Source organism: Haliotis cracherodii, unplaced genomic scaffold, assembly GCF_022045235.1.
Source record: "Haliotis cracherodii isolate W230 unplaced genomic scaffold, xgHalCrac1.p SCAF_13, whole genome shotgun sequence".
NCBI classification, from domain to species: domain Eukaryota; kingdom Metazoa; phylum Mollusca; class Gastropoda; order Lepetellida; family Haliotidae; genus Haliotis; species Haliotis cracherodii.
The window spans coordinates 33,139,913-33,253,725 of record NW_027266268.1 but is presented as its reverse complement, the minus strand read 5'-3'; the positions used below and the strand labels follow the sequence as shown (position 1 = coordinate 33,253,725).

General features: G+C 41.1%; 3 protein-coding genes across 3 annotated transcripts; 1 reads left to right on the top strand and 2 right to left on the bottom strand.

The window, feature by feature from the left end:
- Positions 1–9,828: 9,828 nt before the first annotated feature.
- On the bottom strand, positions 9,829–48,639 carry LOC139459872 (serine/threonine-protein kinase TNNI3K-like). The gene is made up of 23 exons (XM_071241583.1): positions 48,529–48,639; positions 45,485–45,578; positions 43,471–43,579; positions 41,842–41,945; positions 40,667–40,764; positions 39,409–39,519; positions 38,803–38,901; positions 38,508–38,652; positions 38,066–38,204; positions 37,510–37,614; positions 36,985–37,079; positions 36,312–36,467; positions 35,783–35,926; positions 33,602–33,752; positions 31,295–31,421; positions 30,308–30,375; positions 29,140–29,297; positions 27,944–27,996; positions 27,340–27,472; positions 25,150–25,259; positions 23,872–24,098; positions 15,662–15,720; positions 9,829–14,613 (listed from the first exon to the last, which is right to left on the bottom strand). The coding sequence occupies exons 2-23, from the start codon at positions 45,522–45,524 to the stop codon at positions 14,501–14,503; spliced, it is 2,544 nt and encodes an 847-aa protein (XP_071097684.1). The 5' UTR covers positions 45,525–45,578; positions 48,529–48,639; the 3' UTR covers positions 9,829–14,500.
- Positions 48,640–48,815: 176 nt separating this feature from the next.
- LOC139458630 (uncharacterized) lies at positions 48,816–110,983 on the top strand. Its single transcript, XM_071240053.1, has 20 exons — positions 48,816–49,012; positions 57,916–58,102; positions 60,128–60,258; positions 64,563–64,663; positions 80,616–80,710; positions 82,760–82,956; positions 83,718–83,796; positions 84,544–84,649; positions 85,270–85,353; positions 85,692–85,841; positions 86,839–86,959; positions 87,416–87,491; positions 87,750–87,816; positions 90,960–91,156; positions 93,601–93,670; positions 97,499–97,638; positions 98,861–98,915; positions 99,435–99,514; positions 100,539–101,167; positions 110,743–110,983. The coding sequence occupies exons 1-20, from the start codon at positions 48,816–48,818 to the stop codon at positions 110,981–110,983; spliced, it is 3,003 nt and encodes a 1,000-aa protein (XP_071096154.1).
- On the bottom strand, positions 65,432–70,675 carry LOC139459871 (ankyrin repeat domain-containing protein 50-like). The gene is made up of 2 exons (XM_071241582.1): positions 70,587–70,675; positions 65,432–68,721 (listed from the first exon to the last, which is right to left on the bottom strand). The coding sequence occupies exon 2, from the start codon at positions 68,702–68,704 to the stop codon at positions 67,043–67,045; it is 1,662 nt and encodes a 553-aa protein (XP_071097683.1). The 5' UTR covers positions 68,705–68,721; positions 70,587–70,675; the 3' UTR covers positions 65,432–67,042.
- Positions 110,984–113,813: the final 2,830 nt, after the last annotated feature.

Below are 113,813 nucleotides of genomic sequence, written 5' to 3'. Positions count from 1 at the left end.
TACAGAAAAGGACTGACTAAGAAAGCCGTCATACCCAACAGATCCACCAAATTGACAACGATAAAGCGCATGCGATGCAGACAAACATTACGTTGAAAAGATTATTTGCATATTCTGTATGCAAGGGGTCAATGGATGGTCTCGGTAGGAGGTGACAACATGGAGTCGATGGCTTTGCTTTACACAGGTAGATATATATATATAAACAAATGAACAATCCATTGAAGGGTACAGACTTACTTAGCAATCATCTTTTCCAACAGTTTGAAAACTCAATCAGCCTTCTTCTCTCGTGTTTTCAGAGCTCCAGATAAGCTTTTGGTCTTGTGGGTATTTTACCCATGCATTTTAAAATCACTGGGTATCAGTAATTCTATCTGGGTATTCAAATTTCTGTTACCCACTAGTTTTTACACATGTTGGTATTTAAGTTAAATATTTAAAAACACTATTCATCTAGTCCCTGCAAACTGGTGTCGTGTGGGTTTGAGAACTTTATAGGACTCAAAAATACCACGATACTTCCACAAGAAAGTGTGATTGCAAAATTTTTAATGATCGTGATGTAACTATCATCGTGGAGTTTGGCAAGGTTGACAGAATGCCCGTTTATAATTTCAAAATAAGTTACTGATTTGCTAATCGAATACGCAGGGTTACTTCACAATATTTTGATGATACGCACAAGTTTTATTTTTGTAGCTTATCTGTAATGTTCGTTGCGTATTTGATACGCTTGGATTTTATTTTACTGCGTATTTCTGCATTTCTGATGCGTGTTTTACGCAGATACGCAGCTTATCTGGAGCTCTGTGTTTTATATCCTTCTGTATTTGACCATGCTCCAATTCTTGCAAGCTACAAAAAGAATATAGGCTATTTGTCAGTTGAACAAACATTTCCAATAAATTGATACAAATTTGATAACAAAATTCAAAAAGAAACAGCAGACAAAAGAACGCATACACACACATCGTCAAAAACAAACTTTTGTATGCATCTTTGAGGAAAGGACAGTTGACATAATAATCTCTATCATAGCAGATCTTAAACTAAATCATTAAAACACACTTCAGTTTGAATACTAATTTACAATTTCATGCCATGATCAATCTTTCCGGTTGTGATCCTCAATCTGATTAGTTCCAGAATGACCACTGTCCTATTGACCTTTTTCAAAAAGTAGATTAGCTAAAACTGTCAATAATCCAAGTTTCAGAATGGGGAAACTTCTTTACAATCATCATTTAGGATTTGCAATTACATTTAGCACATGTGTAGTTAGTAGTAGGACTCAACATATATGTATCCTTTTTTTTACGATATTGTAAATTTTGATCTTGATTTGACCTTTGAAGTTCAACAATACTTAAAAAGCTGAAACTGGCCATTACACAGACATTGTTTTTCAAAATGTAAGGAAATTTTGTTTAGAAAGTAGAGGGACATTTTTCGTAATATCAAAAATTTCAACCTTTTTTTCAAGGTTTGCACTTTGACCATGCTCCTAACTACTGCCAAAATGCACTTCCTGAGAAACCAACAGACCAGTGATCCTTCCAGTGATGACACTTCCAGAGGTTCTAATCTGATTTTCAATATGGCAGCCAAGGCAGCAACTTTTAAAAAGCTATTTATGGCCATTACTGAATGATTTCTGTTCAAAATGTAATATTTAGTATATCTGTCGTTAGTAGTGGGGTTTAAGATAAACTCCTGTTGTCATTGCTGATTTTCTCACACTGTTTTGCCTTTAACACCCAATAGAATCTGTTCCTGTAGACAATCAAGATCAATCCTTCTCTGGCGTTGACATTTGAATGTATGTTCCATTTTTTTTGTGATATATATTTTTACCTTTATTTGACCTCGGTCCTTATTTCTTTCAAAATGCATGTCCTCACACTGTACATTTTATTTCCACGGAAACCACTAACACAAAACTTCTTTTCTTTTTGTAATGTTTCCCCTTTTTTTTAAGTTCTTAAATTCTCTCAAAAAGCATATTTGCCACTGTACACTACATTAAATTTTAAGTTTAGTTTTCAAGCCTAAGTATTTATGCAGAAGACATCTGCACTTCAATGCAGACAGCAACTTTTGTTCAGTGTCAGTCTTTGTTTCTCAAAGGCTTGACTACATATCCAGGTGAGCTACAGTTCTGTAGCAGTGTTTAATTAAAATTATTGTTTGGTTTATCTGTTTTGATTTGCTGAGCGATGTCACGTAACAAACACACGCCGAGTATTTTGCAGACAGTGTGAGTGGCTACCCGAAGAGCAGGACAAGCCTTCCTTTTCATGAACACCTGGTGTCGTTGCTGATTTCAAGCGGTCCATTCAAAAAGTTTTCACCACTATTTAGCTTTTGATGCCCAATGGAATCTGTTTTGGCAGAAAATTGAGACTGGTTATTCTCTAGCATGGATGTTTTATATTTACAACAATCATAGGCACTACTATCATTTGTGGAATGAAGGCCCAGGATTGCTTTGTACATATAGTGAGTGAGTGAGTTGGGTTTAACGTTGCTTCATATATAACGGCATGTCAGCTTAATGCGGGAGGAAAGCCCCAAGGGACGTCTCAGACATTTACCACTTCAGTGAAATCCACGAGCATGAGTGTGGTGCTGACAAACCTAGAAACCGGGATTCAAACCCACAATAATAGGTTTCTGGCATGGCCAAGGGATGCAACTCTGCACAGTGATTTGCGGCGCCTTAGATGACTAGGCCACCCATGCCCCTTTGTACATATAGAATTAGATCAGAACATATTTAAGGAAGAACAGAATGTTCCACAAACTATTTCATGTCTGGACACCATTTGTTGTAAAGATCACACCTATTTCGTGCAACTACTTCCTGTTGTGCATCACATCAATATTGGGTAAAATAGATTATGTAAGTAGACTCATGCTGGAACTGTCTTCTTTATTCGAAAATGTTTAAGTTTATATTTGCTTTAGGGATTTTCTTGGTCAGTTTGACCACCTACATGGACTAGTGGATAGAGCATCTGCCTGGAATTTGCGTTCAAAGTTTATTACACTGCCTGGCACTCGGCATTAAGAGGATGAAACAAGGACTGGTCACCTTGGAGACAGAAAATATATATTATTAGACATATATTTGTCATTGTACAAACAGTAAAAACTATATATATTGTTAAGTCATTGACAATTTGTGTATAGAATGGCCGCAGACAAAAAAAAGGAAGTCATCATATCAAATTCTTGAAGAAACATGATGGCCCTGTAATTAAAATAATTATCACATCTTACAGTACTGTACACCTCATTTCATTAAATTTCCAAGACCCTCGTTATTCCTGTAGGAATCCTTGAAATTAATTATCAGGGGTTCCCTGGGTCCCCCAGATAAAACAAACCATGGTCCTTGTTGTATTGACTAGCTGCTGGCTGTACCTGGGATGTGTGCCTTTTACTATGTCTTTACGCGGATTCTTGTTATAAACGATCAGAACTTATTCTGTTTCTAGATGAAACTCACTTGGCATTTCTAGAAGAAATATACTTCCACAAGGCTTGTTTGAAATGCCATATGACAAGACTTTTAGCGCTACAACTATCGTAAGCCTATGTTAAAGAATGGGAGTTACGATCATCTTAGCGCTAAGATCGTTTTGTGCACGTGGGCCCTGGTAGCGGAGTGAGTGAATGAGTTGGATTCAGCAGTCTTTCAGTTTGATGAGGGAGGAAAACTCGAGGTGGATCCAAAGGGAGGTATGTGGTAGACAATCCCCCCACTCACTGAGAGAGGATTTTGATATTTTATCCATGCTATATCCATCCATTGAAGTGATCAAATTCTTATACATTTTCAAAGAACTAGAAGGACCATCATCACAATCAATTTATTAACTTTACTATACTTTTAAAAATGTGATCCAGTAACACACTCCTCGATATAATATTGTTTACTTTCAAGAGAACAAACTTACTCAATACCTTATCAGTTGGTTTTTTTACCATTCACCAAACAAAAGGCAATAGTGCATTTGTTTATGGTTGCTTTCGCTTAATAGAATCAGTTTGCCTATCTGTTGATACACATACTTGCCGACTTAGTTTTTTAAATATCACAGATTTTCGGCTTTCTTTGACATCCTAAACCACCGTCTGGCATTGTCGTCTGCTTACGTTCCTTCGGAGATTACTCGCTTCGAATGACATGAAACTGACACCGTTTGTAACACGATATCTGATTGGCTGAAGAGCCCCTGTTCGACACATGGTCAGCACGTGCAGGGCACCTTGTGCTAACGGCTGTGACGATAAGTTGAATCGACGCTTGATGGTAGACCATTGCTGAACAGTTGCTGAACATTGGTCTTTTTTCTTGTCGAGGGAGCATGTCTTTTTTAATAAAACGTAATGTAAGGAAATGTGAAGTGTACGACATTGTGAGGCTTTTATTATTACATCTACGGCACTAAGCGAAAGGTACAATGAGCGAAGCTGTGAAGTGGCTGGAATATTATTAGAAGCATCGTAAAACCATATTTAACAAAGCTACAAAATGTAAAAACTTTAATCATAACCTACTCTTCGCAGGCATAATTCTATACAAAATGTGAGCGAGTTTGGTTCGACGCCGCTTTGAATAGCATTCCAGTTGTTCACAGCGGGTTTTTGGGTGTTTGCATACTCCCCCAAGGAACTGAGAATGAAAATAGAGAGTTTGTTATTGTTTAACGCCGCACTCAGCAATGCTCCAGCTTTTTGACGGCAGTTTGTAAATAATCCAATAAACCAGACAATCCAGTGATTGATATCATGAGCATCGATCCACGCAATTGGGATACGATGACATGCATCAACCAAGTCAGCGAGCCTGACCACCCGATCCCGTTAGTGTCTTACGACAAGCATAGTCTCCAATTACGGCAAGCATGGGTGGCTGACGACAAATTCTAACCTGTACCTTCACGGGTAGAAAAAAACGAGTGCACACTAATACATTGACCGGGTTCAATAATGTTAGCGCTTTGAGCAAGCACTGAGTGTATGGAGGCTAACGCAGAGTAAGTACACACGTTATTTGTTGAAGCCCGAAGTGATGCAGGTCTCAGACGTTTACCACTTTGGTGAAACCCACGAGCACGGGTATGGTGCTGACAAACCTAGAATCATAATCGGGGCGAACCAGGATTCGAACCCAGGATCATAGGTTTCTGGATGCAAATATATGTAACATTACATAAAGGTTGCCTTACACCGATGGAAGGGCAGATACGTTATGTAACTGTACAAATTCCAAAGGGACAAAATATTGTCAGAAGCATGACGAAAACAGAATGACTAAAACACATCAAGGAGTCTCTATAAGGCTCCCGGGCGGTCGGGTAGCCTAGTGGTTAAAGCGTTCGCTCGTCACGCCAAAGACCCGGGTTCGATTCCCGACATGGGTACAATGTGTGAAGCCCATTTCTGGTGACCCCCGCCGTGATATTGCTGGAATATTGCTAAAAACGGCGTAAAATCATAATCACTCACTCACTATAAGGCTCCCCGAATATATAACGGTAAACTTTTTCGAGATTAACGTCTTTTTCGAGAAGTCGAGGCGGCAATGCTTGTCGTAAGAGGCGACTAACGGGATCGGGTGGTCAGGCTCGCTGACTTGGTTGATACATGTCATCGATCCCAACTGCGTGGATCGATGCTCATGATATTAATCACTGCATTGTCTGGTCCAGACTCGATTATTTACAGACCGCCGTCATATAGCTGGACTTTTGCTGAGTGCGGCGTTAAACAACAAACCAACCAACCGGATCGAGATGTCGGATCAGGTAAAAATGTCGCATCCTGGAAATGAGTACAGACATTCTTGAAGTATCCCTTCCAGGTGTGAACACGACCATGATCATGTTATTGTGTGAGTGTGAACGCGCATCTGTCAAGGTCATAGGAATTCTGCAAAGCCACCATTCATAATTGGCATAATTAAGTTGCAATTGCGAAGATTGATGCTCATAATGTCAGCTACTGGATTGTCTGGTTCAGAGACTAACGGGATCGGTTGGTCAGACTCGCTGACTTGGTTGATGCATGTCATCGTATCCCAATTGCTTGGATCGATGCTCTTGATATCAATCACCGGGTTGTCTTGTCCTGGAACGATTATTTACAGACCGCCGTCATGTGGATGGAATATTGCTGAGTGCGGCGTTAAACAGAAGACTAGCATAGTTATGTTTGGGGCAGATGCTTGGTAATGTCAATGAAATGTATTTTTAACTTTTGAACTGCCCCCTAACCTCGGCGACATATATAAACTGCAGTCACGATTCCCACTATAGATGTGAGAGGGTTCTATCATCTTTGAAGGTTTGGTCACGATTTCTTAAATTCTTTCAACAGGTGATGTACTCTCTACTCTCTGGGGCGGACAGTTCCGATAATTTACGATGCTTCTTACAGTCCCACTTAGTTGGTCTTGGTATTATAAACGTACGTATGTAGATGAAGTAATGATGTTAATAAGGAAATGTTATCGATAGATAATCGATCAGGCTGACTTCGATTATCCAGTGTATTATTGACCATTTTGTTATTTCTTCTGTGTAGTAAGTCTTGCATTTTGAATATAATCTGTAAATTTAATCAAACCTGTCAGGATAAAAAAAATGAGGCTATGGAATCGACATTAGAAAATAACAGACATTTTGAAAATGCCATTAGGCATTTCTTCATGTAAAATGAGGCATAATTTTATGAGACAAAGAGTATCTATATTTGGAGGTGAGGTGAAATTGGGTTTAACATCGTGTTGACCTGTATGTGTAAGAGTGAGTGAATATTATCCTACCCTATTTATTATCCCGGGGATGATCTCTTGGGTCAGGATGATTCTCCCTAGTGAATTTGAACCCATACCAGTGTGTTTAATACTATCCTATACTATACCCTAGAGTAAAACTCCCCCTACCACCACCCCGGGATTATATTTAGGTAGGATATAATCCTTGCTCACATAAGGGTCTGCTTGAAGTGGTCCGACTTATGCTGTTTTCATAGAGCTTGCCCACTTTGCGATCAAGATTATTGCACTTATATAGCCACGTGAATTCACGCGAATGTACGCGCGCGCGTGTGTCTGCCTGTACCAGTACGGACTGATGCCGATTTTATAGTGCTAGCCAACAGAGATACCATGCCGTAGTTTAGCTTGGATACCCCACACAGACACAGCATACTGACTCTGAGCCGACCAGTGCATGTTTCATCCCTTCAATGCCGAGCGTCAGGCAGGGTAACCAGAAATACCCTCTTTTAAAGTCTTTTGGTATGACGTAGAACCACCGACCTTCGACCCTGCGACCGGACACTCAATCCACAAGGCCACTGGGCGGTCGTAAATATTTGGAATACTAATTTTTTGGGTGAGTGAATGTCAACCTGTAAATAGTTAAATTAGGACAAGAAATCAGTGTTTGACAGACAGTATAATCCACGTTCAAGTTGTCACCTTGGAACCAATTATGACCTTCCAGAGGACACTGTCAGCTAGATCTAGCTCATGGATCACAATGGGAACAGTTTCGTAAAGGGGCCTTTACACAGGATGGCGACCTTTGTGCCTCCCGGGTGCGACCATGATATTTGCCAGGTCGTCGTCGGAGGCTCAACGTAGGCAGAATGGTTGCCTACACGGTACACGGGAGGTTCAGACATCGCGATGGACGCCATGGTCGCCGTAAATTTTTGAACATGTTCAAATCAGTCGCACAAAGGTCGCCGAGGAGGTTGGTTGCTCAAAGGTGGCTCAAAGGAGGCACAAGCAAGCCTTCTGCCTCTTTTCTGCCTATAAATGGAGGGCTTGTACCGGCAGTGCTTTATTGTGGTTGCAGACGCTGAAAAACTCGAGCAGTTACTGCTGAACAACTGCTGGAGCAGTTACACAGAAACATGATTTTCTGGGTTTAGGCGACTATTGAGCGTCCTGGTCAGTTTTTGATGGCTTAAAGGTGGCACCAAGGTCGCAGCCCTGTGTAAAGGGGGCTTAAGAGAGCAGTTAGGTTTAAAGTTGGTTTGAACAGTATCCCAGTTATATCAAGGGTGTCAGCTTGATTTGGGAGGAAAGCCGAAGTGATGCAGGTCTTAGATGTTTACCACTTTGGTAAAAACCCACAGCAGGGGTATGGTGCTGACAAGCCATAGGAACATACTCAGGGCGAAGAGGGATTCCAACCCACAATCATTGGTTTCTGGTGTGTCCAAGGGACGCAACTCTGCACAGCGAGTTGGGTCACCAGGTAACACCAAGCATTACACAACCATTCACAACCTAGACGCATCATCATGATGGGCTAAAGGATAGGGACAGTGAAGGTGATGGGTGAGTGAGTGAATGTCTGTTTGTTTCTTTGTTCTTTGTTGTCTAGCCCCACACTCAGCAATATTCCAGCTATATGACGGTGGTCTGTAAATAATCAAGTCTGGACAAGACAGTCCTGTGATTGACATCATGAGCATCTATCAATGTAATTGGAATACGATGAGATGCATCAACCAAGTCAGCAAGCCTGACCACCCAATGCCGTTAGTCACCTTTTATGGCAAGAATGGGTTGCTGAAGACCTATTCTACCCCAGATGAGCACATGTGATTCTATGCAGGGCAGTATTCTGAACACATCAGAGTGAATGGACATGGTTGACCATTGCTTCCAGCAGTATTCCAGTATTCCAGGTCTGTGAGCATCAAGCCTGATGTGATGCAGGTCCTAAATATTTACCATGGAGATTGTGATGACATTTGAACAAGCATAGGATACTTGCATAGCTAAGGGGCATAACTCTTCACAGAGAATTATGGCGCTTTGGATCCCTGGAGCACCATGACCTGGATAGGAATGTGCCAAACCAGTGTCTGACAGTTAGAACATGAAGACAGTCTAAAAGGGGGTCCTGATGGGGGGATCCCATAAGCAGTAAGCAGTAAAATTTAGGTACTTTTTCATTAAGCAGTAATTTTTCTTCTTTTTCAATAAAATTGCTGCGAAATTTCTTTAGGGTCGCATATTTGTTTCACAAAAATGCCAAATGAACTTTTCAACAAATATTATAATATTATCACAAGGTTATTATACCTTTAGCTTCATCCTGGCAATTCATATTTTTAATACTGGGTAAAATCTCAAATGGCTATACATTCTAGACTAGTCCCTTGCATCAGTTGCGCAGCCTGCTTTCTGTGGTGAAGCATTTGGGTCATGAAGACAGACTGTTTTTGACCATTTTAATCATTTTACGATAAGCAGTAAATTATTGATTTACGTTAAGCAGTTATTTTTTGGTATTTTCCATTAAGCATTTACGATAAAAAAAGATGAATTTTACGTTTACGATAGTGTTTGAAGGGTGTTTTACGTTAAGCATTAAAACCCATCAGGACCCTCCTAAAACCAATTGCAAATGTCTGGCCATGAGTGACACAAATCACACTTATGTTGTTAAAAATTACTCATGATTATGTCGATGGCTATTTCTTCCAGCTGATGAACTGAGTACAAATAACACACAAAAATATTGTTTCATATAATTTTAATAAAAAAGTTGTATTTATTAAAATACATTTTACACACAATGATTATTTGGCCAAAAAACATACATGTATTTGTTCCTTCAAGTTTTGGTTTGATTATTACTGTTTTGGAGGTCCAAATATCTCATACTCTCAGTATGAACTTTACAAGATATTAATGCTTTTGGACCTGCCAGACAATAGGCACTGAAGCTCACCTTCAATGTTGAGCACTACTGATTTGTTACATTCTGTATTGCATGTTAAGAATGGCGTCTTCTTCAAGTCTTCCTCTATGTAACCGGTGTCTTATTCAAACACATCAAGATTTCTTAATTACTACTTTGTTAACAGACATGTAAGCAACATTTTACCAATGGGGAGAAAAAACTTCAAATTTAAGAAAAAAAATTCCCTGCCAAGTCTGATAACTCACTTAGGTAATAACAAAGGTGCTTGTATTCCATGCAAAATCAGTAGCAGACCCATCCATACATTTTCCTGGATGCTTTAAAACTGTGACTCTCTCTACCTTAACAACACTTCCAGGTCAGTTACATTACTTCAAGTTTGGGAAGACATGTGCACAATACATTACATCTTTGAAACAGAAAGTCCTGTACTAATAGCTACCTTAAACCAAGTTATGAGCAAATCCATTTTAATGACAACACTTATGGTTGAGGAAAACAAGACCTATTTAAAACAGAATATCTAGCGACCTTACATACAGTAAATGCTTCTTAAATTATTGTCTACATGAACCTTTCTTCAGCATATGACCCTGGAAGGCTTTGACCCCTGACATGGAAGAGATATACACGTCCCTGGGACGTCCAAGCACAGCATTGTTTAAAAAAACTCAAAGAGCAACATCAGCATTCAAATTCTGAAACAAACTCAAAGCACGGGGCTGCTTAATATACACCTGCCAAAGTGTTGACTCATATTTTGTCTCTGAAATGAAAATTGCTCAAAATTTATTGACATAGTCTATTAATATTTCATGGAAATAAGGCCAGAGATTCTCTTCATTTTCAAAACTTACGTGTGAATTCAGCCAATTTGAACCAATGTTGAAACTGTAGAAATCTATTCATGAGTGAGTGAGTATGGTTGGCGGGGACACCAGAAATGGGCTTCACACATTGTACCCCTGTCAGGAATTGAACCCGGGTCTATGGCGTGACAAGCGAACACTTTAACCACTAGGCTACCCGACCGCCCAAATTTATTCATGCCAAAGTATCTTAGATTTGTCTTCATCATTTCTGTTCCAGTGTCTGTATGAGGGACGACCAAAATTGTGTGGATATGTAAAAATAGCTGACTGTAATTCATTGACTCGTTAACAGAAACACTCTGAGTGGTGTTTCACTTATGAGGGAGGATGTGTTAGGTTCAATTAAACATATTTGTGGTCACTCCAATATCAGGTTTGTAAATGAAACACTTCTTGCATATTATAAGCAGGGCATAAGCCATAGAAACCAAAAGCAAATTCGCTGTCGCGCCTATAACTTAGAATCAGCAAAGGTCATAACCAATAGACTATCATATACGCACATGATTATATTGTCAAAGTGAATGATGTCAAAGTAAGCTATCTAGCACTGCGGGAAATAGGAACTCAAGCATCACTAACAAACAAACAATAATGAACATTTACAAATGATAAGAATATTGCACAAAAAACATGCAGCAATAAATTACATCAGACATACACTGGTATGTTTCAGCAATTTTCCAGGCATACAACATCTGTGTTTACAATGTTGCCTTGAGTGTGGCGGGACAAGCCAAGCTTTACCCACTAGGCTACCTCCTTCTCATGAGTAAGTGAGTGAGTGAGTTGGGTTTAACGCCGCTTTTAACATTATTCCAGTTATATCATGGCGTGTCAGCTTAATGTGGGAGGAAAGCCCGAAGTGATGCAGGTCTCAGACGTTTACCTCTCCGGTGAAACCCACGAGCACGGGTATGGTGCTGACAAACCTAGAATCATAACCGGGGCAAACCGGGATTCAAATCCACAATCATAGGTTTCTGGAGTGCCCAAGGGACGCAACAGCGAGTCACAGCGCCTTAGAAGACTGGGCCACTCCCCTGCCCCCTCCTTGTCATGACATGAACAAACATAATATCAGGTACAAATGAAAAATTGATAGTGTCACATACAATGTAGAAATACATTTAGCATATCAATGTCATTATTCTCAGTAAACACTCAACAGAAATATGAGAATCATAAGAGATTGTTTAGCCCCACATCCATCAATACAAATTACTCCTTCTACAGTATTATTTGAAACACGGGCCATTCTTCCTCTGACAAACAGACCATACTACCAGTGTATTGCTACACTATCCTTATCCAGGCAATGCCCCCTTCTACCACGCAGTGCTCTTTCAACTAATCAGGTGCAGTTTTTCAAGGCAGAGCTCCCTTTCAACTGACAGGTAGCCCTTCTCCAGGCAGTGTCCTTTCAACTGACAGGTGCCCCTTCTCCATGCAGTGTCCTTTCAACAAAGCAGGTGCCCCTTCTCCAGGCAGTGTCCTTTCAACAAAGCAGGTGCCCCTTCTCCAGGCAGTGTCCTTTCAACAAAGCAGGTGCCCCTTCTCCAGGCAGTGTCCTTTCAACAAAGCAGGTGCCCCTTCTCCAGGCAGTGTCCTTTCAACAAAGCAGGTGCCCCTTCTCCAGGCAGTGTCCTTTCAACAAAGCAGGTGCTCCTTCTCCAGGCAGTGTCCTTTCAACAAAGCAGGTGCCCCATCTCCAGGCAGTGTCCTTTCAACAAAGCAGGTGCTCCTTCTCCAGGCAGTGTCCTTTTCAACAAAGCAGGTGCTCCTTCTCAAGGCAGTGTCCTTTCAACAAAGCAGGTGCCCCGTCTCCAGGCAGTGTCCTTTCAACAAAGCAGGTGCCCCGTCTCCAGGCAGTGTCCTTTCAATGAACAGGTGCCCCTTCTCCAGGCAGTGTCCTTTCAACAAAGCAGGTGCCCCATCTCCAGGCAGTGTCCTTTCAGCAAAGCAGGTGCTCCTTCTCCAGGCAGTGTCCTTTCAACAAAGCAGGTGCCCCTTCTCCAGGCAGTGTCCTTTCAACAAAGCAGGTGCCCCTTCTCCAGGCAGTGTCCTTTCAATGAACAGTTGCCTCTTCTCAAGGCAGTGTCTTTTCAATGAACAGGTGCCCCTTCTCTGGGTGGTGTCCTTTCAATGAACAGGTGCCCCTTCTCCAGGCAGTGTCCTTTCAATGAACAGGTGCCCCTTCTCCAGGCAGTGTCCTTTCAAGAACAGGTGCCCCTTATCTGGGCGGTGCCCTTTCAACAAAGCAGGTGCCCCTTCTCTGGGTGGTGCCCTTTCAATTTTCAGGTGCCCCTTCTCAAGAAAGTGCCCTTTCAACCAAGAAGTGCCACCTTCTATGCCGCAGTGCCCTTTCAATGAACAGGTATCTCTTCTGCAGGCAGTGCCCCCTTACCTATGCAGGTGCCTCCATCAGGAAGGTACTCACTCAGGCTTGTCAGCTGATTGTCACTGACACCACACATACAGGGCCATACAGGATATACCCTGACTACAAGTATCTTCAACACAGGACTAACTTACAGACAGTGAAAGTATTTTTTAACAGTAAATATTCCAAAGCTAAGCACCACAGTCAGCAGATAATCCAGGAATAATAAAGTATGGACCTAACAAACCAGTGATTGACGTCATGAGCAACAATCCATGCTGACAGGCATGATGAGACACAATATAACCAAGTCACCGACTGACCCACCTACTGAGTACGAAAACTGAAAACACCTTTCACATGAAACACATTCTAACTAATTTGGCAAGTTTGTATTGTTATCTTCAAGAGAGGTATTCGGTTTTATAGCTCTAGCCCACTGAGATACCATGCTGTGATTTAACATGCATATCCCACTTAGACACTCAGTCTCCCTGTTATTGCCAAGTGCCAGGCAGGGTAACAACGTCTTTTGGTATGACACCCTGGGGATCTAACCCCAGACCTTCCACTCTCCGGGCTGACACTCTATCCACTAGACCATGGAGGCAGTTCAGGAACGACAGAAACACTGTGCTAAGGTGGAGATAAGAAAGATGGATGATGTCAATGTTTCTTCGACATGATGCTGTGGCGAGATTAATTTACTTTTCTTATTGTTAGGTTCATCCTTAAATCACTGAAGTAAACTCAAAGTTCTGGGGCCCGTCAATATAACATTGAGATACCATATTCGACGTAATAAGCGCCCCGCTCTAATAAGCGCCCATGGCAATATTTGCTAATATATTGGCTAGTGAACAATCCCAATCAGCACCCCTTCCAATTGATCAATGTACACAAGACTTATATATATTCGTGTATAATATGCACTCGTGTGTTACATGCACCCTTAATTATGGGCAATTAAATTCTGGAAAATATATCTGTCATACATAAACATTTAAGGCTGTCAGCATAAACCACGAAATTTATCTTTCAACTCTGCTTTTTTCACCAAAATAATATTCTAATAAGAGACCCCTATTTCTAATTTTGAGAGTGCCCCAGGCGCTTATTACATCAAATACGGTATTGTATTTTGAGACAAAGTGGGATTTCAACCCATGGTCACAGGTTTCTGGTATGCCTAAGGGAGGCAACTCTGAACTCCAGACTGCGGCCCCTTAGACAACTGTGCCACCCGTGCCCCAGTGCATGCTGTAAATACGGACATAGTAAGTTCAGAAACATGATTTTAAGAAACATGGTCATATCACCTGAATAGGCTATTCTGTACAAGGATTTAAGTCTTTACTAAAATTAGATATTTAAAAATTACAACATATCTAAAAGATATTACTTATACATGTTTGTACTGCTAGAAAAATGATGTTATATGTGTGGCTAAGACAGTGGACAGTGTCAGCTGACTGTGATGTAACCATGGTAACACACTGTCATGAGTGATCTATGGGCGGGCTCTCGGACATGTTGCGTGTACAGATGGGCGGAGATTGTCGTGGTAAATTGATCGGTATTCGGAGTGTGCTCAGTGGGTCCGACACGTAACCTGAAAAGACAGGAAAACAGTTATCACATGATTATGGACTGTTCCGAGAATTATTCTACGTAATGGGTATAACATGGGGAATACAGACTTTCTGCATAGTGAGTGGGTGAGTGAGTGGGTTGGTGAGTGAGTGAGTGAGTGAGTGGGTTGGTGAGTGGGTGAGTGAGTGAGTGAGTGGGTTGGTGAGTGAGTGAGTGAGTGAGTGAGTGGGTGGGTGGGTGGGTGAGTGAGTGAGTGAGTGAGTGGGTTGGTGAGTGGGTTGGTGAGTGGGTGAGTGAGTGAGTGAGTGAGTGAGTGAGTGAGTGAGTGAGTGAGTGAGTGAGTGCCACTTGTAGCAATATTCCAGCAATATCACGGTGAGGGACACCAGAAATGGATCAAAGCTAGGTATGGGTCTGACAGGGAGAATACAGACTTTCTGCATAGTGAGTGGGTGAGTGATGCCAAAGTTTATATTGCAATTTCACGTTAAAACAAATTCAAGTGATTCTATGGCATCTGTCTGGCTAAATGGTTCTAGTTTACGTTTCTATAAATCTAAAACACTGGATTGTCTGTCTAGTGCAGACTCATATGACTGTCACCATGGAGCTTGAATACTGCTGAGTTGGGCTTTAAACAAACAATTAAACAAACAAACGCGATGCTGTGACATAACTGTGAAACAGTGAGTGAGTGAGTGAGTGAGTTGGGTTTAACGCCGCTTTTAACAGTATTCCAGTTATATCGCAGCGTGTCAGCTTAATGTGGGAGGAAAGCCCGAAGTGATGCAAGTCCCTGACGTTTACTACTTCGGTGAAACCCACGAGCACGGATATGGTGCTGACAAACCTAGAAACATAATCGGGGCGAACCGGGATTTAACTGTGAAACAACAACCATATAAATCTAAAGTGAATAATGTAGATTTTTCAGTATTATTTTTTAATCCTCTTGAAGACGTGCAATTGGTCCTGAGACCTCTGATTCCCGAACAAGGAGGTCAAGATTCACCAATAGCAGCTGTACTTATCATAAAGTGTTTGTAGAAAAATCGACCAGTTCTCACCATTTTTGTCAAGTTGTGGGAATGGAAGTCGTCTTCTTTGTTCTTCTCCTGGGGGAACACTAAAACATGGAACACGATTAAGAAACAAGTAGGAACCAACCCAGTCTCACACATCCACAACATCAGGAGGTCTCCTGGTCTGGATAAAGAAAATATAACTTTTTCTGACACATTTTTTCTCTAAAATAGAGATGTTAGTAAAATCTAAATATTTTTTACATTTGTATACTTATCCTGCATTACTCCTTAATGCATTCACTGCTTACTTACGACAACTAGAAGGACAGCCTGCGAAGGTCCTGGGTGAAGAAATAAAGTTGTTGTTCTCAAGTCCCAATCAGTGGCCTTCCGTCGCTGTCCTGTGACCTTGATGACACCTAAGGTCATCTTCACATCACTGCCTGTCGCCCAAGCTCTTAGAAAAACATACTTTTGAGGTTTCTGAAGCCAAAGTGGGGAGGCAAGTCTTACGACGGGTGGGCCTTAAGCGTAGTAATGCAGGATAAGTATACAAATGTAAAAAATATTTAGATTTTACTAAATTTTTTACTTATCCTGCATTACTCCTTAATGCATCTGTATCGGACGGTTTGGAGGTGGGTAAACCTTCAGAATACAGAAACCTCAATAATTCACACCCTACAATACGACACCAGTTGGTCGATAAACCGTGAAGCGGAAAAGTTCAGAAAGGAAACAAAACGCCATTACGGTAGGGTTGTTCAAAAATCAAAAAGATTGAACATAGGAATTAAAGAGAAATTCCCTATATATACACGCATAGTAATAAAGAAAATAATAGCTATTCAGCTAATTCTTTACTTACTACGTCATCGAGCCGTCGCTGACAAACAAGATTGTCTAATATTCTTCCACTGGCGGCGACTGAGTGACTGCACATGGAAGTTGACTGGCTCTGTATAGGGCGAGTTCATTACTTGCGTCAGGGGTTGGCAACCTACAGGATAACAACCAGAGGGCCAAACTTCAAACGTTTTCGACATCCCCGAGAGCCCCAACGCGAAGGTTATGACTAACGAAAATATGTGTCGAATCTCCAGAAATATCCTTCCGTGATTGTTCCAAAACCACAAGTGCCGTGTTGAGTCCTGGTAAGGCTGACACCTTGAGATCTTGAGGGTAATTCGCTCTCGGCGAGTTCCGTTTGGCGATCTCGTATGTCTGAAGGATTACTGCACGTAACCATAGAGATATGGTGTTTGCAATTATGCGACTAACTTCGGTCGTTGACAAAGTAAATACGGGTATCAATGACCGCTTCCTCGAACTCCTCGTCGAACTCCTAGTCTTGGAGCGTCGAATGAAAACTCGAACTGCTCGCACCGAGCCCAGGAGAACTTCACCATGTACGATTCCCACACTAGTCGATATCGGTGGGATGGTGAAGGAACGGTCGGGTTGGCCCGGTAGTAGATTTTAGCAATAAAATCCCAGCATAACCCTAGATGTCCCGTTCCGTGCGTCCCATGCTCAAAACGGATCCGGGTTGAGTCGATCACATGTAGTTCGCTCACCCGTACCGCCATTGCTAATGCCAAGAGAAACCATTGTTTCCTTGGTGATGTCCAAGCTCCTCACAGCGATAGCCCGTTCGCGGAGCTCTCTATACTATACCGAGAGTGTAACGAAGGTGTCACGCGATGGGAAGGAGCTTGAAAATGAGGATGAAATGAGGATGCAATGAGGGGCTCGAAGGGGGCCCTCGCAAACCTCGAAGTACCACGTTCAAGTCCCAATCAGGTGGCTGGAACTTGGCCTTCTGATCCTCAAGCCTGAATGAGCATAATATGGCCTGTAGTTCCGTGACCTTAATCACATTGTGATTTTCCGGAAACGGCCAACACTAAGATAATTGCAGCCAATTACGTAGTAATGGTGCTACCTTCCGAGTGTTTTTGGGTACGCAATGTAGGAGGTATTCCTCTAGGAATTGTGACGCAATCGTAGGGTCTTGATTCTTTTCTTCCCTGTAAAAAGTCTCAAGTGATCCCCACTTGTCATCGTCGTCTCTGGGAGAGTAACGATGAATTAAAGCTATAGCTTTCCTGCCCGTGTCGAAATAACCCTTCGCACTTAAACGCCTTTTAAAGACGAACCATGCGTGCAGACGTTGGGTGAGGCAATTTTCTGTTGAGGGTGGATGAGTAGGTTGGACCACTGTGAGAGGGGTAGTGAATCGTTTTAGATTTTTTCGAGCTTGACGAACTACCCTCTCGCCGGTTACCAGGGTGCGACCAAAGGAGAGATCGAGATACCTTGTCTCCTTGATCCCCTGTATCACCTTGGGAAGTAAAAGTGGTGGCAGAAAAGTGTTAGTTTTTTTGCCCTTCCCAAGTGATACTGAACTCGTCCACCGCCCAAGTCTGCGGATCCGGCAACGGGGAGATATACGTCATGAGTTGGTGGCCTAGGCAAGTAATAAACAAGTCAATGTTTGGTTGCCTGAATTCCTGAAGCAGTAACTGGAATGCTTCTGTGAGAAATTTCCACTCGGTGGGAGCCACCCTGTCTGGACGTGATAAAGTATCGGCCAGTCTGTTTCTACATCCTGGGATGTGCTGAACTATGAACTTTAGTCACAGCCGATCCACTAGATGGAACAAATCTGAATGTCCTTAGAAGTAAAGAGTGGGAGTGTGTTGTTCCCCGATTGCACAGGCACCACACCACAGTGCTGTTGTCTGTGGATATTGCGAGTCGGGCTAACTGTAGTTGATTCTGCCAATGTGATATAGCCAGAATTAAAGCTTCCAACTCCAAGTTGTTTGTGTGCCACTTCCATTGAGCGCCGGGCCATAGCCCTGAGTTTATCTGGTCTTGTAAGTGAAGACCCCACCCCTGAAAGGGGCCGTCCACAAACAGGTGTGTATTCGGGGGAAAACCCGAATAAGGAGACTCCGCAGACATTCAACGCCACAAATTGAGGCAAGGCTCTAGCTTAGTCGGTAGAGTGATGGCCTTGAGTGGATCCTGACTCCTGATGTAAGGGTTCAGGAAAAAATTGAATTGGTCGCAGTTGTAAGCGGCCCATGCTAGTTAACTCCTGTGCCGAGGTGATTAACCCTAGCAACACTTGCCACTGGCGAAGTGTGTGTGGTTGGTGTAGAGTAGATGACAAAAGAAGTAGAAACTTGTGCCATCTGTCCCTCGGTACAGATAGGATATCCTGGTCTGTCTTGAACAGGTCTCCTATGAACTGAAGTCAATAGGAAGGAGAATACTCCCGACTTCGTCTCGTTGATTGTCTATCCCAGTTATTGACATGTGTTGATGATACAGTAGATCGCCCTCCATCTACGACTCGAACCAAGTGTTCGTCACGTGTAGATAGTTATTGGCTTCATTACTCCTGTAAATAGCCATAAGTGTCACTGACATGTCAAATGGGAAATACTACCATTGGTAGTGAACCTCAATGAACTAGACCTGAAAAGTCTACGGTTGGGATGGATAGTCGAGACTGATCAAGAGTCAAACGTTCGTTGAACACAGAGATTGTGGATCATTCTCATCTTGTCTGGGTCCTTCATGAGTACCAGGTAGGTGTGAGGATAAAACCCCGGTGTAAAAACTGGGTTGTGAACCCACTCTACAGCTCTTCTTACCAACAGTATATCAATGTTGGATTTTCCCAATCAAACTGTGGTCAACGGTGGGGTTATCTCTACCCGTATACGGACACCATGATATAGTGCGATAAGTACGAAATCGTCCTTGAGACTTGTCTCTGCCACTCCCTTCTCAGTAAGGGAATGCTGGTCTTCCCTGAGAAACGCGCGTCAAGGCTTATAATTCCCTGACTTGCCAGCCCGCTTGGACTTTCCAAGCTTTTTGGGAACTTGACTTGCGTGTCTGCGATCTGTTCGTTGAACAGGGGAGTAGATGACCAAGGTTGACGTAATAGACTGCCCTTGAAACCAGCATCTCAGTTGGAAACGCTATAAAGTCTTGGGTGTAACGGTAATCTCCGTCAGAACGGTCTCAAGATGAATTTTCCTGGGGTCAAACTGACGCTGTAGGAAAAACACGATAGTTTGAAAGTGATCTATTCAGATAGGGTTATCCTCTAATAGATTCTGATCCACTGCAAACATTGACGATATTGGTCGCTTAAATGACGGAGCAAAAGTGAGTTTTGGAGAAGTCTTCCTCCAATGACCTCGTGGTGTCCCTCTTATTTACCCTGTTATCAGGGGAGGGCGTTACTGACACGAGATGGTTTGCTTCCCAATCGGGTACATGTGCTAAGCTGATCATGTGCCGGTTACGTAACCGAGTACACTGTAAGCCTTGGGCTAACGTCATTGTAGAGACCTTGATTGGTACGCAGACGCTGCGCTCAGCGCAGGTCTGGAATGTTGGAACAGCGCTAAGCTGATCGTGCGACGTTTGCGTAATAGGAGCGCATTGGGTAGCAGTCAGACGCTGCGCTCGGCGCAGGTCTATGCTGGATATGTTGGAACAGTGCTAAGCTGATCATGTGTCGCTTGCGTGATAGGAGCGCTTGGGTAGCAGTCAGACGCTGCGCTCGGCGCATGTCTATGCTGGATATGTTGGAACAGCGCTAAGCTGATCGTGCGTCGCTTGCGTAATAGAAGTGCTTGGGTTGTAGTCAAGTGCTGCGCTCGGCGCAGATAAATCAGACACAAAGCTCAAAAGTATTGAATGGATCAAGGCTTGCGTCTAATCTACCCCCATCATAGCATCTTGATACGCTGGTGCTGTCGCCGACCTCACAGATTAACATACATGTATCTGGAAGTGTCCGGCGGCTGAAAAAATAAGAGCAGTTACGATACTCACAAAATCCTCCGGTATTGTTGATTTCGGTGGATGGTGTACTTCTGCAGTCACAGGCGTCATAATACCTGCTGATAATAACGGTTGGGTGGTAATGACCGAACCATGTCATTCGCTATTCTGCGATAGTGACATTCCTCTCGTCTCACGACGGAATAACTGCAAAATATGATTGTGAGTAATCTGCTTTTATATAGTAAACTCGTTGGATTAGAGATTTACACAAAAATTACATCTTGAATTTGGGCGAGCACATCTACATGCATGCCTAGGACCGTGGATAAAGAGCTTTGGGCGAATATTCCACGACAATATGTACACCACGCAAACATAAGTTACGCAATTAAACCATTGAAGAAATGGTACTGGAAGAATGCCGTAGAATTGAACAGTAATCTATCGGCAAAAATACGAATTCCAAGGGTATACAATATTTTTATATACGCAATTCATTGTAAACCAAGGCTATTTACATTTAGAGATTGGAGAGCACATCTGCTCGCAAACCAACCAACGTGGATGATAATCTTTGTAAGGTTTTTTCCACGACAATTAGTACAATGCTCAAAGGTATGTTACACAATTAAACCCTTGTTGATGAGACAATACTGGAAGAGTGCCGAAGAATTTGAACTCTAATCTATCGGCAAAATTATGAGTTGCAAAGGTATACAATCTTTTTGTATGCGCAACTAAATGTAAACCAAGGGTATTTATATTTTCATTTAGGGTTTGGAGAGCACATCTGCGTACAGACCAAACAACGTGGATGATAATCTTGTAAGATTTTTCCCACGACAATTAGTACCACGCTCAATCATAAGTTACACAATTACGCCATTGTTGATGAAGCGGTACTGGAATAATGCCATAGAATTGAACAATAATCTATCGGCAAAACTACAAGTTGCAAGAGTATACAATAGTTCATATACGCAACTCAGTGTAAACCAAAAAGACCAACAAAAACCTATTTAATTGCATAAACATAGGTACGCAATAAAAGAATTGTTGATAAAGCGGGACTGGAAGAATGCCGTAGATTCGGCAACCATATTTTTAACGAGTTGAAAAAGTATACAATAATTTGAGTATACGCAACTCACTGTTACGCCAAAGCTAGTAGTATTTAAGAACATAAGAATATGTTATACATACGTAGCTAAGAATTGTAAACAATATGACTACCTTGGCAGGCAAACGATTGTAACACAATTCAAAATGGCGGCGAACAACAATATTTTGGCGGGAAAAAAGACAAGAGTCTTTACACGCCTAATTAATTCACATAAAACTACACAACATGGTGAAAGTAATATGAAAAGAATACATCACCCATCGCAGATCAATTTTTAAGATTGTAGACAAACTGAAGGTATAAAATTAATCCAAAAGGAGAGCTCCGCTTGGACACGTCCTAGCTGTGCTGCGACAAGCAGTGATGTGAAGATGACCTTAGGTGTCATCAAGGTCACAGGACAGCGACGGAAGGCCACTGATTGGGACTTGAGAACAACAACTTTATTTCTTCACCCAGGACCTTCGCAGGCTGTCCTTCTAGTTGTCGTAAGTAAGCAGTGAATGCATTAAGGAGTAATGCAGGATAAGTAAAAAATATACCATTTACTATATGATTGAAAAGAAGGGTATCAGTATTATTCTGTTGTTCTGGGTACACTTAATTACCACATAACTTCAACTTTACTTTGTATACTCCCAGCCATCGCCCCGAGGCAAGGGAGTTAACTGACTATAAAAGTCCAGTTTCCAACCTTGACGAACCAGGCAGGTATTATGGAGTTACATTTTGGCTGGACTAACGAGTCTATGCATAGTCCAATCAAAATTGCGAACCGAAATCGAAATCCGGTTCATAAACTGTCATGCAGATTTCGGTCGATTGCAGGATTTGCAAAGCATGTGCACCGCCAACTCGTTGTCAACAGATATTTTCCTAATCTTTTCAAGTTTTTAATCAAGGTGCTCACATGATTTGATGCACTTCGCGATGAAAGACCCATTTTATCACAATATAGATCTTGATTGTCGATCAGATCGCCTTGTCTTGGCGCCGCCATTTTGTTTGAAACAAATGCAAGTGACACGAGAGGTGGAATCCAATTGGTCCATAGGCGAGGCATAGAAGGGACATGACTCAATCGAGCCCAGGAATTCCAGCCTAGTTCGGCAAGGGTGGAAACTGGACTTTTAAAGTCAGTTAACTCTCTTGGGAAGATGACTCCCAGCTGAGAGCTGAGAATGAAATCTGAGAGCACACTGATCCATTGATAATGAGGGCCACTGCATTCAACCAAGTCAGCGAGCCTGACCACTTGATCTATTTGGTCGTCTCTTACGACAAGCATGGGCTTCTGGGGACCAATTCTAACTGGGGAGCTAGTCTAAACCTATACCCGTGAAGGTCAAGGTTAGAATTGGTCTTCAGCAACCCATCCATGCTTGTTGTAAAAAACAACTCTGCTTGTCATAAGAGGCAACTATGCTTGTTGTAAGAGGCGACTAACAGGGTCAGGTGGTCAAGTTTGCTGACTTGGTTGATGCATCTAATCATACCCTAATTGCGTAGATCGATGATCATGATGTTAATAACTGGATTGTCTGGTCTAGATTTGATTATTTACCGACGCTGCCAAACAGTTGGAATATTGTTGAGTGCGACTCACCACAGGAGCTTGCACAGATACAGAGATACATTGTTTTGTTTGTTTGTTTGTTTGTTTGAATGTTGTTTAATGCCACACTGAGCTATATTACAGCTACATGATAGTGGTCTGTAAATAATCAAGTCTAGACCAGACAATCCAGATTTACATCATGAATATCGATCCACGCAACTGGGATAGGATGACATACATCAACCAAGTCAGCGAGTCTGACCACCCAACCTGTGTGTCACCTCTTACGACAAGCATAGTCGCCTTTTACAGCACGGGTCAAGACACACTGTGCCTGGTACTGACGGAACACTGACCTACCCCACATCTAATACAGAAAGACTACTAGGATCATAAAACCTGAACCGAAATATTGGAAATATCAAACAGAAAAACAGAAACGTTCACCACACTAATCCTAGATTATTTTCACAAAAACAAATAATATATATTAAGTGTGATGAATTTTGATACTCTTAATAACAAGATTCAAGGCTTTTCAAGGAATTTTGGTGATAAGTTTTAGGCCTACAATTTTAATGTCAACCTTGAAAAGCCTTGATTTTTAATGTCAACCTTGAAAAGCCTTGATTTTTAATGTCAACCTTTAAAAGCCTTGATTTTTAATGTCAACCTTGAAAAGCCTTGATCTTTAATGTCAACCTTGAAAAGTCTTGATTTTTAACATGGACATTGTGATCTGTCTGGCACTACCTGTTGCGTGATGCCTCCTGCTCCCAGTGGCTCCTCATGGCCGACACGTGTCCCGTGAGTGGAGGGGTCGAACGACCTTCCTGGTCGGAGTCTGTGTCTGTTACCATTGGCAACGAAGTGGGAAAGGATACTGTGGCCCCGGAATCTGCATTGCTAAGCATGGCAACTGCCTGCGACTGTTTACACTCCTCCATGACGGGCAGGAATTCACGGAACTCGGGTCTCTCCTGTGACAGAACATACATCCTGAATAGACGTTGGCTTACCTGAGTAGACGTTGGGCTACCTGAGTAAACATTGGCTTACCTAAGTAGACGTTGGGTTCATGAGTAAAAGTTTGGGAACCTGAATAAACATTGGGTTACCTGAGTAAACGTTGGCTTACCTGAGTAAATGTTGGGTTAACCAAAATAAATAAGTATTTGCCTATGAGAAGTACTAACCTTGAATAAATGCATAGTCATACATTAGATACAGTGACTTTTAACAGTATTCCAGTTATACCACAGCATGTCATCTCAATGTGGGAGGAAAGCCTGAAGTGATGCAGGTCTTATACATTTACCAGTTTGGTGAAGCACATGAGCCAAGTATGGTGCTGACAAACCTAGAAACATAATCGGGGCAAATCAGGATCTGAAACGCTTCTGGCATGATCAAGGGATGCAACTCTGCAAAGCAAATTGGGGCACCCTATACAACTAGGTCACCTGTGACCCCCATTAGATGGGAAGCAAATGATAATACTACTGTTGTATGTTGTTTAATGCTGCTGTCAGCAATATTCCAGAAGGTAATGGATGCCTGTAAATAATCTGGACCAGACAAACCAGTGATTAATATAAGTAGCCATCCACGCCATCGGGGAATAATGGCACACTATCAACCCAGTCACCCAACCACGGTTTGAAATAAAAAAAAATATTGCCAGACTGCCATCAGGACCCACACACTGACCTAACTCTTCAGGCCCTCATTTAAAAAAACCCAGCTTTTTGTGATACACATAAATTTACTTCAGGACAAAAGGACAAATTTGAAACTACGGGCCCAATACAAGATCTCCTTGCCATGGGTCTGTGGGCAGGCGCTTACTGCCAACACTACACCAAACCTGACCAACCATGACAAGCATGATTGCTGGACCTATTAGAACCCAGAATCAAGACTTGCTTATTTACAGATCGCTCACATATTGCTGCAATTTTGCTGAGTGCTGTGTTAAACAAGAACAAACAAAGAATAAAAACAAGTGAACTGTCTCCCACCAATACCTACATCAGCATTAGCATGCCAGCCCCGCTGCAGGATGGCCACGATGGGCTTCGGGAAGGTGATGGCAATCGGAGGACGGGTGTTGTGGTACGCCATCTCTGCCGCTGCAGCCGCTGGAACAAGTGGACGTGACAGACGCAATGACAATCAGGAAACAAACGATTGAACATGTCCAGGGGTTTGTTCCACCATGCAATCGTAGCAAAGTCAACATAGACATACGACTATCGTAGCGTTAAAATCACTGTTTGGAACGGGTCCCAGGACCCCATATTGAGATGTAGTGATGGCTGTGGGAGCTAACAGATATATCACCTCTTCTGCTTTATATGTACCACATATCTTAACATTGTTGCACTGTGAAAACATCAAGCCTCTGTACAAGCACATTAAAAAGTGACAATGAATCTCAGTTCTCAGACTGACCATTACTAACTTCTTGTCACTCATTAACTTCGTTCTCAGACTGACCGTTACTAACTTCTTGTCACTGGCTTCAGGGGGGCAGGGGTAGAGTGTACCTGGCTTCAGGGGGGCAGGGGCGGAGTGTACCTGGCTTCAGGGGGGCAGGGGCGGAGTGTACCTGGCTTCAGGTGGATGATGGGCAGGGGTAGAGTGTACCTGGCTTCAGGGGGGCAGGGGTAGAGTGTACCTGGCTTGAGGTGGGCAGGGGTAGAGTGTACCTGGCTTGAGGTGGGCAGGGGCAGAGTGTACCTGGCTTCAGGGGGGCAGGGGCGGAGTGTACCTGGCTTGAGGTGGATGAAGGGCAGGGGTAGGGTGTACCTGGCTTCAGGGGGGCAGGGGCGGAGTGTACCTGGCTTCAGGGGGGCAGGGGCGGAGTGTACCTGGCTTCAGGTGGATGATGGTCAGGGGTAGAGTGTACCTGGCTTGAGGTGGGCAGGGGTAGAGTGTACCTGGCTTCAGGGGGGCAGGGGTAGAGTGTACCTGGCTTGAGGGGGGCAGGGGTAGAGTGTACCTGGCTTCAGGTGGATGAAGGGCAGGGGTAGAGTGTACCTGGCTTGAGGTGGGCAGGGGAAGAGTGTACCTGGCTTCAGGGTGTCAGGGGTAGAGTGTACCTGGCTTCAGGTGGGCAGGGGTAGAGTGTACCTGGCTTCAGGTGGGCAGGGGTAGAGTGTACCTGGCTCCAGGTAGGCAGGGGTAGAGTGTACCTGGCTTCAGGTGGGCAGGGGTAGAGTGTACCTGGCTTCAGGTGGGTGAAGGGCAGGGGTAGAGTGTACCTGGCTTCAGGTGGGCAGGGGAAGAGTGTACCTGGCTTGAGGTGGGCAGGGGTAGAGCGTACCTGGCTTCAGGTGGGCAGGGGTAGAGTGTACCTGGCTTCAGGTAGGCAGGGGTAGAGTGTACCTGGCTTCAAGTAGGCAGGGGTAGAGTGTACCTGGCTTCAGGTAGGCAGGGGTAGAGTGTACCTGGCTTCAGGTGGGTGAAGGGCAGGGGTAGAGTGTACCTGGCTTCAGGTGGGCAGGGGTAGAGTGTACCTGGCTCCAGGTAGGCAGGGGTAGAGTGTACCTGGCTTCAGGTGGGCAGGGGTAGAGTGTACCTGGCTTCAGGTGGGTGAAGGGCAGGGGTAGAGTGTACCTGGCTTCAGGTGGGCAGGGGAAGAGTGTACCTGGCTTGAGGTGGGCAGGGGTAGAGCGTACCTGGCTTCAGGTGGGCAGGGGTAGAGTGTACCTGGCTTCAGGTAGGCAGGGGTAGAGTGTACCTGGCTTCAAGTAGGCAGGGGTAGAGTGTACCTGGCTTCAGGTAGGCAGGGGTAGAGTGTACCTGGCTTCAGGTGGGTGAAGGGCAGGGGTAGAGTGTACCTGGCTTCAGGTGGGTGAAGTGCAGGGGTAGAGTGTACCTGGCTCCAGGTAGGCAGGGGTAGAGTGTACCTGGCTTCAGGTGGGCAGGGGTAGAGTGTACCTGGCTTCAGGTAGGCAGGGGTAGAGTGTACCTGGCTTCAGGTAGGCAGGGGTAGAGTGTACCTGGCTTCAGGTAGGCAGGGGTAGAGTGTACCTGGCTTCAGGTGGGTGAAGGGCAGGGGTAGAGTGTACCTGGCTTCAGGTGGGTGAAGTGCAGGGGTAGAGTGTACCTGGCTTCAGGGGGACAGGAGTAGAGTGTACCTGGTTTGAGGTGGGCTAAGGGCAGGGGTAGAGTGTACCTGGCTTCAGGTGGGCGAAGGGCAGGGGTAGAGTGTACCTGGCTTCAGGTGGGCGAAGGGCAGTTCCCCGGCCAGCAGCTCCCAGAGACACAGGGAGAAACTGAAGACATCTGCCTTGATGCTGTACTTGGTGCACTGAGTGAAGATCTCCGGCGCCATCCAACGCAGATTCTGACATGAAGTAATTTAGTATCAATCGCGTTTCGAGTACTGAGTAATCTTGAACCTTTACCTGAGTAACTCGTAAGGTTGGTAGGATTAACTTTTTAATATTTTCTAAAAGTCAGTTTGGGATTGGCTTTGTTGTATCATAATAGAAATATATAAAACTTTTAACGATTTGATGGAAACATTCACACACTCATAGAGAGTGTGTGAATGTTTATTTCATACTATCAAAACCTTTAGTAATGTCTTTTGTTCTTCATTCAAAGTTTTCACAAGTTCAAAGTAGGTCAGACAACCCCTTTACTTTATTTCTTTTCCTTTTAATTTCCTCCTGATTCACAACTTTCTGTATTATATATTTATTTTGACCTCTGGCCCAACAGGAGTAAAACAAATGATCTGTAAACCAAACGATTAAAACCCCAAGGCTTGACCAAAGCTCCCTGAGTACAGGTGTATGAAGACTGTTCCTACCCCTGGCTGTTTCGTCATGTTGTCCTCTTCTGTCGATCTCAGGAATCTGGACTCTGGGAACAAAGTGAGCACAACTTATGTCCAGTAAAACTGGGCGGTTGGGTAGCCTAGTGGTTAAAGCGTTCGCTCGTCACACAGAAGACCCGGGTTCGATTCCCAACATGGTGCAATTTGTGAAGCCCATTTCTGGTGTCCCCCGCCGTGATATTGCTGGAATATTGCTAAAAGCAGCGTAAAACCATACTCACTCACTCCAGTAAAACAAGAGTTATCGATTAATTTGGTTGCCAATTCATACAATAGTTATATTTTGTTAGAAAAATCCTTCAAATTTAACAGCTATGGTTGCAATCTCAATTTGCAATACTTTACTAATTTTGATAACACTGCAGTTAAATATTGCCCAGGTCAACAGAAATCCAGTTTGGTAGTTTAACACAAAGTAAATAGTCAGTCAGGCCTGGTACTACTTTTCATCAACCCAGCTATCTTTTTGTCTATCCGCCTTCCTGTAAAAGCCAGACCGCCTCCATGGTCTAGTGGTAAAGCGTCCGCCCGGAGAGCGGAAGGTCCGAGGTTCGATCCCCAAACGCGTCATACCAATAGACGTTAAAAGATGGTACTTGTTGTTACCCTGTCTGGCGTTCGGCATTAAGGGGCTAAAACAAGGACTGGTCGGCTCTACTGTGTCTGAGTGGGGTATTGATGTTAAACTGTGGCATGGTATTTCAGTGAGCTAGCACTATAAATCGGCATCAGTCCAAACCAGTACAAGCAGCCACACAAACACTAACACGTACATGCACGTCGCTATATAAGTGCAATAATCTTGGACGCGGCGTTAAACCCCGTTTCACCTCCCCTCCTGTAAAAACCCATATAAGCTGCACAGCATAGTGTTTGTAATGATGTCATTGCCTGACCCTGTTCACAATTTGGGATTTTTAGTTACTCAACCGAACAAACTGGCGGCCATATGGCAGATATTATCACACACATATTTAACTGAAAATAAGTCTGTACTTGTGAACATGCAATCACAAACTCATTACATGTGTCACAAGTAGGGTGTATGGGACTTTATGAACTGAACATTCAGTCACATGTGGTGTACTGGCCCATTCAGCTAGAAAATCCCATACACCCCACTAGACTAAACACGATAAAATCATTGTCTGCCATTTTCTGACACCAACCTCCAAAGTCGGCGACCAAGGCATGTCCGTTCTCGTCCAACAGGATGTTGTGGCTGTTGAGGTCCCGATGGATGATTGGCTGAGGGAGATTGTGGAGGTACTCCATGCCTTTCGCTACGTCGATAACTATCGTCAGTTTGGATTGGATGTCTATCAACCTGAAATTAAACCTCCTCTAATTATTGTTTGCTTTTTAGCGAATGAATTGTTTGAAACGCATTACTTAGAAGTTGACGAATGACAAAGTACTGTAAAGGCGACGTTTTGGTACAGATCCTTATACCCTTGATTCAGCCTTGCTTGACACTGGAAAAAGGATATATGCCGAAACGTCGCCTTTACAGTAAATAAAGAAGTTGTTATCCATAAATTGTGTCTTCTTTGCTGTTTATTATTGTACACAGCAATATTCAAACAATATGATGGCATCCTTGACCAGACAAACCAATGACATGAATTACCTGGTCCACGGTTCATACGAAACTAGAGCCACTATATCTGAGGCACTTTTTGAGCTCTCTTCAAGGCAATGATTACATTTTCAAACTAATAGTAAGACCCATGTGCGCTTTCAAACTGGTTTCTGAGGACATCTAACATTATATTGTCATTGTCAGAATGGGTCTATTTGTACATCCAAATTCACACTACCGTATTTGACGTAACAAGCGCCCAGGGTGCTCTCAAAATTAGAAATAGGGGGCTCTTATTAGAATATTATTTTGGTGGAAAAAAAACAGAATTGAAAGATAAATTTCGTGGTTTATGCTGACAGCCTGAAATGTTTATATACAACAGATATATTTTTCCAGAATTTAATTGCCCATAATTAAGGGTGCATATAGCCATGATAGCACACGAGTGCGTATTATAATACGCGAATAGATAAGTCTTGTGTACATTGATCAATCGGAAGGGGTGCTATTTGGAATTGTTCACTGGCCAATATATTAGCAAATATCGCCGTGGGCGCTTATTAGAGCGGGGTGCTTATTACGTCGAATGCGGTACATCAATCCACACACCAGTGTTTCAGTAATTCCATGAATCACGTTATGGACTAACCTGTTGTCACATGATGTCATCAACATTAATGCCTACTGTGCACACTGACAAGATGAAAGTTCAGATAATTCACACGTAAGTTTGTGTTTTGTACGGGACTCACCTCTTTTGTTCATGAAGCAGGCTAAAGAGGGAGCCACCAGACACGTACTGAGTCACGATGGCAAATTGCTGGAAATCAAACATTTAAAATATGAATCAAGACCAATTCAACTTCTAGAACATAGGGTATATGTACTACATATTTTCTTAACCACTGCACTAACTTGGATGAGTTTAATAAGAAAAGTCAAAGCAAACAAAAAAAACATTTCAATTTTTTTTTTGTTCATGGAAGTAAAAACATAAAACGTTTGTAAATGTGCATTGAAGAGTTAACTCGTAAAGATCCGGTTTAGAATAGGTCTTCAGCAACACATGCTTGCCGTAAAAGGCGACTATGCTTGTTGTAAGAAGCGACTAAAGGGATCGAGTGGTCAGACTTGCTGACCTGGTTGATGCATCCTATCCAAATTGTGTGGATCAAAGCTCATGATATCAATCACTGGATTGTCTGGTCCAGACTGCTTTTTACATCAATTACTTCATAAATGCAAAAACATATTGAAGTGAATTCTCATAAATTAAATATATTTTCAAACTGATTATGTTGCTTTGTCAGCCAATCAAATGCAAGAAAAAGAATCAGAATCACTTGCAATTTATTTATTCTATTTAATCACATCCCCACCAATGAACATATTCTAAAGGAAAATATTTTTTTTCAACAGCCTATAAATTTTCTTATCAATTCAAATTAAATTGTAAGACAAACACAACATTTTAATGGCCAGACAAAAATATATTCTATCACCAAAGGAAAACAATGACACTTTCAGAAATAACAGAATGTGTTACTGAGATCATTCTGATTGGATTGTTTTAAACCCTCCCTTCCTTTGTGTGAACAATAAATATTTTTATTTTTATTTAATTTAAGAAAGAGCGAGTGTCTTACTATTTCCTTGAAGACATGTGACAGACCTGGGGATTCATAACATATCAGACGCCTAAAAGACAGTATGGTATCAATGTCACTGAATCTACTTACACTAGGGTCATCCAAACAAGCTCCGACGAAGTTGATGACATAAGAGCTCTTCAACTTGGCTAAGATGGCAACCTCTCGACAAAACATGTCCACGTCGGACTTGGCACCGAAGGAATTCGCCCTGTATCTGGAACCAAAGACCATCATGAGCGACACAAGGATATATGCGGTTCACTGTCTCATACAGGGATGCCTTTCACTTATAAACCTCTGACGTGTTTGTGTAACCCTGTGAGTTGTTTTTTACATGGTTGAATTCCCAGTTTAAATGTAATCCCTTGCAGTTTGGTTTATAATGATTGTAAAACCTCACATGAGAGCTCACAATTGATTGTAAACCCTCCTATAAGGGTAAAATCATTGTGAACACTCCTATGAGGAGCTACTAACACTTTTATAACAAATGTTATATTTGGGATAACACTTTCTTTGTAAAGTACAGATTGTCGGACTTTCATTTTTTAAGGGAAGCCTCGGTGGCTCAGTGGGTTAGATCGCTGACTTTGTGTGCTGGCGATTAGGTGTCTTACTCTGGCAGAGTGGGTTCGAATCCCGGATGGGACGAGATGAACGAGAATCTGTACTTTACAAAGCAAGTGTTATAACATTTGTTACATTTGACCACTTTCTAAATGGCATTGTGTGTTCAACACTTTTATACTTAAAATATTGTAACTGGTGTTTCAAACGTCCAATGTTCTAAAATCGAAACAAGAAATGAAAGTTTTCATTTTGGATGACAGGAATCGAACCTGGAACCTCACATATCGTGTTTACTTCTGTAACCCACTGTCTTCCTACTGGGGAGGTGATGAGAAGTTGTTCAATTTTACATGTCATGAATCCAGTTGGTCCAAGCTGTACATGTTTTTTCTCTCGCATGCTTGGATCAAATTACTTTTATAACGCGACACACACTACTGTTTCACATAAGGTACCTCAATGTTTTCTTATTATCTGAGTCACTTTATAAGTTGGACAAACCACTTTTCCTAGTGATTACTTGTAAACCCTGACAGGGAAGAACATATTGAGTTGGTTGGTTGTTTAACGCCGCACTCAACAATATTCCAGCTATATGACGGCGGTCTGTAAATAATCGAGTCCGGACCAGACAATCCAGTGATTGATATCATGAGCATCGATCCACGCAATTGGGATCGATGCCATGCATCAACCAAGTCAGCGAGCCTGACCACCCGATCCCGTTAGTCGCCTTTTACGACAAGTATAGTCTCCTAACATACTGAGAGGGCTGTAAGTTTCTCCTTTACCATCTGAACAACCTTGACCTTCTTCCTTACACTGTCAAGGTCACTTGCAGTGCATGCTACCTTCGCCAGATGTTAGTATCAGTACAGATATCACTGTGAGGAGCCATCAAGGGGAACTAACAATCCCATAATGGTGACTGGAACAAGCATGATTTCTAAATTGAATCGGGGGCACGGGTGGCCCAGTCGTCTAAGGCACTGCGATTCGCTGTGCAGCGTTGCGTCCCTTGGACACGCCAGAAACCTATGATTGTGGGTTCGAATCCCAATTGTTTCTAGGTTTGTCAGCACCATACCCGTGCTCGTGGGTTTCACTGAAGTGGTAAACGTCTGAGACCTGCATCACTTGGGGCTTTCCTCCCACATTAAGCTGACACGGCGTGATATAACTGGAATACTGTTAAAAGCGGCTTTAAACCAAACTCACTCACTCACTCACTCTAAATTGAATTGAATTCCAGTGGATATTATCACAGTTATTTAACAAGTGAAAATATGTGCAATATACTGTAACATTGGCGAGGCTTGAGTCCGGATTGATGAAGTAAGTTGAAGGTTGGCCGGGAATTTTCAATTTATTTGTAAACACAGTAAACCTACGTCTTCAATTATCAGTAGAGTTATTTTAGTCATTTGTACAAGTGCTTATTATAGTGAGTGAGTATGGTTTTACGCTGCTTTTAGCAATATTCCAGCAATATCACGGCAGAGGACACCAGAAATGGACTTCACACATTGTACCCATGTGGGAATCACACCCGGGTCTTCTGTGTGATGAGCGAACGCTTTAACCACGAGGCTACCCCACTGCCCCTGCTAATTATAACATCAAAGGTGCAAGTATTTGGAAATTTAGATTAACATGCAAGTCTGTGATAAAGGCAAACCAAATCAGAGACAAACGAAAATGGCAGTCAGTAATTTATACAGTTAGTGTGTTCAGCACGAAAAATAAAAATGCCACATGAAATCTTCCATTTATAAAAAAATTACCATTTCCTCTTGAACAAATTGGGGTTAGCATTGACTGTACCTTTTAATGGCGACTGTCTTTCCCTTGCACTTTCCCTTGTAGACCTTCCCGAAGGAGCCACTGCCGATGGTTTCCTGGAACTCGATGTCTGTGATCTGCAGATGGAACCGGGAGGGAAGGGTGGCTCGCAGCTGCAGCACATCAATCTTCTCTGTCACACACAGCAGGGGAAACAGTCATTAGGAGGGACATTCAGCCTTGAACACTTCTTACTTACATGGGGCGGTTTACCCTACTCACTCACTCACTCTTACTTACTTACCTCCCCATTCTATGATGATAAAGGCACTGAACACATTCACCTCCCATAGCTTTCCTTGCAGCCCGATTCAAATAGCAGTGCAATGAATAAATGTCCAATGAAATGTCACAGCACTATGAGTAGCCATACAATCAAATGTCACATGTCATTGTATGGCTACTCATAATGTTGTGTCTTTTGATTGTATGGCTACTCATATGAGTAGCCATACAATCAAATGACACAACACTAAGAGTAGCCATACAATCAAATGACACAACACTATGAGTAGCTATACAATCAAAAGACACAACACTATGAATAGCCATCCAATCAAATGTCACTGCACTTTGAGTAGCCATACAAACAAATGACACAACACTATGAGTAGCCATACAATCAAATGCCACAACACAATGAGTAGCCATACTATCAAATGACACAGCACTATGAGTAGCCATACAATCAAATGTCAAAGCACTATGAGAAGCCATCCAATCAAATGTCACAGCACTATGAGAAGCCATACAATCAAATGACACAACACTATGAATAGCCATCCAATCAAATGTCACAGCACTTTGAATAGCCCTCCAATCAAATGACACAACAGTATGAGTAGCCATCCAATCAAATGACACAACACTATGACCAGCCATCCAATCAAATGACACAACACTATGACCAGCCATCTAATCAAATGACACAACAATATGAGTAGCCATCCAATCAAATGACACAACACTATGACCAGCCATCCAATCAAATGACACAACACTATGACCAGCCATCCAATCAAATGACACAACACTATGAGTAGCCATACAATCAAATGACACAACACTATGAGTAGCCATACAATCAAATGTCACAACACTATGAGAAGCCATACAATCAAATGACACAACACTATGAGCAGCCATCCAATCAAATGACACAACACTATGAGCAGCCATACAATCAAATGCCACAACACTATGAGCAGCCATCCAATCAAATGACACAACACTATGAGCAGCCATACAATCAAATGACACAACACTATGAGCAGCCATACAATCAAATGTCACAGCACTATGAGTAGCCATACAATCAAATGTCACAATACTATGAATAGCCATCCAATCAAATGACACAACACTATGAATAGCCATACAATCAAATGACACAACACTATGAGCAGCCATCCAATCAAATAACAACACTATGAGCAGCCATACAATCAAATGACAAAACACTATGAGTAGCCATACAATCAAATGACTCAACACTATGAGCAGCCATACAATCAAATGACAAAACACTATGAGTAGCCATACAATCAAATGACACAACACTATGAGTAGCCATCCAATCAAATGACACAGCACTATGAGTAGCCATACAATCAAATGACACAACACTATGAGTAGCCATACAATCAAATGACACAACACTATGAGCAGCCATACAATCACATGACACAACACTATGAGCACCCATCCAATCAAATGACACAACACTATGAGCAGCCATCCAATCAAATGACACAACACTATGACCAGCCATCCAATCAAATGACACAACACTATGAGCAGCCATCCAATCAAATGACATAACACTATGAGCAGCCATCCAATCAAATGACACAACACTATGAGCAGCCATCCAATCAAATGACACAACACTATGAGCAGCCATACAATCAAATGACACAACACTATGACCAGCCATCCAATCAAATGACACAACACTATGACCAGCCATCCAATCAAATGCCACAACACTATGAGCAGCCATCCAATCAAATGACACAACACTATGAGCAGCCATCCAATCAAATGACACAACACTATGAGCAGCCATACAATCAAATGACACAATACTATAATGGAGACACACAAAGACCTGTCTACACTGTGTGGTACAGCATCTGTCCCAATGTGTAGTGTGGCACCTACCTCTGGTCATGCTTCGGAGTTTCCCCAGGGGGGAGGGGACGGACACATAGGACCCGTCCCCCCCAGGCTGTGAGTAGTCACCACAGGCCGATTCATCCTGGGGTCGTTTGTGATGTTTGATGAGCGTCACAATCTGGTCATGACCTGCAGATCAGGAAAATATACAGCTCATTAATCAAAGTTATCTCCCTGTGGACAGCCACAGTGCCTTCAGAATCCCTCCGAAGAGTTAATTGTAGGACGGCACACATAGATTTAGTGGTGTGTTGCCAGAAATGTCGTGGTGTTATTGAGTATTGAATGACTGGAAATTTTATGTGGAATGAACATCTCTTAGGAGTGAGAAAAAATAAAACATTCATATTCAGAAAATGTCTAAAACATTTCTGGGATCCAATCCCATTTAAAATTTCAATCAGTTTGCAGTGACAACTTATATTATTTTTACAATAATTCTATAAAAGGAGTATAAATTCATAGTTCAACAATATTGTTCAAGCTCGTGTGACCTTGAGGCCATCCAATTCACCTTTCTCATAGGCCCACATCAGAGCCGTCTGCTCCTCTTTCTTCTCACTGCCGCCATTTTGGTCACTGACGGCTGCAACAAGGTTCATGTCTGCCCCACTCTCCAACAGGAACTGAACAAGCCGGATGTGGCCGTGGTAGGAAGCACTGTGCAGTGCTGTAACCATGGTAACATGCACATAATTACTTGCACAAATACAGGCAACAAAATTACAAGAAGTACAGTAAAAGTACAGTGAAAGCTCGTTAGTCCAGATCCTGTTTATTCAGAAACTCTGTCTTACATTTGGGAAAATGTTCATCGTGAAAGAGGAGTTGTCACATTTCAATTTTTCTTTAATCTTGAAATTTGTCCAAAAATGCTCAGTGAAAAGATTGTCCAAAATTTTGATGATATTTGATTACTGGTCTGCAGCAAAGGTATGATGACATCCTTTAAAGTTATCTCCCTTTGCTATTTAGTAAATCATGAAACACAGGCATGTGTGCACCCCCATGTTTGCTGACACCTTATGTTTCAACCTATAATGTGTTTATCTTCACTTATTGACTGGGTATAACATGTATAGCGTGCATCTACTTTGCAAAAAACTTTAGATTCGCCCCGCCCAGTGAAATGTTCACTCTGTCCCATGAGCCATGTTACCATGGCACCACCATGTTGCCCTGGTTACCTGTGTGTCCGTCGTTGCCCTGGTAGTTGATGTTGACAACTGGCTGCTCCAGCAGGAACTTGACCAGCTCCAGGTTCCGACCATTTGTACAGGCACTGGGGTCAGAGAGGAATGCATATAGAAATATAAGTGTGGATATGACACATACTTCTGCTCTTATTTCTCAGGGGGCATGGGTGGGCAGTCGTCTAAGGTGCTGCAATTCGCTGTGCAGAGTTGCATCCCTTGAAACCTATGATTGTGGGTTTGAATCCCGGTTCACCCCAGTTATGTTTCTAGGTTTGTCAGCACCATACCCGTGCTCATGGGTTTCACTGAAGTGGTAAACGTCTGAGACCTGCATCACTTCAGGATTTCCTCCCATATTTAACTGACACGCCGCGGTATAACTGGAATACTGTTAAAAGCGGCATTAATCCCAACTCACTCACTCTTATTTCTCATTATATAATTGTTATTCACATAACATTCACGATGCATTACTTTTGATTTCTGGGTCTGTTGACCAACGCGGCGCTCACTCACCTGTGCAATGGCGTCTCACTGAAGATGTTCTCTGTCAGCAGACTCTCAGACTCTGTCAGGTTGATCAGTTGCTTAGCAACCTCTACCTTGGCATTGTAACATGCTCTGAAATAAACAATCACTTGCATCTTAGACAAGTATATAATACACTTGGTCCTCAGGCCATGATTATTGTAAGAAAGTGCCACAGCCCCTGTAGCTCACCTGCTATTTCATCTTATTCTCCTCTGTACCCAAAGTATAGAAGTTCCAAGGACATACACACATGTATTTCATGGCAATTTCAATGTATTTGGAACCATTGCAACAAGAAAGAAAAAATATCTCAGATTTAAACAATGATTATAGTACATTTTTTAAACAAAAGCTTCTATTATGTAACTCACATCCATGCTTACGTAGATTAGGAAGCTATATTTGCAACAATCCTTCTCTTATTGAACAAATCTATGAACTGTAAAGTCAAACTGTTATATAGTAGGCCATGCATGGAGTTATCTCCCTTTGGACACATCATGCCCTCAGAAACCATGCTGAATCGTAGGACTCCACTTACAAATGCAGTGGAGTGTCGCCGTAGATGTTGGTGGCGTGGGGATCAGCCTTGTGGTCCAGGAGGTAGTGCAGAATAACAAGATGGCCGCTCTTGCAGCAGAAGTGAACCGGGCGATGTTCTTCATCATCCTTCACATTCACTGAGAAGAGAACAATCACCATGACAACTTCCATCCAAGATGTTCATATTAGTGATGTTATGAAATAGATTGTTCAAGAGTGACATAGTCAGGAAAGTTATAATGTCAATAAATGGCATCACAACCCCTAGATGACTTCAATCTTCTAGATGATGTGTTAATCAACTAACTGTCACATCTTACCCTCTGCCTCTGTGACATCACACAGCTTACTGTCTGCCTCAGTGATATCACACAGCTTACAGTCTGCCTTTGTGACATCACACAGCTTACCGTCTGCCTCTGTGACATCACAAAGCTTACCGTCTGCCTTCTGCTGAGATGTCCCTTCCACCAGAAGCTGAGTGATTTTCAGGTAACCTTTAGCACAGGCCAGGTGTAGAGGTCGATCACCCACACCCCCACTCACGTTGATGTCCGCGCCCTGTGATATCAACAGTTCAACCATCTGGAAGAACAAACATTTAAATGCATTAAGAAATAATCAAAACCAAAAACAATTGATAAAGTGACAAAAAACACAAAGAAATGGCTATTCAAAAGGGAGATAACTCAAGGTTACCATGGCAATGGAATCATAATTTGTTCGTCATGTTACCTTTTCATGACCGAAATAGGATGCTACATGGAGAGGGGAGAATCGGACAGCATCTTCTACATCGACTGTGGCACCATGTTCAAACAACACTCTTGCTATCTGCAAATCAGAGACAAACACGTCAAAAACAAAACAATTTATTACAAAAAATATGATGACAAAAGCTGTTTTAATACCTTAAGTCGAGGAGTGGGGGTCAACAGGTCAAAAATTTCTATCCAACATAATTAATTTTTCAGAGGACTTACAGTCAACAATATCAGCTCTTCAATCTCATGCTATACTACTAAAAAAAGTTAAGGATCACCCAATCATTAAATATTATTACGATTAATCTGTCAAGCAGATACATTAACTATAGCAATAAGAAAGTATTGGGTGGTTCTAAACAATATTTGAGTAGTATATGTTTCGATAAAGTTAATATATGTATATAATGGTTCTGTATATGAATTATGTTTTGTTTTCTTAAAATATCTTTGGGATGTCAACATTTTCACAGTAAAGTATTCATGTGTGCAGGGGTATGTCTCAAAACTTAATGGACTAATTATTTTATCAAACTTCCAAGTTTGGATCTGCTCCCTCACCCCACTGGAGCCTCACCTCATGATGCCCGCACATGGCTGCGATGTGGAGCGCCGTGACGTCACTGTTGCCGAACTGATTCACGTCTGTCCCTGCTTCCGCCAGACACTCCACCAAGTCCACATCTCCCTGTCAACACATCCATGCAAGTTTAGAGGTGAAGTGAAATTGGGTTTAACATCGCGTCCAAGATCATTGCGCTTATATAGCGACGTGCATGCACGTGTGTGTGTGGCTGCTTGTACTAGTCCGGACTGATGCCGATTTATAGAGCTAACACACTGAGATATCATGCCGCAGTTTAACATGGATACCCCACTCAGACACAGTCCTTGTTTTAGCCCTTAAATGCTGAGCGGCAGACAGGGTAACAACAAGCACCATCTTTTAACGTCTTTTGGTATGACGCGGTTCGAACCCTGGACCTTCCGCTCTCCGGGCAGACGCTCTACCACTTGACCACGGAGGCGGTCTGCAAGTTTAGAAGGCTTGTGACTGAATGTAGAATGTCTTACCAACATGCGTCTGTACAGATATAGTTAATCAACACGATAACCGAGTTGCTGTCATGGAATGAGATATCGACATGCAACACAGTAGCTAGCAAATAGCTCTCAGGTCCCCTTGGAGTTTAAAGGTTTCGTTTGTAAATGAAGCTAAGCTTATACACCCACACTCACTCACTCACTCTCTTACTCTTACTCTCTGCTACACACTCACACTCAAATTCTCACTCTCCCCCCAGACACACACACACCTAACTCACACACTCTCACTCACTCATCCACACACACACAAATATCTCACTCCAACACTGTCACTCACACTCACACACACACACACTCACACACACACACACACACACACACACACACACACACACACACACACACACACACACACACACACACACACACACACACACAATATCTCACTCCAACACTCTCACACACACACACACACACACACACACACGCACACACAAATATCTCACTCCAACACTCACACACACACACACACACACACACACACACACACACACACACACACACACACACACACACACACACACACACACACACACACACACACACACACACACACACACACAAATCTCACTCCAACACACTCACTCATCCACCCAACTCACTCACTCACACACCCACGGAACTCACACTCACTCACACACATCCAAGTCACTCACTCACCTGCTCACTCAGTCTCTCATCTACCCACAATCACTCATCTGCTGACTCACTCACTCACTCACTATTACCTTGTAACTGGCAAGATGCAAGGGAGAGAACTGGTTTTTTGACAGCTTGTCAATATCACTTCCTCGATCCAGCAGCAGTCTTATCAGATCTCGGCCAGCTGCAAGAAGCCAGGAGGAAGGAGAGACGTGAATAATGCTGATGGATTACACATATAAGACAACATTGATAACATCACCATGCCCAAAGACCATATCACTCATCATAGCTGGGGGACAAACATTGGGCACTGGGCACTTATTCTACGCCTGAATTGCCACAGTCAGACAAACATTGGGCACTGGGCACTTATTCTACGCTTGAATTGCCACAGTCAAACATGGGGAACTTTGGACCTATTCTACGATTGATTTGCCACAGTCAGGCAAACATTGGGCACTTTGGACCTATTCTACGCTTGAATTCCCACAGTCAGACAAACATGGCATACTGGGGACTTATTCTACACTTGAATTCCCACAGTCAGACAAACATGGGATACTGGGGACCTATTCTACACTTGAATTCCCACAGTCAGACAAACATGGGATACTGGGGACCTATTCTACGCTTGAATTCCCACAGTCAGACAAATATTGGGAACTGGGTACTTATTCTACGCCTGAATTGCCACAGTCAGACAAATATTGGGCACTGGGTAATTATTCTACGCCTGAATTGCCACAGTCAGACAAATATTGGGATACTGGGGACCTATTCTACGCTTGAATTGCCACAGTTCGACAAAATTGGGAACTGGGTACTTATTCTACACCTGAATTGCCACAGTCAGACAAATATTGGGCACTGGGGACCTATTCTACACTTGAATTCCCACAGTCAGACAAACATGGGATACTGGGGACCTATTCTATGCTTGAATTCCCACACTAAGACAAACATGGGATACTGGGGACCTATTCTATGCTTGAATTCCCACAGTCAGACAAACATGGGACACTGGGGACCTATTCTACGCTGGAATTCCCACAGTCAGACAAACATGGGACACTGGGGACCTATTCTACGCTGGAATTGCCACAGTCAGACAAACATTGGGCCCTGGGGACCTATTCTACGATTGAATTCCCACAGTCAGACAAACATTGGGCCCTGGGGACCTATTCTACCCTCGAGTTCCCACAGTCAGACTAACATGGGTAAGTGGAGACATCAGTCATCTCTAATCTCAACTCACCTCCGGAGAGACAACAGATGTGGAGGAGAGTGAGGCCAGAGTCCGTCTTGTCGTGCACAGCATCATCCGTGAACAGCTCCTGGACCCGCTGGGTGTCACAGTGGCTGCACACAAGACTCGGAGTCAGTGAAGGCAGTCATGTTTTTGTCACTAGCATCATAGGCAAGAGGGGGCACGGGTGGCCCAGTCGTCTAAGGCGCCGCGATTGGCTGTGCAGAGTTGCGTCCCTTGGGCACATCAGAAACCTATGATTGTGGGTTCGAATCCTGGTTCACCCCAATTATATTTCTAGGTTTGTCAGCACCACACCCGTGCTCGTGGGTTTCACTGAAGTGGTAAACGTCTAAGACCTGCATCACTTCGGGCGTTCCTCCCACATTAAGCTGACACGCCGTGATATAACTGGAATACTGTTAAAAGCAGCGTTAAACCCAACTCACTCACTCATCAAAGGCAAGTAGTATCATGCCTTGTACGACACCAAGGAGTGGCTTCAATAAGTGTACCAACATTGGAAATCAACGATAGTTTTTGTGTGAAGAGCAACTTTACTGAACAAAACAAGGATGGATCATGAATATTTTGGGAGATATTTTTTGTAGGGAAGACTGAGCACACAATTTAATAAAAAAATCCTCAAAACTTTTGAAGATCCCTTTTAGTTCAGCATAGTTTTGCACCTACCATTTTTACTCAATTAAATATTTCAGGGATTTAAAGAGTTTTTACCCCTGTTGCACTGGATAAATTCTACATGAACAATCGGAATCATTCCAGCCACCCAGGTTACTGGGTCATAGACACGAGTAAGTTATCAAGTTGGTGCTGCCATTCCTCATGTTCACTGAACTTCAAAAAAGACTCATGAGTGAGTGAGTGAGTGAGTGAGTGAGTGAGTGAGTGAGTGAGTGAGTGAGTGAGTGAGTGAGTGAGTGAGTGAGTGAGTGAGTGAGTGAGTGAGTGAGTGAGTGAGTGCGTGCGTGCGTGCGTGAGTGAGTGAGTGAGTGAGTGAGTGAGTGAGTATGGTTTTACACCGCTTTTAGCAATAGTCCAGCAATATCACGGCGGGGGACACCAGAAATGGGCTTCACACTTTGTACCCATTTCGGGAATCAAACCCTGGTCGTTGGCGTGACGAGCGAACGCTTTAACCACTAGACTACCCAACCGCCCCAAAAGACTCATGAAAGAAACTGACATCAAATTTTGAGTTTTAAGGATGTTAAATAAAGTGCATGTAAATTCAGTTTTGCTGCTATTTTTAAGCATTAGGAACAAGAAAAATAACTGTTACCAAGGTGACCAGTAGTCATATTATTGCATGTTTATTGTCACAGGAACCAAAGAATTTACAGACATTTTATTTAAAACTTGCAGAATGTGGATCCATGATCCAAGTAATTGTGAGCGTAGGAGGAAAGCCCAAAGTGATGCAAGTCGTAGATGTTTACAACATTGGTACATTGCTGACAGACCTACAACCATAATCAGGCAAACCGGGATCTTTTCTGGCTTAACCAAGGGAAGCAACTCTGCACAATTGCAGCACCTAAGAGACTGGGCCACCTGTATCCCTTGATCCAAATAATGTGTTAAGATTGTCCAATAAATAAAACTGTTACATCTAACCTGCACGCGACCTGAATCTCTGACCACTCTGTCTCCTTAGGGCGCAGGTCCTCGATGGCCTTGGACCTGAACAGGGCATAGCTCTCACTGATCTTCTTCTTCAGCTCATCTGAAACAAACTCACATATAACAAGGTGTTCGAGATTATTGCACTTATATCATTGTATATAGCAACATGCATGCATGTGTGTGTGTGGCAGCTTGTACTAGTCTGGACTAGTGTCGATTTTATAGTGTAAGCCTACAGAGATACCATGCTGCAGTTTAACATGATAACCCCACTCTATATACTGTATACTGACTCCAAGAAGATGAGTCCTTGTTTTAAGCCCTTTGTGCCGATGCCAGGCAGGGTAAACTGCGCCAACGCAGGTTTGCTTGGCATGTATTAATGTAAGCAGAGTTAGCTCCCCTTGGTAGCTACAGTTCCTCCTAACCTAACTGGCGCTGGACCTTCCACTCTCCGAACGGATGCTCTACCACTAGACCACTAGATGAGTCTTTGTTTTAGGCCCTTTGTGCCGATGCCAGGCAGGGTAAACTGCGCCAACGCAGGTTTGCTTGGCATGTATTAATGTAAGCAGAGTTAGCTCCCCTTGGTAGCTACAGTTCCTCCTAACCTAACTGGCGCTGGACCTTCCACTCTCCGAACGGATGCTCTACCACTAGACCACTAGATGAGTCTTTGTTTTAGGCCCTTTGTGCCGATGCCAGGCAGGGTAAACTGCGCCAACGCAGGTTTGCTTGGCATGTATTAATGTAAGCAGAGTTAGCTCCCCTTGGTAGCTACAGTTCCTCCTAACCTAACTGGCGCTGGACCTTCCACTCTCCGAACGGATGCTCTACCACTAGACCACTAGACGAGTCTTTGTTTTAGGCCCTTTGTGCCGATGCCAGGCAGGGTAAACTGCGCCAACGCAGGTTTGCTTGGCATGTATTAATGTAAGCAGAGTTAGCTCCCCTTGGTAGCTCGCCTGTCTTGGGAGGCTCACTTGGGTTTCGCGGTTCGTTTCGAGTGTTGCCAATAAATATCATCAAGTGTTTACCTGTGTCCTGTCGATGTGTGACAAGTGTACAGTTCCTCCTAACCTAACTGGCGCTGGACCTTCCACTCTCCGAACGGATGCTCTACCACTAGACCACAGAGGCGATCACATGTAAGATGGAGACAGGAAGTGATTTTCCTGCCCGAATTTGTCTATTCGCCTCATTTTCAGCAGAGTTTAATGTTAATATTTGGACAGTTATGAGCTGAACTTACCTGACAGAAAGGAGATTTACTAGACACTGGCTTAGGGCCAGGAGCCAAAGTCACAAATAAATTTCAGAACATTATTACTTTCTTCATGCGGAGTATGTGAGTGAGTGAGTGAGTCCCACATTGTAACCAAGCGGGGAATCAAACATGATCTTCAGTGTGACAAGCAAACGCTTTATCCACTCGTCTACCCACACTCCTCCTTCTATGAGTAGTGAGTGAATGAGTATGGTTTTACGCTGCTTTCAGCAATATTGCCGCAATATCACAGCAGGAGAAACTGAAAATGAGCTTCACGCATTGTAACCATGTGAGGAATCGAACCTGTGTCTTTGGTGTGATAAGCAAACACTTTAACCACAAAGTGAGGTGAAATTGGGTTAAACGTCGAGTCCAAGATTATTGCACTTATATAGTGACGTGCATGAACGTGTGTGTGTGTGGCTGCTTGTACTAGTCCGGACTGATGCCGATTTATAGTGCTAGCTCACTGAGATACCATGCCGCAGTTTAACATGATTAGCCCACTCAGACACAGTATACTGACTCTGAGCTGACCAGTCCTTGTTTTAGACCCTTAATGCCGAGAGCCAGACAGGGTAACAACAAGTACCATCTTTTAACGTCTTTTGGTACGATGCGGTCGGGGATCGAACGCGGACCTTCCACTCCCCGGTTGGACGCTCTACCACTAGACCACGGAGGCTGTCTTAACCACTAGGCTACCCGACTGCCCCCCACTTCCAATGAACACACCTGAACATGATATGGTTGGCCTTGACTTGTAGTTGCCCATAGTCCAGTCACTGCTGCATCAGGGGAGGCATCCGCATCTTCATTAGCCGTGTACCTGACAAGGGAAATGACATGATGAGTGAGTGAGGCGAGGGGAATAGGGTTAAACTTCGCATTCAAGATTATTTCACTAACATAGTGATGTGTATGCACGTCTGTGTGTGGCTGCTTGTACGAGTTGAGACCTGGGAACACAGATATGGTGTGGACAAAATCAGGGGTAACCAGGATTTGAACCCACAATCATAGGTTTCTGGCATGCTCAAGGGAGGCAACTCTGCACAGCAAATTGATGACTGGGCCACCCCTGCCCCCTTGGTAACATTGAGTACATTTACCTGCTGATAAAGTACTGTCAAGTAGGACTGGGATGGGTAACTCGGGTACCCGGGTCGGGTGGGTACTGAGTAGGACCCGGGTACCCACAGGGCTACCCGGACCCGTGGCTAGTCACGTGATGTATTGTTTAATGACAAAAGTTATCTAGAACTCTATGGTTACACTACAAGTCACTAATGGTTGCATTTCTTTCTGACTACGCACCCATTCCTTCTGACTTTTCATATGGTTGAATAAAGATATAACATAAGTCAACTCCGGTGTATGAATGACCAGATTGTTTGATACATGTATCTTAATAAGTTTTGCAAGTGCTGTGGTAAAAAAAATACCCCAATCGGACATTTTGTATCTCTTGAGACCTACAGTGGGTACCCGGAGAGGGTCGGGTAATAGGGGAGTGGGTACCCGGGTAGTAAATTTGGACTTGTCCCAGCCCTACTGTCAAGTACACAGTTCATAGAGGTGTGGAGCTCTCGTGCCTTTTGAAACTTGTACATTTCATCAGTACAGGCCACAACAAACACTTGACTGAACGAACCATACAGTTTATATGAAATAGTACGATCTGCTCCAAACTCATGGCTGAGTGAACTCAACTGTCTCTTTCCAACAGATGATAATGAGAAAATCCAACAAAGATAGAGTTGAAGATTAAACTTATTTATTTTGATGTTATAGACATGAAAGACTCTATACATAAATTGTACAGGAATCACAAGTCTATGATGGTCTTACAAAATTTGAACAACTTTTGCAATGTTTCTGGTCGCTGATTTTTGAAAAGTAAGTTCATTTTATACATATAGGGTCTAATGTAGTAAAATCTATGTAAAAATTGTTTTCTTTCATTTTCAAAAGATTGACAAATAAACAAATAGTGGAATTCATCACATGTGTAAGATAGTTTACAAAGTGGACATTTTCTTTTCATCAAAATCTACTTTTTCCATTTTCCAGTTTCTATAGGTAACGTTTGGTTACAAGTTCTAAACTTAAGTAGGTATTCCCAAATGTTTTCCGTCAGTACATTCAAGTAATATTCAACACTTAGACAATCATGTTTTTTATACGACACACTGTGCCTTTTGAAGACTTATCTTTTACACTTTCCAAAACCATAGGTTAATGGCATTTAATTTTTCAGGGACTAAATGTTTTAGATAATTAGGATTGTTGAAATTTTGTGATAACCAGATGTAACTAAGTCCAAATTCATCAAAAGTGTTTTGATGTATGTCATCCATTTATGGTAACACTTTTTGAACTTATATACAAGGAAAGATAATTTTGATGTCCCGAAAAGTAACTTTGCCCCCAAACATATAATACTCTGTGGATGTGTCAAGCCTTAGTAAGTGTTTATACATGCTGTTTGGGCCTCAAGTGCTTATGCATGTTGAAAAAACAGTGTTGAAGAGAACAGCTGACAATATTTTGATTGATAGATCATTAATGTGAAGTTTAACTCAATGGATTTGTTGAACACGCATGGACATACTGCAAATAGCAAATTGTCACATTCCAATCAGACTAAACACCTGTCTGAAACACCTCACACGATCAGTTGAGAAACGAACACTGGTTATTATATCAAGCCTTTCAGCTTTTTTATTATATTTACACAAGGTGGTTTTGAGTGCTTTGAAACAAACTTGCAAACAAAGTTATCATCAGACTAAGTTTGATTAAAATGCGCATTTGTGAAAAAGTAAGTTTTGTGGTATTTTTTCATTATTTATTGAATATCTTACCATGTGTAGCAAAATTTGCAACATAACTTCAGTGGCAAGTGGCCAACAGTTTCATGTCTTCAGTCGGCTTTGAAGCGTCTAGATTGATTACGCCATTAAGCGTGTGGTCACATATTGTTAAGGGGGAGCAGATATAGAATATGTTCGCCACTATTGTTATTCAGTGATGCAAGGGTAGTCTGTTATACAGACCCTGAAACAAATATATCCATTACAGCCCATGCAAGTCTATTATGTTTGGCAAGTCTAGATTACTGCAGTATCTGAAAATGAAGAAAGTCTCTGGGCTCCTTTTTATTATATTTTATAACTATAATTTCACAACTGTTTTTTTTCAGTCTAATCCAAAGGCTAAGGATAGAGTTGTGGTAACCTCCCCCAAAGGATTGAAAAGGCACGCATTATAAGTATTTTGCGATTCTTGATATTTATTCTTTAGATGTATCAAGTTTTTATTAAACTATTGGGTGGCGAACAGATTCTATAATCGCACCGTTCAGGGTCTCGAAAAGAGGTGAGGCTCAAAAACATGCCAGTATCACCACCCCCAAAACAATATATTACTAAAAGTATTGATCAGCAATGCATACATATCTAACGTCTGGAGTGGGGGATAAGGGCGTAAGTCTTTTCCTCTCTCTCTATGTGTGTGTGTGTGAAAATAATTAACAATGCCTATCATCTTAGAGCTTGGTTAATAATGTTTTTGTTATCTAAGGTTAGTAGTCAGAATCATGTGATTTAAATTGATATTAAAGAGCGTGCACTATATCTGCTCTAGGTTATGGGTGTGTCAACATTGGCACGAGAAATGATTTTGACATTGTAACGTAAGAAAAGTTGTAAAATTACAAACTGAAGGACAATATTTATGTTTATATTTCATTTCTATATGGCGTCATCGAACTGTACCTTGCATTCTCTGTGGACATCAGAATGAAACAGCAAACTTTTACAGTAATGACACATCGAGTATTTTTGACGGGAAAGTCATCCGAAAGTTTTACACCATGGGCGCAGACATCTTGAATCTCACGGATCGGCGCGCACCTGCGAGACCAAACGAGACTTCACGGCATACATTGGATACGATGACAACATGACCCTAAGGCGATACGTGTGGATGTTGTGCTCGAAAATAATTTCTTAATTGACTGATAACATGGATGTACCCTGATAGAATAAATCAAATGACGAAAATGTCGTGCAACTGGCTGACAGAGGAATATTTTTCGCATTTGATCGGGGGTGATAAGAAATCACACTCGGCACTGGAAATGCTGGTGGATGATCTGCACACTTCAAAAGAAAGTACAATAGGTCGTTTCCTCTGTCACTCTGGATCGGAAGACTTCCTGTGGGGTTTGGTCAGACTCTTAGGAAGTGACATTCCCAGGTGAGGTTTCATGACAATCTGACAATAGTGACAGAAATATGTTTTCTCATGGTGGTATGCAAATGTATTGACAAAATCTGTGTAAACATATAAATCTTAAATTAGATCTATATGTAAAAATCTGGTAGATCTAATAAAATTTACCCTTTGTTAAAATGATATGCCATGGAAAATATAACTAAATAATTAACACAAGGTAACCATTGCTTTAAAGTACTTAGTGATATTCTTTAATTATTTCAATAGTGTACAATAGATAAAATGTTGATTGTATGAAACTATTGCTTGAAAAATATAGATCTAGTTTGTCATGAATATACAATTTAAAATTTCATGTTACACTGTAACAAAAACGTGTTGTACTTGCAACATTTTTCATGATTATTAAAATTTCTGCCATTGCAGTGATAAACTTATAGCGGTGATAAACTTATCAGCATGGTATATATAATATGATACCTGTTATTGCAAAAGAATTGTTACTGCAAAAAATACAACATTTGTAATGCTCACTTAGTTTTGCAAACATGGCAAATGTCAGATAACATTATAAAAAATATTAACATGGTCAGGTATTTTTTTTTTATATCGCTGCCGCATCAGATCAGGGTCTCTTGTCCATCACTTTCTCAATCATGTCCTTCACTGTTAATGAAAGGAAAACAAATACTGTATACGACGTAATAAGTGCCCCCCTCTAATAAGCCCCCATGGCGATATTTTATTTCTAATTTTGAGAGCGCCCTGTGCGCTTATTACGTCAAATACGGTAAGTCTTTACTTGGCAGGAGTGTGTTAGTGTGACAAGCGCTGGTTTCAGTTGATCCTTTATCTTTAATCAATAGGCCCACCATTACTTCTGTGGCATCCCATGGCAAGATGGCCAGAATGTGACCACATCTATTCATATTTGCTATTTGCAAAGATTATTGGAATTGTGAACATAAATAACACTGAAACATTTTTGTACATTCCGTATTCGACGTAATAAGCGCTCCGCTCTAATAAGCGCCCATGGCGAGATTTGCTAATATATTGGCTAGTGAACAATCCCAATTAGTACCCCTTCCGACCCCTTTTCGCATATAATTTGCACTCGTGTGTTATATGCACCCTTTATTATTGGCAATTAAATTCTGGAAAAATATATCTGTCGAATATAAACATTACAGGCTGTCAGCATAAACCATGAAATTTATCTTTCAACTTTGTTTTTTTCACCAAAATAATATTCTAATAAGAGCCCCCTATTTCTAGTTTTGAGAGCGTCCTGGGCGCTTATTACATCAAATACGGTATTGTTCTTGTGAAAACATGGGGTTTTATCATGGTCAGGCATTGTCTGCTGTTCTCCTTTAGGCCACACACTTTTTATGTTTTGTTTCACAGCCCCATCTTAAAATTAGCTGGTCCAAGAAATATATCAAACATACTCAGAGCTCCAGATAACCTGCGTATCTGCTAAAATATGCACCCGAAATGCCGAAATACGCTGTAAAATATAATCCAAGCATATCAAATACGCGACAAACATTACAGATACGCTACAAATAAAAAACTTGTGCCTATCATCAAAATATTGTGAAATAACCCTGTGTATACGATTAGCAAATCAGCAACTTATTTTGAAATTATAAACGGCATTCCATCAACCTTGCCAAACTCCACGATGACAGTTACATCATGATCATTTGCCATCACACTTTCTTGTGGAAGTATCATGGTATTTTTGAGTCCTATAAAGCTCTCGAACCTACACGACACCAGTTTGCAAGGACTAGATGAATAGTGTTTTTAAATATTTAACTTAAAATACCCAAATGTGTTAAAACTAGTGGGTAACAGAAATTTGAATACCCAGATAGAATTACCAATACCCAATGATTTTAAAATGCATGGGTAAAATACCCACAGCACCAAAAGCTTATCTGGAGCTCTGCATACTAATACCTAGTAATCATGGTAATATAGACACTCTTAAACAATAAATAATTTTATTTCATAAATAAACCCGTGTAACAGGAAATTAAAAAGGTGTGGCCTTAAGGCTATATCCTGTGTATAACATAATGTTACATTGTTTGAGGCATCAACACTGAATGTGATGAATGTTTTTGTTCTTCAGAGTTTGTCTAGAGTTTGCTGTCAAGAAAACTTTGCAGCTATCACACAAATGCCTACAGCTATATAAAACAAGTTGATCTTAATATGCTTAAGTGCATATGACATGTCATGTTTGTTGGAGTAAAATATTTTGTTTTTAATTCTATTAGAGGGGAGATAAGTCTTGTATCTGTTCAACCCAAATTAACTTTTGTGATGATGTATACCGTTCACATGTGACTGTCTGCAATATTGATAATTGGGCATGTATATAAGGTATTGGGACTGTTTTGTCATGTTAGTCAACAACAACAATGTTGTCTATTTGAAGAATAAACATAAACAACTTGTATCATGAAGATCACTCTTTTTTTTATTTCATATTTGAGATTTATTACAGCTCATCGGCAGAAGTTCGGATTAAATAAAAATGAATAGCTATGTCAATCATTGATTTATTTATTTATATGAAAGTCATTATGCTGTGGAGTTAAAACTGCCGCTGGCTTCTTGAATCACTGATAGTCATGTAGAGATGGAATTCATTTATAGAGGGTCTGTATTACTAGAGGGCGACATAATAAATATAGATATTTTTATGTTTAATTTAGTTTTTGGATTGGCTGCTTTTCAGTAGGAGTGGCGGGCCTGTGAAACAAAAATAAAAACTGTGTGGCCTAAGTCATGTATATTACGGGTGCACAGTAAAACTGTTTACTGGTAAATCACTTTTCTTTTTACAAAAATATGGACACAATATTATTTTTTATATATTCTGTATATCAGATGATTTCAAATATAAATTTTGGATAATGTGTTTTGTTATAAACTTGCCAAATACCTTTATAAGGTACCTGTAATTCCAAAATGCAAAGTATTTTTTTCTTGTGAAGATCGTGGTTAGCTGGTTAGTTCATAGTTATGTCCCTTAAAACAACAAATAAAACTTTCAACATGTTCAGTGCATTGTGTTAAAAGGTATGTGATATCACACAGCACCTGGTGTAATCAATGCTCATGGACAATGATGGACTAACGTTCACTGTCTGTGATCACGATAATGAACATTTTTTCTTTTCTTGTCTGAAATAGGAACGGAGACCGGGGTATATCTTGATTTCAGAGATCCTTAATCTGTAGCAATGAAGCCAAAGAATTGTAGATTACAGACATTTTTGTTCAGGGCTTGTATGAGCTTGATGAGTGAAGGGATTCACAGCCAAGGTGTATTTTTTGTCTGATTTGCATTCCTTGTAGTTTGAACCACATCATCGCTCATTCAGTACTAACATACTAATATTGTTATCATGCTTGTAGTATGACACTGCCCTGGGGATGCCGGGTTAGAATAAGTCCCCAGCAACCTATACTGGTTGTAGGAGATGACCTGATCATGTTAATGGATTGTCAGCATGGTCAGACTCATGATTGCGTATCATTGTACCCAGTTACATGGATCATTGTACCCAGTTACATGGATCATTGTACCCAGTCACATGGATCATTTTACCCAGTTACATGGATCATTGTACCCAGATACATGGATCATTGTACCCGGTGACATGGATTATTGTACCCAGTGACATGGATCATTGTACCCAGTTACATGGATCATTGTACATGGTTACATGGATCATTGTACCCGGTTACATGACATCATTGTACCCGGTTACATGGATCATTGTACCCAGTTACATGACATCATTGTACCCGGTTACATGGATCATTGTACCCAGTTACATAGATCATTGTACCCAGTTACATGACATCATTGTACCCAGTTACATGGATCATTGTACCCAGTTACATGACATCATTGTACCCGGTTACATGGATCATTGTACCCGGTTACATAGATCATTGTACCCAGTTACATGACATCATTGTACCCAGTTACATGGATCATTGTACACGGTTACATGGATCATTGTACCCGGTTACATGGATCATTGTACCCGGTTACATAGATCATTGTACCCAGTTACATGACATCATTGTACCCGGTTACATGGATCATTATACCCAGTTACATGGATCATTGTACCCAGTTACATGACATCATTGTACCCAGTTACATGACATCATTGTACCCAGTTACATGGCATCATTTTACCCAGTTACATGGATCATTGTACCCAGTTACATGACATCATTGTACCCGGTTACATGGATCATTGTACCCAGTTACATAGATCATTGTACCCAGTTACATGACATCATTGTACCCAGTTACATGGATCATTGTACACGGTTACATGGATCATTGTACCCGGTTACATGGATCATTGTACCCGGTTACATGGATCATTGTACCCAGTTACATGACATCATTGTACCCAGTTACATGGATCATTATACCCAGTTACATGGATCATTGTACCCAGTTACATGACATCATTGTACCCAGTTACATGACATCATTGTACCCAGTTACATGACATCATTTTACCCAGTTACATGGATCATTGTACCCAGTTACATAGATCATTGTACCCAGTTACATGACATCATTGTACCCAGTTACATGGCATCATTTTACCCAGTTACATGGATCATTGTACCCAGTTACATAGATCATTGTACCCAGTTACATGACATCATTGTACCAAGTTACATGGATCATTGTACCCGGTTACATGGATCATTGTACCCGGTTACATGGATCATTGTACCCAGTTACATGGATCATTGTACCCGGTTACATGGATCATTGTACCCAGTTACATGGATCATTGTACCCGGTTACATGGATCATTGTACCCAGTTACATGGATCATTGTACCCGGTTACATGGATCATTGTACCCGGTTACATGGATCATTGTACCCGATTACGTGGATCATTGTACCCGGTTACATGGATCATTGTACCCAGTTACATGGATCATTGTACCCGATTACATGGATCATTGTACCCAGTTACATAGATCATTGTACCCAGTTACATGGATCATTGTACCCAGTTACATGGAGCATTGCTCATAATATAGATCACTGGATTGTCAGGTCCAGAGTCGATTATTTACAGGCAACAGTAATCATGGTAATACAGCTGAAATTTTTATAACAAATGTATATTTGAGATAACACTTATCTTATTTAAGTACAGATTCTAGTACTTTTTGGTGGTTAGGTCCCATCTGGGACTCGAACCCACACTGGCAGAGTGAGGCACCTAATCGCCAGCACATACAGTCTTCGATCTTACCACCCAGCCATCGAGGCTTCCACAAGCTCACGAACATTTACAACGTGCCAGCATTTTGTTAGCCATTGAATGGAGGCATTCTTGATGGCATGCTCGGTGACACTTCAGTCCTCGCAATAGCCTGAGGTGTGAAAAGGTTGGCCATATTTATTGAGATCCCTGGTTGACTATGACAGGGGAAGGCTTCACATAAGTACACCTTTTCAAGCCAGGTTAATCCATACTGCAGCTCTCTGTCAGCTGTCAACTCAGTGTCAGGAAGGTTGGGGTGGGGGTTGAGAGATTGATCTTAGGACTGTATCATATTTGGCTGAACCCCTACCCCCCCCCCCCCCCCCCACCCCACCCCCCCACCCCTCATTTTATGCTCCATTAACATTTTTTCATAGCCACCACCCCAAATATATGAAACAGTTTTTTTCATGACACCCAGCCTCCTCATAATAATAAATGACCAGTTCCTAATGTTCAAATTTATAACCCCACCCCCTTCTTTTGCTGTGTCATTTTCTAATACCCCCTTTATTCTCAACAAACCCACCCCTTCCCCTCCATCCAACACCATGACCATTCACCCCTACCCCGACCCATCCAACACCACCACTGCATATCTCGCCCCCACCTACCCTGCCCCACCATAATAAATTACCAGTCCCTTAATACTTCCTTCAGTGTATTGGATATGGCATGTTCCACGACTTCTGGCTCTACAGTGATTAAGCTTATAAGCGTATATCTTGTCAAGGTCTGTGGGTGTTCCTGAAAATATTGACATTTAATTATGTCCACAGCTTTTCATATTCACTCCAGATCAATTTATCATTTTCATTCTCTTCTAAATTTTGCAAAAATACAATCATGACAATATTAATTGAAATTATGCTTCTCCTTAACATGCTTTTGTTTGTATCATGTGTTTTCTTGTTGAATCTTTATATTTCAAGACATTTTCTTTAGGGAAATTGAGGCCAGATAACCCCATAAAAATCCGGTTCTGAAGCCTGCCTGTTGGCACGTTTGACATATGGTATTGTTTCATACCTGCGACCCGAGATCCAGCTGTTAATTGTGTTAAGGAGAAATATTTGAAAAATGTTTAAAATGTCAAGCAGGTTGGAATTTATTGGGGGGACGTGGGGTAGCCTAGTGGTTAAAGCATTCGCTCATCATGCTGAAGGCCTGGGATCGATTCCCCAGATGGGTACAATGTGTGAAGCCCATTTCTGATGTCACCTCCCCTGGAATATTGTTGGAATATTGCTAAAAGCGCTGTAAAATTAACTCACTCACTGGAATTGATTGGTATGGCACAATATTGTTGAGTGAGTGAGTCTGATGTTTTTAATGCCAGTCTCTGCTCAGTTGTTGAGGTTAGCCCACAGGTCAAAAGAGTATAAATGTTGGATTTGAACCAATGATCAGCATGTCCTGGCATGATAAGGGGACACAACTCTACACTGGGAATTGTGGTGACTGAGACCATCGGGCCACCGTAACCTATTATGTTTTGTACTAATTACACAACATGGTAGAGACATGGCAGGCAGCCATCAATCTACGCTGGTCATAAGAGTCTGGTAACTGGATCGAGTTGGGATGGTTCTGTAAGCAATGTGACAATCCTTTGACCTTGCTCTAAATTCTGATATACTGTCTCCTCCTTAACCGTGTTAACCATGCTCGTGTTTTTTTTTAAAAATGGTAAATTTTTTATGATTTTCCAGCTAAACATGCTAAAGCCAGCTGTTTTATCATTGTTTTATTGGTCAGGAGAAATCTATAAACCATTCAAATAATTATTTGAGACAGGGTTGGAACATAACATAAGTCTGCTAGTCTGACATAAAATCCAGGAAGAACAGTTCTTTGAAGACTACCACTTTTACCATACCGGGTGGTCAGACTCAGTGACTTGGTAGATGCATGTCACTGTATCCCAATTGTGAACATCTATGCTCATGATGTCAATCACTGGATTGTCTGGTCCAGACACAATTATTTACCGACTGACGTTATCCAGCTGGATTATTGCCAAATGCAGCGTTAAACAACAAACAAATAACAAACAAACAATGAGTTACTAAACTCAATTTAATCATGCTTATCCTGCCCTCATTAACCCTACTAAATATTTGAATGCTCACACTGCTACAATGCCAGGTAATTTAGAAATCTGATATTTAAAATGCAAAGCTTACAGTAATATTGACATACTTGCACTGCCATAGAGCCATGGCCCTACACAAACAATGCCTTCACCATGGCAGGAATGCAATAAAATGTAATAAGCTAGACAACCAGTTTGATCTTTGTTTACATGTGTTTTTCTCCTAGCTTGCCCTCAGCCTTGCAGTTATTGTATAGGGAATAATTCCTGTATATCACCCATTGAGTTATTGTGTCCCAGGTCCATGGCGTATATCATATATATCAGTGTGGGTTATTGCGGGATATACCCTGCCGGCATATATATCAATGTCATATTCCTTGTTCACACTTTGTAGGGGACTTTTGCTTTTGTTGTTGGGTCTAGAAATATACATGTGTCTCAAAATACCCCTTTGTGTTGCTTATTGAATTGCCAGGAATGGAACTTGGCACAATATGGAAATAATGGAATAGGTTAGTGGCCTGTTGACCTGTGGTAATTTGTCAAGGGAGATATTGCTTTATTATATTGGTTCCATACAGCAATAGAAATCTCATATGATTTCCAAGGTTGTGGGCTATCATAGTTACCATCTGGTCACAGTGCCACTTGAAGAGCTAGGTTAACTTGTGTACTTGGTGAAAACTGTCATGTCAATAAACACAAGAAATAATTGTAGTCTGTAATTTGTAATGAGTTCACTCAGGAATAGTCTATGTGCAAGAATTTATTTTTGATAGGCATTACTTAGAAGTTAACAGATGACAAAGTAGAGACAATTTATGGATAACAACTTCTTTATTTACTGTAAAGGTGAGGTTTTGGTACAGATCCTTATACCGTTGATTCAGTCTTGCTTGACAACAGTGTAAGGATCTATACCAAAACATCTTCTTTACAGTAAATAAAGAAGTTGTTATCCATAAATTGTGTCTACTTTGCTGGAATACAGGAAATTGTAAATCAGGGAAATGCAATTTCTGCAAATATTCTGCAACATTGTGAAATAAAATATAAAGATAATCATTTGTTTATAAGTTTGAACTAGCAGAGTGCATTTGGTTTACCATGTTTACAAGTTTACATATTTCAGCTATAGATCGGTGAACATAATAACTATTTTTTTCACACTTGTAAATGACTTGAATGGGGTCAGAATTTCTAAAACACATGTCTTGTAGATGTAGGAAAGAGTAACGGTGCTTTTACCACTTTTTGTCATGTTTATCATGCTTTTACCATTGTTTATCATGTTTACAAGTATACAAGCAGTCAACACCACAAAACGGAAGTCTTGCTAAAACAAGAGTAGGATGATATGAAGTGTAACTTTTAAAACACAAGATCTTTTGATTATTTTCAATATGGATCATATGGATGTACAAAGGATATGATTACTTAATTTGTATTTAACATGTTTAATAATACATTTTTCTTTTGCCAGAGTTGCAGGGAATTCGGCCTACATTATTGGCACCTTGGCAGAGTCTGACATAGGATGTTACCGAGTCCTGGCCCTGGCCAAGGGCCGTAACTCTAACAGTGGCCGAATACTGAAGGACCTGACACGCATGTTGACCTTTGAAGACCCGGAGAGTGTGATGAATGCTGCAGGAACTATGGGGACCCTGGTAAGGACTGAGAGAACTGTACTCCCTAAATACAATAATGTGTCAGTAACTGTAACCCTAAACACAATAATGTCTCCGGAACTGTACTCCCTAAACACAATAATGTGTCTGGAACTGTACTCCCTAAATACAATATTGTGTCCGGAACTGTACTCCCTAAACACAATAATGTGTCTGGAACTGTGGTCCCTAAACACAATAATGTGTCAGTAACTGTCCTCCCTAAACACAATAATGTGTTCGGAACTGTACTCCCTAAACACAATAATGTGTCCGGAACTGTACTCCCTAAACACAATAATGTGTCAGTAACTGTCCTCCCTAAACACAATAATGTGTCCGGAACTGTCCTCCCTAAACACAATAATGTGTCAGTAACTGTCCTCCCTAAACACAATAATGTGTCAGTAACTGTCCTCCCTAAACACAATAATGTGTCCGGAACTGTCCTCCCTAAACACAATAATGTGTCCGGAACTGTACTCCCTAAACACAATAATGTTTCAGTAACTGTACTCCCTAAACACAATAATGTGTCCGGAACTGTCCTCCCTAAACACAATAATGTGTCAGTAACTGTCCTCCCTAAACACAATAATGTGTCCGGAACAGTACTCCCTAAAGACAATAATGTGTCCGGAACTGTACTCCCTAAACACAATAATGTGTCAGTAACTGTCCTCCCTAAACACAATAATGTGTCCGGAACTGTCCTCCCTAAACACAATAATGTGTCCGGAACTGTCCTCCCTAAACACAATAATGTGTCCGGAACTGTCCTCCCTAAACACAATAATGTGTCCGGAACTGTCCTCCCTAAACACAATAATGTGTTCGGAACTGTCCTCCCTAAACACAATAATGTGTTCGGAACTGTCCTCCCTAAACACAATAATGTGTTCGGAACTGTCCTCCCTAAACACAATAATGTGTCTGTAAGGAATTGAAAAGAAAGTGGATGACATGGGATTCAAAAGAGCTGTATGAGGATAAAAATGTCATATCTGTTTAGGCCTTCTATACAATTAGTTCAAATAACTGAAATAAGTTGCAAAATACAATTCCTCAAATTCTATTTAAAAGATTTTGTTAAAATATGTTTATTACAGAGAAATTTATGTAAAATAAAGGACAACCCATGATGCTAAACATATATTTCTTTGGATGAAATTAAGAGCTACTTCATTTCCCATATTATTCTGTCTTGGAGTTTAATTTCTTATTGAATTTAGTTTGCAGGCTTGATCATGTTGTTTTTTACAATATTATTTGTTACAGTTTTAATTTAATCCACAATTGTGGGTGAGGGAACTTATAATCCATGGAATAAATGAAATTCTTGATGTTTTGATCCACTAAACCACCATCTTGGAGTGTCTACTAGTCTATCAGTGTTCATCTTCCCAAGGCAAGAGAGTTAACTGACAATAAAAGTCCAGTTTCCACCCTTGCCGAACTAGGCTGATATTATAGAGTTAGATTTTGGCTGGACTAACAAGTCTATGCATAGTCCAATCAAAATCGCGCACCGAAATCGAAATCTGGTTCGTAAACTGTCATGCAGATTTCGGTCGACTGCAGGATTTGCACAGCATGTGCACTGGTCAACAGATATTTTCCAAATCTTGTCAAGCTTTTAATCACTTGATTTGATGCACTTCGCGATGTAAGACCCGTTTTCTTACAATATAGGTGTTGATTATCGATCAGATCGTCTTGACTGGGCGCCGCAATTTTGTTTGAAGCAAATGCAAGTGATACGAGAGGTGGAATCTGATTGGTCCATAGGGGAGGCATAGAAGGGACTAAACAGCCACTGGTGGCGCTACGATTGAGCCCAGAAATTCCAGCCTAGTTCAGCAAGGGTGGAAACTGGACTTTTAAAGTCAGTTAACTCCCTTGCCTCAGGAAGATGATTAGTGTTGTTCCTGGAAGATTTCTGAAAATGTATGTGTTTTGAGCAAGCAATGTATGTACACATTATTAGTACACATTATTGTGATTTTGTATTCTTGTTATTTTCAGGCTGAAAGTAACGAAGGTCGTAACTGGATTCTGAGTGCTGATTGTGTGGACGCCATGTTGGACAATGTGACAGCATTGCTCCACACCGACAACTTGTGGACAGCCAGCAACGCTGCTCTAGTTATTGCTAGGTACAGACAAATGACAAATTAAAGATTAATAATAATAATAATATGTGCATTTATAATGTGCCAAATTCCATTCACCAAGTGGATGCTCATAGCGCTACACTACTATTACCCCGGTCAGTGGATCATTGTGCACTCAGTTTTCATTCTCATCGCCCTGTGAGGGGCTAGAGGTGAGGTGAGGTGAAATGGGGTTTAACGTGGCGTCCAAGATTATTGCACTTATATAGCGACGTGCATGTATGTGTGTGTGTTTGTGTGGCTGCTTGTACTAGTCCGGACTGATGCCGATTTATAGTGCTAGCCCACTGAGATACCATGCCGCAGTCTAACATGAATACCCCACTCAGACACAGTATACTGACTCCGAGCCAACCAGTCCTTGTTTTAGCCCCTTAATGCCGAGCGCCAGACAGGGTAACAACAAGTACCATCTTTTAACGTCTTTTGGTATGACGCGGTCGGGGATCGAACCCCGGACCTTCCGCTCTCCGGGCGGACGCTCTACCACTAGACCACGGCGGCGGTTGTGAGGGGCTATAAGGTTAACAGTCACATTACCATCACATCCTACCAGGTACCCATTCACTGCTGGGTGAACAGAGGCACATTTCGAATGTCCCGACGTTGTCATTAGTGGTTGATCCAGTGGAGTGAGATGAATAGTGTCGGCTCATTTTATTTCTGCTAGTAAACCAAACTCACTCACTCACTCACTCATTGATCGACTGAAAACATGACACGTGACCACAACACTGCATACCAGCTCAGTGTTGTCATGGTGATGGTAGAATGTAGTATTGATGATGTGTTGTTGAAATACGGATGAAACTATCGGTATCCCTCAACTTCATTGTCTTATGGGTTCGAATCCCGGTTCCCCCGATTATGTTTCAAGGTTTGTCAGCACCATACCTGTGCTCGTGGGTTTCGGCGAAGTGGTAAACGTCTGAGACCTGCATCTCTTCGGGCTTTCCTCCCACATTAAGCTGACACGCTGTGATATAACTGTAATAGTGGCGTTAAACACAACTCACTCACTCACTCATTGTCTGAAATGGGTTTTTAATGCAGCTCTATACAGCATTCCATTTATAGCATGGCACTGCGTGATGCATGTCTCTGACATCCACGGGTATGGTGCTGACCAACCTGGAACCAGTGTTAGATCATTGAATGTGATAACTCGCTGGGAGCCGCCGTCTTGAATGGAGTTTTGCTCTCGCTCTCGCAAGATCTCATTATATTTATGAACTAACTTTCAACATTTAACACATAGTCAGGGCAAACCGAGATTCGAACCCATGGTTATAGGTCTTTGGTGTGCCCAAGGGATGCAACTCTGCACATCAAATTGCATGGGTTTGGTGCTGACAGACCTCGAAACATAATCGTGGTGAACAAGATTCGAACCCACAATCATAGGTTTCTGGCATGCTCAAGGAATGCAACACTGCAGTGAATTGGGATGCCTTAGACGACTGGGCCACCCGTCCCCCTAATCCATAAGATATAAACAAGGGCCTGATTGAGGAAAGCTAATGTCGTACAATTGAATTGGTTATGAGCAAGATGGCTGACACTATACATCATTTTACAAAACTTCCCTTGGACCTTCCATGATTTTATGGGCCTTTCCAACTATGTTAAATTATCAGTCCGTCAATCCTGTTAATAAAACAAAGATATGTCTCATTCTTGAACAAACAACAAAATTCATGGTCATTGAAAAACATAATATATTGACCTGCAGCAAATAACATGAATAAGGCTTAGTGATACAATGATTATCATAATTGATAAAAATCCTTTTCAGAAAGACATTTCATCCTGTGATTAGAATTAAACCTATAATAGAATCTGTCTAAATGGCAGATAAAGCAAAGATTATCCTAGTCTGATTAATAACCGCTACCGCTAAACAACAACATGAGGACATCCCATAATCCCATTACTGGCTATGTCAGAACAACATTTTGCAAATTTTAACTGACCAATGAAATGACTAACACGAACTGGACATGACTGAGCTTTCTAAAGCATAACCACACTAGTTTTTAACTGGCAACTTCCATTTCAGACTACGATTTAAGTACTTGATTCAAAATTTGAAAACTGAATGAAAGAAAATTCTGGACTGTCTCTTAGATGGCAACAATTGTATGGCAGTACTTTTCACAGGCTGTGGAAAGTTTCTTCAGATTTAAATGTTTATCAAACTGAAGCGAAATATAGACAATGATTTTGACAGAATCAGTCGTTAGCAATACCCCATATTAACTTTTTCGCGGATCTGTAATTAGAAAACACATTCACTGTCACTTTCCCAATCTGGTAATCAACGCTCTGATTGGTCAGATGAAAGATCGTTCTGACGTGACCCGTAATGGTATGTCTTCAGATCTTTGTTTAGTGGTAGCGAAAACTAACATCTGATTTTAACGAGATTGACATTTTTCCATTATTTCACAAGTCGTGACTGAGCATGTGGATGTGTTCGGGGTTTATCTGGACCTGCTAAGAGTATGTTCTTTGGACCCAAATCTGCAGCAAATGTCAGTAACAATTCCCAAATTGGAAGAAAATATATCCACATTCATATTAATGCAGTTGTACTAAATCTGGAAAGTTTTGTGTCATGAAATTATTGCAAGTGGCTAATAAAAAGCCTTACCTGCCTTTGGAAAGTTTTGTGACACACTTTTGATGAGATTACCAAAGATCAATAATAGATTTTATATGGCGTTGTGGTGAAATGGTAACTCTGGTGATGGTGATTTGGAGATTTTACGTGCGCTTTCCGACATTATGCATATTTCGCACAGGGGCTCATCAGGCCATTTAGTGTGTTCTGCCAAAAATGGAAGAAGGGGTTTGTCCAGAAAAAGAAGCAGCTCGGAGGAATGTTAGGGTTGCATCTATAGAGTTTGAAGAAGTTGGAATTTTGCCGGAGGTGGGGTGATGAACTCTGCTTACTTATTTACTTACTTTGGAGATTTAACGTGCGCTTTCCGACTGATGCGTATTTCGCACGCGGACTCTGTGTTAGTCATTGGTTTATGTACTATAAACAACGCATGAATTGTTGTAGTTGACAGGGAGGTTGGAGTAGCATGTTTATCTAACAGTATAGACTGGCTGGCGTATGTCTGGATTACTCAGTGTTATGTTAGCAACTTAACGAGATGTGGCAGGTTCATGGACTTTCCTGATTTGACTTTTGATACTGAGTGACAATGGGTAATTAAAGAACTATGATGTGAGGGATTATATAATTAATCATGCAACTGACTGGTTGGCAATGTGTGGAAGTTGTTTAGCCTTGCTTGACAATGGTATAAGGATCTATACCTAAAACGTTGTTATACATAAATTGTCTCTACAATAACCTCCGTCAACTTCTAAGTAATGCCTATCAAACAATTTAATGTGTGGAAGTGAATAAACAAATATGCCTCCTTACGTCTATGTGTGTTGTTGGGCTGCAAAAACAACTCTATCATGAAACTATTGCGTGTGTGTGGCACTGTCCTACTCTCAAAACTTTCCAGATTTACAGTATTGTGTTTAAGAGGTGACTTGTATTTCACTGTTGACAGGAGGGGGCCTTAATGTTATTGTACAGGAATGATTTGCTTGCAGTATTAAAATACTTGGGAATTCAAGTAAAAATAACTTGAAAATAGTCCCAATTTTGAACAAATCAATGTTAATTCAAGAAATACATTTTATTTGTTAATAATTCAAAGAATACTACCTCTATTACATTAGAAGTACTCCCTCCCACCTCCTCAATAATCTTTCTCTATTTGATTGATGTTTGGTAAGAAGTGAGTCCCCCCCCCCTTCACGCACAAGAGCGCTATGGGCTGATTGAGTGCTATTGTAGGAACAACTGATTGTTGTATAATTTACAGTGAAGAGGACTTCTGTTGAAATTCTGAAATTTTAGTTTAGTGTGATTGCAGGCAAAATACAGGAATTTGGCAATGATGTAATAGAGGTAGTATTCTTTGATTTATTAACAATGATAACTATTGCTTGAATTTCCTAATATGCCTGCCAATTTGGAATCCTAGATAAAATCCCTGGTGTTTCCTTATAGACTGTTGTTGTGTCTCCTAGACTTACACTTAGTCTATGAAAACATTTCTTGAAAATAATTATATTCTTTCCTTTTTTTAAAAAAAACCTTCCTCTTCTGATGTTTTCATGTATCAAGGAAACTGGACTTGGTTTGATCTAGACTTGCCTAGGCTTTTAGTTAAAATATTTTATGAAATGGATTGTGTTGTGTCTCCCCACAGATTGTGCATAGCTGAAGATGGCTGCAGTAAAATACTCAACAACCCCAGCTCCCAACACATCCTGTCCAAGCTGGTTGTGTCGCTTGGAGTTGATGAAGCAGGTGAGTGCATTATATTTGGTTTGGGATTTGTGTTAATCAAGTGAATTGAGATCTATTTCAGTCACCAAGGCCGTACAGTCAAGTCTCGTTTATCAGACACTCGTTAATCCGACAATCGGCTTTATCCGACACAAATGATGGGAACCGATTAAATCAGTGCTGTTTAGACCCGTTAATCCGACAGTCTAGCACTCCGACTCCGACACACCTAAATTGCAATGATTTGCTGAAATCACTCATTAATCAGTCTCGTTAATCCGACACGGTGATTAGCGTACTCCATGGTCATCTGCCCGCGAGTACACAGCCCCGTGTTTTGATGCGAGACCAGTCGGCGAGTAGCTGCATATTTAAACGGCTGCAGAGATAAACTTTGTGTTTTGTGTTAAACTTTAGAGGTTGCATGATTAGAAAACATATTCCGCGAACAATGTAACACAACAATATGAATATTTCCTTTTTCCTTTTTTTATTACAACATGTTTCAATCGTTATCTATCGTGTAGTTGTCCAATTTTCGATCATGAACGTTGATAATACCTAATTTTGTTTATCCGACATACTCGTTAATCTGACATAATCATATGCAACCAACAGTGTCGGATTAACGGGACTTGACTGTAGTTAACTTTTTTTTGACAGGGGGGCAAATATTTGTACAAGTATCACTTGTCCCCAACTTGATTCAAATAAAACTGCTTTCCCTAACCAATCCAGGGGGGGCAACTGCCGTCCCTGCCCCCCTGGCTGGCTACGGCACTGGTCACAGAGTCAAGCCCTTCACCAATTTCTGGGGTCTGACTACAAATGATCTGTGCACATCCAAGTTGTTTTTGTCTTCCTGCAAATATCGGATGTTTGCTTTTGATTTTAGCTTGAACATGAATATTTTTCAAATGTCATGTAAATTATACTTGCTGTCTACCTAGTCAAGCCAAGCTATTTATTCTAAAAGATATGTAAAATGCCCACAGAATATTTATGAATACGCTCAGGTTATGTGAGTAATGCTCAGTAAAAAAGGTTTGAATGTGTGCCGAATAACCTGAATAATTACAGATGCAGGTCATCTAACTAATGCTGGATGGGTTATATCTGATTTGTATTGCTTGATAGGAGAAAAAATTAAATTAAGCGTCACATCGATCCATCTTGTTTCTTGTCGACTGCGGTAATGCTTGTATTTGTGGTCATCTTTACCGCCAGTGATTGTTGGATGTAACCATGGTAACAGTGGGACGGTCTGCAGCAACTTTAAATTTAATCCTCAAATGATTGAGTTGTGTCTGTTAATTGAACGAATTGATATTGGGTAAGAAACTGATCTTATAATGTTCTTTTGGAATTCGCTATTTTTGGAATTCCCTGTATGTTCAGAGACAATGTTCAATAAGTAGTCAAGAGTAACCTCCCTTGTTGAGGGGTAAACTATTATAAGGATGACTAGATATACTATATGTAAGCACTTTACAAAGTTGCAACAAAACAGTCTAATATGAGCATAAATATATCTAAACATATATTCTACAACAAAACAGAATGTCTTGTTTCATGAGTATTTGGATGATATACTGCACCAATGCACGATCCAACGAGATCATCCCACGTCTTCCATAGAAAGCCAGGTTTCTGCATGGAACCTTTGACGACAAGAACATTTTGTAGCGTAATTTCCATTGCTACTTTTGTTTCCAGAGTTCTGAAGAATGTGTTGATTACCAAATAGTTTCTTTGTTGATTTTGTTCTGAATTATGCTCTTTTTGAAGGCTATATTATCAAAGTGCGTTTCATCAACGGTGGTTTTCAAGAACGAGTGAGTGAGTTGTGGTTGAACACTTTAAACAGTGTATCAGTTTGTTTTGGGAGAAAAGCCCGAAGTGATGCAGTTCAAGAACATTTATCACATGACAGATATGGAGGGGATCATTACTTGCATGTAATGTTGTATGCAAGATGGTGCTGTCCATTGTACTCAGCGAAGCTCTTGATGCTAATAAATTCAATCAGCATCAGATCTATTCACCTCCAAATATAGTGACTGTGCGATACAAAATCCTCCTCTCCTATAGCTGAGCAGGGGTCTTATCTGAACTGTCGAATCCCCGCTCAGCATTTCTGCTACCCTGAAACAGACGGGTCTGGTGATAGACCAGTTATCAGGTAAATTTAGGTCTTGAACCCATGGAAAGTGAATCCTGGCAAGTGAATCCTAGCAACTAAGGGAAGCAACTCTGCACAGCAAGGTGCGGCATCTTAAAGTTAGACCACTGCTTCACATGAGAGACAAACTGACTTCAGTCAGATGGGCCTGAGTCTTCTCAACTTCTTGTATCAGCCAGCATTTTCAACTGGACTTTAACCATGGCTCTATTCATTGATCACAAGTCTATTGTGACCCCTTCGTCGATGAGCAGCTGAACAACATCCGTCTGCCCCTCCCGTGCAGCTGCAGTAACAGCGCTGTCGTCAAGACCTTTATACTCCAAGTCAAACACCTTCATGGACAACAATTGCTGTACGATGGTTACATTCCCTCCCATACAGGCCAGAATGAGGCAATTGCTGCCTCTCTCGTCCAGGAGGGTCATGTCTGCCCCAGACTCCACCAGCACCTCAAACACGTCTGGATGACCCTCGTTGATGGCTGCCATGACAGGAGTCCAGCCGTAGATTCCTCTGCGGTTGATGTTGTACATGGTCATGGACAACAGATGCCTCACCATCACCGCTTGACCGTAGATACACGCCAGCATCAGGCAGTCATTACCGTCCTTGTCCACGAGAGAGGCATCGGCTCCAGATGATACTAGGACATCAAAGACTTCAATATGGCCACATTTGGCTGCAATCATTACAGCTGTCCATCCGTTCTCTTCCCGATCATTCAGACTGATCTTGTTCATTGAGATCAGTTTTCTTACAATATTGGCATGTCCAGTATCGGAGGCTATCATCAGACTGTTGTAAAGTTGGTCGTTACGACTGCTAACATCCCCTTTTTCAGACACCAAAATGTCAAACACTTCTTTGTGACCTTTAGTGATTGCTATATGTAAAGGAGATAATCCATGTTCCTGTTGCCGGTTTACATCAAACAGTTTCAGTGATAATAAATATTTGACAATTTTCGAATTGCCACCGCTGGCTCCCCAGAATAAGAAATCATTCCCAAATTCATTTTGTAGTTTTAGATCTGCTCCAGCAGCTAACAGAAGATCAAAAGATTCTTTGTTGCCAAGCAACGCTGCCATCATGGCAGGAGTCATCCTCTTTTCTCCGGCTTTGTTTATCTCAAACTTCCCCATCCCCAGAACCCTTTTCAACATTGACGCATCTCCAGAAAATACTGCCATCATGAGGCAGCCATTGTTGTTCGCATCCACGAGTGATACATCTGCTCCCTTGGTAACCAACAAGTCGAACACATTCTTCTTTGCTGCAAAGGTAGCCATCATTACTGGCGTCTGCCCAACTTGACCCCGTTTATTAATGTCAATTTTTTTCTGGAGTGAATTTTCAACTATTTTTGCACTCCCACTTTGGGCTGCCAGATGTAGACACATGTTGCCGTTGCTGTCACAGAGCAAAACGTCAGCTCCTGCAGAAACCAAATCATCATAAATCTCAAAGTCACCAACTCTGGCCGCCTCCATCACTGCAGTTCTGTTTTCAGAACCTCTGCTGTTAACCTTCACCTTATCTTGTTTCAGCAAGTTTTGAACTATGGATCTGTTTTTACCTTCAGCAGCCAAAATTAAACAAGAATCACCCTCATCATCAACCAAGGTTAAATCTGCGCCTGCTGTCACCAACAGCTCAAATGTCGTCTGCTTGCCTCGAACAGCTGCCTCCATCACAGCTGTTCTTCCTTTGAGCACACGTCTATCAATGTTACATTTCTTCTTTGAGAGACAGTCTTGCACCCTGGGTGTGTCTCCTGCTGCTGCGGCCCAGAACAGAAGGTTCTTGTCGTCATCCTCTAGCGTCATGTTGGACATATCCAGTCTCTGACTGTCCTGTTGGACTGAGCGGGTAGCCATTGTTAATGTTGTATCTTCTGAAGAGAGAAAGGTAATTTACTTTAAGGGTTTTCGTCAAGTGATAGGGGATAGCAAAGAATAAGCTGTTTGGGGTAGGACTGTAAATAGAATGGACAGGTATTTGGGAAAGAAAATGTACAACTTTATGGATAACAACTTCTGGTTTAGTGCGTATAGCGCTGTTTCGATGTAGATTCAGGCTAAAGACAATAAACCAAAGGTCAATTAACATGATAAAGTTCAACATTTTTCTTACTTATTTGCCAATGCCAATCAAACAGGTATTTTGGGAGGTCAAATTTACAACATTGGTGGGGTTATCATGAAAACAATCTCCATTGAGTCCTGCTATTTTGAACCCTTCGGCATGGGTAGGATAATTTGATAAGCAGCTGAGACGACACCCAAAGAATGGCATTTGGGGACAGGATAATCATTCAGTTCAGCCAAGGGTAGATGTTTACGCCATTCATTCACTTAGGGATCGTCACTGAGACATTCTCGGGGGAAGGGGGCAACAGAAACTTTGTTGACAGAATATTTCTTCAGTCCTTGCTTAAAAACAAAATAATTTTTGGGGAAAGGAGACAAACAATTTGGGGGGACCCACAGCACATTATTTTTAGGACATCCAGAATCTTCACGTTATTTTTGTGTCTACGGGAACTGATTATTTTTAATCCGAGGCCCAGCACCTCAGAAAATCAAATGATCAGCTCCTTAGGACGGACTATCAGACATTCATCCTGTCTACTCTACATTTTACTTATTGTCATTTTCAGAACAAAATGAAGAAAAACATATACATATAACATGATACCGGTAATGAAACAGAAACTTCACTGTTGAGAGCCTATTTATGATGTCTCAAACAATGGATGACATCATATCCTATTGTTGTCAGCAATGAAGCAGTGTGACATCATATATCTTCAACTGACCAATCAGCTAAACTGCATGTGCAAATATCAAAAACATCAATAACACATGTGTAATATAACACTATAATGCACTGTGGATAAGTTAGCACTCTGGGACACACTGGCGAGGGTGTCCACTAATCTATACACAGCTGAACAATTTGAACCCCATTTTTGATCATGGAGTACCAGGGATAATTCTGTCAAACAAAATCCTACAATACGATTCAGTGTTGACAAATAAAACATGTAATTCATTTCCTGCTCAGCAACTTGATTTTTTAAAATGTCATCGTACCCCATCTGGGTTGTCTGGTCCAGACTCAATTATTTACAGACAGCCATCATGTAGCTGTAATATTGCTGAGTACTGCGTTAAACGACAAAGAAACAAACAAATGCTATCCTAAAATCTTACCTTTTTCAGTTTTCGTGAAATTTGACGTTTTGGTTGACCACAGGATTGTGTATTCATATTGTAATCATGAAAGATGTCTTTCATTGTGTTATAAATATGCAATGACCAAAGTAGTTTTTAAAATATTATAATGATGCTTTATCTTTGTTTCTGATATGATAAAAATTAAGAAAAAATATCCATCTACATTCATGAAACATGTTATTTTACACAGCCAATTTTCAACATATTTTAACCAATTCATCAAAAATGATTCCCAAACCAACACAATGAAAACATGCTTCCATTTTGAATTAAATATTCACAAGGTCAAGGATAATAAATACAAATTCTAACACTGTGAAAAAAACAGCCAGAGGGTATAAGCCAATGTGTGGTGACACAACAATATTTGCTTGGACCTAAAACCTTCAAGTGTACCCTTGAACGCTCAGTGACTTGCCCCTGGACACTGCTGCGAGAGCCATGACCCATGAAGCGCGTTGACATTGTCTGCTCCCTACAAAAGCTACAGTGCAACGTCTTCAAGTGATAACACACCTACCTGAGTGGAATAACGATGTATGCTGGACCACTGTTACATCCTTGCCTTCTCTAAACACCCAGGTTATAATAAGCCTGTATACAATGGGAATAGCAGCATGCAGGGAGCATGCTATATGACTGTACAGATTATCGATTCAATGGAGATTGCAACAACAGTGATAAGGGGTTGTGTCAAAAGTATTTAGGACAATATTCAGGAAATCTTGTCAAGATAAGGATAAGGTTTTAAACATAACAACATTTTGATGAAGTGAATAAGGATTTACTGAAAGACATGTATGTACACATGTAAGTGTTAATGGGTGATTTGATAGCCTTGTTAAAGAGTTCCACTTCCCTCATGAGCATAATGTATGAAGCCTGTTTGGCCGGACTGTTTTATCTTAACAGATTTTTTTAAAATTGGTCAGTAGGTTGATAAATAGATAAATAAAATGCATTGTGCAGTATTTGTTTAATCATCTTAAAGATTGCTTTGGATAGGTAGGTAATAAAAAGACAATATTGCCTGGTTTGGGTTCTTATAAATATTACGAATCTAAAATCTGACTTGTAATGATGATTTATCTCTGAAAAATATATCTTCTAGTGGTAAGCAATCTTTACCGTCAGGGAGATAAAACCAGAATAATTCTGATTATTGTCTTTTTGAATTTTTGTTTTGGAGATTGTCGGATTCATAAACCCAGCAAAGAAGGTAATGTCTTCTTGGTCTCTGTCACGTGGCTGGAATATTGCTAAACACCATGTTTAGCCCAACTCACTCAATCATGATTTAAGCAATTTGCAAACTTAAGCCACTAGTCTAAAGCCTGAGTCTAGTATGATCTCTACCGGTGAAGAAAGCTCATTTTAAAACCCATATATTAACACTAAAGTCTAATGGTGGCAAGTGACAAGGTTGGAGTACTGGTAGACTTGAAGGTGTTTGGCACAGACTGTTTGACATGTTTGAGTGTTTGATATCAAGAATCACGAATTTTATTGTACATACGCACTTGGGGGTTGGTACAAAATAGAAGTGATGGGAAAATGGCAAATATAAATGCATAAAAAAATGATAAAAATGAAATACACGCGACAAAACAAAACCTATTCCATACACCCTACTTTACAGATTTTAGAGGCATTTGCAATGTACATCACGTACATCAGAGTATTTTTTTCCAAGATAATCACTGACAATCTGACTGTAATTGTTACATGTAAATAACTGAAACAGAATTATTCTATTTTGGCTGCTACTTCAGTCACGGTTGCCTAATTTCTAGTCTCTGAAATGAACATATCGTGCAGAAAAATAAAGAGTGTTAAATTATTATTTTTTTAAATTAATAAAAAGGAGCCCAGAGACTCTCTTCATTCCTAAAACTGCAGAAATCTAGACTTGCCAAACATTACAGACTTGCATGGGCTGTATTTGATATATTTGTATCAGGGTCTGTAAGACAGACTACAGTCTCAGCTGAAACATGTGGAAAACAGTTCTGGCAGCAAAACTCGAACATTCTTTAAGAGGGGTCATAATATGATTTAAGATGTTGGTTTTGTCAAACTGACCTGGGTCACCTATTTGTAGCAATGCCATCGGGTTGCTCCTGATGTCTGCATACAGTTGACCAGAGCAGGAAGTGTTCCTTATCTTCCACGGAATTGCAGTCACATTGTGGACAGAGCCTAGTTTCCACTGGAGGATTGGAGTGTCTCCCCTCTCGATTGCGTCATTGCACCATATAAACCCAAACCAAGTCTACACAGGTAGACTTGCACAAGTCTCTAAGGCAATCATTATTATTTTAAATCATAATTTCTAGATTATGTAAGTAATAAGAACAGGTAAGACACTAGCATCCTTCACGAGGCTGTACTGTCCACATGTATAGACTTGCTTATTAGGAGGATAGAGTTATATCATCCATGGACTTTTCTTTCAGTACAGCCTTGGAGCAAGGCTACTGCACAGTCTGCCATGTGGCTTATTTTATGTGTATAGTCTGGAGAAGCACAAGGAATGTGTGTCTCTGCGATTATCTCCACATCAACCAGTCGGTCTGTGCTGCACTGTTTGTCATTTTGTCAAACAGAAATGAAAATTTACATGATCTTATTTCATTTGACAGCTGAACAACTCCTCTTGACAAACATTCAGTCCAACTAAAGAAACAAACTAACCTGTGTTCAAAACATTGAAATGTGCATGCTTTTTGTCTATTTTGCACACTGGAATATCGACTGGCAGAAATATGAGAAGCTTATTCAGAAAATGACCAGCTGTATTGCATATCATCATTTTCTGAATACATTGTTTTTATGTGCAAATCTACTCATATTTCTGCTTGTTGATATTTTAGTGTACATACCAAAATAAAACATTATAAAACTTTAATTTTAAAGAAACCAATCTCATTAAAATCGGATAAGTTTTCGCTACCGCTAAGCAAAGATCCGAGGACATCCCATCACGGGTCATGTCAGAACGACCTTTAGCAAACTTTGACCGACCAATGAAATGACTTACAAGAAAACATTAGCAAATCAGAACCCCAAGATAAGGGATTATTCTGGAAGTTCTGTTCAATTGTCATTTGGCTCATTATGATAAAGGGGGCACGGGTGGCCCAGTCGTCTAAGGCGCCGCGATTCGATATGCAGAGTTGTGTCCCTTGGGCAGGCCAGAAACCTATGATTGTGGGTTCAAATCCTGGTTTGCTACGATTATGTTTCTAGGTCAGCACCATACCCGTGCTCATGGGTTTCACCGAAGTGGTAAACGTCTGAGACCTACATCACTTCGGGCTTTCCTCCCACATTAAGCTGACACACCGTGATATGACTGGAATACTGTTAAAAGCGGCGTTAAACCCAACTCACTCACTCGCTCATTATTATAAAGAACTACTGGTCCCACCAGCCATGTATGGGTGATTCATGTTAAATCCAGTTATTAAAAATATTAACATTTCTCATGAGATGAATAACATGGTCTTTGCCAAGAATATTTCAATTTCTTTTTTGGTGAATTTGAACCTTTGAGATGGCCCCCTGTAATGCGAGCCACACGGAGTCATGTCTGAAGATTAACTATCAGGGCTGTGAAGGTGATTGTCGGGCTATAACAGACATAGCCAGTCTGGGCCGTACTGTCCTCAATTAGTTGTACTGTGATGTCATAGTGCATCACAGTCACACAGACTCAGCTGGACTCCGATGCAGTCTGTGTTTAAAACTGATGCCTCCTTGTGTGTGAAGCAATGCATCTCAAATGTTTTTTTGAAGTTGTACAGCTTATATAAATAGTAACTAAGAACATATTTATTCTTAACTTGTTTTGAATATTTATGAAACGTTATGATATTCATTACTTTCTTGCCAAAAAAAGTTTATCTTCCAAAATAAAGCTGTTAACGGTTGGTGCCTGACCATCATATAGAGTCCATCATGGCAGTTTACAGAGACGTTGCCTTGACACCATTTTCGACATTACACTGTATTACGATATTTTGAACCAAATTTTTCCCAACACAATATAAAATATGTTACCATGGTTACAGAGTGAATAAAATATAGAAAATATTGCCTGTTATCTAGATGTTGACTTTACTACATTGTCACATGTACAACCAATTAATAATAAAATAATAAAAAATAATAAAAATAATTTGTATTAGTTTGTGTTGTGAAAGTTTATACATTTTGAGGAGTTTGGGTAGTAGTGAAACTCGGTACAATTTATTGCAAAAGCTGATATTTTCATCAAACCCATACAGTCTGACATGCAAATAATAATTTGTTTGAAAATTGCTGATTTACCGTATTCGACGTAATAAGCGCCTATGGCGATATTTGCTAATATATTGGCTAGTGAACAATCCCAATTAGCACCCCTTCCGATTGATCAATGTACACAAGACATATTTATTCTTGTATAATACGTATGTTAGATGCACCCTTTAATTATGGGCAATTAAATTCTGGAAAAATATATCTGTCGTATATAACATTTCAGGCTTTCTGCATAAACCACGAAATGTAAGACCTTTCAACTCTGTTGTTTTACACCAAAATAATAATCTAATAAGAGCCCCCTATTTCTAATTTTGAGAACACCCTGGGCGCTTATTATGTCGAATACGGTAACATGTTTTAGATGCCAAGTTCTGGTCCCCTACATATTCCTCATTGCCTCAGTTCGATGATGGCATCTCCTGTCTTTGTAACACAAGCCATGTGAGCCAGTATAAATGGGAAAGATGTTTGTTTGTTTGTAAACGATCAAGTCTGGACCAGACAATCCAGTGATTGACATCATGAGCATCGATCCACGCAATTGGGCTCGATGACATGCATCAACCAAGTCAGCGAACCTGACCATCCGATCCCGTTAGTCACCTCTTACGACAAGCATAGTCGCCTTTTATGGCAAACATGGGTTGCTGAAGACCTATTCTAGCCTGCATCTTCACGGGTCCAGTATAAATGGGAAAGATGTTTGTTTGTTGTTGAATGCTGCAGTCAGCTCATAAAGGTATTTTTAAAAAATTAAATATGTAAATTAGTTCCCAACTTTTAGCTATGAAATTTGAGGTGGAAATAATTGTTGGCGTATTTAATGTGGCATGGGAGTGTTTTTGACATGCATTATGCTAATTAGGTGCATATAACTTGCAAAACAATTTGCATTTTGTAGCTATATTATGTTTTGTGAAAAGCAGTCACCAAAGGATATACAATGTACTTTGATTTCAGAAAAAAAATTGTGAACATGTTTACATCATTTGGGATGTGATTGTTTACACATTGCCATGCTAGATGAAATATTGCTCATGTTATATATTGAGTTGATATACTGAAATATTGTTCATACATTGCATATTGAGGTGATATATTGAAATATTGCTCACATACTACATATTGAACTGCCATTACTGAAATATTGCTCAAAACCCATCCTTGATTATCTCGTGTTTCATATATTACGTCTATAATAACATGTATCCTTGGCCCATCTGTTGTAATAGCTTGGTATTCAGTCTGGTTCATATGACATGACTCTAGTAACAACCATCCAGTACAAATTGGATTGGGAAGAGAATTAGGGCCTTTTTCAGCCCACTGGCAATGTCAAATTGTAAACATTTGGAATTTAAAAAAAAATGTTTTGACCATTATCAGACATGTTTATATAGTTGACAAGCCTTGTTCTTTCTAACACTTGAAAAGATATTTTTAACATGTGGCATCTTTAAGTACATAAGAATGGCTGAAAAAAATGAAAAGGTCTGATATTTCCATCTCCAAGAGGGGCGGTCGGGTGGCCTAGTGGTTAAAGCGTTCGCTCGTCATTCCGAAGACCCGGTTCGATTCCCGACATGGGTACAATGTGTGAAGCCCATTTCTTGTGTCTCCCTCTGTGATATTGCGGGAATATTGCTAAAAGCGGCGTAAAACCATACTCACTTACTCCATCTCCAAGATATACTGGTGATTGAGAAAGCTCAAAGATGCTTTAAGCCCAACTTATCTTATGGACTTATTGCTAGGAAATATGTTTTCGTTTCATTTTGATACCAAATTCCTAGACTATCTTTAAATTCTTTATTTTACATCCGCTGTCCTTAGAAGTGACACTGTGTTGTGTTTGTTGTACTTGTATATGTTGTGTAGCAGAAGGACAGAACTGGGCCCTGGTAGACAATGTCTTGTTTACATGCCCGGTTGAGCACATGCTCAGATCACGTGAGTTGAGTGCTTCGTTTGATAGAGCCAGTTTATTAGCTGAATAGAATTTGATGTGAATATATTGTGTTATATCTGTGAGTTGTTTTATACAGTCCGTGGTTTCTTTGTTTTAACTGTCATGTGACGGCAGTTGTCATTGTATATGACTTTGTGTCATTGTGTCATGTGACGGCAGTTGTCATTGTGTCTGATGACAGTTGCCATCATGTCAATTGATGGCAGTTGTCATTGTGTTTGTGATGACAGTTGTCCTTGTGTCATGTGACGGCAGTTGTCATTGTGTCTGATGACAGTTGTCATTGTGTCTGATGACATTTGTCTTTGTGTCATGTGACGGCAGTTGTCATTGTGTCTGATGACAGTTGTCATTGTGTCATGTGATGGCAGTTGTCATTGTGTCATGTGACGGCAGTTGTCATTGTGTCTGATGACAGTTGTCTTTGTGTCATGTGATGGCAGTTGTAATTGTGTCGGATGACAGTTGTCATTGTGTCTGATGACAGTTGTCATTGTGTCTGATGACAGTTGTCTTTGTGTCATGTGATGACAGTTGTCTTTTAGTCATTGTGTCATGTGACGGCAGTTGTCATTGTGTCTGATGACAGTTGTCATTGTGTCATGTGACGGCAGTTATCATTGTGTCTGATGACAGTTGTCATTGTGTCTGATGACAGTTGTCTTTGTGTCATGTGATGGCAGTTGCCATCGTGTGATGAGACGGCAGTTGTGTCTGTGATTGTCTGTGTCTGTCATTGTGTCTGTGATGACATTTGTATTTTAGTCATTGTGTCATGTGACAACAGTTGCCATCGTGTGATGAGACGGCAGTTGTCATTGTGTCTGATGACAATTGTCATTGTGTCATGTCATTGTGTCATGTGATGGCAGTTGTCATTGTGTCTGATGACAGTTGTCTTTGTGTCATGTGACGGCAGTTGTCATTGTGTCATGTGATGGCAGTTTTCACCATGTCCTGTGACGGCAGTTGTCATCATGTCATGTGACGGCAGTTGTCATCGTGTCTGTGATGAGTTGTCTTTATGTCATATGACGGCAGTTGTCATCATGTCCTGTGACGGCAGTTGTCATCGTGTCATATGACGGCAGTTGTCATCGTGTCATGTGACGTCAGTTGTCATCATGTCCAGTGACGGCAGTTGTCATCATGTCATATGACGGCAGTTGTCATCATGTCATGTGACGGCAGTTGTCATCGTGTCTGTGATGAGTTGTCTTTATGTCATATGACGGCAGTTGTCATCATGTCATGTGACGGCAGTTGTCATTGTGTCTGTGATGAGTTGTCTTTATGTCATATGACGGCAGTTGTCATCATGTCATGTGACGGCAGTTGTCATTGTGTCATGTGACGGCAGTTGTCATCGTGTCATGTGACGGCAGTTCTCATCGAGTCATGTGACGCCAGTTGTCATTGTGTCATGTGACGGCATCTTTTGAAACCACTGACTGTTGTAGTTTGCTAAAGATGTTGCAGTATTCATATACTCAAATTCAGTATTTTTTAAGCCTGTAACCATAGTAATGATACTCTTTGTTGAGGTATAATACAAATCTCAATTGTAACAATACATGATATGATATTTAAAACTTGACACATAGAAAATCTGAGCTGTCATCAAATGGAATGACTGGAGACCCGGCCAAAACATGTTGCGTCAAATACGCAACAACCAATAATGGCACGAGAAATCTGGTATGGATTATTATTTACCATTCTCTTTATTTGCCATAGAAGATGCCCAATTTGTATATACATGAATCTGCTTTATCAATACCATATTTCCTCAATTAGATGCTAGAATTTGAGATTCAGTAGGGTAGTGAGTTGCCACTGTGCCAGCATTAATAGTAGCCTCAACCTCACATAGACAGCTTCTAATAGAGGAAATACGGTATGTGATGTAACAATACAATACATGCACGTGTATTTGTGTGGTGGCGTGTTTTGTGATGCTGATATACAATGTTACAGATGTAGCTTGGTTTGATGTCCATGTATCTCTACTATGGAACAGTGCAAGTATCTCTACTATGGGACAGTCCTTGTATCTCTACTTTGGGACAGTCCAAGTATATCTACTATTGGACGGTCCAAGTATCTCTACTGTGGGACAGTCCATGTTTTTCTACTATGGGATAGTCCAAGTATCTCTACTAAGGAACAGTCAAAGTATCTCTACTATAGGACAATCCAAGTATCTCTACTATGGGACAGTCCAAGTATCTCTACTATGGGACGATCCATGTATCTCTACTATGGGGCAGTCCTTGTATCTCTACTATGGGACAGTCCATGTATCTCTACTATGGGACAGTCCAAGTATCTCTACTATGGGACAGTCCTTGTATCTCTACTACCGGACAATCCATGTATCTCTACTATGGGACAGTCCAAGTATCTCTACTATGGGACAGTCCTTGTATCTCTACTAACGGACAATCCATGTATCTCTACTATGGGACAGTCCAAGTATCTCTACTATGGGACAGTCCTTGTATCTCTACTATGGGACAATCCATGTATCTCTACTATAGGACAGTCCTTGTATCTCTACTATGGGACAGTCCAAGTATATCTACTATTGGACGGTCCAAGTATCTCTACTATGGGACAGTCCATGTTTTTCTACTATGGGATAGTCCAAGTATCTCTACTATGGGACAGTCCATGTTTTTCTACTATGGGAAAGTCCCAAGTATCTCTACTAAGGAACAGTCCATGTATCTCTACTATTGGACAGTCAAAGTATCTCTACTATAGGACAATCCAAGTATCTCTACTATGGGACAGTCCAAGTATCTCTACTATGGGACAGTCCATGTATCTCTACTATGGGGCAGTCCTTGTATCTCTACTATGGGACAGTCCATGTATCTCTACTATTGGACAGTCCATGTATCTCTACTACGGGACAGTCCAAGTATCTCTACTATGGGACAATCCAAGTATCTCTACTATGGGACAGTCCAAGTATCTCTACTATGGGACAGTCCATGTTTTTCTACTATGGGACAGTCCAAGTATCTCTACTATGTGATAGTCCATGTATCTCTATTATTGGACAGTCCATGTATCTCTACTATGGGACAGTCCAAGTATCTCTACTATGTGATAGTCCATGTATCTCTATTATTGGACAGTCCATGTATCTCTACTATGGGACAGTCCAAGTATCTCTACTATGGGACAGTCCATCTATCTCTACTATGGGACAGTCCATGTTTTTCTACTATGGGATAGTCCAATTATCTCTACTATGGGATAGTCAAAGTATCTCTACTATGGGACAGTCCAAGTATCTCTACTATGGGACAGTCCAAGTATCTCTACTATGGGACGATCCATGTATCTCTACTATGGAACAGTCCAAGTATCTCTACTATGGGACAGTCCAAGTATCTCTACTATGGGACAGTCCAAGTATCTCTACTATGGGACAGTCCAAGTATCTCTACTATGGAACAGTCCAAGTATCTCTACTATGGGACAATCAAAGTATCTCTACTATGGGATAGTCCAAGTATCTCTACTATGTGACAGTCCAAGTATTTCTACTATGGGACAGTCCATGTATCTCTACTATGGGACAGTCCAAGTATCTCTACTATGGGATAGTCCAAGTATCTCTACTATGGGACAGTCCAAGTATCTCTACTGTGTAAAATTCCCATATCAGCGATACAAGTGAAACTGGTGTCATAACCATGTTGTCCCACTGAATACGAAGTTAGGAAAATATGGTAAACTACGTTTATAACGAACACGCTTATAACGAACTGAACAATATAACGAACATATTTTTTAGTCCTGGACATTTCTTAGACATCTTAGTTTTCAAGCATGTACCTTCAAAGTCTATGCCCTAGTTTGATTTGAGTAGAGAGCCAGGGACAATATACAATTGTAGACTGCATAGGCGGTTTTTATCTGTTATGGTCCTGAAAAGAGCAATATCAACCTCACGCCAATGCAGCAGGGTCGATATTGATTGGGGGGTGGGGGTCCATAAAAACAGGTATAGACCTCATATATAGTCTTTAATTTAAAGAGAAAATGTTTAAACAAATGGAGACATCTGATTGGCTTAGGTTTGGGGAATACCACTTCTGGGTAATTCCCATTCTATAGTTATTTGACAGAAATGCATATTGACTCCAATTCAGGTCTGACCCAACCTCTGAGGTGGTCCGGTCAGACTGTTGAAGACTATTGGAAAATGTGTAAGTTTTATGATCAAACACCACAAATGTATGTGTATATTGTCAGGGCGGGGAATGAATGCAGCGTTCGCCATTGGTCGGCTGTGTGACATGGATGTCGGGAGGAAACGACTGCTCTCATTACACGAGTCAGAGAGAATGGTAAGAACTGCTCTTGTTATTTGAGAAATTAAAAACATTTACTTAACCTTTAGCCTGCTGAATTGTTTTCACACTTCTTACCCCTGCCTGCTGGATTAATTTTAGCGTAAGGTGCAGTAAAGAGGGTGGGTGATTTCAAACAGTCAGTGCCTCATTAAACAAGGGAAATTTGAACCAATATTTTGCACATTAATACCTGATAGAAAATTACGCATTTCTTAACTCGCATCGTCTTTTTTTTTAGGTAAATAAACAACTGAAAGTTTTTTTATTTTGCAAACTGAGCATTTATGCACACCAAACGTAATTCAGATGACATGTAAAACCTACTTGGAAAATAGTTAGTGCGAGTTTTATTTTGGGGTGTCGTTATGAGTTCGACAGTAGCTACACGGCTAGTGACACACCCTGTCAAATGGGTTCGACAGGGGAGGAGTCCACTAATGCCTACAGTGACAAATGCCTACAGTCTAAAACAAACATTTATATGCTTCAGTGGTTTTACATGTGATACCCTGCTACCTCTCTGCAGAGTTGAACTGGCCCATGTTAGTGTACTATTGCCTACAGTGACAAATGACAAACACTAGCAAATGATATTTAGTGTTTTTTCTTTATTCATACATTTCTTCTGATATTTCATACATCATACATCATCCATAGTTTCATTTATCATATTTCATGTACATTATGATTCAAACATCACATTCACACTCCCATTTTATCACACATCTTACATTATCCATATATACCTTTCATTCAGTTTCATTTATCACATGTCATGTACATTATATACATATCAGACTAACATTCATCATATATCATCTCATACATCATCCATATGTATCATTCAGTTTCATTTATCACGTCATGTACGTTATATACATATCAGACTAACATTCATCATATATCATCTCATACATCATCCATATGTATCATTCAGTTTCATTTATCACATGTCATGTACGTTATATACATATCAGACTAACATTCATCATATATCATCTCATACATCATCCATATGTATCATTCAGTTTCATTTATCACATGTCATGTACATTATATACATATCAGACCTACATTCATCATATATCATCTCATACATCCTCCATATGTATCATTCATGTTCATTTATCATATTTCATGTGTCACAGAGTTGCACAAAGTAGTTGCTTTGTTAGCCTAGTTTTACAACACATCCAGCTGCATCAAGCTGAATCACTTTGATGAAGGCAACAATGTTCGGATGGGCTCTCTGGACAACCTTGTTAAGATGACAATGCCACCCTTCTAGATGATTGTTGGTTCTGGGGCCAATGTTGTCGTGATGATTCCACAATCCCTACCAAAACTGAGCATGGTTATCAATCCAGGTGTTGGTCATGTAGTCAAGGAACTGTACTGCTTGTGGGATCTCTGGAGCACTGTCCAAATTTCCTTCTCAAAGTTTATCATCAATTACTTTAAAACATTATTCTTCTACTCTCATTTTACAGAAAATCCATATTTCCTGCTCCGGTTATCAAAGTACAATACCATCTAAGAAAATAAATTAATACAAAGGTCAAATATTTTCACAATCCCAGTAACATTTCTAAGGCATTAATTAGTCTGTGTTTACAGTGTAGGCATTAGTGAACACTAAGTAGAGTAGACCAATTGAGTGTAGGGGTGCGTGAAACAGTGTGTACTCTAAAACAACAGTTTGTAGGCATTTGTCACTGTAAGCATTAGTAGACCTAACATAACATAGACCAGTAGCATTGAGAGCATTATGTAAGTTTGTTTCTATGTTTGATGATTCTCAAATTAGTAGCATGATCAACAAACATTTTTGTTTTTTGTTAAATATGTTTTCAAAATATACATGATGAAAGAATAATAACAGTATCTAATATTAAACTTTTCAGTGAATTAACAGTTCAAGTCAATAAATTGCAGCTCAACACATATTATTTTTATGGTCTCACAACTTAACAATTAAGTTTGTATCCTGCACTAAGTTTTGGGACTCCTTCAGCAAAGTTTGGATGTACATCATGATTTCAGATCTCATCCCTAGCGAAGATGTTGAGCTGCGAGGACACGGGAGCCAGTAAAAATGCATGTTTCGCCTTGAGTTGTCTGGCAACCAACTCGGAGGGTCACTCCCGTCTCCTGAACAACGCGTATGTGGATGAGGTGTTGCGGACGTTGTCGGAGCTGCTGAGTGCCGAGGACAGCGAGACGGGCTGGTTCGCTGCAATGTAGGTAGAGGGAGGTTAGCGGGGGGGTCACACTGGATGTTATTTTGAAATTATCAATAGACCAAAATGTTAGAACGGGCATTCTGAATGACAGTTACGGTCTGTATGAATGGGCATTCTGAATGACAGTTACGGTCTGTACGACAGATCCCCGAAAGCTAGACATCGTCTATCTCTCACTTCAATGGCATAAACATTTAAACGGGGGTGATTTTCCATAACCTGTGAAAAATACTGCCAAACAATCTCGACCATATATTAGACTTTCCAGAATTTGCATTTCTTTCCTTTATAATTTTGAATCAAGAATATTTTTCAAAGCAATGTCTTTTCAGTGGTTCAAGTTTGCTAAAGGTCATGTCCCCATGCATGTCCTTATACGTTTTTGTCATGGACTTTCCTGAAAAGCCACAATGCAAAAGCACTTTATATTATATTACAATATTCTGTCCATTTTTTTTAAGTTCCTCCCCCAATATGTGTATTATTTTTTATGACCTTCCCCAAGAGACTTGCCAGATATTTTGAGACCCTCCCCTGAGTCCCCCTTACCCACCACCCCTAAAATAAATGACCAGTCCCTTCAAGCTGTAAAAATATTGAATTGCTTATGTTAAAGTTGAAAGTGTTGTTCCTGAATTTATTTTCGGATGAATAAATTTATTAAAGAAGTGCTCTGAAAACAGGTATTTCTCTTTGAAAAATGCTTGAATTTTGTCCTCAAGCATCTGTATGAACCATGTCATGTGTCATGTTTCCAGGACTCTAAGAACCCTAGCCAGTCAACCCAAAGGGTGCTTAAAACTACGAGAAAACCACACAGTTCACTTGGCACTGAAGGTAAGATCTACCACCGAGTATCTCTGCATATCTGTGCTAATCTCTCTGATTGACAAGCCAGTTCCCTTTCACACAGTACCGTTTTACGAACTGAAATATACCAAGGTGGATGTAATGATGCTGCTCCTGGCAGTTACTCGGCAGTGCGGTCAGAGCATTTGCACCAAGTAGACTCTCTTGTTATGCTGACTTTCAGGAACAAGAGTCTGCTACATGTGTATCACTATAGCTAGAATATTGGTGAGTGCTGCATAAAACAACACTCACTCACTGCCTCACATCACTATAGTTCACTCACTCACTCACTCACTCACTCACTCACTCACTCACTCACTCACTCACTCACTCTCCAGACTCGATTATTTACAGACCGCCGTCATATAGCTGGAATATTCCGCTGATTGTGGCGTTAAACAACAAACCAATCAACCAACCAACCAACCAACCAACCACCCACCCACCCACTCACTCACTCACTCACTCACTCACTCACTCACTCACTCACTCACTCACTCACTCTGTAAATGTAACTGGGCACTTGTGGTCCAGGACCCTGTTCCCTTAAGTGATCGTAGCTCAGTTTCATAAGCCGTAAGTATGGGAGTTACGATCATCTCAGCGCTACGATAGCTTTGTGGAATGGGGCCCAGACTCTCATTCATTCGCACCTGTTTGATGATTGAGTGAGTGAGTTGTGTTTTATGCACCTCCCCTCCTGTGGCGTAACCATGGTAACTTGTGTTGCAGGCAATGGAGGTGAGAAGTGACATGAATTCTGACCTGAAAGAGGAGGTCATCATCACACTAGAGATCCTGAAACGTCTGGAGAAGCCTGCACCACCCCACGTGGAAGGTAGGCCTGGGTTACAAGTCCCCCAGGCCCCCAGTTACAAGTTCCCCAAACCCCCGGTTACAGGTCCCCCAGACACCCCCAAACCCAGACCCAAGTCTCCCAGACTCCCAGACTCCCAACTAACTTTCTGTTGTTTTATTTGAAGAAACACATTCTAATCCTTGTCTCAAATTCATATAGTGACTTGTTTATCCATATTGAAGCTATTGTTTATCCGTAGGGAAGCTATTGTTTATCCGTAGGGAAGCTATTGTTTATCTGTAGGGAAGCTATTGTTTATCTGTAGGGAAGCTATTGATTATCAATATTGAAGCTATTGTTTATCCATAGTGAAGCTATTGTTTATCCACAGTGAAGCTATTGGTTATCTGTAGGGAAGCTATTGTTTATCCATACTGAAGCTATTGTTTATCTGTAGGGAAGCTATTGTTTATCCATAGGGAAGCTATTGTTTATCCGTAGGGAAGCTATTGTTTATCTGTAGGGAAGCTATTGTTTATCCGTACAATTTTGCCAATTAAGGGTAAATTTGTCCTTTGTATAAGGAAATAAATTGCCTGGTGTAATCTTCAGGATACTTTGAAGTCGTGTGTGTGTCAACTTACAACATTGTTTTACAGTTACTGGGCCCTACTCAGTACTGGCCCGCTGGGACAAGATCACCACTAAGAGCGGCTTTGATGTCCGCTACCAGCTGTTTGAAGGTGAGTGCAGAGTGTTGGACTAAAACAACTTGGATGACAATAGGTGAACAATGTCAAGGTGAAGTTATGGGTGACCCAGTTGTCTATGGAGCTGCAATTTAACATGCAGAGTTGTGTCCCTTGGGTGTGCCAGGATCCTATGTGTAACGTTCTGATCCAGGACAAAGACATCTCATAACTGATCACTCTTTACATCAGAGTAGACTTACAAACAGGCGCTCTCAGAATGACACAAGATTGTGTGGTGCAGGCTGAATTAATTAGAGGCCATTGTCATAATAATTCTGAGTGTAGAACAATAAGACAACCAAGACATACAATGTTGTGTTTGATCCCAGGTGTGCGTTGTGTGTACAACGGGCGTGAGTGCAGCTATGAGGTGGACGACCTGGCTCCGTACACCCAGTACAGTCTGCGACTGCGAGCCTACACCGAGGGGGATGAGAGCCAGCACAGCGACACTGTGCAGGTCACGACGGAGGAGGCAGGTGAGTTGTCTCCCTTTGAATAGCAAAGGATGCAAACAATCTTTATTAATTTTCACATTGCATGTGTTAAAGTATTGAGTGACGGGTGCTGTCGGTAGAGCAGGACATGCTCACCATTTTTGCGAAACATCTGGTGTCATCACTGATTTTTAGTGATCCATTCATTTAAGTTTTACACTGTATTACCTTTTATGCCCAAAAGAATCTGTTTCAATCAAGACTGTTGTTCTCTGGTGTTGACGTTTTATTATTATTGTGGAACATTATGGCCCTATGAGGTCCTAAGTGCCTCATGGTTGCCATAAGAGCTGACTGGGGGCACAGGTGTCCCAGTCGTCTAAGGTGCCACGATTCTCTGTGCAGAGTTGCATCCCTTGGGCACGCCAGAAATCTATGATTGTGGGTTTGAATCCCTATCCCGATTATGTTTCTATGTTTGTCAGCACCATACCCGTGCTTGTGGGTTTCACCGGAGTGGTAAACGTCTGAGACCTGCATCACTTCGGGCTTTCCTCCCACATTAAGCTGACATACTGCGATATAACTGTAATACTGTTAAAAGCGGCGTTAAACCCAACTCACTCACTCACTCACTCACTCACTCACTCACTCAGATAGGAGCCGACTAAAATGGGTATCAGGTGGTCAGGGTCTGTGACTTTGGAAGGTCATTGCCTTCAGTCACTGGTTTGCCTGGTCCAGACTTGACTATTTAGAGACCGTCAGCAAGTTTGTCAGTACCCTACCCGTGCTCATGGTTTTCACTAAAGTTCTAAACATCTAAGACCTGCATTACTGAATCTTTCCTTTTACATGGAGCTGACACGCTGTTATATAACTGGAATACTGTCGAAAACAGCTTTAAACAAGCTCACTATCTTTAGATATTTGGGAAGGTTCGTATTATATTGTCTTGTAATATTTGTATAATGTTTGTGAAGAGGCACATATTTCTCATTTGCCACACATTAATTTTCTCGTGTGCTGGGGTTTGTAGAGCCTTCTGCCCCGGTCGACCTGAAGATCCTGGGGTCCACCATCACGCAGCTGAAGGTTGGCTGGGATCCCCCGGAGCACCCTAACGGGGTCCTAAAGGGTTACTATGTATTTTATGGTGAGTCAGTGTATAAACCTGAATAACAAGTTGGATGAGATATAAGAGTCTGTTCCGTGTTTTCAAGCCCCCTCTAACCCCTCCCCCATTCAGTGCTACATGAAACGATTACTTTCAGCTTTCAGAGGAATGATATGATATCAAACTAATTTATACTAAGAAAACGTTTTGCAAACATTTTTTATCTTAAAAGTAGGTTGTCAGCCAGCTTCAATTTTCAAAATCCATACAGTAAACCATGTTTACAACGAACACCCTCATAACAAACTGATGGATATAACAAACTGTTTTGGGATCCCTCCATTTGCTGCATATGTTTTTATATTGAACTAGGGTTATAACGAATTATAATTACTGGTTTCTTTGTTTATCATAACCGTAGTTTACTGTATATGTTTTGTTCAGGGTGGTACAGGAAAAAATGAACACCCAGGGCCCAAATGTGTTTGTTTGCAGGTAGAAATGTAGTGGAGCACACAGCAGACGTCTCCATCATCCTGACAAGCCTCACAGCCAACACCGCCTATGAAGTCCAGGTGAGACCCAAACAGATCAACTTGAAAAAGTCTGGCTGACCTGTTTCGATTGTATATTTCGTTTAATGTCACATCTCTTCAGATTGTATGATTGTATAATGTCTCATTTCTTCAGATTGTATGATTGTATAATGTCTCACTTCAGGTTTGTGCAGCGACTTGTAAAGGCAAAGGTGAAAGGTCATCAGTTATCAGATTGTATGATTGTATAATGTCTCATTTCTTCAGATTGTATGATTGTATAATGTCTCACTTCAGGTTTGTGCAGCGACTTGTAAAGGCAAAGGTGAAAGGTCATCAGTTATCGGAACCACGGCAGAACTAGGTAATACAAGCACTGCTGACAGTAAAATTTGATGAGCTAGGTAATACAAGCACTGGTAACAATCAATATTCCATTAGCTAGGTAATACAAGCACTACAGACAATCAATATTCCATGAGCCGGGTAATACAAGCACTACAGACAATCAATATTCCATGAGCTAGGTAATACAAGCACTACAGACAATCAATATTCCATGAGCCGGGTAATACAAGCACTACAGACAATCAATATTCCATGAGCTAGGTAATACAAGCACTACAGACAATCAATATTCTATGAGCTAGGTAATACAAGCACTACAGGCAATCAATATTCCATGAGCTAGGTAATACAAGCACTACAGACAATCAATATTCCAAGAGCCGGGTAATACAAGCACTACAGACAATCAATATTCCATGAGCCGGGTAATACAAGCACTACAGGCAATAAATATTCCATGAGCCGGGTAATACAAGCACTGGTAACAATCAATATTCCATGAGCTAGGTAATACAAGCACTACAGACAATCAATATTCCATGAGCCGGGTAATACAAGCACTACAGACAATCAATATTCCATGAGCTTGGTAATACAAGCACTACAGACAATCAATATTCCATGAGCTAGGTAATACAAGCACTACAGACAATCAATATTCCATGAGCCGGGTAATACAAGCACTACAGACAATCAATATTCCATGAGCTAGGTAATACAAGCACTACAGACAATCAATATTCCATGAGCCGGGTAATACAAGCACTACAGACAATCAATATTCTATGAGCTAGGTAATACAAGCACTACAGACAATCAATATTCCATGAGCTAGGTAATACAAGCACTACAGACAATCAATATTCCATGAGCAGGGTAATACAAGCACTACAGGCAATCAATATTCTATGAGCTTGGTAATACAAGCACTGGTAACAATCAATATTCCATGAGCAGGGTAATACAAGCACTACAGACAATCAATATTCTATGAGCTAGGTAATACAAGCACTACAGACAATCAATATTCTATGAGCTTGGTAATACAAGCACTACAGGCAATCAATATTCCAAGAGCCGGGTAATACAAGCACTACAGACAATCAATATTCCATGAGCCGGGTAATACAAGCACTACAGGCAATAAATATTCCATGAGCCGGGTAATACAAGCACTGGTAACAATCAATATTCCATGAGCTAGGTAATACAAGCACTACAGACAATCAATATTCCATGAGCAGGGTAATACAAGCACTACAGGCAATCAATATTCTATGAGCTTGGTAATACAAGCACTGGTAACAATCAATATTCCATGAGCCGGGTAATACAAGCACTACAGACAATCAATATTCCATGAGCTAGGTAATACAAGCACTACAGACAATCAATATTCTATGAGCTAGGTAATACAAGCACTACAGGCAATCAATATTCCATGAGCTAGGTAATACAAGCACTACAGACAATCAATATTCCAAGAGCCGGGTAATACAAGCACTACAGACAATCAATATTCCATGAGCCGGGTAATACAAGCACTACAGGCAATAAATATTCCATGAGCCGGGTAATACAAGCACTGGTAACAATCAATATTCCATGAGCTAGGTAATACAAGCACTACAGACAATCAATATTCCATGAGCCGGGTAATACAAGCACTACAGACAATCAATATTCCATGAGCTTGGTAATACAAGCACTACAGACAATCAATATTCCATGAGCTAGGTAATACAAGCACTACAGACAATCAATATTCCATGAGCCGGGTAATACAAGCACTACAGACAATCAATATTCCATGAGCTAGGTAATACAAGCACTACAGACAATCAATATTCCATGAGCCGGGTAATACAAGCACTACAGACAATCAATATTCTATGAGCTAGGTAATACAAGCACTACAGACAATCAATATTCCATGAGCTAGGTAATACAAGCACTACAGACAATCAATATTCCATGAGCAGGGTAATACAAGCACTACAGGCAATCAATATTCTATGAGCTTGGTAATACAAGCACTGGTAACAATCAATATTCCATGAGCAGGGTAATACAAGCACTACAGACAATCAATATTCTATGAGCTAGGTAATACAAGCACTACAGACAATCAATATTCTATGAGCTTGGTAATACAAGCACTACAGGCAATCAATATTCCAAGAGCCGGGTAATACAAGCACTACAGACAATCAATATTCCATGAGCCGGGTAATACAAGCACTACAGGCAATAAATATTCCATGAGCCGGGTAATACAAGCACTGGTAACAATCAATATTCCATGAGCTAGGTAATACAAGCACTACAGACAATCAATATTCCATGAGCCGGGTAATACAAGCACTACAGACAATCAATATTCCATGAGCCGGGTAATACTTGGCATATGTATTGCTCATCAGCTTAACTGGTGCCTTTTGCTATATTGAAATTTTTCTAATATATTTTTTTTAATGCTTCCATGGAAACAATTTCAACTTAGTCTCAAACAAGGGGAGGGTTCAGTTCTGAATCATATCTTGAAAACCACCCAGCACACATCAATGAAACTTGGGATATGCATTGCTCATCAGCGTCAATGATGCCTTTTGCTTTTTTGAAATTGTTCTAATTTTTATTTTCCTATGTTTCCAAAGAAACAATTTTGACTTGTCTCAAGCCAGGGTAGGGTTTGTTTCCGTGCCATGACTAGAAAACCATTCAACATATTACAATGAAACTTGGGATATGCATTGTCCATCAGCTTCAATGGTGCCTTTTGCCATTTAGAATCATGATCTTCTAGTGCTGGCACCTATAGATGTGTTTCAGTTGCGGAAGTCCATATTTACTTTTAACTAACAGCCTCTGAGCATGCAGTATCCTTCATTTACTCTATTCAATTTTTGACACGTCTCCAGAACCTCAATTTTGTAGGTTGGGACCCCCATTTGTTGACAATCACAATGTGTTATCTCGACCCCCAAAATGAATAACCTTGGTAGTAGATCCCTGACTCAATGTTCATACACCATATGCTATTCTGTTCTTTTCACATGGGTATGAATTCCATTTCTGGTGTCCCCTGCCATGATTTTGCTGGACTATTGCTTAATGTGGTGTAAATCCACACTCACTCACTCATTCTGTTTTATCCAGGAGCCCACGCACCGTCCCGGCCTCAAGTCCATGTGTTGGGTCGTAATGAGGTCAACTTGACCTGGGGTCCACCGGAGGTACCACTTGGCAGGATAACTCGCTACGACGTCATCATGAATGGCAAGACAGTGTACTCCGGAACTGATCTCTGCTACAACGCCCGCAGGCTGACACCTGATACAGAGTACACATTTGTGGTATGTATCGTATGTGTTACGTATTGTATGTGGTATGTATCGTATGTGTTACGTATTGTATAAGTTACGTATTGTATGTGTTACATATTGTATGTGTTACGTATTGTATGTGTTACGTATTGTATGTGGTATGTATCGTATGTGTTACGTATTGTATGTGGTATGTATCGTATGTGTTACGTATTGTATGTGGTATGTATCGTATGTGTTACGTATTGTATGTGGTATGTATCGTATGTGTTACGTATTGTATGTGGTATGTATCGTATGTGTTACGTATTGTATAAGTTACGTATTGTATGTGTTACGTATTGTATGTGTTACGTATTGTATGTGTCACGTATTGTATGTGGTATGTATCGTATGTGCTATGTATGGTATGTGTTACATATTGTATGTGATACATATAGTATGTTATGTATAGTATGTGTAACGTATTGTATGTGTCATGTATTGTATGTGTGCGATGGTATGTGTTACATATAGTATGTTATGTAGTGTATGTGTTACCTGTTGTATGTGTTACGTAGTGTATGTGTTACCTGTTGTATGTGTTATGTAGTGTATGTGTTACCTGTTGTATGTGTTATGTAGTGTATGTGTTACCTGTTGTATGTGTTATGTAGTGTATGTGTTACCTGTTGTATGTGTTACGTAGTGTATGTGTTACCTGTTGTATGTGTTATGTAGTGTATGTGTTACCTGTTGTATGTGTTATGTAGTGTATGTGTTACCTGTTGTATGTGTTACGTAGTGTATATGTTACGTGTTGTATGTGTTATGTATTGTATGTGTTATGTATTGTATGTGTTACATATAGTATGTTATGTAGTGTATGTGTTACCTGTTGTATGTGTTACGTAGTGTATGTGTTACGTGTTGTATGTGTTATGTAGTGTATGTGTAACATATTGTATGTGTTATGTATTGTATGTGTTACATATTGTATGTGTTACGTATTGTGTGGATTACGTATTGTATGTGTTACGTATTGTATGTGTTACGTATTGTATGTGTTACATATTGTATGTGTTTTGTATTGTATGTGTTACATATTGTAAGTGTTATATCATGTCCATCACACTTCAACATACACTTCAATTTTATCCCACATCTGACACATGATGCCTGTCATGCCTCTAACCTCTAACATTTCAACACTTCAACTTGTGCCCAAACCAATTGTCTTTATAGACAGTAATATATGTGTAAACTTTAGGCTTATGACTCATCATAAGGTTCACGGCTCAACGTTGACTTACAGCTACCATAAATGACACATTTCAGCTACTGCTGATGAAAATGTCACATCTTTATGACTTTATGATTGTTACAACTATCCACCTCAACAATGAGTTAAAATGATGAATCTTTAACCAGTTTTACAAAGGCCCGTTGTGTTGATTAATTTTGAACTTTACTGTGTTGAATATGTGTTGAAGACAGGACCCATGTCTGTCCATGTAACAATGACGACTGTATGTTGTAGACAGGACCCATGTCTGTCCATGTAACAATGACGACTGTATGTTGTAGACAGGACTCATGTCTGTCCATGTAACAATGACAACTGTATGTTGTAGACAGGACCCATGTCTGTCCATGTAACAATGACTACTGTTTGTTGTAGACAGGACCCATGTCTGTCCATGTAACAATGACGACTGTATGTTGTAGACAGGACTCATGTCTCTAACAATGAAGACTGTATGTTGTAGACAGGACTCATGTCTGTCCATGTAACCATGACAACTGTATGTTGTAGACAGGACCATGTCTGTCCATATAACAATGACGACTGTATGTTGTAGACAGGACTCATGTCTGTAACAATGACGACTGTATGTTGTAGACAGGACCATGTCTGTCCATGTAACCATGACAACTGTATGTTGTAGACAGGACCATGTCTGTCCATGTAACAATGACGACTGTATGTTGTAGACAGGACTCATGTCTGTAACAATGACGACTGTATGTTGTAGACAGGACCCGTGTCTGTCCATGTAACAATGACGACTGTATGTTGTAGACAGGACCCGTGTCTGTCCATGTAACCATGACAACTGTATGTTGTAGACAGGACCATGTCTGTCCATGTAACCATGACAACTGTATGTTGTAGACAGGACCATGTCTGTCCATGTAACCATGACAACTGTATGTTGTAGACAGGACCATGTCTGTCCATGTAACAATGACGACTGTATGTTGTAGACAGGACTCATGTCTGTAACAATGACGACTGTATGTTGTAGACAGGACCCGTGTCTGTCCATGTAACAATGACGACTGTATGTTGTAGACAGGACCCGTGTCTGTCCATGTAACCATGACAACTGTATGTTGTAGACAGGACAATGTCTGTCCATGTAACCATGACAACTGTATGTTGTAGACAGGACCATGTCTGTCCATGTAACCATGACAACTGTATGTTGTAGGTTGTGGCACTTACAAATGAAGGGAAGTTTGAGAGTAAAGCCACAAAGAAAAGAACATCCAAGGATGAATGTAAGTATTGGTGTAGTTACTTCACCCCTGGCCAGAGGGTAGCCAGGACCCATACTCGCAACTAGGCCTGGGACGAGTCCAAATTTACTACCCGGGTACCCACCCCCTATTACCCGACCCTACCCGGGTACCCATCCCCTATTACCTGACCCTACCCGGGTACCCATCCCCTATTACCTGACCCTACCCAGGTACCCATCCCCTATTACCTGACCCTACCCGGGTACCCACCCCCTATTACCTGACCCTACCCGGGTACCCATCCCCCTATTACCCGACACTACCCGGGTACCCATCCCCTATTACCTGACCCTACCCGGGTACCCATCCCCCTATTACCCGACACTACCCGGGTACCCATCCCCCTATTACCCAACCCTACCCGGGTACCCACCCCCTATTACCTGACCCTACCCGGGTACCCATCCCCTATTACCCGACCCTACCCGGGTACCCACCCCCTATTACCTGACCCTACCCGGGTACCCATCCCCCTATTACCCGACACTACCCGGGTACCCATCCCCTATTACCTGACCCTACCCAGGTACCCACCCCCTATTACCCGACCCTACCCGGGTACCCATCCCCTATTACCTGACCCTACCCGGGTACCCATCCCCCTGTTACCTGACCCTACCCGGGTACCCATCCCCCTATTACCTGACCCTACCCAGGTACCCACCCCCTATTACCCGACCCTACCCGGGTACCCATCCCCTATTACCTGACCCTACCCGGGTACCCATCCCCCTGTTACCTGACCCTACCCGGGTACCCATCCCCCTGTTACCCGACCCTACCCAGGTACCCACCCCCTATTACCCGACCCTACCCGGGTACCCATCCCCCTATTACCCGACCCTACCCGGGTACCCATCCCCCTATTACCTGACCCTACCCAGGTACCCACCCCCTATTACCTGACCCTACCCGGGTACCCACCCCCTATTACCCCACACTACCCGGGTACCCATCCCCCTATTACCCCACACTATCCGGGTACCCACCCCCTATTACCCGACCCTACCCGGGTACCCACCCCCTATTACCCGACCCTACCCGGGTACCCATCCCCCTATTACCTGACCCTACCCAGGTACCCACCCCCTATTACCTGACCCTACCCGGGTACCCACCCCCTATTACCCGACCCTACCTGGGTACCCATCCCCCTATTACCCCACACTATCCGGGTACCCACCCCCTATTACCCGACCCTACCCGGGTACCCACCCCCTATTACCCGACCCTACCCGGGTACCCATCCCCCTGTTACCCGACCCTACCCAGGTACCCATCCCCTATTACCCGACCCTACCCGGGTACCCACTGTAGGTCTCAGATGTCTCAAAATGTCCGATTGGGAACATTTTTAGTATAGCTCTGGCCAAACATATTTAGATACGTGTTTTTAACAATCTGGTCATTCATACACTGAAGTTATATCTTTATTCAACCATATGACAAATCTGAAGGAATGGGTGCATAGTCAGAAAGAAATAAGTAACTTGTAGTGTAACCATAGAGTTCTAGATAATTTTTGTCATTAAACAATATATCATGTGACTAACCACGGGTCCGGGTAGTCCTGTGGGTACCCGGGTCCTACTCAGTACCCACCCAACCTGGGTACCCGAGTTACCCGTCCCAGCCCTACTCCAAACACAACTTTATTCACCCATGTAGCCATTTCTTTAGCCTGTATACTTTCCAGAGATATCAATGTTGACAATGCAGTCTTGTTAGTGGAAGCTGGATAACTAGGGAATGGAGACTTTTGATATCAAATATATCAACACCAATCGATAAAAGTTTTAAAAAGTTTGAAACTTTATCAATGAGTGTTGATATATTTGATAGAAGACATGAGGGTGAGATTCTATTTATCAGCAAAATTATTATGCCAACCTTTTTTTCCATTTCCATTTATTTGATGTGTAAAAAGTACAGCTAACCAGTTCAGTGGCAGAGACAATAGTGATGTCATTTGATTGTGACGTTGTGTGGTATCACAATGGTCTACAAAGCATTGTGATGCAATTTCATTGTTGCAGTATCTCCTGCAATCTTGTGGAGATAACAAGGGAGACCAGATAACCCTCCTTATAAGCTCACCTGGCTGAAAGTCAAGTTATCTCATGTCATGGACTGTTTGTCCAGTGTCCAGCGTCAGTCATGCATCGTCTGTAATACGTCATGCATCATAATCGTCATTTCAGATTCAACAAGACCATTTTAGCTGAAACTTTTCATACTAAAAATGACACCCCAATTCGTTCAAGAATTGAATCTGATTTTCAATAAGGCCACGATGGCAACTATAGTGAACAACTTATTCATGGCCTATACACGCTGAATGTCTTACAAATATAAATACAGTAAGCTATGGTTATGATGAACGCCATTATAATGAACCGACGGATTTAATGAACTTATGTTTGGGGACCGGCCATTTGCTGTAGTTCTGTTGTACATACCGTATTCACCGTAATAAGCGCCCTGCTCTAATAAGCGCCCAAGGCAATATTTGCTAATATATTGGCAAGTGAACAATCCCAATTAGCACTCCTTCCGATTGATCAATGTACACAAGACTTATTTATCTGTGTATAATACGCACTCGTGTGTTATATGCACCCTTAATTATGGGCAATAAAATTCTGGAAAAATATATCTGTCGTATAAAAACAGTTCTGGCCATCAGCATAAACCACGGAATGTATCTTTCAACTCTGTTTTTTTCCACCATGATATTATTTCAATAAGAGCCCCCTATTTCTAATTTTGAGAGCGCCCCCGGTGCTTATTACGTCGAATATGGTATGCTTTTACAAACTACGGTTATAACGAACAAATATTAGTGGTGCCTTTGAGTTTGTTATAACAAGGGTGGTAACTCTTGATGTGTTCACGTCATCTGCTAGCTGCCAAGATATCTGTGAAACAGTTCGCTGGCCATACCAATGAAGACATTATAGATAGACGGGCAAAAATTATACTGGTAGATAAAATTGTTGTCAACAGTCCCCTGGGATATATGGTGTGATGTAGCCTACACTACACCATATCCTATTGTAATACAAGGGCAATAACTCTGGATGTGTTTATGTCGTCTGCTAGCTGTCAAGATGTCCATGAAATTGTTCGCAAGCCATACTTCTGAAAACATTTTTGTTAAAAATTATGCCGGTAAGATATATTTGTAGTGTAAGGGTGCCTTTGGGGATATGGTGCGTGAGCCTTCGGCATGGGGTACATCACACCATATACCAAGTGACATTGTAATACCTCTATTAAGAATCTTGCAGTGCAATGGTTAATCCATATGACGTGACGAAACAATACATTTCAATGTAAACCAAAATCATGTGACTGACACTGACCTTGAATATTGACTCGTCACATGATCAGTAGTGACCTGTCACGTGATGAATATCAACTCGTCTGCAAGAAAACAAGATGGCGTCTGGGACACTAACATTTCACAGTTCACAGCTAAGTTACTGTAATGAAACAGAGGACGGTTTAAAGGCTTCAAATACTTTAAGGTTAATTTCAGTATAACAAAACGAATGATTACTCTTGATAAGGTCAATATGCAAAAACAAGGACCCTCGGACCCAACTCCTTGGCAGTCTGACCTCCTTCGGGTCCTTATTTTTGCGTATTGACCACATCAAGAGTAATCATTCGTTTTGTTATACTGATTATTTGTAATTATTTGTATATTGTGTCCTGCTTTTGCATCAACCCATGTCAAACTGAAAATGTCACATTGTGGAGTGTTCATTTCTCGATGCTTCACAAACTTTGCCTAATTTCCAGACGATACAAATCGACCTCCGTTATATCAGCCACCAAAACGAGAATCTGTTACCGAGGAGACGATGCCCAAAGTGGTATCGCTGCAGAAGAAGAGGAAGTCGCTGACGGAGGGGAAGTTGACGCGAGTGCCGAGTGCCAAGGTAGGAGACACATGCAACCTGGTGTCAAGGGTCAAACTCTTCATGCCGTGGGTTTTTTATCAGTTGTACAAAATTAGAAAAAGTCTTAGGTCCTCTTGTGTTTCCATTAACCATAAAAAAAATTCTGACTGGAATGGGAACATGTTCCAGTTTTAAGGTTTCATGTTCTTTTATGACATGGATTTTTGCAGTAAAGACAAGATATTTTATTGTTGACAACTTCTTTATTCTATTATATCCACACTCTTGCTTGGCAATGGTATAAGGATCTATTCCGAAACATCACATCACTATAGTGAGTGAATATGGTTTTATGCCCCTTTTAGCAATATTCCAGCAATATCATGGCGAGGGACACCAGAAATGGGCTTCAGACATTGCACCCATGACAAGCGAACGCTTTAACCACAAGGCTACCTGACCACCCCCACATGTTTATAGAATAAAGAAGTTGTCATCCATTAAATATCTTGTCTTTGCTGTTAATTAATAACTTTAAAAAATGCAACTCAAACAGTTCATGGATTTTTTATTAGTGAGAGAAAATTACTGAAGGAATTCCCTCTGAGGCATTATTGCCTCCCCCTTTAACCAGAAACGTCTTAGCAGGAGATTATCTGTTGCATTTAGTCATTTGTAGGAAAACAGACGTATGACCTCTGTGTCTAGGCTAAATTACGTCTCACTCCTTCGAGTGATGACACCTCTGGGAATGTTTTTAGGTGATTTTTATCATTTCTTGGTTTTAGGTGAAACATATCTGCTGCCTTTTTGACCATGTAGCTACCATGTTTCCATGTCTATTTGTCCACAACTGTATGGTCTAAGTAAATATGTGTGTGATCCAAGTAATCACTGGAGGAAGACCGAGGTTGAGCTAACCAGTGAGTGAGTGAGTGAGTTAGTGGGTGAGTGAGTGAGTGAGCGAGTGAGTGAGTATGGTTTTACGCTGCTTTTAACAATATTCCAGCAATATCACGGCGGGGGACACCAGAAATGGGCTTCACACATTGTACCCATGTCGGGAATCGAACCCGGGTCTTCGGCGTGACAAGCGAAAGCTTTAACTACTAGGCTACCCGACCGCCCCTCATTGAGTAGAAGTGGCCGTGTGCATGGGCCTGCTAATGTTTTTCATGAAACAATGTCAGAGTTGTTTTGTTTTTAGGTTAAAAAAGACTTTATATGTATTCTTCCAAGGATGAGGATCTGTTTATTGCAGAATCGGTCAAAGACCCCAACCAACACAGAGAATATTCCTCCAAGACCAAGTTCAGGTCTGTAGACTTACTGATACTTCATATTGACTAAATAAGTTTCCTTTGACACCGCTTTAAAACAGTGATGCAAGTTTAAGACATTTACCACTTTGGTGAAACCCACCAGCATGGATATGGTGCTGACAAACCTGGAAATGTAATCCAGGATTCGAACCCATGATCATAGGTTTCTGGCACAACTAAGGGAAGCAACTCTACACAGCATATTGTGGAGTCTCCTGTGTCCAAGTTCAATGAATTCTGTGTTCATGAATCCCCTGTGTTAGAAGTGGTCTAATGGGACCGGGTGGTCAGGCTTGCTGACTTGGTTGATGCATGTCATTGTATCCCAATCGCAAAGGTCAATGCTTAAGATGTCACTCTATTGTCTGGTACAGACTTGATTATTTACAGATTTTGGTGACCCGTGAAGATCTGGGTAGATCTGGGGTTGATGCATGTTGGGGATTATGCTCATGATGCCCGACACAAGTACACGAGTGTGTTCTCTAATCTGCCCATGCTGTTGTGTTTCAGCAGGCAGCATGTCCCCACGTCATGGCAGCCAGGTGTTGTCCGACTCGTCCAGCCAGACAGAAGACTCACCGATCACAACTGTAAGTGACTCTCTGACTTGATTTGCTTTGATAGTGTCTAATTTGTGGATGTTACAAGTTGATGTTATAGGGTTTGGAAGCCTGATTGTATTCTCTGTGTATATCTGCTTTCAACAAAAGCTACCAGTATCTGCACAAGATTGTTGGTAATTGTGTTCAGAATTGACTTCATTATTCTTTGCATTTATGGAGGTGTAATAAAGATAAAAGAAACGATGTACGAATGTGTAAATCCATGAACAGTAGACTTCGGTTACAACGAACTCAAAGGGACCACTAATTTTAGTTTGTTATAGCTGTAGTTCATTAATAGTATATATACAGCAAATGGCCATGACCACAAAACAGTTCGTTATATCGGTCAGTTTGTTTTATTAAAGCAGACCCGTGAAGATCCGGGGTAGAATACGTCTTTAGCAACCCTTGCTTGCCGTAAAAGGTGACTATGCTTGTCACAACAGGCGGCTAACAGGATCAGGTGGTCAGACTCGCTGACTTGGTTGATGCATGTCATCGTATCCCAATTGCCTTGATCGATGCTCATGATGTACATCACTGGATTGTCTGGTCCAGTCTTGATTATTAACTGACCGCCAGCATATAGCTTGAATATTGCTGAATGCGGCGTTAAACAAAAAACACACAAAACTTGTGAATTAGAACCTTGGGGATTCCGGGTTGCAGTATACTTATGATTGTTGTAAGAGGCGACTAAGGGTATCTGGTGCTCGCTGACTTGGTTTATTGCATGCGGATATCAATCACTGGCTTGTCTGGTCTAGTCTTGATTATTTAAAGACCACATTCACCGGGATCGGGTGGTCAGAGTTGATGACTTGACTTGGTTGATTCACGTCATTGTATCCCAATTGCATAGATCGATGCTCATGATGTCAATCACTGGATTGTCTGGTCTAGACTTGATAATTTACATGCCGCTGTCATATAGCTGGAACATTGCAGAGTGTGGCGTCAAACAACAAACAAACAGCCTAAACGACTATAACACACGTATTCCTTTCAGAAACCAGCACCAGTGCCTAAAACTGTTCCGACTGAGCCTAGGAAGGAGCCAAGACCATTGTCGCTGAAGAAAGACAGGACTTCCAGAATCTCATCAACATCCTCCTCCGCTGCGAGGGAGTCCTCTCATCGAGCAATCAAAGTTGAAAAATCACCAACAGTGCCAAAAACAATGTTCCCTGTGGCGATAAGTTATGTTTCCATTCACGGAGGGGATGACTTCGATATGACCTTCGACCCAAATAGGTCACCTGAGTTTTATATTAAGAAACGTGGTGGTCCAATGGAAAGTTCTGGGTTGAAATTGGAACGATCTCGAACTTCGTACATTGGACCTAAACACCCAAGTAAACATAAAGGATTATTAACTGACCTTGACCTCTCTGAAGAGCCCCTGGATGTTACAAATAGTGGTTCAAAAACTTTGGCTGTTGACCGCGGAGGAAAATCGTCACTGCCGAAACCTTCTGTGCCAAGTCAGCAGTATTTGGATGGTGGGAGGTCAGTCACATTCTGTGCGGAGAATAATCGAGGGTCAAGGTCAATGCAAAGTCCACGTGGAGGTCATGAGGTATCACGGGAAGTGATAGATATGGACCAGTTGGATCAGGAAGTTCAGAAAGGGAAGAGGTAGGCTGTTCAAGTTCTGTCTTGATTTGTGTGAATACTTTCTGGTATTGACTTTTTGAGGGTCCCAGAACTGCATGTTGTGTTTTTATATCACCATGGTTACAGATGCATGTTGTTTTGTGGTGTGTTGAGACCACTATTCACCTGTTTCCTCACCCTATATTTAGCATGGATACCCACGCTTCTATCTATCTATTTAAAAAGATATCCTAAAGTTTAGATTTCAAGCTTTTCGCAACCAATGAGGCTATGATAGTTTAATTTGGACGCATACATTTCTTACACCTCCCAGTGTCTGTCGTGTTCCGGGTCAGAACAGGCTGCTAGTTCCCAATGCTTGTCATAAAAGTCGACTGTAAAGATGATTGGATGGTCACAATGGTGATTCGGGCGGTTGGGTAGCCTTGTGGTTAAAGCGTTTGCTACTCATGCTGTAGACCCGGCTTCGAATCCTGGCATGGGTTCAAAGTGTGAAGCCCATGTCTGGTGTCCCCCGCCGTGATATTGCTGGAATATTGCTAAAAGTGGCTTTAAACCATACTCACACACTCACATGTTTATTGTGTGGCACCATGTCCTAACTGCATGTTGTTCTCACTATCAACCACTGGTTTGAAGACTTGACTACGTGCACGCTGTTAGCTGAAATATTGCTGTGTTAAACAACATGCACTCTTTAACAAACATTTTTAGCCCTTGTATCTGTGTGCTTAGATATGTTTAAAATTAATTACAGAAAACAAATAATAAATTTGTTGTGGCCTAATACATGTGTATCATGTGACTGGTCCCAATGTGTGTTATGAGTGATGAATACTCTCTGCACCCAGTTAAAATGCATGTTTTCAAGGCTATGTGGACACAATGTCGCCATGAGAAGTGAAAACTGGTTTATGTGTATTTGTGCTGATACTCTAGGGGGAGCTATTCACTGTCCAAATACCCTGTGCTGTAAGTACGTAGTTCAGGACGGCAGTTGCTGTATCTTGTAGCGTTGTGTCCAGCTGTGACATCGTAGCTATGTACTGCTCCGCTGTTACTGTCGGGTTTGTACTGGTTGTTGATACATAGCTACGACTCTTCCTATAGTTACGCGTGAGTCTGATGGTGTTTTACACCGGCCTTCACAAGATCAGTCAGAGTGCACATCAAAGAATATCATGAAAATCTTCCGTAACCATGATACAGAAAACCACATTTATAACAAACTCAAGGGGACCACTAATTTACGTTTATTATAACCGTAAATCGTTAAAGGTGAGGTTTGGTATGACGCGGCCGGGCATCGAACACCGGACCTTCCGCTCTCCGGGCGGACGCTCTACCACAAGACCATGGAGGTGGTCCTAGTTCGTTAAAAGCATATTTACAGCATATATACACCAAATGCAAAGGACCAAAAATCAGTTTGTTATATCCATCAGTTCGTTATAAACGTAGTGTACTGTAATCCTTTAGCTTGACCTGCACAAAATGATTTAAAATTCATCTTGTTAAAAGTTACTAACCAGAAAATTTTATTTCAAATTTTCTCATTGTCGCTTAATTTTAAACATAGTAACATTGACTGATTGCATTTTCAATTAAAATGACACCATATGTCCAGACAATAACTTTTTTGATATAAGGCTGTGTTCATTACATTTATCTTAAGTCAATGTCAACATACAAGACACGACACTGTTTCGATAAGGGGAGCTGGAATTTTTAGTGATTACAGAGACCCATGACGGTTGCGTACACGTTTTCCAGTCGTACACCGCTGTAGCAGGATACATGGAAATATATTAATTCAAGTATTTTACATGTCAGGTAAGATAGTCCTTCACGTTCACTCTGACATAGCTTGCATTGCATTGGCTGGTGCAAAACAGAATCGGACTCTATAAGCAATCTCATTAAAATCACCTCTTTCACTCCGATACAATACCTCTGCATGAAGACCTGGGCCCCGTTCCTCAAAGCGATCTTAGTGCTAAGATGATCGTAAGCCTATGTTAAAGTATGGGACTTATGATCACCTTAGCGCTAAGATGATCGTAAGCCTATGTTAAAGTATGGGACTTATGACCACCTTAGCGCTAAGATCGCTTTGAGGAACGGGGCCCTGAGGACTTTTCCAGAATTGGCCACCTCATCGTCGCATGAATTTTCTAATTAGCCAATCAGTGTCAAGGCTTCTAAATTCTCAATGCAAGGAGCAAAACATCCATACAAGCATGTCTGATTTCTATTGCTCCAAAACAAATATGATCGCATTGTTTTGTTGTGGATGTTTAGTGAATCTTCTTGTTTGCCATGGCATCTACACTCTTTAGGGTGTATTGTTGAGGAAATATTTGTTCTATGTAGGTTATGGCGTGTAAAGGTCTAATGCCTGAATGAAAGTGGTTACGAAATGAAGCAAAATGGTTTTAGAAAGCTGACAGCTGATTGGCTCAGGAACCAACGCATCCTTCATTTTGCTATGAAGTATCATCAGATCTCGACCAGGGACGTATGGCATCGGAGTGAAGATCTGATTTCAGTGACATTAACTCTATTTGAGGAGTACTGTGGAGTCGTAGCTACATGTCGGCGACCAGTAGATGTCCGCTAGTAAAAGTGGACAGTGCATAGCTGAAACAACAGTTATATCTTTAGCCCATCTTTCATCCCAAGATGAAGAGTGATTACATCCGTAGCTGATAATCCATAGAAACATCTGTTACATGGTCCATAATAACAGATAGATTTCTTACATGTAGTGCTTTTTTCTCAATCTTGACACCTAAGTTAAATCAACAAAATATTTGCGCTTTTTTAAATCATGCTTGTAGTGAATCTTTGGGATGTAACAATCCCCTGAACGATCCATCGTAATCCATTGTGATCCATCGTAATCCATTGTGATCCATTGTGATCCATTGTGATCTATTGTGATTACTGTTCTTCATTGTCAGTCCGCTGGGGTCATGGCCTATAACATCTTCCCAAGGCAAGAGAGTTAACTGACTATAAAAGTCCAGTTTCCACCCTTGCCGAACCAGGCTGGTATTATGGAGTTACATTTTGGCTGGACTAACAAGTCTATGCATAGTCCAATCAAAATCGCGCAACGACAATGAAATCCGGTTAGTAAACTATTGTGCAGATTTTGGTTGATTGCATGATTTGAAAAGCATGTGCACCACCAACTCGTTGTCAACAGATATTTTCCAAGTCTTTTCATGTTTTTTATCAAGGTGCTCACGTGATTTGATGCACTTCGCGATGTAAGACCTCTTTTATCATAATACAGATCTTGATTATCGATTAGATTGTCTTGACTGGGCGCCGCCATTTTGTTTGAAACAAATGTAAGTGAAACGAGAGGTGGAATCTGATTGGTCCATAGGAGAGGCTAGGAAGGGCTTAGAACTCTTAATACCCACTGGTGGCGCTACGATTGAGCCCAGGAATTCTAGCCTTTTAAAGTCAGTTAACGCCCTTGCCTCGGGAAGATGGGCCTATAAATGTGGTAGGGGCTATGAAGTAAAAGATTAAAAGGAAAAATGAGAATAGAACTTATCCATTTCATATTCGCTTTGTGAAGATCCAGGGTAGAATAGGTCTTAAGCAACCCATGCTTGCCGTAAGAGGTGACTATGCTTGTCGTAAGAGGCGACTAACGGGATTGGGTGGTGAAGCTCGCTGACTTGGTTGAAGCATGTCATCGATCCCAATTGCGTGGATCTAAGCACATGACATCAATCACCGGATTGTCTGGTCCAGACTTGATTATTTACAGACCGCTGCCATATAGGTGAAATATTGCTGAGTGCTGCATTAAACAACAAACAAACAAACAAACAAACATTTGGTATTTGAACTCCTACAGAAGCAGCTAGACCCCTGTGTGAACCCTGGTTCAGAATACTGGGGTAGGTCCCCATCCTGCCAGGATGATTGCTTGTCAACGTACCCCGGTGGTGTTGATCGTTGTTCATGCTTTCAATCACTGGATTGCATTTTCCACCTCGATTATTTACAGGCCTCTGTGATATATACTGAGCAAAAAACATCAGGCATCATGAAATATTTGGGGAATATATTTTTGTAGTGAGGACTGAGCACACAATTTCATAAAAATCCCCCCAAATAATCATGATCCCTAACTATTTGGTTCAGTATTGTTATAATATTGCTGACTGTGGCAAAAACAACAAATACCTAGACAGAAAAGATACCTAGTTTTCAGCAGAAGACCTTACTTCAACATGATATTCATTCACCATTTTGAAGATTCTTCTTTATGACTTGGGGGGGTCGGGTAGCCTAGTGGTTAAAGCATTCACTCATTGTGCTGAAGACCAGAGTTCGATTCCCGACATGGGTACAATGTGTAAAGCCCATTTCTGGTGTCCCCCGCCGTGATATGGTTGGAATATTGCCAAAAGCGGCGTAAAACCATACTCACTCACTCACTTTATGACTTTGTCTTCAAGTAGTGTATGTTAGCTTCTCACCTAACAGTACTCCTTTTGAGAATGTATATATCGAATCCCGGTTCAGTGTGATTATGTTTCTAGGCTTGTCAGCACCATACCCTTTCTCATGGCTTTTACCCACATGGTAAACATCTAACACCTGCATCACTTCAGGATTTCTTCCAAAATGAAGCTGACATGCCCTGATTATAACTGGAAAACTGTTCACAGCGGCCTTAAACCCAACTCTCTCACTCATCTTCTAAAATTGCTTGTACATGAAAATAAATACTCTCAAGATTGTAATGATTGTTCATAATCACATGTGCAGTATAATGTATTCAGCTCCGTAAAATACAAAATTAAGTTCGGTATTTCATTAACTAGAACATGTCATGTTAGAAATAACAATATTTAACTGATATATTTATATTCAGTTTCATTGAAAAAATAAATTCTGTAATTCATAAACCTGTAGATATCAACAAATTCAATTGATGATATGATGTTTCTGCCCATCACTATCGCACATGACCTTGACATTGCAGACCAGCAAGCCACCACTCTGCGTCTAGTAGCGCAGGGTCGGTGCTGCCCCCTAGTGGCTATACAGTCGCACCATACTTTATAGAATCACACCACGAGTTTTTACAGAGGACTAACACGTTTGTTAGCTGTCACAGGTAACCATGGAAATGACCTATAGGCCTAGACACACGCTGTACGCACTAGATGCTTATTATATGCATATATAATTATTGTAGTCATATATATCGCCTACTAACTCACTAACTGATTAATAACCTTTTTAATTTGTTGTTGGGGTAACATCTTTTACAAGATGACTCTGTTTTTGAAGGATCTTTATTCCTACTGACCCTCTTGTCTGTCAAACTATGCGCTGTCTTTGACTATAATGATAAGCTATTTTCTCTAAAAGTGTTGGTCAGTCAGTACAAAAAAGTGCTATCTCCCTTAAACTGGTAATCGGGCAGTACAATGATGTTCTATTTTCCCTAAGACTGGTGATTAGTCAGTACAATGATTTGCTATTTCCCTAAAACTGGTGATCAGTCATTACAATGATCCCCTTTTTTCCGTAAACTGGTGATCAGTCAGTACAATGATCCCCTTTTTTCCGTAAACTGGTGATCAGTCAGTACAATGATACACTATTTCCCTCAAACTGGTGATCAGTCAGTACAATGTTATGCTATGTCCCTAATACTGGTGATCAGTCAGTACAATGATCCCCTTTTTTCCGTAAACTGGTGATCAGTCAGTACAATGATCCCCTTTTTTCCGTAAACTGGTGATCAGTCAGTACAATGATCCCCTTTTTTCCGTAAACTGGTGATCAGTCAGTACAATGATCCCCTTTTTTCCGTAAACTGGTGATCAGTCAGTACAATGATACACTATTTCCCTCAAACTGGTGATCAGTCAGTACAATGTTATGCTATTTCCCTAAAACTGGTGATCAGTCAGTACAATGATCCCCTTTTTTCCGTAAACTGGTGATCAGTCAGTACAATGATCCCCTTTTTTCCGTAAACTGGTGATCAGTCAGTACAATGATCCCCTTTTTTCCGTAAACTGGTGATCAGTCAGTACAATGATCCCCTTTTTTCCGTAAACTGGTGATCAGTCAGTACAATGATACACTATTTCCCTCAAACTGGTGATCAGTCAGTACAATGTTATGCTATTTCCCTAAAACTGGTGATCAGTCAGTAAAATGATCCCCTTTTTTCCGTAAACTGGTGATCAGTCAGTACAATGATCCCCTTTTTTCCGTAAACTGGTGATCAGTCAGTACAATGATACACTATTTCCCTCAAACTGGTGATCAGTCAGTACAATGATATGCTATTTCCCATAAACTGGTGTTAAGTCAGTATAGTGATACACTATTTCCCTCAAACTGGTGATCAGTCAGTACAATGATATGCTATTTCCCATAAACTGGTGTTAAGTCAGTACAGTGATACACTATTTCCCTCAAACTGGTGATCAGTCAGTACAATGATATGCTATTTCCCATAAACTGGTGTTAAGTCAGTACAGTGATACACTATTTCCCTCAAACTGGTGATCAGTCAGTACGACGATCACCTATTTGCCGTAAACTGGTGATCAGTCAGTACAATGATATGCTATTTCCCATAAACTGGTATTAAGTCAGTACAGTGATATGCTATTTCCCTTAAACTGGTGATCAGTCAGTACAATGATATGCTATTTCCCATAAACTGGTGTTAAGTCAGTACAGTGATACACTATTTCCCTCAAACTGGTGATCAGTCAGTACAATGATCCCCTATTTGCCGTAAACTGGTGATCAGTCAGTACAATGATATGCTATTTCCCATAAACTGGTATTAAGTCAGTACAGTGATATGCTATTTCCCTAAAACTGGTGATCAGTCAGTACAATGATATGCTATTTCCCATAAACTGGTGTTAAGTCAGTACAGTGATATGCTATTTCCCTAAAACTGGTGATCAGTCAGTACAATGATATGCTATTTCCCATAAACTGGTATTAAGTCAGTACAGTGATATGCTATTTCCCATGAACTGGTGATCAGTCATGCTGTGTTTTTGAGAGTGAATGTTTCAAATGAGAACAAATAATACTTTGGAGTGGAAATGTACATACATGTATGTGCAGAAAGGGAATTCCACTGTGACATATTTTGGCCACATGGTACTTTAGGTCTTCCAGCCATGTAGTATGACTCAATGACTATCTTTAAGCATTTAATCTGACATCCAACTTTTAAACTGCTCCCTACGAATGCTGAGATGTGTCATACTATTTACCTGTATGTTGGATCATGTATTATGAGAATGGGACTATCCTTATCATAAGCTGAGTAGTACATCGCCATATACATTCCTGAAGCGGCTCTGGTCTAGCTATTAGGGCTGGGACAGGTGACCTGAAGACTACCCGCATCCTATACAGCTAACTGTCCGGACCCATGGCCACATGATCTAACGACTGGGAAATAATGTACCAGCTGTCAAAACAGTGTGGATAAAACTTTCAACTACGAATCCTTCACACCTTTGGCTACTCCGTTCACTGTTGAGTGGACCTGTGAAGATGCAGGGTAGAATAGGTCTACTGCCACCCATGCTTGCCGTAAGAGGCGACTAACAGGATCGGTAGGTCAGGCTCGCTGACTTGGTTGATGCATGTCATCGTATCCCAATTGTGTAGATCGATGCTCATGATATCAATTACTGGATTGTCTAGTCCAGACTTGATTATTCACAGACTGCCGTCATATGGCTGGAATATTGCTGCATACGACGTTAAACAACAAACAAATGCCACCTCGAAGACTCAATTTGGCATAGGTTGCATTTGTTTTTTTAGCCACATCTTGTTTAGATCGAAATATGACCATACCCTTATTTTGAGCCTTACAGATGCCATGATTGGCCTTTGCAAAGGGAAGTAACTGTAAGCTTTGTTCCTGGTACCGGGTTCTATAGGGTCTACCCATCCCAGCCCTACAGTCTATATACTACTTGTTCCTGCTGTGATTGGCTATGCTACACAGATACATGCTGGGTGATATACAACTGTTGGGATGTAACAGAGGCAATATATGATGACGTATTTGCCTTATTGAGGCCAAAATAGTGTCCCTGACAACTTTGTGAGTAATCTTTATAGATGCCCCCTACTAACATAATTTACATAACAGTCTGTATTTTCATGTGTATATTACAGATTTTGTATAGAAAACAGAGAAGAAGGGTTATAGGATTGCCTTGTGACTATTATTCAAAGAGTTTCAGTTTAAATCAATGTTTGAACTAAATTTTTGTTCACTGCTTTATAATGCTTGATCTGTGATAATTTGTCACTTTTCTAAACACCTGGGGTGCGGTTACTGTATATTATGATACTAGGGTTGTCCTAAAATGCATATCACTTGACACAGATTGATTTGAGGTTAGCAAGTAAGGATACCAGAATATCGGTAAATTGAGGTAGGTTCTTGCCATGATACGTATCACAATAACATGTTTTATTGCTCGGTATATCGGGTGATTTCAAATAGCTATTTCTGTTATGAGTTTAATGTTATACACTTGCCAATACCTTCGAAACGTTTCCTTTGCAAGTGCAAGTTCACATTCTGGTGTTCTTCTGTGGCAGAGGTGTAACACCAAGTCATCACTGTCCCAGAGAACATTATGCTGTTCCAGCATCTTGTTTTGTTCCATTTATGAACTTCAATTCCTGCACTGATGTTTCAAATTGCTTCTGAATTCAAAAATTTTAATGATACAATATATTGATATACGTATCGCAATACGGCCTTGTTCATTGTAAAATATTGTGATACACTTTAAACATCCAATACCCATTCCTATTAGCAAGACTTGGGAGTTCAAGTTTGGGAGCATTTCGTTCTAGGTTCTATTGATCCTGATAATCCCTTGTAGATGAGTCTATGATACTGCTGACTGTGTATCATGATACAGTGTTGTATCTCTGTATCATCCCTACTGTCTCTGCTGCTTCGTGTTTGCCTGATAGTTAGACAGCTTCTCTCACACGTGTGGTGATGCGCTACTCTCGGCTGGGTCTTCTTCATCGTCTTGTCTTTCAGCATATTTCCTGTATGTACCTTTACGCACCTTCATGTACCTCTTTGTACCTTTATGTACCATGATTATAGAGCATTATACGTCACTTTAATATGTTTATATTATTAAAAATAGATTGTTTGTTTTAATTCTGTTATCGATAAATATATTTTTCTGTCAATATTTTAATCACTAATGTTTATGTAGGTAACTAGTCCATTAGTCACTGCATGTTTTGTTTTTGTTAAATGGTGTACCCTAAAGGTCAAAGGTCAAAGTGACAGGTGACGAGATATTCCACTGTAGTAATTGTCTATGTGATTTTTCATTCATTGATTAAGATATTAATTTGTTTAAATATTTTGCTCAGTTCGTATTCTGTATTTTTCTAAGTTCATTGAGTGCAAATAGTTAATCATTTTAGTTTATGTAATAATTCTTTGAGTGTTGTTCATGTTTTTTTATTGAAAGATGGTTAACGTCTATAAATTTATTACCTAATTTCTTATCCAGGCCAGGTTTGAAGAAAACATTAGATCGCCTTCCAAACAAAATGAGTTTTCCAATCAATGTTGCCATGGCCGCGGGACCTGTGACATTTTCCCCGGAGATTCCTGAGAACAAGGTGGCGAAATCTCACAACAAATTTGTCCCGATGCAACTGAGGACACAGCCAGGGAACCTGCCCCCTGCTCAACTTCATCGAGTCAGCACAGCGCTGGCCGAACCTAGAGGTACCCTTCGTGTGTACTGAATGAGTGAGTGAGTGAGTGAGTGAGTGAGTGAGTGAGGTTAAACGCTGCTTTAAACAAGGAAACCCTAATTGATGCAGGTCTCAGACTGTTACCACTTACCCACGGTATGTGGTTTGTGGTATGCCCAAGGGACACAACTCATGTGCACCACGAATTGTGGTGCCCAAGAAGACTGGGTCACCTATGCCTCCACACCGGTATGAACAGTATTTCAGTTACATGTCAGGTGTGTCAGGTTAAGGTGGGATGATTTGGTTGGTTTGTTGTTTTACGCTGCACGATGCTTGGTTGAAGCATGTCATCTCTATTGCATGGATCGATACTCATGATATCAATCACTGGATTGTCTGGTCCAGACCCAATTATTTACAGACCGCCGTCACATAGCTGGAATATTGCTGAGTTTACCGTTAAACAACATACAAACATACATGACCAAGCGATCGTCTGCAGGTACCAGGGTCATCATATTGATGTGAGGTGGCTGTTTGGAAGTGAGGTGGACAGGGAGGAAATATGATAATTTATCGTGGCCGAGAGACGCTGTGTCCCAATAGCGTGAAACCCGTGAAGATCGGGGTAGAATAGGTCTTCAGCAACCCATGCTTGTCAGAAAAGGCGACAAACGAGATCGGGTGGTCAGGCTCGCTGACTTGGTTGATATATGTAATCCTATCCCGATTGAGTGGATCGATGCTCATGATGTCAATCACTGGATTGTCTGGTCCAAACTTGATCTTTTACAGACCGCTGTCATATAGCTGGAATATTACTGAGTTTTGTATTAAACAACAAACAAACTAAAAGGAACAGGGAAATACAATTGAAATGGTAAATCCTCCTGGCCAGTGATATTCTGTGGATTTACACACTGTGCACTCTGGTTTGTATGTTTATACCTCCATAATTAACGCAATACGTCAATTCTTGTAAATAACTAAAGTCAACGATCATTACTTCACAGACTCCACAATACCAGAAATACTGTAGACAATAATACAGACTCTGCGCCATTGTTCAGTGCAGTAATGTACATACACAGGCTGTGAATCCTATAAGGTAGTAAGCTTGTGGTTTGGATTTGTTCAGATGTTGGATTGTTTCAGTGAGCGGAGGATTTCCTTCCCGCCGCCTGGAATCCCTCCCCCGTAGCCACACCCAAGTTGTCACAGAAACCAAGGGTCCTTCTATGTCTGTGAAGAGAGGAAAAAATCATGGGATTGCCGGCGCCAGTGAGATGGACACTGCTGGAGTGAGCAGCCATCACACCAACAGCAAAGAAAAGTAAGTTCGGTTGAGATCAATTTCATGATGAGGTTTACTTCCGACGTCTGCATTGGCATCGGCAAACACCTTCTCCCCAGAAACCCCAGACTAATAAGGCTGAAACTTTCGGCCGGTTCCCACAAATGATGACAACTAAATTTGTTTCAAAGTACAGATCAAATCCCTAAAAAGAATATTTGGACACTACATGGCCTTTTGTCATAAAAATGTTATCAAATTTTGTTTTTCTGTACAATGTAGAATTTCAAGCCTACTTTTCTGTGCTAAATATGACAGGACTATCGCATATATTGATTTTCCAGTCAGAGAACCTTTACAACATGAACATCCAGGTTCCAAAAACATATCAATGCTGACACTAACTTTTATTGGCCATCATTGTCGACAATGTTGACTACATAATCAGGTGAGCTACAGTGCTGTGGCACCATTATCTATATTTACTTGGCAGGAAATGTCGAAAGCACACTCATGACCTTATATTTGGGAGGAGATACGTTGATAAGGGGCACATAATTTGTCTTTGTTTAAAAAAAACCCTGAAAAATGTTTTCTCATATACCAGGGGAACAATAATTTATGAGTAAGTGAGTTGATATTTAACATCATATCTGCAATATTTCATCCATATATTAACTTGATAATAATGGATGGGCACGTATTTGAAAAATTAAAACTTAACAATTTGGGGGGGCTAGCCATCTAAGTCACCACTACGTATTTGCTAGGCAGTATTAAGTCCCTTAGCCATGCCAGGATCCGATGAAGAAGTGTTTGAGTGACCATGCATAACATGGTATCCAAGACCTGTGCCTGTGGGTTTCACAAAAGTAGCAAAGTATCCAGACCTGTGTCAGTGGGTTTCACAAAAGTACCATAGTATCCAAGACCTGTGTCAGTGGGTTTCACAAAAGTACCATAGTATCCAGACCTGTGTCAGTGGGTTTCACAAAAGTAGCATAGTATCCAGACCTGTGTCAGTGGGTTTCACAAAAGTAGCAAAGTATCCAGACCTGTGTCAGTGGGTTTCACAAAAGTAGCAAAGTATCCAGACCTGTGTCAGTGGGTTTCACAAAAGTAGCAAAGTATCCAAGACCTGTGTCAGTGGGTTTCACAAAAGTAGCATAGTATCCAAGACCTGTGTCAGTGGGTTTCACAAAAGTAGCAAAGTATCCAGACCTGTGTCAGTGGGTCTCACAAAAGTAGCAAAGTATCCAGACCTGTGTCAGTGGGTTTCACAAAAGTAGCAAAGTATCCAAGACCTGTGTCAGTTGGTTTCACAAAAGTAGCATAGTATCCAAGACCTGTGTCAGTGGGTTTCACAAAAGTAGCATAGTATCCAGACCTGTGTCAGTGGGTTTCACAAAAGTAGCATAGTATCCAAGACCTGTGTCAGTGGGTTTCACAAAAGTAGCATAGTATCCAGACCTGTGTCAGTGGGTTTCACAAAAGTAGCATAGTATCAAGACCTGTGTCAGTGGGTTTCACAAAAGTAGCGTAGTATCCAAGACCTGTGTCAGTGGGTTTCACAAAAGTAGCATA

Excerpts from the sequence above, each read along its gene's own strand:
- LOC139459872 (XM_071241583.1), bottom strand. The coding sequence starts at position 45,524 with ATGGGCAACTACAAGTCAAGGCCAACCATATCATGTTCAG. Across the intron at positions 25,260-27,339 it reads CTTCGCCCACCTGAAGCCAG|CGGCTGCAGCGGCAGAGATG; the intron begins GTACACTCTACC and ends CACTTGTTCCAG. Across the intron at positions 14,614-15,661 it reads CCCACAACTTGACAAAAATG|GTTACGTGTCGGACCCACTG; the intron begins GTGAGAACTGGT and ends CTGTCTTTTCAG.
- LOC139458630 (XM_071240053.1), top strand. The coding sequence starts at position 48,816 with ATGTCGTGCAACTGGCTGACAGAGGAATATTTTTCGCATTTGATCGGG. Across the intron at positions 85,842-86,838 it reads GGTCACGACGGAGGAGGCAG|AGCCTTCTGCCCCGGTCGAC; the intron begins GTGAGTTGTCTC and ends TGGGGTTTGTAG. Across the intron at positions 97,639-98,860 it reads CGCGAGTGCCGAGTGCCAAG|AATCGGTCAAAGACCCCAAC; the intron begins GTAGGAGACACA and ends TGTTTATTGCAG.
- LOC139459871 (XM_071241582.1), bottom strand. The coding sequence starts at position 68,704 with ATGGCTACCCGCTCAGTCCAACAGGACAGTCAGAGACTGGATATGTCC.